Source organism: Bos grunniens, chromosome 11 (assembly GCF_055505025.1).
Source record: "Bos grunniens cultivar Pamir isolate PY7600 chromosome 11, Bosgru_T2T1.0, whole genome shotgun sequence".
Taxonomy (NCBI): Eukaryota; Metazoa; Chordata; class Mammalia; order Artiodactyla; family Bovidae; genus Bos; species Bos grunniens.
Window position 1 is genome coordinate 65,107,285 of NC_141175.1, and position 103,403 is coordinate 65,210,687.

Below are 103,403 nucleotides of genomic sequence, written 5' to 3' on the forward strand. Positions count from 1 at the left end.
CACTGTGATCTTTTTATTTGTGGAGTTTTTTGTAGTTAAAGAAAGAGATAATGATGGAGAGGAAAGAAAGATCGAAAGGAAATTAGAAATTAGGCAAGAAGAAAAGAAGATTAAGAGAGAAGAACATTGATATTTTGGAAATAACCCCCCCTCCCCCGCCTTGGCAGCTATTCTGAGCAATAGAGGTACAGACCTCCATGGGAAATTCATGTAGAAATGTGCTCTTTACTTGTAGTGACTGTGATAGGGGATATTTGGATTGTTAGCAAGCCCCCTGAAATCAACCAAAATTATGAGAGAAAACCACAAAAGAAGCACAGACATGAATTCTGTTTGAGAGTTTCATCAGACAGACAACAGCAGCGCCACGACAACGAAGCAAGAACTTTTTAGAGGGAGCTGCTGTCCTGCTGCCGTCCTAGATATTGAAAAGTGTGCAGCATGCAATTCTCCAAGTCATAGTCAAGTTTTTGTTTGCTCATTCCTGGCTCTTCCCACTTGCTATTATTTTTTTCTGTTGCACATCTGAAACCTCTGGGCCTGGACAAGACCTCTGATGTGAGTACCATTTCTGCCCAGCCCTCCTGCATTTGCTTTCCTCTCTCACCTTTTCTCCTCTATGGCCTGAGCTCTCACTTTCTTTTCTAGACATTTCTCTACTCTAAAAAAAAAAAAAAAGAAAAAATTTCATTTCAATTGGAGGATAATTGCTTTACAATATTGTGTTGGTTTCTGCCATATATCAACATGAATCAGCCATAGGTGTATATATGTCTGCTCTCTTTTGAACCTTCTACTTTTTATGTGCACTTTAAGCAGCCTTTCTCTATTTTTAAAAAAAAAAGAAAAAAAGAAAACTCATGTGGTTTAATTTTCATTATTTTTAGGTGTTAAGTTTTAGATTAGCACACTATGTCTTAAACCATCGTATTAGAATGCTGCTTGACTCACTTCCAAATTGAAGACCTTTTAAAAAAATTGAAGCAGTCCAATAATTTTAAATCACTCTACACTGTGCATTGCAATTTAAAATTATTGGAGTGCTTCAAATTTTTATAAGCCCTTGAATTTGGAAGTGATCAAGGTTCTAGGCATACTCAGTGTGGAGCAATTTAAAATTATAAGAGCTGTCAAATTTTTATATAAGCACTTCAGTTAGAAACGGGATTTGGGTTCTGGGCATGTGCAGAGAAGAGCCACTTAAATTATTAAAAGTACTTCAATTTTTTTCCCCCCAAGCACCTGATTTTGGAAGAGTTTTGGTTTGTGCAGCCTGAAGTGACAACTTCCTTTGAGAGAGTCTGTGTAAAGAAACAGTCAGTCTTTCAAATAGGGCCTGCACTGAGGGGATATGAAGGAGGCAACAAGCTTTCTGGGGTGCTCTGGAAGACACCCAGAGAGTCTATTATCCCCAAACATCTCTTCTATGCCTTGGCATCTCATCATGATTGCAGTTCTATTATATTTGGGGTAAAGGTATTTCCAGAAGACCTCTGTTACAATGCTAATTTCTTGTATTGATGAGATTAATGAGATTAATGTATCAGTGAAGAGAATGGCTCTGAACCTAAGACTCAAGCATTCTGTTGGTGAGGAGGGGAGATACAGGTCTCCAACAGGAGCCCTGTTCCCCTGGGGAGACAGCTATGTGCCTGGGCACACAGCATGGGGCCTCCTGATTGCTAAGGCTATGACTGAGAATATTCCAGGTGGCCTCAGAGTAGGAAACAGGCAAGAGCATAACACGCACTTTGTGTGTGTCAAGATTTTACTGAGCATTGATCCCCTCCCCCACTTAAACTAATCATTATGAAAAGGTGGATTCTCTGATACTTTTAATGTTCATTTGCATTATGGCAAGCCCAGGACATCAATTTGCTCTTCTCTGAGAAGTGAAATATTATTCATCCAAAGCATTTTAAGGGGAAAATTGAAAGGAAGTTAGAATCAATAGGTTCAGCTTTTAGGTTGATTTTCCTTATTTCATCTTTCGGCTGGGAGTTTCAATGATGTGAAAGCAAAAGGAAGTGGACAAACTTAACAAAATGAAAATAATGTCTCCCTTGCAAAGGTTTATTTATAACGAAGGGGAAGGGAAGATACATGATGTAAAATGTAGACACTTTACAATTGTAATTTGTATTAATTTCTCACCTCAGTGAGACTTGGGTGACTGTTCTAAATATTTACCTTTATCAGAAGCATGACAATCATGTTGCCATGATTGCCTGCCATTTGGAAAAAGTTTGTGGGTCCTTGAGTTTCTTAAAGAGGGAATGGCTTTAAATCAGGAATCTGGAACATGAGAAAAATGATTCACTCCTCTGAACTTCTTCAGAGGGATGCTGACTCCTTTTGAAAGTTGAAACCCTCATTGTTGTGGGTGGAGTGTGAAGCATTCAGTTCATCCAGTGTCTCTGTCTGGTATGAGGTAAAACTTCCCCAAGGGCTCCATGGAGTCATCCTTTCTCTCTGGCACAGAGCCATAGCCTTGGGTCAGCAGATACCCTGACTTCTCACAGAACCCCTGAATCTGAGTCTCCTTTTCCTTGTCTGCCCGTGAAAGGGACTGCATCCTGCCCCTCTCTGGAGTGGGACGGTGCTGAGCTAGTGTTTGGAAAATGAAAACCTCTTAGCTTGCTGAATTGTTTGTACTTCTTTAAAGAAAGAGGAGGGATTAGCTTATGTCTACATCTTTGTCAGCAAGCTCATCAAGGGCCTGTGCAGCCTTGATTCAGAGGTCAGCAGGCTCTCCTCTGTCCAGACTGTGGCACAGGCCAGTGTTGGGACTCACCGATCTTTGTCCCTCAGAAGAGGGCAGGAGATACTGTTCAGAGTCAGCAATGCAAGGACAACTTCGTCTTTCAGGCCAGAGGAGTCTGAAGTAAAAATGTGATTCCAACACATTACTCTAAAAGTTAGCACATTAATAAATATATTAATTAATTAAATCATCTATTTACTGTATATTAGTCATGTGTTATATTACTAAAAGAAAGATAAATGAGAAGTAGTCATTTTCAAAGAATAGCTTTAGAAAGACATGTGCACAAATGGCTAGACTGTAAGATACCATTTTATTATATATCTTGTGTGTGTGTGTGGGTGTGTGCTCAGTCATGTCTGACTCTGTGACCCTATGGACTGTGACCCACCAGACTCCTCTGTCCCTGGGATTCTCCAGGCAAGAATATGGAGTGGGTTGCCATTTCCTCCTCCAAAGGGAATCTTCCCAACCCAGGAATCGAACCTGTGTCTCTTGTATCTCCTGCATTGACAAGTGGATTCTTTACCACTAGGGCCACCTGGGAAGCCCAGTACATTATAAAATGATAAAATACATAATACAAATTCTATGTTAGTATTACGTTTTATACTGGACTTGACTCATTGTAGTAGTCCCCCATGGAGCACAATGGTTGTACAATTGCTAGATAAGTAAATAACTTTTGTTGTTATTGTTTAGTTATTAAGTCATCTCCAAGCCTTTGCAACCTCATAGACTGTAGCCTGCCAGGCTCGTCTGCCCATGAGATTTCCTAGGAAAGAATACTGGAGTGGGTTGCCATTCCTTCTCTAGGGGATTTTTCCTGACCCAGGGACTGAACCCACATCTCTTGCATTGGCAGGCAGATTCTTTGCCGTTGAGCTACCTAACACTAATTAAAAATAAAAGAGATATAAACCAAATACTTGAGCAGCACTATGAAAATAACCTGAGGGGCTCTTAAAAAATACTGATGTCCAGCGCTTCATTGCCAGGGTTTTTAGTTAATTATGACAGGAAGTTAACATTTTTTAAAGTGCTCCAGCTTTGAGAAGCACCTCCGAGGAGATCTCAGAGGGGAGAGCAATGAACTGTACTTGAGGGGGCAAACAGAGGGTGGTCCAGAGGATGTGCCTGAAGAACCGGTGGGATTTAGACAGGGTTTGATGAGGCTGGACATGGAAATGGCCTTCTCAGGAGAGGGAACACCAAGGCAAGGACAGAGACAGGAAATTGTCTAATATGTGCTGGGAGAGTCAAAGCCTAGGTGGACCCTACAATGTGCTATATAGTGAGAAAACAGAAGGGGCTGAAATGGTGGGCTGGGGTCAGGATTGCAGAGGTACCAGGACATGTCTCCAAAAAGTTTGAATTATTCTTTACATGCTGCAGAACTAGTAGAGGTTTGGAAGCCAAGTGGCATGATCAGCCCTTTATTTTTGGAAAACATGGATGCATTGTGAAGAATGAACTGAAGACAGAAAACTGGAGCAGAGGAAACAGATTTGGAAGCTTTAACTTCTGATAGACTAGGTGAGGAAGGAGGCAGATCTGCATTAGATCAGTATGCACCAGAATGAAGGGAGGAGAGTGGATGTGGGAGACATTTTTGAGCCAACCTTGAATAGGTTTGTTGGATAATTGTGTATTGAGGTTGAAGACCAGGGTGCAGTCAGTGGACATTCAGAGGGAACACATAAGTAGCAGCAGGTTCTGAAAGAGACAGTGGTGGAGGCAGGGCTACCATATAGAGAGGGCTAACGGACACTTGTTGATACTGGGTCAAAGCTTAGGGGTAGATCCAGCCTAATACGCAGAAGTCATAACCCAGAACCCCCCACTCCACCCTCCTCATCACTTAGATCTTTGTTTGGGGCTTCCTTTTACCCATGTCCCTTGAAAGCACACATTTTGCTTAACAGCATGCATCAAATGCCAGTGCTGTATTTTTGATCACTAGAGCTGCCGTTTTACTCAGGGCTTCCAGAAGAAGGCCATTTGCAGTTCTTACACCTTCCTCAAAATGAAAGTTTTGAATAAAAGCCAGCCATAGAATTAAGTCAGGGCAAAGTGGTGTCAGGGGTGAAATTCAAAAGACGATACGTAATAATTGGTTTTAAAACAGGAGCCAGATGAATCGTAAGGTCAGACTTATGAAAGGGAAAAGCTTTCTCAAGAAGCAGATTTTGAGGCTAAGACTACAAGGGGCTGCTAGAAAACAAAGTTCCTTTCTGGAAAAGGAAATGGCGACCCACTCCAGTATTCTTGCCTAGAGAATCCCCTGGACAGAGGAGCGAGGTGGGCTACAGTCCACGGGGTAGCAAAGAGTCGGACATGACTGAGCCACTTTCACTCACTCAGAAAACAAAGTGGCAACGACAGTGGTGAGATTCCAAGTGAGACCTGCTTGGGGAACTGCTTGCCATTTTCAATGTGTCTGGAAACACTCAATGAGAAGAGAGAGAACTGTCTCTTCCAACTGTGTATAGCCTCCCCAGAAAGCTGTTTCCACCAGTGTATGGTCATTGCTTCATGTCCTCCAGAGAACCCAGGGTCAGGGAGAAGGAGGACAGGGCATTAGGAAGTCAGAATGCCAATGTATCTTCTGGAAACCATTGGCCCCTGAGCAAAGAAGGTGCTGGACCCAAGTGTGGGCTCTAGAAGAAGGTGCAGATGTTTAGAGCTGAAGAGAAGAGGAGATATTTTCTAACATCCCAGTTTCACAGTGGTGGGTCATTCTGACTGAGGCTAGAATGTGTGGTGACTTGCTCAGAATCAGAGGCTGAATTGCAGTGGGGTCAGTGGTAAAGCCACAGGCTCCTGCCTCCAGGCCAAAGCTGGTTCACCTCACTGCTGCCCCAAAGGTAGGTCCCCAACCACTGCCAGTGTGAGGGACTGCAGGGGGCGGAGCTAGAAAAATCCATCCATTCAAACACCTTTTCTGTTCTCTTTTGACCCACTCATCTCACTCCTAGCTTTCTTTGTTTCATTGACCTGAAGAGGACTTTTGGAGTTAGAGTTCAAGAGGCTTACGTGTGATGCTCCTAAAAGAAGCTTATGTATGCTGGAGAGGGTGCAGAGAAAAAGGAACCCTCTTACACTGTTGGTGGGAATGCAAACTAGTATAGTCACTATGGAAAACAGTGTGGAGATTCCTTAAAAAACTGGAAATAGAGCTGCCGTACAACCCAGCAATCCCACTGCTGGGCGTACAGACTGAGGAAACAAGAATTGAAAGAGACACGTGTACCCCAATGTTCATTGCAGCACTGTTTACAATAGGCAGGATGCTGAAGCAACCTAGATGTCTGTCAACAGATGAATGTATAAGAAAGCTGTGGTATATATACACAATGGAATATTACTCAGCTATTAAAAAGAATGCATTTGAATCAGTTCTAATGAGGTGGGTGAAACTGGAGCCTATTATACAGAGTGAAGTAAGTCAGAAAGAAAAACACCAACACAGTATATTAACACATATATATGGAATTTAGAAAGATGGTAATGATGACCCTATATGCGAGACAGCAAAATAGACACAGATGTAAAGAACAGACTGTTGGACTGTGTGGGAGAAGGCGAGGGTGGGATGATTTGAGAGAATAGCATTGAAACATATATATTATCATTTGTGAAATAGATCGCCAGTCCAGGTTTGATGCGTGAGACAGGGTACTTAGGGCTGGTGCACTGGGATGACCCTGAGGGATGGGATGGGGAGGAAAGTGGGAAGGAGTGTCAGGATGGGGAACACATGTACACCCATGGCTGATTCATGTGAATGTATAGCAAAAACCACCACAATTTTGTAAAGTAACTAGCCTCCAATTAAAATTAAAAAAAAAAAAAAAAGAAGCTTATGTACAATTAGTGTCCAGTTACTGGCTGTCTGTAGCTCATACTACCCAAATTTACCTCATTGGGCCTTTTCTGTTATATTGACAGACTCCTGTTTTGAAAGATTTTTTCTTATGAAAATGTTTGTATAGACAATGTTTATCCCTTCAGGCTGCTATCGCTCACACGGCTATCTTCTGGTCACCTCCCCTAAAGCATTACATACCATCCAACCTGCTGCCCCTGACCCTGGCTGAGGGCATCAAGGTTGCAGCTGAATCTCAAGTTGCCCCATTTATTCTCTTAGAAATTTGCAACTTGAACACAGTGGATTTCTTTAGCTGGATCTGAATGGTCATGGGCAGTCTAGTTTAGTTTCTGGGAGGACAACTTCCTGGGGCTCGTTGGCCAGGGCTCACATGTGGGCTCCATTGCTCCCTAGCCATGCAACCTTGAGTATTCCGCCTCACTGCTGCCATTTCCACAGCTGAAAACCAGAGGTGATTTATATATAATAATAAATAATGAATGACTAATATAAATGAATGAATGAAAAGTAAATTAAATGATAAATATAATAAGATTGTGGTATTAAGTGAGTTAATATGTATCATGTGCACAGAACAGTGCTAATAGCCATTCACCTACTTGATATTATTGTGTGTGTGTGTGCGCGCATGTGTGCAGTCACTCAGTCGTGTCTAAATCCTTGCTACGCTATAGACTGTAGCTCTCCAGGCTCTTCTGTCCATGGAATTTTCCAGGAAAGACTACTGGAATGAGTTGCCATTTCCTACTCCTGGGCATCATCCTTACCCAGGGATTGAACCTGTGTCTCTCTTCATTTCTTGTGTTGGCAGGCAGATCCTTTATGACTGTGCCACCTGGCAAGATGCTTGCTATTATTATTATAAATATTAGTAGTAGCAGTAATGTGGGCTTCCCTGGTGGCTTAGATGGTAAAGAATCTGTCTGCAATGTGGGAGAAGTGGGTTTGACCGCTGGGTTGGGAAGATCCCCTGAAGGAGGGCATGGCAACCCACTCTAGTATGCTTGCCTGGCAAATCCCTATGGACAGAGGAACCTGGCGGGCTACAGTCCATGGGGTCTCACAGAGTTGGACACGACTGAGAGACTAAGCACAGTAGCAGTAATAGTACCACCATCATTATGGTGCTATTGAGATGGTCTGTGAGAAAAGCCAGAAAAATAAATGAGGCTTCAGAGAGAGATGGGAATACACAGATATGAAGAGGAAAGCACTGTCAAAATCTCATGTGTTACCTGAGTAAGACAGAAATATACATAAGGAGAGAATAAGAGTTTGGAGGTGATGCCTCTCCAGGCCACTCTGAGGCCCAAATATACTTCCCTCCTTGAGTCCTCAGAACTCCTTATGTAATAAAACTTCTCCCTTGACTTTATTTGAATGAAGATTTGTTGAACGTGATGGAAGGATACCTGACGAAGGATAGAGTTAAATCATGCAGGTATGAAAGCCCTGCCTTCCTAAGGCAAGTTAGGCTTGGTTCAGGTGGATCTCTGACTAAGCCCTATTCTGAATGATTTTGTTTACACCACAAGTCCTGATCCCAGGGCAGCTGCCCTGGCCAAAGAGGTGAGTCTATGCACTGTAAGACATGGCTATAAGGAGCTGATTTCCTCCTGGAAAGTGTGTCTTGTTCAATTTTGTGTCCCCATCACCTAGCAGAGGATCTGGCACCCAGAAAGGTTGAAGGAGTGTTAATTGTGGAATGCATAAAGGAAGCAGTCTGTGACTAGCTATGTGGCCAGGTGGTAAGGACACAGGAAGTCAGAGAAGAAAGAGAGAGCCCTGGGGCTAGGGTCGGGGGTGTCGACTAGTCTTCTAGTCTCTGGGTGTTAACACATCCTGATGGCAGTGTCTTCAGGAGCAACTTTGCAAATTTGGCCCATTTTTATCCCCGTTCTTCAACCTCCTTCACTCTCCTAGTCATTTGCTATTTCAAAGATCTCCAACAATCAAAATGGGAAAACCAGGACTTGTACATAAATAAATTTACATTAGATTGTATTTGATAGTTAATTCATTAATCGCATTTTGGATTTCTTGGCAGGTCAAGTTTTATTCAAAGCTTTACAGTGCTGAGGGAACTTTTAAGCTTTTGTGGACTGGAGATTCCTTTTGTTCCCCTTTCTTCACACCCTGCTCATGAGGGAGGGCAGGGGTGCAGAATGTCTTGACCTAGACATTAGCCTTCAGTCTCCTTAGACTTTTCAAAGCTGTGATATTTAAAATATTTAACCACCAGTACAGCACTGGTCCCAACAATGGGGACAAATGTTCCCCTTCAGAAAGGAGCTGGTGATAAGCTGTCCCGTGAGTTTTCACTGAATGCTGATCTTGCTGTCTCTGATTTGGTTTCCAAGAATTTGGAAGGAATTTCCTTTCTTTTAGAAACCCATAGATTCCAGGCTAAACTATTTGAACCCTGCAAGTGCGCCTCATGTACTGGGAGGTGAAGACCAGCCTCATGCAAGGGTCCCTGTGGCAAAGCCCCTTCCCATATTTGAAGATAATCCTATGGTTCCTTTGCATCTCTCTCGGTCAGGATAGTGGAGGCAGTTTTCAACAGTTGCATTCATTTCATTGCTTAGGAAATACATGTAGCCTAAGAGGAAAGGAAAAAAAAAAATACAGCAGAGATTTCTGTAACGCGGATCCTGGCCCCAGGCCATCTGAGTCTCTCTCCAGCCGCCTCTATAGAGTGCTCAGGGCAGACACCCTGACACAGATGTGTGGAAACAGCCAGTGACTTGGGGGAAGGAAGCGGCCCTTTCAGAGCCCATTTCTCGCATGAAGAATGAGAGTAGCCTGATGCCTGTCCCTACCTCTGGTGATACGCTTCACAGAGAGAGCACGCAGTTGCCAGCCGGCTCCTTTTCCCCTTTAACGGAAACTTCCCTCCTTGATGATTTCACTTCAGACACTGCTTTCCTTAAACCTTTCCTTGACTCGAATCATGCTAATGTTGACAGTTCTTCCCCACCCCCACCCCCTTTGTTACATCCTGCAACCCAGAGAGAATGTGAGGTGAGCTTGTCGGAGGAGATGAAAGATGGCAAGAAATGGGTGTTTGGGGACCAGTTCTTTGGTGACATCGACTCTGCAATCCTCTTTTCACTCTCAGCACCTCACTCCCTCTCTCGCCTTTCCCTCTCCCTCGCTCCCCCTGCCTGCGCTCCCTCCTTCTCTGGAAATGGTGTATGCCTCCAGTAATTTACATAATACTCTTCTGACACCTTTACTTTAGTCATCAATCACGGTACCTTCTCTCAGTCTATCTTTTGTCTGAGCGTGTCTCTTCTTTATCAGGCCATGCACAAAAGATTAATTTCACAGTTTTTCTCCCTTCTTTCTTTCCTTGCAAGATACAAAGCTCATGAAATGACAGAAGCAAGATAATGAAAACAACAATGCAAGCAATTTTTTTTTGTTCTTGCAGGTTGGATCTCAAGATACTTTTTCTAACCTCATTGTGTGCCATCTGTCTTAGAAAAGATCTGCTCTGTATTTTTTTAATACCTTTCTGATGCTGCTCAGTAGACTACCTGGCGAGGGTGGGGGAACGGGGTGGGGGTTGGAAATTACATATTTAAATCAGGTCAGAGGCTTTGGTTTTTAAAATCTTTGGAACAATTAAAGCAAGGGGCTCATCTCTAATGGAGGCATGGACTACTGCACAATGCCCACACCCCAATTAATATTAATGAGATCTTATGCGTAGCCAATTTATGACATTTGATTGACTCACCCGACCACCCTTCAACCTGTCTTATAAATTGAAATATATGGCAAAGAGGATCTTATTTGCATATGCATATGTTCTTAATATTAATTAGGCTAATGGATCTAAGAACTTAGAGATAATTTGGGAACTGGTAAAGAGGGAAAAATCTACTACCCACAAAACAGAAAAGTCTTCATGTCCTGTCTCTGCACTTGCACAAAAGAAGTTGAACTGGAAGATAAAATAACTCATACCAATTTCCTCTTTTCTTGTTTCCACAGAATTCATAGTTTTAAAAATAAAAATATTTACCACAAACATTACTGTTATATATATTATTATTATTTCCATTTAAATTGTGAAAGACTGAATGAATTATGAAATAACATAAAAATAAAAGCCTCACTCAATTGTATGCTGGTAGCTGTAAGGTTACATCTTTCCTGTCCTCTTCAGAGGTGCTGTGGCTTCAGGCACATGCAGTGTCTTGCAGGGATGCATGTCAGATACAGGATGAGGGGTTATGTCAGGAGGCAGTGTTCCCAAGGCCATCTGCTCCAGCAGGGTCACTAATGGAACTTATTCCTGTGGTAGAGTGGCTAGAAACAACTCCTTTGATGTAGCCTAATGAAGCCTAGAGAGTCAGACTTCATAGGTCTTGCTGTTGGGATTGGGGGCAACACATATGCTGATTTTCTCTTTCAAACCATCCTTTAATGGTCTTTGACTCCAATAATATAAGAAAAAACATTTCTATATCAGGTCACCCTCTGTATGCTACAGGATGGTAAAACTAGGTAACTAGCAGGCTTTAGACAGCAGAATAGTCATATGAGCTTGCTTCATGGTACCAGAAGTAACAGTCATTGTAAATAATAATAGTGACTGTCACTTGAGTGCATATTCTATACTAGAAATGATGTAAAGCACATTCCATATTGTCTTATGCTGGTCATATTAGATATAGATTTTAATTCTTATTCCAGTAATCCCTACTCCAGCAAATTGAACCCCAGAGAGATTATGGGACATGCCCAAGGTCATGCATCTGGGAATGGTGAGGCCAGGATTCACACCTGAGGGGATAGTAACTCTGAAGTGTAATTTCTTGCTCTTAGTCTTTCATGGTCAGGATCACTCAAGGGTATTGTAGATTGGAAGTAACTCAGTGTTCTGTCAAGAAGACAGCAACAGGCACTGCAGGAAGGACACACAGGGCTCCCTTTTAAGATAGACAATGGCTTGGCTAACTCCATGTTGTGAATAATTTCCTTCAACAGTAGAAATGATGTCAATTGCTACACAGATGAAAGAAAATGAGATATGGATAGATATATGATTAATTGGCAGGTCAGTAAAGTGCTTTGGAACATAATATATTTATTTGTATTAAACATTTGTAGAATGGGCTTCCCTTGTAGCTCAGCTTATAAAGAATCCACCTGCAATGAGGGAGACCTGGGTTTGACCTCTGGGTTGAGAAGATCCCCTGGAGGAGGGAAAGGCTACCCACTCCAGTATTCTGGCCTGGAGAATTCCAAAGACTATATAGTCCATGGGTTCACAAAGAGTCGGACACAACTCAGCAACTTTCACTTTTGATAAGTGAAAACCCTTTATGGAATAAAGTCTGACTGAGAAGAATCTTCTAGGGTTTGCTAGAATGGTCACATGCACAGAAAGAAGAGTGGGATGAATAGATGGAGACTGGACTGGGTGAGGTCTGTGCTGGGGGGAATCCAAGGTGGTAACTTTAGAGACCAGCAAGGAATGGAGGCTTCCTGTAGAGTCTTTCCTCAACTCCCCATCCGCTCTCTGAAAGCTGATGGCTGGGCACAGCTGATGTTGAAACTCTGCTGGGGATTTTGCCTTCTAATAGAATTTTTTTTTTTCAGTTTTTAAAAAATTATATTTACTTATTTTTAATTGATTGATGATTACTTTACAATATTGGTTTGATTTCTGTCATACATCAACATGAATTAGCATTGGCCCCCTCCCTCTTGAACCTCCCTTTCACCTCCCATTCTTTCCCACCATTCTAGTTTGTTACCAAGCCCTAGTTTGGGTTCCCAGAGTCATACACCAAATTTCCCTTGGCTATCTATTTTGCATATGTTAGTATATATGCGTCCATGCTACTCTCTCCATTCATCTCACTCTCTCATTCCTCACCTGTGCCCTTGTCCATAAGTTTGTTCTCTATGTTTGTGTCCATTTCTGGTAGAATTTCTAGTGAGTTTTATGAATTTTCACACCCCTCACCTTGCTTTTTAGTCCAAATGTATGTGTGTGTGTCTCATATGAGGGTTTCCCCAGTGGCTCAGTGGTAAAGAATCAGCCTGTAATGCAGGAGATGTGGGTTCAATCCCTGAGTCAGGAAGATCCCCTGGAGGAGGGCATAGCAACACACTCCAGTATTCTTGCCTGGAGAATCCCATAGACTGAGGCATATTACTTAACCTCCCTGCATCTCAGCTTTTCCTTCTGCGAAAGAGGTATAATAAGAGCACCAATCTCATGTTGGATGGTTGGGAAACATTAACAGATGTATAGTGCTAAAACACAGTGAGTGTTCCATACATGTTAGCTTTCATTATTATACTTGCCAGGTTTCTCCACCCAGGTGGAACACTAAACTGCCTACCTTTTTCACTAAGCTTCCTTAGAATTCACCCAAGAACATCTTTTTCAATACCAGTGGTAACTAAAGTTACCATTGCCGACCTTACTAGTTGAGGGCATGAGCAGGACAAATGGAACAGTCACCCTCAGAGCTTATGGTCCAGCTGAACAGAAAGATATTCAACAACTGAATACAATGGATGATGATGAATGTTCATCAGTATGAGGGTTTATATGAGTCATGGGAGAGGCCAGGGCGGGAAATACTTGAGTTCAGATATCAGGGGAGGTCCCTGAGCTAGTATCTGTAGGAAAGGTCACAGAGAACCACCAGAGGAAGTCAGGGAGCAGTGGTGTGGGGAAGCTGGCAAAACAGCCTAAGAGAACTTGCACAAGTGGGAAGGGACAGATGTGGGGTCTAGGGGTTAAAGAAAGCCAGAATGGCTGGACCTTAAGAACTGCAGGGAAGAAAATGGTGGAGGGAAGGTGACAGGGGCTGGCAGAACTCAGCTACATAAAGTGTGGTCAGCCATTCAGGAAAGTGGGCTTTATTCCAAGTCATGGGAAACCACTGGCAGAATTAAAGCAGGACAGTGACATGTGGTGAGATGTCCATTTTACAAAGATTACTGGACTGGAAGGGGAAAGGCAGAGGGAGAAGGGTGCACTTGGCTGGTGAGGAGCCAGCAATTGTGACTTAGGAGAGGGACAGGGGAAAGAGCTCCAGGGTGAATTATCCTCTAGTGTCCGTGAGCCAAACAGTGGTCTCTTCAACAATTGCTAGGGTCCAAGAAGGGCAGATCATGTGCTCCAGTGTCATAGGAAGCTTCCTAAAACTGGAAGGCCACCTGTGAGTTCCAGGAGCCAGTTCCAAGAGCGTTTTTGTTTTCACGTCGACTCTGTAGTGCTAGTTCCTCCTCCACCTGCCAAAAGGAGACGTGTCAAGAGCACTTAGGGAGAAAACACTCTAGCAGTTTCTCTCCCTTCACCTCCTGTGTCTCTGCCTCCCTGAGAGCGAGAAGGCTGAGCCGTGAACCCTTTGCACATGAAGAAAGCCTGCACGAAAAATGCCAACACCTTTTCTTTCCAACTGTGCCATCCTCAGGGCTAGACTCACAGAGGCTGCTCACGTGCTGCACATCGACTTGCTTGGTCCCATTGATCACCATTTTCTCTTCTCCTGAAGAGGGGCCGGGGTCTGGGGACATGACGCTTCTGTGACTGCGAAATTCTCCCTCTCCATCTGCTCAGCATCCATCAAGGTAATGGTGGTGGGGCTTCTGTGGAGGAGAGGGCATTTTGAAGGGAAGCTGCGGCTGACTAGCGCAAGATGTTGGGCTGTGGCCAGAGGGGCAAAATGTGAAGTCTGATCCCAGGCCTGTCATTCAGCTCAACTGCCTGTCAGGGCCCTGGGGTTCCCAGACCTACAGGCTGCCATTTGGACCAACATTTGGGGAGCAGGATGCTTCTGGAATCCATTTTGGATTTGGCAACCAGAACAAAGAACTCAGTTTGGAATGGAGCAAAGAGGTGTAAATGCAGCCCAGAGCCATGGGGCGGGGTGGGGGGCGATCTGGTGTCTCATTGCTGACCCTTTTGCGGCAAGGGTGAGGTGTTTGGTAAGAGGGTGTGTGTAAGGAGACCATTTAAACTCCCACAGCAAGCCCAAAGAGGGTAAGCCAGATTGCAAATGAGGTCTCTCAGGCATCTGCCTCCCAGAGATGAGTAAACTCAATCTTTGTTCATCTGCAGGTCAAAAGGGTTTTCTGTTCTGCACTGTACTGCGAGGGCACGTGGGAGGTGACAGGGGCATCTTGCTTGTCCACAGGAGTCAGCACAGTTTCCTTAGCCCCTGCTAATAGAATGTGCAACTTTGGCTAAAGCAAGCTTGGCTACCAGTGGTCCGCATAACCTACATCCTAAAGAATGTGGGCCTTTGCCGGCAAATCTCTGCATACTATCTTCCCAGCCCCCAGCCCATATGCACACTTGCACACACACCCTAGTGAGCCCTGTTCTGCTTGAAAAAACTCTAAAATATTATCTGTCCTTCATATATGGGGGGGAAACCCTTTAGGCATTAGATACTGCAGTAATTACTATATAATGGAGTAAATACTATACTATAATAATTAACTTGTAAACCTTGAAATAACATTTACTGTAATTTAGACCAAATATGAACTGTGAGTAATGAAGCTCGATCCAACATGAAATCATTTGCAGGGCACTTTAAACATATGCCTGGGAAAGAGAAAGCAGTTCCTGTCGTTACCAAAATAGGCCGAGGCAAGGGCCTTACACTGGAAGTGTATGCAGCTGCCATTATTTTGAGACATCTTGTTGGCTTTTTTTTTTTCCTCTTTAATAAATTGCATCTTTTTTCCTAAACTGTTCTTTCAAGCTATCAGAAGAAGCCTAGAGTTTTTTTGGTTTTTTTGGAATTTTGTTTTTACCCAAATGATTGTTAATGCTCTCTGCAAAGCTAACATTTAAAGCAAGAGTCTTGGAGTTGGATCAGAGGGCAAGAAGGTTCTTGGGGTGCCTACATTAGCAGTAAACTGCAGATGCTTCCAGAAAGTGGATCTGTGATACAAAGCTGTTGCCATCACCATGGGGCCTGGGACACGCAGAAAGTAATACATCTTTTGATTATTCAACATATCGTGCATGTACTTTCAAGTCTCTTCCACAGGCTTCCTCAACCATTGAGGAGCTCCAGGCGGGGGAAGGGTGCAGAGAGGAGATTTGTCTCCCTGATAACCCCACCTCCCTTACACATTAAAGGCAAGGAAGGGCCTGGTATCTGATTGAACCAAATGAAATGGCTGTTTTTCTAGGTCAAGAACAAGGCAGTGTCATCAATATTATATGGGTCAACCAGATACAAGGTGTAGGAACATGCCTTCCGAGCTCAAGCCTTTCTCAGAGATTCAGTTAAAAGGTGCCTCTGCTGGTCTCCTATTGCTGTGTTCCCAACCTTCCCTTCTCAGAGGCACACTTTTGGAAAACATCATCTCTTCTTCACTTACCTTTCCAACTCTTTCTCTGGTCTGCAAACCTTTCACTCTAACCAGACAGAACCATTTTTTTGTTTTTTAATCCAGAATTTTCAACTCTGATACTTTGTGCTTTCAGCTCCACTCCCCCAGAATGCAATTTTGGTTGATTTATATCATGCCCATCATCTCAAAGATACAATTGAACTCTACCTTCTCTCTCATGCCTTTCTTGAACCAAGAATATTTAAGCTGGGAATAACAATTGCTGGCCTTCGTGGAGCACTTACTATGTGTTGCTGAGCATTGGTCAGGGGCATAGTATGGATTATTTTATCTGATCTTCACAAAACACAGATGAGGCCAGTACTATTCTCACCCTGTTTTAGAAATGAGGAAACTGACACATACACTAAGGTTTAGTAATGTGCCCAGGGTCACAGGACTAGCTTGCTAAAGGATTTCTTTTTGGTGATCATGGCCTGGAGCTGACAACCATATCCTTGCAAAGGACAGTCCAGTGTAAGAGCCATCTCCTGAATCTTCAAGGATTGCATGGAGAAAAGGAATGAAATACTTGCATGTTTTAAAAAGAGACCCAGAACCATTGCAAGGTGTCAGTCTATCACAATATCCAAATCATTCCAGGTCTTTGGAAAATCAAAATGGAATAGGCTGCCACTTTACAATGAGTGAGATACCTGTCACTGGAGATATTCAAGTGGAGGCGATGGATATGGGATTCCCGTACAGATGGTCTCTTAGGCAGAACAGCTTGGTAGCTAAGAACATGGTCTCTGGGATAAACTGGATGGCTTTAAAATCCCAACTCTGTTTGCACCTTGCACTTTTTTTTCCCAACACACACCCCCTCACACACACACACCCTCCCACCCCACACACACACATAACTACTTTTAGTTTCTGAATCTGAGCCTACTACTTACACTTCTCAAACCTTAATAAAAAATATGAATCCCTTTGATCTGGGGATTTTGTTAAAATGCAGGTTCTGATTCAGTAGGTGTGGGTAGGACCCGTGGCTTCTGGGTGATGCTGAGATGCTCTGGTACGGGCCACCCTGAGTGATGAGGCCTCATGTGGCATGCCCATCCTCTACCTTCAGAAAACTGATTACTTGGATATACTCTCCAACCTAAGACAGCTAAGTTTTGATGATAAAAAAATCCTTCAAGGGCCCACTTGGCAGCAGGGCCCACCCATGTCACTCCTTGCCTTCACACCAACTAATACATTGTTAAAAATTCTGTGTGATTTCCTTCTTTTCCTCTTTTATGAAAATTGCCCTGACATCTCTCATAGCGTTTGCCAGCAGAGATTTTAATTGGGACATGGATAAGGTTTTGAGCAAATGGCAAACAGTGGGAATTTAGATCAGTTAAGCCAGCGGTTTCAATGATGGATGTCTCTGCAGAGATAAATTATTTTAGGGGAGAATATGCATTCAAATCTGCCAAATGATTCCAATACATTTTCATCAGTTTTTAGTTTCAAACAACACCACACTGATGTATGGGTTCTTTTTTTTTAATTCTTCTGTATTTAGAGCAAGTGACCACTGAACTCTCACCTCTCAAGAGACTTGAAAGTGTTAATGCTTTTCCTTCTGTCTATTGTAAGTTGCTGGCATCACAGATGGGTTTTTGCTTGATGCTATATCCCAGAGACTTCTGTGTGCATCCTGATATTAACACAATGGATTGAAATCATATTTATTGTTTTCTTTTTCAGAGAAGGATCAGAGATGGGGAAGTTGAATGCTTTTAAGCAGTTTTTCAAGAAACAAAAGGCTACATTTTTGAAATGCCAGCTATTACCATTCCGCAGTTCAGACTCTAGGAAGACTCGTTAGTACTTGCTCTGGTCCCTCCCTCTCTGGAAACAGTGCAGGAATTATACTCTGATATGTGATCATTGAAACAGACTCAAAGTCAATGTGCATAATTACTTACCACAACAGTGGTTAATGTGCCCTGAAATATTCCCAGCTCCCCTCGGCCTGGGGCTTGATGGTTGATACTCAGAGTTTCTTGATAAATGTCTTCGATGCTTTGCTTACACCATTTCCCGTGGATTACCATGCATGAGCTTTCCCTCTCCATGTAGATGTTGGACGGGATAGAGGAAGGAAAGCCTCAGAAGGCTGTCACATTACAGCTGTGATGGGGTTTAAATATCGTCCTAGAATGTTAGTGCTAAAAAGGACTATCTATAGTAACCATCTCCCTGGAGTTTAACCCATTCATTTTATAAGTGAGGCTCAGAGAGGTAGAATCAAATGACTCCACCAGGATCATACAGCTAAGTCAAAATGCAAGCCCAGTTCCCCTAGATGGAAATCCCATGCCATCTCTCCATCCAAGTGGACTGCTTCTCTTGTATGTCCCTGCTGCAGTGGGAAGGGCAAATTTCTTGTTCAGAGTCACCGGAAGGCCTGATTCTCCTGGCATTGCTCCAGGACATGCCCAACTGCTTCTCTAGTCCTCTGCTCCAGGGAGGGGGAGGTATCTTCCACATCTGCCCCTCCTTTTTTGGCAGTATTTCCCTCCTTTGTCTCGAAACTCTGAGCTCTGATGCTACTGAGAGTGCTCTGAGGCTTTCCAGGGGGCCTGTGACCACCAAGAGCTGCCCTCGTTACCCTGAGTTCCATGTTCTACCCTCTGGTTGGTTTTTACTTCTTCTGTGTCAGTCCTTCTTCCTCCATCTCTTTCCCTTGGGTTGTACTCTGTTATGACACTGGAGACAGTGGATGATGGATTGTCACCTGTTCAAGACATGCACTTTCCCTTAAGCTGCATCTCCAGCAATGACCCAGTGGAGTGACCACTGTCCTGGCAGTGGAGGGGGGATTGCACTGTGGACAGAGGGGGCAGGGGGAGAATTATTCATAAAACACCCAGATATTCTCCTCTGTGTGCTGCTAACCACAGCTCTGCAGTGCTATCCAAGGAGTATCAGCCTTCTTGAATGTGCCAGGCACTATGAGGATCCCAGTGGTTCCTGTCACTGTGAAGTGCACAGAGGAGCAGGGCAGCATGAAAAGATCCTACATCACAGTCCAGCAGAATGGTGTCACCACAGGGTTGGGTCCTCTGAGGGGTCAGAGTGAGCTTTGTATGAGAGGTGGTGTTCGGATTAAGCCTTAAATGACAGTGAGGATCCTGTTGGCCTATCTACAAGGAGGGGGGGTAGGGTGGGTGGTGATGCTGAGGAAGGCTTGGGGCGAGTACAAAGGGATAGGTACTGCAGTGGTGAGATAGTACGGACAGAGCCAAGAGGCTCCTCTTTCCTGGGGAGTTATAAGTTGCCCTGTAGCTGGAGAATGGAAGAGGGGTCTCTGGTTTTCAATCCACCATGCTATTTCAGATCCATTCTCCCTTAAGACCCATGTCCTGGAAGGTGGGTGACGCTGTCACTCTCAGGCTTTACAGAGCCTGCAGGACCTAGTCTGGGGATCCCACTGCCTAGGGTCCAGCCTTCCTGGGGAGACCACACAGATGTTCTTCTCTGAGGTCTTACACTATCAAGAGTGGGGCATGGGTCCCTGCCTTCCCGAGACTGGCTAGCATCCTCCTTGTCCCAGTCTTGGAACCATTTGTCCTCTCTCTAGCTCCCTCAGAACTTCTTGCTTCTGGGCCCCAGGAGTTGGCTGTCACCTCTTATCTATAAATTAAGGCTTTCATGGATGACAGCAAGAGGGGACCTTCAGAATCTTCAGATCCATCCTGCTGCACAAATCTTTCAGAGCCAAGGGGACACCAAGGGCTTGGCTCCCGTCTCAGGTGAGGTTGGAGTATTCTAGAAGAAGGAGAGTACACAGAGAATGAAACTCAAGCTCAAGTTCATATGTCAGTATATTGTCTGAATCACAACCCCACCTGTACTTTGAATTCTAGATTTAGACCCATTACCTGCCTAGACTAACTCTCTCTGCCCTACTTTCCTTATCTATAAAATGACAATAACATTAATTCCTTCCTCAGGTTGTTTAAGAATTAAGTTGCTTAATACTTGTAAGTTGGGGCTTCCTTGGTAGCTCAGACAGTAAAGAATCTGCCTCCAATGTGGGAGACCCAGGCTCATTCCCTGGGTCAGGAAGATCATCTGGAGAAGGGAATGGCTACCCATTCCAGTATTCTAACTTGGAGAATTCCATGGACAGAGGAGCCTGGCAGGGTACAGTCCATGGTGTTGCAAAGAGTCAGACAGGACTGAGTGACTAACACTTTCATACTTTCTGGTAAGTTACATAGAACAGTATCTGGATCATAGTTAAGTTCTTAAAAACTGTGAGCTGCTCCATAATTTATCATCCATTTGACCATTAACATGCTGTAGAGGACTGATAATGATTTTATTCTGAGTTTAGTGGTAAGCACACCCACATAATTAAAACCCCTTGCCCACTGCAGTGATCACTACTTTCTTGCTGATTCTGACTTGACAGAAGGAGCAAGGTTTGTCCCACGGATCCCAGAGGAGAGCCTGCGCCCTGAATAACTATTCCAACTATTGCTCACCATATGTCCACAACCAAAAAAAAAAAAAAAATTTTGGAGGGCAGGAAATGAGCACACATGTGCACGTCTGCAGAGAGTTGCCTGCTGAAATCGACACATAAGACATATTTACCACTGAGGCAAATGCCTTCATGTGTTTGTAAGTGGCTATTTCTGAACACCCAAAAGGGAAGAAGAGAGAAGCCAAATTCAAATGTGTTTGTTATTTTGGAGGAAGGTTATGTGGAAAGATAGCTTCCCTCATGCTCGGAACACTTTAAGGGGGAGAAATGAAGTATTTAAAGGTATTTTAATGATCATGAAAGGCAGTGGTGTAATAAGGCAGGAAACTACGGTTCTCTTTTTAGTCCCAGAAGGAAAATAACAAGTCTGTAGCTTAGCCTTCCCTCAAGAGTCATAAACTGGACTGCAAAGAGGCAGCCCCTTGAGATAGCCTCCCTAGATCCCTGCAGTCCCTTAACTATGGGTCTATCTGCTTAGATTTTCAATGTACTTATTAATTCATGATCACCATACCTCTTCTAAGGTAGCAGCAATTTGCACAAGGTTCTGGGAGAAGCTGTTTCCCCTCTGGCATGCAGGGTTGGGGACCTTCTTGAACAAGCCAGCCTATTTAGTTCCATGTTTCCTGAAGGCTTCCCAGCTCTTCTTGGCTGGGTCCCCTGCATTCCAACTCTGTCTTCTGTTCTTACCTATTCAGTCATGGAAGCCCCCCATACTAGTCCCCACTTCTGCCACCAGCATCACCTGAGTCTCATTATTTGAAGTAACTGCATTCTATAAAGTCACCAAAATACTGAATTAGCGAATACAGGACCATTGCTCCTAGTGGAAATTTGGGGTTAGGTTCCTTTGAGCCTCTTGTCCTAACATTTTTGTTATTTGAAAAGACCCTGATGCTGGGAAAGACTGAAGGCGGGAGGAGAAGGGGACAACAGAAGATGAGATGGTTGGATGGTATCACCGACTCAATGGACATGAGTTTGAGTAATCCCTGGGAGTTGGTGATGGACAGGGAAGCCTGGCGTGCTATAGTCCATGGGGTCACAAAGAGTCGGACATGACTGAGTGACTGAATTGAACTGAATAAACCCATAATCTCGTCATGTGTGTTTCTGTTTAAAGATGCCTTCCTAGCAGCCTACTGAGGACTCGAGTTACTCAGTGATGCAGGGCTCGATGGAAGATACATCTCAGGACATCAGGCCCTGGGGCACTCTCACCTCCACTTTTATTTTCTCAGCTTGTGGACGACTGTGAGCCCAGATGCTTTCCTGCCTCGGATGCTGGATGTTACAGATTGTACTTCTACTGAACACATTTCCTCACATCCCATACCTGGGTTACAGCTTCATTTTGATTAGGCAATCTGACCCTCAAATCTGGACTTTGCCTTTGCTAGAACCATCCAAGTCACTGTCTCTTTTGGCCTGAAGCTGGCTACATTGAGCCCCATCTATCATATTGCCCTATGTCCTTCCTTTGACATCTCCTGCTTTGGAATGGAATTTTTTTTTTAAGTGCTAAGTTTGTATTTTTCATCTCCTGAGTCCCTTTCATCTCCAGAAGCAGTTGGCTCTCTTCATTAAGTAGAAACATGCATTGGAACTATAGTGAAGCCCTCAAGCCAGCACGTTAAGGACATGTGTTATAGACATCATGTGGAGGTCATCAACAGGGCAGTGAGCCTGGATAGCATCAGCCTTTATTCCTGACAGCTCCTCCAATGGCCATTCCACGGAAAGCATGGGCAAGAGAAAGACTGGTCAAACAGTACAATTCCAAATAAAATGACATAATCATGGAAAGCTCCACCAGGCTTGTAGGAGACAAGAAATGTCAAAGAAGCCAGGACTGAAATATAATTGGGAGAACATTTGGCAGATGACCAGAAGGATATAAATATGATTATGTTCAAACAACTATCACCTTTCATGGCAGCAGTTGTCTCCAGTTCTTAGAAATTATCACATCACACTCACTGGTGGTTTCTCCAGGAGAAACCACACTGCTTTTTTGAGTGAGTTCTTCCACCGTTGTCTTGAGTTTAATCCCACTCGTGTTTGAGTTGCTTCATCTCCAGCTGGCTCTTTCTCTGTTTCCATTTACTGTGGCCACATCATCTCGCATTTTTGTCCCTTCCTCCTCCATTTCACTATATCCTCCTCCTTTATCCCCTCTTGCACATAGGGAAATATACATGTTTTGGATTAAAACCCAAACCTGATTATGCTCCAAATGTGTGAGAGAGAAACTGCCCAGAAAAGGCCTTGGGTAATGCTTTCTTAGGGGCCACATTTGTGAAAGCACATGGCTGTTCTTGAGCTTGAGAGGAAATACTAACTGGGAAAGTTTTGCTGTAACTCAGGAAGAAATAGTCTGTGTAAGGATGAGGGCAGTCTGAAGAATATCCAAATTGATATCCTAAGAGAAGGGATTTGAAGGGCTGAATTTCTGCCCATCATTGGACAGAAAGAGAGATGGGAGAGCAGGGGAAGCCAGTGATTTCTGAGACTCACAAAGAGTAGCAGAGTTAGGGGTCTCTTGTCTCAAAACCAGGCCTGACCAAGCACAGCTTGGTCAGAGTGTGTGACTGACCACCTTCTGGTCCGGATGGAACCACCTTTGCTCTTTCCAACCCCAGACAACTAACCCTGCTCTGGCCAGAGGCTCTCACTTGTCCACTCTTTTGATGACTCCTTGGACCCATCACTCTGTGACCACGAATCACAGAATTCCTAGTATCAAGTACTAGTATCAGGGTACCTAGACAGATGCAGAAATCAAATTCTGACATAAGTAAACTGAGCCTTAGCAGATGCAGTACCTTCTGGGAAATCAGCTTGTGGAGGGGCTAATGCAGCTGGATTAGAGATCCCGCCTCTTTTTAAGGCACCTGCGTGCATGTGTGCTCTGTCGCTTAGTTGTGTCTGACTGTTTGCAACCCTATGGACTGTAGCCCACCAGGGCTGTCCGTGGGATTTCTCAGGCAAAAATTTCGAGTTGGTTGCCATTTCCTTCTCCAGGGAATCTTCCCAACCCAGGGATGGATGCGAATCATCCATTCCATTCACCATTGCAGGTGGACTCTTTACCACTGAGCCACTGGGGAAGCCCCTCTCTTTTAAAGGTTGTTGCTGTTTAGTTGCTAAGTCGTGTCTGACTCTTTGCAACCCCATGGACTACCAGGCTCTTCTATCCACAGGATTTCCCAGGCAAGAATACTGGAGTAGGTTGCCATTTCCTTCTCCAGAGGATCTTTCCAATTCTGGGACTGAACCTGCATCTCCTGCATTAGCAGGTAGATTCTTTACCACTAAGCCACCAGGGAAGCCCAGTATGTGGTCTATTATCTTTTATCTGGGCAGGGGCCAGGCCTCTCTCTCTCTCCTGTCCTGCTATTGATATTTTAGAGTTTCTGTCCACAGGGAACAACCCCTAATTGCTCACCCAGCAGGGGCTCATTTTCCTCCTGCCTCAATCCCAAAGCAAATGTGTTCTCTTTTTAGCCACAGGACAGAAAGAGATTGTCCAGAGCATGGGAGAGTGCTACACACTTTGCTATCCAAAAAGACATGCTGGTCAAGTTCAGAATTAGAGATTCAGATGAGGCGAGGGCCTGAGAAGTCAGGTCATAAGCCTTACAATTTATAGATGAGGACTCAGAAAGGAGAATTGCTTTGGGTCTCATACACTACTCGTTAATAGAAGGGATATGAAAATAGGCATATTCAGTTCAGTTCAGTCGCTCAGTCGTGTCCGACTCTTTGCGACCCCATGAATTGCAGCACACCAGGCCTCCCTGTCCATCACCATCTCCCGGAGTTCACTCAAACTCACATCCATCGAGTCGGTGATGCCATCCAGCCATCTCATCCTCTGTCGTCCCCTTCTCCTCCTGCCCCCAATCCCTCCCAGCATCAGAGACTTTTCCAATGAGTCAACTCTTCACATGAGGTGGTTAAAGTACTGGAGTTTCAGCTTCAGCATCATTCCTTCCAAAGAACACCCAGGGCTGATCTCTAGAACGGACTGGTTGGATCTCCTTGCAGTCCAAGGGACTCTCAAGAGTCTTCTACAACACCACAGTTCAAAAGCATCAATTCTTCAGCACTCAGCCTTCTTCACAGTCCAACTTTCGCATCCATACATGACTACTGGAAAAATCATAGCCTTGACTAGATGGACCTTTGTTGGCAAAGTAATGTCTTTGCTTTTCAATATGCTATCTAGGTTGGTCATAACTTTCCTTCCAAGGAGTAAGCGTCTTTTAATTTCATGGCTGCAGTCACCATCTGCAGTGATTTTGGAGCCCCAAAAAGTAAAGTCTGCCACTGTTTCCACTGTTTCCCCATCTATTTCCCATGAAGTGATGGGACCAGATGCCATGATCTTAGTTTTCTGAATGTTGAGTTTTAAGCCCACTTTTTCATGCTCCTCTTTCACTTTCATCAACAGGCTTTTTAGTCCCTCTTCACTTTCTGCCATAAGGGTGGTGTCATGTGCATATCTGAGGTTATTGATATTTCTCCTGACAATCTTGATTCTAGCTTGTGCTTCTTCCAGCCCAGCGTTTCTCATGATGTATTCTGCGTATAAGTTAAATAAGCAGGGTGACAATATACAGCCTTGACATACTCCTTTTCCTATTTTGAACCAGTCTGTTGTTCCATGTCCAGTTCTAACTGTTGCTTTCTGACCTGCATACAGATTTCTCAGGAGGCAGATCAGGTGGTCTGGTATTCCCATCTCTTTCAAAATTTTCCACAGTTTATTGTGATCCACACAGTCAAAGGCTTTGGCATAGTCAATAAAGCAGAAATAGATGTTTTTCTGGAACTCTCTTGCTTTTTCCATGATCCAGTGGATGTTGGCAATTTGATCTCTGGTTCCTCTGCCTTTTCTAAAACCAGCTTGAACATCTGGAAGTTCACGGTTCACGTATTGCTGAAGCCTGGCTTGGAGAATTTTGAGCATTACTTTACTAGCATGTGAGATTAGTGCAATTGTGCAGTAGTTACCCTATCCTAAATACAGGTTCATGCTGTGGGAAACCTTTGCTCTGAAAAAATGCTTGCCTCATCCCATTTCCATCTGGCCTCTGTTTTCTGAATTTTACCTTGAAGGATCAGTGTGCCCGTGATGCAGCCATCTCCTCTCACCCTTTGATGTGTCTTCTTATAGACAATGAGGTCTCCCACCTTCCCACCAGTGTCGTAAAAAGCGGGGAAGTACCTGACCTTATTTATCTCAGCCTGTCAGTTGTTTTGAGGACATCGGCAATGGAGGGTATCTGTTGCTCCCTAGTCATTGCCAGGCTCTGAGCAAGAGCACCACCCATCATTCAGAGCACATAGTGCCCCTTGAGGGGAAACCCCCACGCTCATTGTCTACTTTCCAGCACAGCTTCAGGATGGGGTCTGGAGTCCCTGCTTCCAGGCAGCTTCCTATCAGAGCCAAGCAGGGAGGCAGCTGAAAGCAAATCCTTCCCTTTTGGAAGTGGACCTGGTGGTACTGGTGCCATGCTGGAGAATTTCGTCTAGTGTATAAATGAGAAGCAAGTATTACAAGTGACAGTTATAGCAAATCACAGTTGATGGTTCCAACCTTTATTTGTGTTATGTGTCATAATAAATGGCTCTTCAGGAAAGGCAGTGTGTGCAGAGTCAGATGGAAGTGCCCAGGCTGCAGCTCTGTAAAGGAGTGGGAGGAATCACTGTGGTGAGCCAGAGGCAGAGGTCACCTCCAGCTCAAGTCCTCAAATCTCTTCCCTCCATCCTCCAGGAAATCTGGCACATAGCATGACATTGGGGTCATTATTTCTTAATGTCAGAGTTAAATGAGATTGAGTTGCATATTGATTACAAGTTGGGAACAGGACCCAGTAGGGGAGATATTGCCAAGCCTTGATTTGGTTTTCAGCATCTCTAGGGTGAGAAGGTCAAGGCTTGCACAGTTTATGGACTTCAGTTTCCTGATGGCAGAAAAGCTAATCATAGGTGATATTTTAGCTTTGAGGAAACCAAATGGTTTTGGGATGTAACTCAGGTTCTCAGCTTAGTGACCAACAAAACATGATTTTTGAATCTTGCTCCATTCAGAAGAAAAGGCTGAGTTTCCAATGAATAGAGAGGATGCACTCTCTATCAACATATATTTGCTCACTTGTTCTCAAAGATTCTACCTCTGATTCTACTTAATCAGTAGTATTAAAGGTCAAATATGCTTGTATTCATCCCTCTGAATTTGCTTACCTCAGAAAAATTGGATGATTGGAGAGGTTTGTCAACATTGTAAACAAAAATGGTCAAACGCGTCACAGTTGTAGTAATCTGTGAATTTAAATTACATTTCTTCATAGAATTTGGCATTTCCCTCAGGGTTACTTCATGAGACTCTAGGAGTCTAAGTGGGGCTCAGCTATGTCCCCAAGAAGGATGGAGAAAGGATTGTTTAAGTGATTCAGAGGAAGCACACCATTACAGATGATGCTTCCCTTATCGTCTCCAAGATTTAAATAGTAGTGACTACAAGCTGGGTGAATATTGATGAGATATAAAGGCCCAGAGATTATAAGAAACTGATCCAGAGTTCTCTGGTGAGCTAACTTCTGTCTGCTCTGAAAGTCAGTGTCCTGCCTTCAGCATTTCCCTTGGTTATGGGAGGAATTTAGAGTTCTTCCACCCAAAATATGAGCCACAGAAGAAAGATCATCCCAATAGCTTCCCAGAGAACTTCTGCTGTTGAATTTGAATTCAAAGTTAAAGTTGAGCATGCAGAAGTCTGCTCCAGTGTCAATTTTGGCCTTGGTGCAATGACTAGTGACTATGGTGGTGGAATATTCTAAAAAAGCAAGGCCAGTGGTAGAAGTATGCAAGCTTTACAGTGAAGGGCAGATTTACTGATCTATGTGGTCTATGCTGCAGCTGGACAGCTCTGCTGTTGTAGGGAAAAACCAATGGGCTGGATTTGATGCAGGGGCTATAGTTCTTTGACTTTTGGTTTATGCTCTCAGGTTGAAGTAACGCTCAGATTTCCATTCACAAACAGCACCCTCTCGATTACTGAATGGAGATGTCAGTATTTTTCCAGGTGAATTTAAAGGCATGGAATAGAAAAGGCAGGATTGTTAAAGAATAACACTTGCTTTGTAAAACACCACTGTGGCTTTGTACAACCTAATTTTCTTCTCTCACTGTTAGTTAAACGTACACTATACAAGTAGACTCCTGACATCAATCCGTTATAAAACCCATGGGTGTAAACACAGATGCACACACAGATATACAAAGGCTTGTGCAATGCCAGATGCGTGTTCCCAAACACATCTGTGTGGACATGGGCATACCCACCAAAAACTCTCAGAATCCATCTGACATGATTCCCACATTGCATACTTCAGCCAATTCTTTAAAATCACAACTATGTTCTGAAAGGCCTCAGATATCCTACAGTCTCAGATACCCCATACCTGGTTCCCTTTGTCACCTTCTTCTTCCTGCAAAGAAACCTGAATAGTGATAATAGCAATAGCATGTGCTAAATCGCTTCTGTTGTATCTGATTCTTTGAGACCCCACATACAGTAGCCTTCCAGGTTTCTCTGTCCATGGGGTTCTGCCATGCCCTCCTCCAGGGATCAAACCTTCCCAACCCCAGGGATCAAACCAGCATCTCTTATGTATCCTGCATTGGTAGGCAGGCTCTTTACCACTAGTGCCACTTGGGAAGCCAGCAATAGCATGGTTCTGTATAAAAAGTAAAAACTCCTTTCCATTCCCACCGTGGTCCTTTCCCTCTCCCCCATCTTGCCTGCAGGCTGCGCTGCACAGTGCCCTGGAAGCAGCAACTTTTCTACTTCATCCTCTGTGCTCAGGGCTGAGGTCCTAGTGGGGAGAACCTTCCTTGCATGGGCTCAGAGTTACAGAGGAAAGGACTTTTAGACTCTAGCACAAGCTTTTCTACTTCTGTGGACTATCTGCATTGTGTCCCTTTTCAAAGGGAAGGACTAGGACAAGCTTCAGGGTCTGAAATACTCATTCTGTCTCCAGACCCATGGCACAGATTACTTAGGGATAGAAATACAAGTTGCCAGGAGAGCCTGCTTGATTTCTCTAGGTTCTGCAGGTGACAAGGAAGCACAGTGAACAGAATTGAGTGGTTTTCATTCTGGAATTCATTTAAAGATTTGTCCTTAATCTCCTGGCCACTCTAGGAACACAGAATTTAAAAGGCTGCAAGAATGTGGTTCAGCTGCTCAGTCGTGTCCTACTCTTTGCAACCCCATGGACTGTAACACGCTAGGCTTCCCTTCCCATAACCAACTTCTGGAGCTTGCTGAAACTCATATCCATTGAGTCGGTGATGCCATCCAACCATCTCATCCTCTGTTGTCCCCTTTTCCTCCTGCCTTCAATCTTCCCCAGCATCATGGTCTTTTCCAGTGAGTCAGTTCTTCACATCAGGTGGCCAAAGTATGGGAATTTCAGCTTCAGCATCAGTCCTTCCAATGAATATTCAGGACTGATTTTCATTAGGATTACTGGTTTGACCTCCTTGCAGTCCAAGGGACTCTCCAGAGCTGTCTCCAACACCACGGTTCAAAAGCATCAATTCTTTGGCACTCATCTTGCATTATAGTCCAATGCTCACATCCGTACGTGACTACTGGAAAAACTGTAGCTTTAACTAGATGAACCTTTGTTGGCTAAATAATGTCTCTGCTTGCTGTCTAGGTTTGTATAAATACGGTAGTGCAGGTAATGACCTTGAAGATGAAGTGCCCTGGAATTGAGGGAGGTTGGGTGGGTGGGGACATAGTGGTGTCCTAGCAGAACTCGCCTTGTCTCTTTACTGACAGGAGAGGAGGAGGAGCCTTCATGGTACAGGTAGACACATCAGCAGAGTTCCGTGGTTCCCAGGTGACTCTTAGGGATACTGACAGTGAGCATAATACACCAGCAAGGCCATACTGAAGTTGTTGGTGACAAAGTTTTGTGAGCACAGATAGGAGAGGTGTGGGATTCACACGTGAGCCCTTGTTCCTTCTGGGTGATGGATGGGGCTCAACTGAGAGCTAGACTCAACCTATGGGTCTCATCATTATGTGATAATCTGCAACATTTAACACCTACTTCTTCCCTCAACACAAAACTGCTGTTGAGGAAGAAACCCAAATTTAGTTCCACGGTTATACAGCTAATACCCTTAAGCCAGAGTTTGCTAAACTAGGCTAGGCTTTAGAATCTCTGCATGTCCTGAAACTATATGCCGAATTACAAGGGAATTTTTCTGTGTGTCTATATGAATTTGTGTGCATGGACGTGGGTAGGTCCATACTATGATCAGATTCTCAGGAAGTCTCTGATGTCCACAGGGTTCAGAACTATTTCTGAAACAAAAAGTATCTTGCCAGCGGTTGTATTTCAGGTGCCTTGGTGGGTAGGTGTAGAAGGTACTGTGAGGTAAGGGCTTCTCACTGCCCTGCCTGAACAGTCTCCCCCTTAGTCTTACCCCTTACCTGCCTTGTAGGTAAGGCAGGCATGGGCAACAGGGTGTTCAAGCAACGAAGGGACGTGAGGTTTTGTAGTAAAGAAGGGTCTGATCTAGTCTCTGGGTCTGTGATCTGTGATGGCAAAACTATGTGTTCCAGTTAGATATGGAATATTTTCATCGTTTTACAAGATATAGAAACAATAATATTAGCTTAGGCTCTGAGCACATTGCATGTATTAACTCATGTAATCCTCGCAGTCACCTTAGGAAGTAAGTCATGAGTCATGACCTCTTTACATCCAAGGGAACAGAGGAACTGGGAGGTAGGTTACTTGCCCAAGTTGACTCCACTAAGGAAAGAAATTTTCTTCCACATGGCTGGACCAGCCATTGGCATGGCAAGGGCTTTTTGCAAAGGTCTTACGTGGGCTTTCTCCAGGAGGCCAGCTCCCTCCTCTCTGTGGTGCCATGCTGGGCACACATCTCCACCCACACAGCAGCCATTCTCACACGTGAATGCACCTTTCAGGAGCACACAGCTCCTCTTTCCCTTGTCTGACCTTTCCACCATGGCTGCATCCCTGATGGCTTGGCCCACCAGGTCCCTGGCCCAAATAATCTGGCAAGAGCACACTCTGTACTGTCTGCCAGCATCCCTAGGACCTACTGACTCCAAGTTTGGAATGCCATGCAAACCGTGGAACTTGGCTCACTCTGCCTGCTGCTTCTGCTCAGGCTCAGCTAGAGGGAGGCAGGTGATTTGTTCCCGTCATAGAACTATGGCATAAAAGGACATCTTTCTAATACTGCTTTATTTGTATTAGATTTGTCTTCCTCTTTCAGAACCCATGAGGAGATATCAGTAATAGGAAGTTCAGGAGAAGACAGTGGGGATGTTTGTTTCAGGGGAAGTGTGGGCCTGTTGGGAGGTTGGAGTTCCACCACTTGCCAGATGTGTAATGGTGGCAAATTGCTTTACCTCTATGAGCCTTGCTTTTCATTTCTTTAAAAGAGAAAAAATAAGAAGAACAGTAGTTACCTTTGGGTTGTTGAAAAGAGTGCACGAGGTCACACAGATGAAAGGTAGCATATCCATGCTTAGTGCCATTGCTGAGATGTGGCCAGCATGGAGGTCAAGAGTGCTGTTCCTTATTGAGGTGCAGAGAATGAGATGTCAGTGTAGGTTGGAGAGTTAAGGGTGGGATTTGTAGGCTTGGCTGCTCACAAAAGTGGATAAGAGGATTCCAGAATAGAGAAAAGCTGGGGTAAAGGCGCAGAGGCGGTGTGGGAGGGAGAGGATTCCAGAATAGGGAAGAGCTGGGGCAAAGGTGCAGAGGTGGTGTGGGAGGCAATATGCAAGGGATGGAGGTGCCTGCAATGACTGGTTTCCTTGGGTGGTGGGGCCAGGTGTGGTGGGAATAACAGATGGTGATTTTTTAATTAGTGATGAAACTGAGGTCTTTATTAAGTAAATAATGGTCTTTATTAAGTAAATAATTGAGAATTTATTCAAAAAGTTTCTGAACACAATGAAAATGTGGTAAGTTGTTACTAACTGGTATTTGAGAAAGACTACTTAGAGTGCACAGGAAAGATATATGGCAGAGACTATCATGAATTCACCAAGACAATTTTGCTTTTCTTTCTGAACATGAAATTAGATTACATTTCCCAGTCCCTCTTATGGCAAAGAGAGGTCATGTGGTAGAGTCCTCCCAATTTAGACTTTTTTAAATTTATTAATTTATTTTAATTGGAGGATAATTACTTTACAGTATTGTGATGGTTTTTGCCATACATGAGTTTGAATCAACCACAGGTACACATGTGTTCCCTCCATCCTGAACCCCCTCCCATGGAAGAGATAGGTAACACTCTCAGACCTGGTCCATAACCTGGCCCCTTCACTTTTCCATGTTTTAGCCAGGAGCTAAAGATATGACTGAAAACTTCAAAATTCTGGGGACTGGTGGGGCCACAAGTTGTAAGTCACTGAATATGTGGGTCAGAGTCCCTCTCTATTGATACTTACTGGACTTTATGTGGGTAAGAAATAAAAATCTCCTGTGTTAAGAGCTTGGGATTGTTTGTTATAGCAGTTAACTTACACAGATTATTACAGGTTGAAATGAAGAAAGACCAGAAGAGACCAGAAGAGAATCTGGAGTCTATGAAATAGAGATATAATTTGATAGAGAAATAATTTGACAGATTGAAATGAGAATAAGTGAAAAGTATTCCCTTGGGCAGGTTCAAATGACTTAGTAACTAGTTAGATGGGGACTCTGTATGTGTGTGTGCCTGTGTGTGTCAGAGGGTAAAGGAGAGGAAAGAGTAAAAAAAAAATGCCTGTGATTTCTAGTTGAGTGACTAAGAAAAATGGTAGTAACATTAACATAAATTAAGATATCCGAAAATGAGATAAGTCTGGGGGAAAATGAGGATGAAATTCATTCTATTTGTGGTGAATATGAGGTGATGGTACAAAAGGAAGTATCTAGGGAAGAATTGCCCGGCCTTGGCACTATTACTATTTTTGACCCTATAATTCTGTGTTGTAGGGGGCGGTCCTGTGCATGGTATGATGTTTAGTAGCAGCCTTATTCTCTACCCACTGGATGCACCCTTCCATCCCCTACCACTTATGACAATCCATAATGTCATCATGTCTCCAGACATTGCCAACAGTTCAGGGAGGCAGAGCAAAACCATCCCCAGCTGAGAACCTCTGAGCTAGAGGGAACTGGAGATGTTCAGGAGTCTGAATGACCTGAGTTCTGTGAAGAACCTTGTGTAATCAGGGCACTTCCATTCTCCCGCAAGGCTCAGATTTCCAGAAGTTAGCAACTCAGTCTAGGCCCCAGGGAAGCTGTCTTCAGGATCTTAGTCCATGTTTTAATCAACTCTCCTGTGATCTGCATTCTGGGCTCAGAGAGAATGAAAGAGGTGAAGACCAGGGAGATGTAGGATTGGACAGAGGGATTCAGGAAAGCCACAATGAGGACCAAGCCAGGCATTCCTTCCAACATGCCAAGGCAGGGGCAGTGAGGTCTCTCTGAAGCTCAAGAAAGGCCCAGCAATCTCTGAGGCATGTGTGTTTTCTTCAGTATATTATCAACTGAGCTTGTAACAAAGCCTTCCAAATGGAATGAGAAAATCTCCCGGATGGCAACTGGCAGCATGGTTTGGGAGGATTCCTTTTTCATTTCCTATGTTTTATGATTTTTTTCTTCTGCTTTTCAAAGAGCATTTTTACAAGCTAGTGTTCTATATTGCTCTGCCTGTACTCTGAGAAAAGATAAATATTTTCAATGTGTTTTCTGAGGCATATGTTCCCATTGAGAAAATGTATCCCTTATGGACGTAGCTATTTTGACCTCATTAGCTGGGTAGATCAGAGGGAATTTGACAAACAGGCCCCAGTATGCCCAGGAAGCCTCGGTTAGTTTCCAGGGGAGGTGGGGGGTCGGCACCACTGGGGGTGCACCTTTGGGTTTCCCAGAGGGCTGCAGCAGGAAGCCAAGGGGAGTCTCGTGAACAGGTTCATCAATGAAAGAGGCCTGGGAGAGTGACCTTGCTTCTGGTTCCCAGCTCCAAAGTCCCACTTAGCGGGAGGGTGAGGAGAGATGGGAGAACTGGCTCACAATTCTACAGGGGCTCCGGGACCACCCCAGGGAAGCTCACACAGAATGCAAACCTCCACCAAGTAACTGTGGCTGCTTTCTCCCCTAAAGGCATAGGGAAGGTTTCACTGGATGGAGGGGAACCAATATGTTTTCAGTTTTAGTACCCCAAGTCCTACATCTCAGGAGAGTCCTCTGTCCATGTCTAACCAGGATGATGGGTTATCCTAGCTGGGTGAATGGGCCCAAGTGTCAGCTGATGGTACTTTCAGTCAATAAGAGAGAGACTCCCAGTCTCCTTCACAATACCCCAGATGTTAGACATCTGGCCTTTTAGGTCTATTGGCAACCCTGCCTTATATTTTAGATACAGAATCCCAGTTTCAGACTTTCTAGCTAGGTGACTTCAGGTAAGTCACTTAACCTTTCAGCACCTGACTTTTCTCATCTGTGATTTTGGGTAATTATATCCACCTCCACAGTTGTATGGACGACACTTGGCACATAGGGGCTGTCACAGCCTTATGTTATATATTATATGGTAATAACACAATAATTAGTATTACTATAATTAAAATCTGGTTCCCAATATCCTTTATTAATAGGCAGTAACTCCTGAGAACGGTGATCTTGTAAGCCTACATCAGCTCACAAGCCAGGTGAGTTTCAATCCTCATCTTCCTTGAATCACCAGTAGCTTTTACACAGTTGATAAAGTGTCATGAAACACTTTCTCTGCTTGACTCCTGAGGCATAATTTTCCCTGGTTTCTCCTTTTCTCAGTCTCTTTTAATAGATCTTCCTCAAATTTTTAACCTCTCTACATACTGGTAGCCTCCAAGTTTTAGGAGGCTAAAACTCCTTGCTTCTGTCTGTTTCTGTTTATTCTTTTAAGATGATCTCTTGACTTTGAATACCATCTTGACACTGAACTTCTGAATTTACATCTTAATCCATAGCCTCTCTCCTTATGTGTAGTGTCATAGACTCAATTTATTCTCACCAGTAGGTACTAGAGGCCCTTTTGTTTCACATCATTGGCAAAATTTATATTGTCAGATTTGTAATTTTATCCCTCTGATGAAAGGCAAATGTACTGCATTATTTACTCCTTGTCCATCGTCCTATCACCTAACCCCATTTCTGGTTCTTGAAGGCAGTCTCACTCTCAAGCCTTCTTAGTGTGAGACTGTATTATGGATTAATGTCTGAGATTCTTGGATCATTGGGGGTGACTTTGTAGTATTTCCTTAAGAAACACAAAGGACTTAGGAAAAAAAGAGCCAGCTCCCTTTTGTCTAGAAGCTAAGACTTGAGCCATTATATTTACTCCAATTCTGTCCAGGGGCATTATCTATCTTGATAGATTTATGCTTTATATTATATTTTATTAGTTTTAAAAAACTAAGGTGTGATAATAAAATCTTGTAACTTATTTAAACTAATAGATGAGGATTTGGTCTAAATCATATGATATTGGTCAAAATTTTACTATCATCACCATTGTGCAGTTGTTTTGCAAATGCCTGAGTATCTCAAGCGATTTACGGAACAAGGTGGGGATATAAATATTGAATATGTAAGTACCTCTTTATACTTATGAACTATTCTTTTGAATAGCATTAGAAATAGTAAATATTGTTTTTTGAGGGTGAATATATTATGAAACAGAGGTACATAATTATCAGTTTAATGTGCTGTGTGACCTTGGACAGATTACTTAACCTCCCTCAACCATTTTTTACTGATTTGTAAAATGAAATGGTAAAAGTTTCCAATCATCAAGGGTTTTTCTAACACTTATATTCTGTAATCTAGAGGACCATTTGGTTATCTGATAGCTTAGAGATTTATATTGATCCCATACTGTTATCTGTGTATTTCTCTCTTTGATGGATGAACGTAAGTATGGGTCAGTGTGCGGTGCACATACGTATATATGTGTGTGTGATGGCTGAGGATTATACACATGCACAATCAAAGACTATGACTTTGAGATACCACCAGTCTCTGTCTTCAAACTAAACCATATCCCAAATTACCTAAATTGATGAGGGACTGAACTATTTTGAGATTCACAAATCCTGGAGTTTTTTGTTTTCATTTTTATTTTTAAAAAATTCTTCTCAAGATGAAAACAAATCTCTCTTGTAGTCCTCTAGTCACAGTCACCCTTGTTCTCCTTAGGGATAAGTGGGCACATACAATGTGAAACATGAAACTTGAAAATGTGAGTTTGCACCAAAAATATACCTGTTTAAGCAGAGACTAACATGGAGGAATGATAGACATGTAGTAAACACAGAGCAGTAAAAACTTACCCTTGCAAAATATAAAAATAATAAGGTCAGTCTGTGTCTATCTGTCTGTCTATCTATCTATCTCTGGTGGCTCAGACGGTAAAGAATCCACCTGCAACGTGGGAGACCTGGCTTCAATCCCTGGGTTGGGAAGATCCCCTGGAGGAGGGCATGGCAACCCATTCCAGTATTCTTGCCTAGGGAATCCCCATGGACACAGGAGCCTGGTGGGCTACAGTCCATGGGATTGCAAAGTCAGACACAACTCAGTGACCAAGCACATGCACAGCACACACATCTTAGCCTGAAGAACAAACAGGTAGCATTTTCCTCTCCTGTGCCCATCCCATCATTATGTTAGTGGTTTCTGTCTTCAGAGGCAAAGAGACGTCAGAGGCAGTCATCCGTGCTAATACTAGACACACCACCAAACAAAAACTCACATGGAAGTGTGAATTTGAGGGCCATTTAACACTGTAAATTTCCCCCTTGTATAACAATTATGGAAACATGCGTGCTAATTGACAAGGCACTGTGGCACTGTGCGGATGTGAGTGGTGTTCACTCATCCTCATAATCTGTTTTCAGGGCTGGTAGTGAGCCTGTCCAGAAGATGTCGTGCTCAGCCCTCTTATGCAGGAATGCATTCCACTCCCTTTGAATGTCACCTTTCTCATCTGCAAAATGGAATGGTTTGAGTTGTAATGATTCAGTGAGATAGCCGGCAGAGCACTTTACAAGGTGCATAGCATATGCCAAAATATCTTATAAGAAACATTAAGGTGTCTTGGTAGGAATCTAGAAAGCGAGAGGAGGACTGGGGTCAGCCAGATGGTACTGAAGTTTCCATTTAAATAGGTGGCACATTATCCCATTTGACTCTTATTCACATCAATCCTGTGAGGATGGACTGTGACACAGAGGCTCCCACTGCTCATTGCCAGGATGGCCCCAGCTGAGCACCTCACACCCAAGAGCACCCACTCTGCCAGCATCACACAGTTGTTTTGAAATTGTGGGCATGCTGCGTGCTATGTTGCTTCAGTCGTGTCCAATTCCTTCGTGACCCCATGGACTGTAGTCCACCAGGTTCCTCTGTCCAGGCAAAGGGGTTGTCATTTCCTCCTCCAGGGGATCTTCCTGACCCAGGGGTCGAACTCACATTTCTTATGTCTCCTGCATTGGTAGGTTTTACCATTAGAGCTACCTGGGAAGCCCTTGTTTTGAGGATAAATAAGTAAAAACAGAAGAACATGTTTGAAGGTCTTAAGTGTTATATCCATGTCATTCATATTTTAATCTTGCATTGTGTATTGCATCTCATGTCCTTCAAAGTCTTCAGGGCACAAAATGTGGGCACTGAGATTATGTGTATGAACCCAAGCGTGCACAGGACTTTGGACTTGAGCTCCTACCTATGCTGACAGAAAGAGAAGCGTCAAAGATAAAAGGTTGGCAGTTGGAGTCCAAATTCTACTTAGGTTCTCCAGATTTGTCCCAAGGTTATCCTGCAAAACAATGACCTTAAGAAGCAAACAGCCCGTTAAAAAAAAAAAGGCTGATGCCATACTAAAAAGAAAAATAAGGAGACACATAAAGGAAGCTTGGGAAAGTGAGGGAGAAAAAAAGAGGAAAAAACATTGTAATTGCTAGTGGTATTTCATACCGATTTTAGTTACTATTAAAACTGCAACTGGATGTGAACTGACACTTTCTACCCCTTAAAGTGCTTGTGGTACGCATGATAAATACTTAATTTAGTAGACTTAGAAATTCTCGCTGACACGTCATTAGCAGGCACATTCTCACAACGGAGTGCTCACAGGTACATATAAGAGTGTATAGGCATCTCTATTGCATTTGGTGTTTTTCTCTCTTTTTATTTTGTGCCTTTGTTTATTTGTATAATCTCAATAACCAATCACAATTTGTTCTTTTGAACATCAATCTTGTTTCCCCTCTGCCCCTTTCCCAATTCTCTTTTGTGTACAGTGAGGTCTCAGGGAGTTTGGAGGGTGGGATATGGCAGGGAAAAAAACCTGAAACTATTAGATTATAACGTTTTATGGATTGTCAAGGTTCTAATGACATTAGCCATCTAACTTGAAGCCATCTAACTGCAAGCCATTTGTGATGTCATATAACAGGTTGCCATGAGCTTGACAAACCTCTGTGAAATAAGCAAGGGAACGGAGCTGAAAAATGCCCAAAACACACCTCTCTCTACCACCCCTGGGAGTCTATCACCACCCATGGACATCCCCCTTTTGCTTATTAGCCCCTGAAAGTCATTTTTAATATAAAATATATATAAAGTCTTCCCAAATCAGAAAGGTCTCCAAGTCTCCAGTTTAATTGGAATGGAAAATGCTAACTAATTGGCATCAAAATTTGATTTGTGGGAGAAACCTCCTTTTTGTTGGAAGCACAACAGTGTGTCTGTGAACACAAGCCCAGTCCTTCAAAAATCATCCGTGAGCGCCGCCGAGGAATCAATTAAAGTTGATTTGGCATATCTGCTTTTGACAAATATAAAGAACTCTCTGATTAGGCAGAGAAGAAAAGCGGCTTTCTCTTTCTTGCGCTCTCTTCCTCTCTCTTTCCTCTGCCTCTTCCTCTCTTCTCCTCATTTCCCTTTAAAGGCAGTAGGTGTCAGAAGGGGGTGGGTAGTGATATGCAAAACACGGCCTCCATAACCAAAGTAGCCTGCAAAATTAGGTGTCAGCATGCAAAGCTTATTGATGTATGAATGCGGAAAATGAAAGGCGGCAGTAGACAGCCGGGGCTAAAGGTGAGACAGGCACAGCGAGAGCAGCTGTAGATCCACGTCAAGGTGTTGCTATATGAGCTCGGGTTTTTTCTGGAGGGCCACAGCCTAACAAGGTAAGCCTGGCCATGAAATGATGGAACAATACAATATAGGCACACACAGTGTGAATACCAAATAAATTGACATGGTGTCTCACCTCCACCCCCCCCAACCCACCACATACCCCTCCTCCTCCCACATTGCCACCCCCTCTTCAAAGGATGCCTGTGTATTCATTAATAAATTCATATTCTGAGTTTTCAATAAAAGAAGAAAATGCAGTGTAAACTGGAGTTACTTAGTGACACCCAGCTCATTGCTTTTTATTGTTGCTTGCAGCTACGAAGCCTTCACAGTGCACTAGTAGAATTTATTACTGTCTGTCTCTGTAGCAAGTTGGCGAAGTGCGCCTTTTGAAGAAAATTGACCCACACTTCATGAATATGATGAAAAATGCCAATAACACTACAAAGACGAAGCTCTTGACATTACTCTGCAAAGAGCTAAAAGACAGTAATGAAAGTATTGCAATTACAAATTATTACCTCCTCTCCCGCCAATCGCCACCTTCCCTCCTCTTTTTTTTTTTCTTTTCCTTTGGACCACTCTCAAGCTCTGCTGGCTGCCCCAGGTGCTGTTTTGCACAGCATGATGGGAGACGACGGAGGGTGGGTAAAAGTGCCAGCTGACTTCTGGAAGAAAGGAAAGGGAGACAAGAAGAAAAGAATGGAATGTAACAAAAGTGCCCCTCTTACTGCACTTGGAAAAAGAAGGTATAAATACAGAGTTTAAAGCCAGGGTCAGAAGGTCATGCCTTTACTGTGTGGCCTCTTCTATCGGAAAAGTAGCCTAAGAATGCACTACCCACTTACTTTCTTGCTAGAACTCTTCCCTTCTGGTGAGGTCCTCTTAGTATGACTTAGGAAGATCACTTTTAATCTTTTATCTTTTATTATAGGTTAAAACTCTAATTTGGACATTGGCAAATGAATTGTTAAAGTGTTTTTAATTGAAAACATATACTGTTGTGTTTTCAATGTAAGAAAGTGGCCTATATTCTTATCCTAAAGGAGGTGCTGAAAAAGCCTAAATGAGAGGAAGGGGGGTATCTTTAGACTTTAACATGTTCAAAGGATGAAGGCCCTTGTCCTCAATGTTTTGACAGCTTTCTGACATGCCTCTTCCACTGCATGGGCTTATACTGTTATCTTTAGAGTCTTGTTTTGTTTTATTTTTAATTTATGGGGGCTCCATGGAGGGAATATAGGAATATATGCATTTCTTGACTCCTTTATGTCTTCCCTAGAAAGACAGCAGAATTATCTTCTGCTTCTGCTAAGATAGAAAGCTATTAAAATTTTTGGAAGTTTATACAGAGTGTATGAAGTCAGAAATAGAAGCAGGAAAGAAATTCTAAAGGAAAGAAAGTGGGAGCTTCAGAAACCTGCCTGTGGGGAGAGGAGAAGCAGAACAAGAGCAGATACCATGGCATAGTTATTTGACTTTGAGGTGGTCCTCCTGCCTCCTGATACCCTCTCCTGGCTCCTGCTGAAAGGTTCATTTTGTTCTCCAATGCTGCTGGAAGGTGTACTGATTGGAGATTCAGTTTGATTCTATAATACCCCATTAGAAATGCAAACTTCTATGGGAAGAATAGACTATAAATCATTTACACTTTAGCATGAATTCGCTGCATCAGATTTATTTTCCTTCTAAAATCTATGGAAACTTTTGATTTGTCATAAGACACGGACTATTTTATATCATGAAATACTAAAGTGGGGAGAGGGTAGAGACTAAGTTTAGATGAATCTGGAAAAATGTGAGGCTTAGAACACCCTGAAGGATTTGATTTTGAGGGAGAAAAGCCATACATGGTAGAAGATTTTTCTAGGAGAGAAGGTAGCATTGAGACTAAAAGAACCTGGCCCATTTCAAAATGTTGTTTAAGGCAGCCCTTTGATCAGAAAACGAGGAGAAAGCACACTTTCTCTTTCTCCTTTCTCTTTTAAAAAAAATTTATTTTCTTATTTGGCTGCACCAGGCCTTCGTTGCAGCAGGTGGAATCTTTGATATTCTTTGCAGCATGTGAACTCTTAGCTGCAGCATGAGGGATTTGATTTCCCAACCAGGGATTAAACCCAAGCCCCTTGCATTGGGAGCTCAGAGTTTTAGCTACTGGGCCACCAGGGAAGTCCTGTCTTTCTCTTTTAGTAGATGTTCCTTAGACTTTTTCCAGGATATAGAACCTAGGTTAATTGAAACGTTGTGAATCAGCCATCAATCTGGGAGTCTGGGACCCAAGTCATCAAAAAAATCATTGCTTATATGTTAAAATCCATTGTTGGATCCAAAAACCCAATGTATTAACTGCAGCTCACACTCCCAGCCTGGGATGGGTACTGTGAGCCCTGGGGGACAGATTGGCTATAGGTACCTACTGGGCGGCCATGCTTGCCAGTATAGATTCTTGTGAGATTGAGGAACAACTGTGGCCATTTAATCCACAATCCTTTCTTTAGGCAAGAAAATTCTTATGTTTAAATGACTCTGAGCTTATAAAGCTTTTGTTTCATCTTTTTAAAAACCGATTCCTTTCATTAACACATTTGCTTACCTGATGATCTCATAGCTGAGAACATCCAGGTACAACAATCCAGGACTGGACCAGGTTGTCGCCAAAGACCTGAGCAGGAATGATATTACCCGGCACTCATATGGTCACACCTCCCTACCACATCCATGGTATCTGTTACCAGCAGGCTAGTCATTTTCCACCAAGCCTCAGAATCCTTCCCAGGAACTCCTATTGATGGATCAAAGTTGGTATGCCAGGATAGACCTATTTGTCATCCTTGGGGCTCATCAGTTTATTCAATGTCAATATCTCTAGCCGAATACTGTCCCTGGGATTAGTGATTGGCCAATGCAACTCCTAAAGGAAAAACCAAGCCTCTGAGTGGTCAAGATAATAACATAAGGTGCCTGTCTCTCATTCATTCATTCTTTCACTCCATGTAAATACAGTGAGTGCCTGTTACTTGCTTGGAACTCTTCTGGGGCATATAGCTCCATCAGTGAAATTCTCTAATGTTTCACTGTGAAGCAGGGCCAACTGGCTAAGCTGTCTAACAAGTAAGTGGAAGCTGGCCTACCAAAGACCAGGGCCACCTGGGTGGAGCCATCTTTCTCTGCAGGGCAACAGTACAGTGAGAGGAACCTACAGAAGCAAATATCAACCAACACTGGGGCTCCTGACTAGACCCTGGATTAGTAGTGCGTGGAAGCTTGATTTTACATTTAAAAAATGAGATTTGCAATAAATCACTTGCTAGAAAAGGACACAAATGACTTGGAGAGTAGCAGCCACTAAGAAATAGAGCTGAGATGCATACATAAATACAAATATGACACAGATTGTATATCTACAAGCATCGATGTCGCTAAATTCGCCCAACCATCAGAAGATTTTGCATATGCTCTTCTACTTTCTGTGTGAGTCAAAACATGACTTTTCCTGTAGAAAGAGTGCTAGAATGAGACTGGAAATGGAAGCCAAACGGGCTCCTTGAGGGAGGGCACTGTGTTTGTATTGCTGGGTCTAGCATAATGTCTGGCATATAATTGGTGCACAATGGATAATGGTTGAATCAAATTATTCAGTAATCAAAGGAAATGGGAGTATCTTCAAGGGTTGATTTTCAGGTTTAGTCTACTAGACATTCTCTGGAAATTTGATAAATGGAATGGAATTTGATGCGATACTAGAGTGCTTGCATAAAAGTGCAAGGACAGAGTGAGTAGCATAGACCCAGATTCACAACAAATATTAGTAGATACTTACAAATTTTGGTTTCTTTCCCCACTCTGTTTCATTTCTATTGGTCCAATGTGTGAATTAAACTGACACAAGATTAAGGTACTTAATAACTCACCAAATAACAAATAACTCACCAAATGGCAGTGATTGAACACACTGGAAGTTTATTCTCACTAACCTACTAGTCCTATGTGACTGTTCCTGGTTGTCAGAATCCCAGGTGGCTCAGACAATAAAGAATCTGCCTGTAATGTGGGAGACCTGGGTTCAATCCCTGGGTTGGGAAGATCTTCTAGAGAATGAAATGGCTGCTGCTGCTGTTGCTGCTGCTGCTAAGTCGCTTCAGTCATGTCCGACTCTGTGCAACCACAGAGACAGCAGCCCACCAGGCTCCCCTGTCCCTGGGATTCTCCAGGCAAGAACACTGGAGTGGGTTGCCATTTCCTTCTCCAAGGCGTGAAAGTGAAAAGCGAAAGTGAAGTCGCTCGGTCGTGTCCGACTCCTAGCGACCCCATGGACTGCAGCCCACCAGGCTCCTCCGTCCATGGGATTTTCCAGGCAATAGTGCTGGAGTGGGGTGCCATTGGCCACTCCCCCCATTATTCTTGCCTGGAGAATTCTATAGACAGAGGAGCCCAGTGGGCTACAGTCCATGGGGTTGCAAAGAGTCGGACATGACTGAGTGATTTCACTTTCAGTGTAACAGTCCTATGTGTGTATTCCTGGTTATTAGAAAGCTTTCCTCTACATAGGATTAGATTTCTTCATCTTATGGATTTGCCATTTCTTATGGCTTGGTAGTCCTTTATAACCAGCCAGCAGAGGAAGAAAATATTTTAAAGACATGAAACTTAACTGTTCACGTTTCTTTGGTAAGAACCTTTTCAGACCCCACTTGATGCAGGAGGGGCTAGGAAATATGCTGATTGACTGGGCCCCAGTTTTCTAGGGTAAGCTGTGCTCTGTGGAAGTGGAGCATCTTGCACAGATAGGAAGGTGGTCAAGCAATGCCAGCTCCAAGTATGATCAGTTCAGCTTTCATCTTCCCTATCCACTGCCAGAGATCAAGTTTCACCATTAGCTATCTTTGAGTTTATTCTTCTTACAGCTCCCCACTCAAACTTCAGAAATGTGAAGCAGCAATAACACATTTAGGTAGTTCACATTAAGGAAGGCAGTCAGAGAATGCTGACCCTTGGCTTCATCATCAGAGAAAATCAACAGTAAGAGACTGACTCTAGCATCTGTCTTGGCTCATCCTCAGTGTCCAGGCCCCAGGCAGAATGTAAGTCATAAAGAGTCCTCAGGAGGCCGATGGAACCATTCACAAGAAGACATTTCCCCCAGCCCTGTCAGGTAGATGCTTCCTGATAAGACGGTAGAAGGCTCCGAGGGAAGCCCCTGCCAGTGTGTTTGTCGTGGTGTAGCTCCAGTCAGGGGATCCTCTCAAGCACTTCCCAGGGTCTGTTTAGTCTGAAGACAGTGATGTTTTCCAGTTTGCTCACATCCTCTGTCTCAGTATCATCTTTTTCCTTTTCCAGGTGCTTAGGGGCTGTCTTAGTAGGAGAAGGAAAAAAACCTGATGTGGGAGTGCAGTCAGTGGGCTTTGGTCAGAGAAATCTCTACAGGGGGCAGAAACAATCGCATTGAAGTAAAAGGCCATCAAAAAGTATGTCAAAGATTGGGGCTCATTTTGCCCTAAAATAACTATCTCTGTTCTCGTACTTTTTTTGCCGGTGTGATCTTTGTTAGAATTGTCATTCAAAAGCTCTGCAGATAGTCTGACTCCAGCATTGGGGTGTTTTCATGGGTTATTAGGTTTACATGCTTTTTGAGCTTGGATTTGCTGCTGTAAATATTTTGATTGGTTTCCACCAAGACTGGTAACTTTTTTATCAGTGGGTTAGAGTGGGCTACTTCTAAGAGGTGGGGGCAGACAGGGAGCTCAGGAGAGGACCTCTTGCTTTGCACTAGAACACCAGGCTTCTTGGTGGAAATAAACACCCAGATTATTGAAAGAATGCAGAGATTTGTTGGCAGTTCTGGGTCAAGGTAAGTCAGTAGTTATATATATTTTTTCTGTTTAGAATTACACTGGGAAGAGGCTGGCCTCAGCTGCTGAGGAAACCAGCTCGACTTCCTTGTCACCTGGCCACAGAAATGTGAATGGGTTTGTATACACAGCTCCTAATATTTCAGGCCATTTACTTGTTTTGTAAATAATGCAGTGTCTCCCTCAAGTTTTGCATTTGTTCTAAACTAGATGACCACAATGCCTTGGCTAATGCCTTTTAATATCTAAGCCTTGTACATCTAGCGCTTGGTTAATAACAGGGAAAAAGCTCTGGTGACTCACCTTGACCTCGAGAAGGAAAAAACATCCTTTTAATAATCTGGGAGTTTATTTGGATCGAAGGCCTACTGCATGTTACACAATCTTTTTGTAGACCCGCACGGGTCACAAAGCAGCACCCTTGTTTTTTATGAAGTCAGCAAAGATGTATAGGGGCCAGGCTTGCTGCTTCTTTGAGAGCCTTCAAATTCACCTTTAATATGTAACCTACTAGCAGAGCACAAACCCTTACTAACTTTAATGGGCTTTTCTCTGAGAATTTTTCTAAGTGTATAACCCTTGTTGCAATTAAAGATACATTTTCTAAATGTCCTTAACAAGGAGTGCACACCTACTTTTAAGGAGTCAATCCACAATCTCTCACGTCTTATCACTTTAAACTTTCTTGTTGACATTAAACTGGGACCTACTTGAGGGTAGGGACGAATGCATTGATCAGTGTTCCAAAAAGAAGATTGGCTAAATACATGAGTCATATTTGTTGAATATATGAATGGAGGAAGGTTTGTCATTCACTAGTGGGGTCATCCAGGGGTGATATTCACCCAGGGGACAAATAGCAAAGTCTGGAGACATCTCTGGTTGTCACAGTAGTGGGGAGGAAGTGCGGGGATGCGAGTGGCACCTGGTAAGAGGCTGCTGCTAACTTCCTGCCCTGTGATGTACAGAACAGCCTCCATAGCAGAGTTTTCTGGCTGAAAATGTCAGTAGTGCTGACCTGGAGAAACTGCTACACCCCTCACTACCACAAGCATTCAAAATGCCTGGATAATGTCCTTTGGTCTTTGGAAGATTCATTCAGCAAATATTTACTGAACAGTCTTCATGTTGAGATTCAACCATGGCATCCAGGCAGAAAGCCCTCTGACATTTTCTTTTTCCCTGCCCCACCTCCCTTTGCCTATGCTGCCTGTCCTTCCCTTTCCCCATCGTTTTCCAATAACTGTAGAGGGCAAAATGAAAGCATACTGTGGAAGGGAGTCTCTGGCGTCAAAAACATGGCTCTTTCTAGTTACTAATTTAATTGGAGACTTTTTTTTTTTTTTCTAGACCATTCCTTCAGAAGATGAATAAGTGTTTGCTGCCAGTGCTGTCCTTGCATAGCTTGGGAAGCCCTTTGGAGATGGGCATGAAAGGTAAAGAATCACATTCACAGGATGTTTACTCTAATCATGCTCTCAAAAGCATCAGGGATGGTTAAACATACGCTTCCAGCATCTCTCTCTATCTTCACATTGCTGATAAATCATGGAAAAGCTGTAAATAGAAATAACGGACTCAGTTTATTTTTAATTAGAAGGCTGCTACTTATAGCTGAAATCGTGACATTACCAAGTATGTCTTTCTCTCATTTGGAAGGGAAGAATGGAGCGTTCCTATGGTTTTGAACTTGGGCCAGGTTCCCTGAGTCTGTTGGTCTCTGAGTCCTGTGATTCCAATGCCATTCAGTAACATGTGGCCATAGGATGTTTCTCTGCACCACTTGGTGTTTTTAGATGGAGCAAACGATGCTGTTACTTAGCATACTCTTCTACAAAGTTGGAGAGCTGTTTTACGTTTTCTTCAGATTTAACTGTTAACATTTTCCCTCAATTCAACAAAACTTACGAAGTCATATTTATATTTAAATCTTTTTTTTTCAATCAAGTGTCTATTAAATTCTTAGACTCATGGGTGAGAAATGTTAGGTTGCTCACTGTCTCCCACATAAATGTTATTCTAGGAGTATAATGTTTACCTGTAGGCATAATTTCTGAGGCTCTTTTGCCCCCCAGCTATAAGATGATATAGATAGACAGAGCTCTCCAGGTGTTCTGTTATTTTAGGATGTCCTGGATATCAGAAACCTTCACTGGTGTCCCAGCCTTCTAAGGGAAGTGGAGAAAATACACATCCAAACAATAACCAATTTGGAATTCCCAGGTAGTGGGACAGAGGACAACCACGTGACAACCCAGCTCTAGGCCCTCACGTCCCCAGAATGATGTGACTTCTGAAAACATGACTTGCTTTGAAAGAGACATCTCTCTCTTCTTCTCTGATACTTGAATTTTTTCTCTACTGGGTTAACATTTCCTGTTCTGCAGTGGTATGCCAAGCTTAAATGTGGTGATCCATGGGGAGAGAACTTACTGTTTTACACTTAGACTATAGTTAGAAGGTCTCAGAAGAGAGTCTGATGGTTTAAGGGGATATTCTTGGAGGAAAAGGGGTTTAAAGGAAAGGAGATATGAAGAGATATTTTAGAACTGGGCTGTCCAGTATAGGGACTGCTTGCCACATGTGACTATTGAATCCTTGAAATGGGACTAATTTAAATTGAGACACAGTCTTAAGAATAGAGGGAGGGTATGGGGAGGGAGAAGGGAGGAGGGTTCAGGATGGGGAACACATGTATAATTTTTTTAAATTAAAATTGAAAAAAAAAGAATAAAATTAACAATAGATTTCAAAGTTCTGTATAAAAAAGTAAAATATCTAATAACATTTTGATTGCATACTGAAGTAATTATGTTTTGAATATATTGTTAGATAAAATATATTATAAAGTCAATTTCACTAATTTCTTTTTACTTTTGTGATATGGCTATTAGAAAACAAACTTACATATACGGCTCGCATTTGGCATTTGCAGTCTGTTACTATTGGGTAACACTGCTTTAGAATGCTGTCCATGGACAACCTTGCCTACCAGAGCACATTTCTATGGCCTAAAGGTGAATTTGGCCTAAAATTTAAAATTTTCCAGTTTTGCTTACCCCAAACAGTACCATAATTTCAAGTTCTATAGGCAGTAAATTGCAATGTAACATTAAAGTCTTAGAATAGGTGTTTCTTTTATGTAATCAAGTCTTCGTAGGGTTCAGCAAGTAGATGTGGTTGTATCTCTAAAAACTTTTAAAATTAAATGCAATGTTTTGAGTGTGTGTGAATCCCACTGGGGAGTGTCTTCTGACTTTCCTAAGGACTCCTGACTAAACTCTGTGCTGTGTATTTATAGGGTACCACTGCTGCTATAGGACTGAATGGTGGCTGAACCATATAGAACTGAAAAGCTGGGCAAGATGGGGGCGGCGCCTTGATCCCAAACAGTTCCAGCGCTCTCGCCCGTGGCTAGGAGTCTGAGTGTGGCCCTATCACTCTTTCGTTCCTTAGTGCTACATGGCTTACTATTGCCTTTAGGATAAAGTTCCCATTTTGCAGGATGGCATCAAAGCCCATTTACATGTGAATTGTTTTCTAGTACATATCCATGTGTGTGTACTATGCTCGTCGCTCAGTTGTGTCCGACTCTCTGCAGCCCCATGGTCTGCAGCCTGCCAGATTCCTCTCTCTATGGAATTTTTCAGGCAAGAATACTGGAGCCAGCTGCTATTTCTTACTCCAGGAGATCTTCCTGACCCAGGGATCAAATCTGCGTCTCTTATCTCCAGCACTGCAGGCAGATTTTATTTTACCACCAGCGCCACCTGGAAGTCCCCATGTTTGTTCCACCAACAAAATCTGCTCCAAAATCTGAGTTCCATTAAAAGCCATGACTGCCTATGCTGTTCCCTCTCCTTGAAATTCCACCAAACTTCTGTACATCTAAATTCTACTTAACATTAAACTCACCTATAAGACAGGATGGGGAGAATGTATTTACTTATTTCCTATAGAACCAATATATCAAACATGTAAGGACTTCCACAAATTAGTAATTAAAGAAATAAATACATTGGGAATATAGGCAAAGATAAAAATAAATTCAAGGAATAGCAAATTATGATCAGTAACATGAAACAGTGCTCCATCAGTAAGAACACTTTATTTAAATTTTGATGTGCTAGATACTGTTTAAAACCCTTTCCATGGGCTAATCGTTTAATCTCAATATTCATTCCCACTCATATTTAAATAAACACAAATAATAATAATAACAAATGCTACTATTGGTGATATAGGAGAAATGAACTGTCTCATATATAATCAGTGGGCTAAAATTGTGCAAATTTTTTGAAAGCTCTTTTGGTACTGCTTCCGTAGTGGCTCAGATGGTAAAGAAGCTGCCTGCAGTGTGGGAGACCTGAGTTCTATCCCCGGGTCTGGAAGATCCCCTGGAGAAGGGACTGGCAACCCATTCCAGTATTCTTGTCTGGAGAATTCCATGGACAGAGGAGCCTGGCGGGCTACAACCATGGGATCGAAGAGTTGGTCACGACTGAGCAACTAACACTTCTGATCAAAATTTTAAATGTGCACATTCTATGACTTAGAAACCACACTTCTAGGACCCTAGAATATTTGTCCTATACAAATATTAGGAGGAATGCAAAAAAGTGTAGATACAAGGTTTTCTCGGTAATGATCTGGATTGATTAAATTCTGGAATAATTCTGTTATAAAGTCATTGAAGTAGAATCAAACTGGCTAGTATGTGAACAGAGGTATATGCATTATTAATTGGAAAGCATACACAGTGTAAGATATATAGCTTGATTTTACTTTTTAAAATAAAGTATCTGTGTGTATATGTAGTAGTACTACTGCTGTATTTATTGACTACTTAAGACTGTGGTCCAGGAACTGTTTATATTCATTTTTTCATTTAATCCTTAAAATAGATCTAGACTAAATAACACAGAGATAAGGTAAGTAATTAGCCTAAGGTCACACAGCTATTGGTGGTTGAGCTGTGACTTGAAACCAGCCAGTTAGATTTCAGAGTTAGTTTTCTTAACCTCTGTGCTTGTCTTGGTAGAGAAGGTGGAATGGCACATTTATATAGGGGAGCAGCTTGTAAGTGTCAAAGCTTAGGCACTGCATCGTTAACCCTTTATAAACTGGGATTGGAAGCAGGGAGGAAATGTATAAAACTTTCTTTGTTTTATACATTTCAGTAGAAGAAGAAGAAATGAAGGCTAGATTCAGGGTGATTTTTTCTACTTTGTCAATTGAATATTGAACGTGTGATGCATTTGTCTTTGGGAGCATATCTCTAAGTGCTGGTGAGAAGTTTTAAGACTCTGTTTAGTCTTTTATTTTTAATAGTTGCTTTTTAAAATTTTTTAAATGGAGGGTACTTGCTTTACAATGTTGTATTAGTTTCTGCTGTACAACAATGTGGATCAGCTATAAGTGGGGTTTTGCTGGTGGCTCAGATGGTAAAGAATCATTCCTGCAATGCAGGAGACCCAGGTTTGATCCCTGGGTCAGGAAAATCCTCTGGAGAAAGGAATGGCTACCCACTCCAGTATTACTGCCTGGGAAATTCCATGGACAGAGTAGACTGGAGGGCTATATTCCATAGGGTCCTAAAGAGTTGGACACAACTGAGCAATAACACAAATAAACATACATATATCCCTTCCTCCTTGATCCTCCCACTCCCTTATTCTGCCCCGCTAGGTCATCACAGAGCACCAGGCTGAGCTTCCTGTGTTATGCAGCAACTTCCCTCTGGCTATTTTACACATGCAGTGTATATATGTCAATGCTACTCTCTCAGTTCATCTCACCTTCTTCCCCCACTAAATTCACAAGTCCGTCCTCTATGTCTGCATCTGTGCAGCCTTTCTATAGCCTTTCCCAATGTTTTCAGTAAGAATCAACAGTATTCTGGTCTGTACTCCCTTCAGAACTTTTCCTTGCCACGCTTTGTCTTATATTTGTTTTATGTCTTTCTCCTGCCCTAGGTGGCTGGATAGCTTCACCAACTCAATGGACATGAACTTGGCAAACTCCAGGAGATAGTGAGGACAGGGAGGCCTGGCGTACTGTAGTCCATGGGGTCACAAAGAGTCGGAAACAGCTTAGCAATGAATAACAAGCTGCCATAGACAGAAAGCTAGTTGAAGGCAGGGATGGCATCCAGTAGGCATTCAGCTGTTGTTGGTTGAATGGATGGATGTCTGGGTGAATGGATAGGATGAAAAAGGCATGGGTTCCACGAGGGAGTTTCACCTAGAGCGTCAGCTTCCTTGCTGTGTTATGACCACAACAGGCAGCACGGCTGGCACCTCTCTGACTCACCGTGAGTGGTGTGTAGTCTGATGCCAGGATGAAGTAGGGCCAAATATGACAAGTGCTAGTTAATTTGATTTTCCTGGCACAATGTTGGGCTTAATAATAGGAAGAAATGTGGCAGATAAATTGCTTGAAAATTTATCAGTCTTGGGTGGAGATTATGAGAAATGGCCTATTCACAGCAGGAAAAAAAAAAAAAAAAGAAATTTAGGAGCAGACTTAAAGCTCAACTCTTAAATTACAGCCTCCTCTGAAGATGAAACAATCCCTGATAAAATAAGAAAGTGTGTTGTAAGCTGTTAGTACAGTCCCTGGCACTTAGTAGGTATTAAGAAAAGGTACCAATGTATATACCTAACAAAGGAATATAGTTTTCATCAATTCTTACCATAATCCTGGGAAGAAGAGGAAAAAGTTCATAGGAAAAATTTATTAGCTTATGTGATTTGAAAATGTATTCAAGAAAACAACTATAATCTATATGAAAGGAAGAAAAAAAAAGAAAGGGAACTCACTTGATTATTGATCTGCTTCTATATTCTTTCTCTGTCTCTACCCTTAAAGATAAGGGATTGATTAGTTAACTGGGGAAGCAATCATACTTCTGAATTATCAGTTTGATGCCACTGTAAACTTGGAGTGATCATTTCTTAAAAATAACTGTGCTAAGTTGAAAGTACAGGCTGTGTCTACAGCCCTCAGCAACAGACTTGACTGGTGGTAGCCACAGGCAGAATTGGCCTCCTTGGCTTGCTGATCCTGGCTTAACCCTTTGAAGGCCCAGCTGATTTTTAGGAGATGTGCTGAGCGATGGTGCTTTCAGGGCTATTCCTTGCATGTATGCTTTCTGTGGGATCACTCAATTAATTATAATTGTCCTGCCCTAGAGAACATGGCCCTTGGCAGACTAGAGGGTGTGACCCTCCAGGGGTTTTATTTTAAGCCTTATTTTACAGAGGGCAAGTCAATCCACGGACTCTCTTCCTCAATATTTAATCAGTTGGCAGGAGTATCAGTGTCATAGGATCTCGGTCTTCACTACAGAGTTACTGAGTCCTTGTGGTTTCCCTCAAAGAGAAGAAAGCAAGCTGTTCTTGCAGGTCAAGAGTAAGCAGGGTAGATGTTACCCCCACCCCAACGCTCCTCTCACTTCATCAAGGGCCAGGGTATTTTGAGTGGGCTTATTGTTCAAACCCAGGATCAGGAAATCTATTCGTAGCATCTGTTTTGATGTAAGTTATTTGTGGGGGAAAAACACCAATGGATGAGATGAAGAAAGAGGATGAAGAGATGGAGGAAGTGGAACAGGAGGTGGGGGAGGGGAAGAGACAACTGGATGATGACCACTCTAATCAGAATCATCTCTAGATATTTTGAGCTATCCTCTGAGCAGGTACAGAGCTCAAAGCAAAAAGTGCATTGCCATCCTCTCCCCATCAGCCCCCAGATCTCTGCCATTTTACACAAGGAAAAGGATGCTGAATGTCAGGCAAGTCCTTACAAGAGACAGACCATCAAAGGGTGGAACGTGCATGTCTGTAAGGATGGAAGAGACTTTCTTGGTGGTGGTGAGGAAAGGGGTTTCTGTATTGGTTTTGTTTATATGTATACAGGTCTTAGGTCATTTTTGAAACCTTATGGAGAGCGACTTTCTTTCCACAATCCCTCTGGGAGCCATTCAAACTGATGATCCTCATTACTTCAGCCTTAGGAACAATTCTAGCTCTGGGCATTTGCTGAAGACCATTCCTTGGTCCTTGAGTTGTCCAGAAGAATCTCCTCATAAATATAGAGATAGAGTTTATAAGGACCATCATGTATTTTTGAGCACCTCCTATATTTTTGTATCCAGATACTGTCCAGAATATAAAAAAAGTTCAGAATCCTTGGCCTCAACTGATTCACTACCTAGTCATTAGCCAAGATTTTCCTATAAGATAAATTCTTCAGTCATTTAAGCATATATGTTTTGGGGAGCCATTTGTGAAACATAAATTGCCTGGTACTGGGCTAGGTAGTAAGGCTTAATAATAAATAAAACTTTTTTCCCTTGAAGAAGCTGGTGAAGAGAGTAAATATTAAATTGTGCTGCATGCACTGTGAGACCATCAAAATTAAGAAGACTGAAGGATCAGGATAGATTTTACAAAGTCATGGAGACCAGAGCAAACTCCTAATAAATCCCCTTTGAGTGGCCCAATCTCAATGTGCACGTGTGCATTCTTTTGGTAAATCTTTGGAAAGTAGTACAGGTGTTTCAGCTTGAATATGACCCCCTGGATAAGAGTCCAATGGCCAGACAGGAAGGGAAACTTTAGAAAAGGGGCTACATGAATAGACAGATAACCAGGCATTCCAGAAGATTCCTGCTCATCCTCCTATTTTATAGATGAGAAACTAGGGCCAGCTAGAGGAAAAGAACTTGAATTCAGGACTGGCAGCCTGGAAAACAGCAACCCTTTTCCAGGTCCTAAGGATTCCTTCTGCCTTTAGAATGGAGCACTGCACTCTCTGAGCACAGAGGAAAACTGGGGGCTTCTAGGGACAGAAACCTTGATGCAGTCCATTCTGGACACTAAAAATGATAGCAGCTTGGCATATATCAAAGAGTGGGTGAAGATGAAGAAGGAAAAGAAGAGGGAAGCAAAGGAAGGGAAAGGAGGAAGCTCTATGTGTATCATGGACCAGACACTCTGCTAAGCTCAATAAGTGAACTGTCTCCTTTAATCATCATATCAGTCCTGTGAGCAAGGTGGATATTGGCCCCCGGCCTTTGCACATGAAGGCACTGGGGCTCAGGATAGTTCTTTATCTTGCCCAGGCTCACCCAACCAGTGGCGAGACCTAGAACCAACCTCACATGTATCAGACTCCTGAGTTTGTGCTCTAATAGGGCTTGCCTGGTGGCTCAGTGAAGAATCTGCCTGCCAATGCAGGAGACACTGGTTCCACCCCTCTGTAGGGAATATCCTCTAGAGGAGGAAATGGCAACCCATTCCAGTACTCTTGCCTGAAAAATTCCATGGACAGAAGAGCCTGGTGGGCTGCAGTCCATTGGGTGGCAAAGGGTCAGATATGGCTAAATAACAACAACAACTGCACTGACTGTAAGAGGAGAGTGCCCAGATGACATTGTATTTTGACCCATGTGGTGCTCTCCTTCCTGCTAAGTATTTTAAGGGAGGTGAAAGTTCCAGGTGTCACAATTTCTCACTTGAAACTTCACTTAATCTTCATCTCTCTCTAAGGTTATTATTGGAGAAGGCAATGGCAACCCACTCCAATACTCTTGCCTGGAAAATCCCATGGACGGAGGAGCCTGGTGGGCTGCAGTCCATGGGGTCACTAGGAGTCGGACACGACCGAGCGACTTCACTTTCGCTTTTCACTTTCATGCATTGGAGAAGGAAATGGCAACCCACTCCAGTGTTCTTGGCTGGAGAATCCCAGGGACAGGGGAGCCTGGTGGGCTGCCGTCTATGGGATCGCACAGAGTCGGACACGACTGAAGCGACTTAGCAGCAGCAGCAACAGCAGCAAAGTTATTATTATAAGTCCTGTTTTTGCAGAACAGGCAACTAGGGAGCTCAAGCAAGTAGATTCAAGTCATCCAGCTTGTCAAGGACAGAGCCGATATGCAAACCAGATCTTTAACTCCAAGTCTGAGTTATCTCTTTTACAACAGGAATTTCCATGCCATAGAAGAGAAGTCCTTGCAGGTATCTGAGGGCAACTCTAGCATGTCTCCCATTTCCAGCTTGAGATGGAGCCCAGAACCTAAGAATCTTACCAGCTTTATTTTTCCACCTACCTTCACATTCTTCCCTTGTGTTTTATCTTAGAGTCAGTTTTTAGGATTTGAATATCACCCTTAATTCAAGAACAAGATTCCCAGGCTCCACATGTCCTGCTAAAAACTCAACTTCATAGAGGTGTCTAGGCTATGCAATCTGTCTGCATATCTTTTCCTTTGTAGAGAAAGATATCAGGAAAATGATGACTCTCTAATGGCAAAGGACAGGACAGGCACCTCTGTTATCATATGATAACCATCTGCTTAAGGAGTTAGAGCTACTAATTGGTCTCTCACCTTCAATATAAAAAATGTGCCTCCAACGTGGGGTTATTGTACAGTTCACCCATCAAAATCTACATTAAATGAAACTTCAAGCTGTGGCACAGACCACAACTTCTTTTTTTTTTCCCCTCTGTCATGGAAATTGAAATGACTGCCAGGAAGACATGGAGAAAGCTTCTGCGACAGATGGAGGGATTTCTGAGGCCAGGAAAGTCTGTACTTTATATTTCTTAGGGCTAGTTTGAAGCACTCTCCAAAGAGCCAGACTGAAATGCTTTGGGAGGTCAGTCAGTGAGTTGCTAAATGTAGTTTGACAGCTTTAGGATGTAATGATCAGATGAAATCCTTGTCCTCATGAAACTTACACTTTTCCATGTCTTTACCTGTCTATGTCAAGATGGATTCTGAGATAACGGTTAGATTTATAAATAGGAAGACAAAATGCTATTCACGTAGAATAATTTACAAAGTCTGTCCCCCTCCAAATAACTATTCTGTCAGCTTGCTATAGTGCATGAAATTTCATCATTAGAAAATCATTGCTGTCCTGAATTTTGAATTTAAAAATAATCCTTTACTGAAATGCACACATTTTTCAACGTATATTTCTTTGTTTTTCTTCCCAGTACAGACTTCTTCTAGGTAGCAGTGGTGATGCAATTGGAAAGACACTTTAGGGAGGTAATGATAGTAAAAATGAAATGGTTCACAGTTTTGTTGAGGTTGGACCTTCACGCAGGATTGATAGGGAGCATGTTTTTTAGCTTCTAAGCCATGTTGTAGGGGCACAGCTTCATGTAGAAAACCTTACGGGCCAGAGAGTTATTAATCTATATGAAGAAGATGCCAGTTTGTTTCTGTAATCAGGAGGGTCCAAGATCACTCCCTTTCATTCTCCATTGCTCCCTGAAAATCTGTAGAATTAACTATAGTCACAACTGCTGTGACCAACTAAGTAATCACCCTGCTAAAAGTATGTTCTTGTTTCTCCAGAGCCACTTGTCTAGTGGAAATCCATTTGCTACTTAGGTCTTCAGTTTTCTATTGTTGGACCAATGAGGGAGATGAAGATCACAGAAAAAAAGACATAAAAATTTCTACCAAGCCATGACTAAAGTAATGAACAACAAAGCTTGCCAACCTCAGGATTGTTTGCTTCTATTTCTTCAAGTGACTTAAAGGCAATGACCTAATTTATGGGCTCTTATCCTGACACATTCCTAGTTGAAATGTCCTTCATCATCTTTTCTAATCATTTAAATCCCCCAGTGCCTTCCATGTGTAGAACAAGATTCATGTTCTCTGTAAAGCATTCCCTTCCCATTCTTGTCTACATAGTCCATACTGCTGACCTCTTATTGCTCTTAGCATCTCCTTAGACTGTTACCATTTTATTATTTTGCAGTATTATGTATCAAGTTCACAGGCATTCATTGCATCTCTCCAACCAACTGTAAGCCCCTTAAGGAGAGGGATGGTATCTTGTAGATTTCCTGTGCTTAATGAATTACATGGCACTATAGCACTTTTTGCCCTGAGGAGGGCATGGCAACCCACTCCAGTATTCTTGCCTGGAGAATTCCATGGACAGGGGAGCCTGGTGGGCTGCAGTTCACAGAGTCGCAAAGAGTCGAACATAGCTGAAGTGACTGAGCATGCACGCACGAATAGCACTTTTTGAATTTAATTGAATCAACCCATTTATCCCCAATTCAGCTGTGATGCTAAGTTTCCAGCCTTGGGTTGGAATGAACAGTGTCAAAAGGAAAATATTAATGTTGATCAAGTCTTCCTTAGAACAGCTCCACTAGAAACCATAAATTCCCTCTAAAAATTGGATGGAGAATGTGCTTTGAATACATAACCCTGATCAGTGTGAGACACCAAGTGAAAAAAGGTGAAGTGTGATTTAGAGGAAAGAAAGAAAAAAATTTAAAAAGATTAGGGAATCTGGAAACTATATTTTGAGACCATAACCAAGAGAACAGTTAATCATCATGTCTTTCCAAGACACGATGTCTTGTAGTAAAGGGTGCTTTTAGAGGAAAATCACTGAGACAGAGAAGAGGTTGTTGAGTTGATGATAAATGAGCTCCTGGAAATAACTGAGACAGAAGAACAGATCTAGAACTGGATAAACACAGTTGAAGAAATGAGAAAAATGGATTGGAGACCCCTGGTCTAGAGACTGGAAAATTTAGGGCACACTTTGGATTAAAAATTGTACAGAGCCAGCCAGGGTGTATCTTAAAGACTATCCCAGAGAGTTGTGCAGTTACCCACAGTATGCATGGGCCTTTGGAGGTCTTGACTCCGTTTCTTGTTCAGGAAGGAAGTGAAGAACCTCAAGGGGTGGGATGTGAGGGAAATGAGACTGCTGAGAGTTTATTTCAGTCAAGGGTTGATTATCAGCTTCCATGACCCATGTTAAGGCTCTAGTTCATCAATCCCAGTGAGGCAGGTTATCCCTTGGCTAAAGACAAGATTGGGCTTTGGAAAAGAAAGGGCAAGTGAAGAACAAATCTTTGTCCCTCCACTCCCCAAGTCATTCCATAAGCATTCAAGAGTTTGGTGTCCCTACAGGGTGTATCAAATGGATTACTTCTTTTCGGCTGTATTTACCTGTCCTGAAGTTTGCTTGTTTCTAAGGATGAGATTTATTCTTCTTGCTGGAAAGAAAATGGTCTGAACTTGGGAAAGGTACAGGAGCCCATGGTAATGCTTTCATTCTCTCTCTGGGGCTAATTCCTACCCATGTCCTTGGGCAAGACACTCTGCTTTCCCATCTCTAAAATGGGATAATAACTGCTTTAACAGAGATATCATGGGAATATATCTATTTTCCAGGCCTGTCCCTTTGAAGTCTACAAGGATGTATTATCATTGCTATAACCACCCTAACCCTCTCCCTTTGAAGACACAGGCATAAACCTGGAGGCATCTCAAATACCTTTAATTGAGTCCATTTTTCACCCAGCAGAATTATAAGAAGGAAGACAAAAACATTTGAGTAGGAAGAGGTGACCATGTGGGTGGAAGAAGCATAAAATGGTAAGGGAAGATCTTTACAATCCTAAAGATAGTCAGAAGCCCAGTAATAATGATGGTAATCAGGAGCACCGCCTGACTGTTGTTTTGTTTTGTTTTGTTTTTCCCAATATAAAGACCCTCCGGAGGGTGTTGTAAACATCAATGAAAAATGCGAGTTGCCTTTGGGGCTGGAAGCTGAATTCAGAGGCACAGTTTACAGGTGGGGAAAAGGAGCCACTATCAGAAGTCAAATGAGGAGTGAAAAGAGGGAGAAATTTGCCTCCTCAGGCAGGTTTGTAGCCCACACATCCTACTTTAGTGACAAAACGGTAATTCCAAAGCGAGTTCCAACTTTCAGCTGCAAGCCTTTATTATTCAAGATTCAACCTCAGTGCAAAACCTGTGGGTGATATTTCCCTCTTTCTCTCTCTCTCTTTTTTTCGTTTTACTCTTTCTGGACTGATTCTATTAATTTCCCCCAATGGCACGTGCAGCCCGGCACTGACGCTGCCATTGATGATCTTCTTATTCATCTTGTAGCAGAGAGGCCATTTGGATGAATATATGTTCCCCATTTTCTTTGCATTATAAATTCAGTGTTGTGGGAAAAGGAGCGAAATGTAATGGCAAGGCCTCCACAGAGAAATGTCCCTATTTGAGAAGAGGAGTTTTATAGGGGGGAACAATTGACAGCCTCTCAGTACAGTGGGCACATTTTTCTGTACAACTGCATCACCACTAATGATAAATGATGAATGTTTGATAGCTGGCTCCGTTGTCTGACAGCTACAGTTTTGGCCAGAGGGCCGTGGCAGGCTTTAGACTTCTGTTCAAAATGAGTTAAACATATTAGGCATTATGAAGGCTTGGAAGCCTCGAGAATGAATGCTGAAATGAGTGATCCGGGTAGGCTCCTGGGTACACAACTTGCAAAGCAGATGTCATTCTAATAATGTGTGATATAGAACATGCCTGGCCTAAACCCTGCTGGATGAAATATGAAGCCCCGTTGGTGATATTTAATACCATTTTATGAGGTGCCATCTTATAAAGACAATGCCCGCCGTATGTGGAATGCTTAAGGTATTTTGCCAAAGGCACGGGGAGGTATCTGGAGTAAGTAGAATTTTTATTATTTTATAAGCCTTTACTTTGTAATATTTCTGTTTCCACATTATTGTGGGGGCTTGCTGCCCTAACCCTTCATCGAGTGAATTTGAGGAGCAGCTTGCTGGTAGATTGACAGATAGCCCTTGATGCTTCTGGAAGAAAAGGTTGGTAGCTCCTACCTAAATGCATGCTTCAGAAAGCCCTCAAGGAGGAAATATAGCTTTGCTACAAGCATTCTTTGAGCAGGGACTTTGAGGCCAGCATACAAAAATATTGCCATTTGTAAAGTGGACCATTTCAAGGGTAATAGATTAGTGTGCAGTGCAGCTGCCCAGACTCATTTCCTGCTTCCTCTAGGCATCAGCTTCTGATGCTGTGGACCCACCAAACCTGCTGATTTTGGGGTCCCTTTTAGGCCATTCTAAGGTTGATCAGGCTTGTGAATCTTAACCACAGCATCCATGTGGATCTTGCTGCCCCTAAACTCCTAGAAAATCTAAGCTTATGAACAGCGATGGCCCAGGGCTGGAAGTGATTCTTAGGACTGCGATGTGTGGTGCAGAGAGAGGAAGGTCATTGCTGAAGATCATGAAGTGATAATAAGAGTAGCAAACTTGAAATGCAGCACACTCTACTTTTGTTTTCTAACTGCATTCACAGTTACAACTCACATACCCCATAAGGCATTCTAGAAGTTGTGCTAAGTACTAAGTCACTTCAGTTGTGTCTGACTCTTTGCAACTCTAAGGACTGTAGCTCGCCAGGCTCCTCTGTTTGTGGGATTCTCCGGGCAAGAATACTGGAATGGGTTGCCATTTCCTCCTCCAGGGGATCTTCCCAACCCAAGAATTGAACCTGCATTGGCAGGCAGGTTCTTTACAACTAGCGTCACCTTAAGAACCACGTATTTGACTAGACTCAGGACACTTAAGAAAACCACCACATGTTACATTTCTGAAGCAGTGTATGTTCCCCTCATCCTGATGTTCTGCTGCTGCTGCTGCTAAGTTGTTTCAGTCATGTCCAACTCTGTGCGACCCCATAGACAGCAGCCCACCAGGCTCCCCGTCCCTGGGATTCTCCAGGCAAGAACACTGGAGTGGGTTGCCATTTCTTTCTCCAATGCATGAAAGTGAAAAGTGAAAGTGAAGTTGCTCGGTCATGTCCGGATCTTCGCGACCCTATGGACTGTAGCCTACCAGGCTCCTCCGTCCATGGGGTTTTCCAGGCAAGAGTACTGGAGTGGGTTGCCATTTCCTTCTCCACCTGATGTTCTGGGAAGTGCCATTTGTTGAAGGATCTTTTAGGGGAAGGGTCTCATATTCATTATTAATTAATGATGAAAAGAGGTAAAGTTTTAAATTGTTTTTTCTTTCTTTCTTTTTTCTTTTTGGTGGCAGGGCTTGTCAGATGTTATTTCCTCCCACCAGGGCTTGAGTCCACGCTCTCTCCAGTGAAAGCTTGGAGTCTCAACCACTGGCTGCTGGAGAATTCCCTAATTTTTTTTTTTAAATAAAGGAATTCTTTCATTTTTTTGAGAGCTTGGAGTAATAGAAACTGGATCAATGAAACAACTTCTCAGCACATCTGCAAAGTAACATAACCAAGGTTATGGTTATGTTAACCAATGTAACATAACCAATTCTGAATTACTTCAGAATTCAGGACTTGTTCTTTGGACAGATCTCTGGCTCACAGCCTGTGAGATTTAGCAGTGTCCACTGTCAACTATAAATGGTCTGGATGATGCCCAGAGCCTGCTGTATGTGTGTGGCTAGGAAGACTACTCTTTCACATGCAATTCCCTTTCTGCCACCATCAGTGACACCATAACCATATGCTAACACACAGGCTGATGGGATTGTTTTCCGATTGGTTTATGTATATATTTTCTGTTATTGTGTGATTTAGTTGAATATTTAGTAATTAATAAAATAGGACTGCAAAAAGCAGGGAGTTGTTCCTCTGTTATTGAAATGTATGCTTTGGGATCACTTGATGAAAGCAAGACACTGAAAAAAGAAGTATGCTGTTGAATTAGGCATGTGGAAGACATCTGCAAAGGATTGGGGGAAGATCATAAAAATTAAGAGCACTTTACATTCATATTGCTTTGCAAGTGTTTTAGTTCTTACCCCACTGTAAAGAAACAAATTTGAAATTGTAGTTGATGGGTGCCATTGGTATGGTTTATGCAAGAAAGATGACTTGAACTCCAAATAGCTGATTCAAAGACAAAGCTTTGGTCTAGATGAGAAAATTATCTACTTTTATAAGTTTTAAGCTAAAATAAATATTTTAATCCTATAAAGATGATTTTTGCAGTTCACACTTTAACAGACTTTTCCTTTCATCATCCCACTCTAGGTCCTCATTGAAGAGACCCTGATCTGTTTGAGTTCAAACTGTTGAAGAAATGCCAGGCATAATGATTACCTTCTTCAATGAGGTGAAGTTTTACTCCTATCTTTAGGTAGATAAAGGAAACTGGAAAAGTTTGGTATGAGAAATGGAAGGACAGCGTTACAGAGTAGGAGCAGGAACGTAAGATTTGGAACTTGATGACCCAGCTCTGTTACTTAGTACAAATGACCTTGAGGAGGTACGTCACTTAACCTTTCTGGACCTATTTCCTCATCTATAAAATGAAGATCATCATTTTCATCTCTATCTACCTTGCATCATTGCTCTGGCTAGCAAAAGATATAATGTGAAACCTTTTTAACATCATCTATGACTATGAGTCACCCCTGTGGTTGCTACTAATGCCACTCTTACCACTGCCGTTCCTACTGCTACAGCTACTGCCCGACCCCCAGTTATTAGTACTAGGGGCTAAGGCAACTAGGGAGAGCGGGTACTGGTTCTCCTCAATCCCTCTGATCTTTTCTGCAAGAACAGCTTTGCTGAAGAGAAGGGGGAGTGTTTGATTATGGTTTGGAAGGCCATTTCCTAGTTTCCTCCTTGCCACTCACCCCACGTGGGACTCTGGAGAAGGCATCTCAGCTCTTGTGTGAAATGAGGGGGATACTACTAATTAGCAGTTTCAAGCAGTTTTTCTTCAGGACCTAGGTATCTGCTTCCATCCCATCATTAAGTTAAGTTGCTCGCTCAGTCGTGTTTGACTCTTTGCGACCCCGTGGACTGTAGCCCACCAGGCTCCTCTGTCCATTGGATTCTCCTGGCAAGAATACTGGAGTGGGTTGCCATTTCCTTCTTCAGGGGATCTTCCCAACCCAGGGATCGAACCCAGGTCTCCCGCATTGCAGGCAGATGCTTTAACCTCTGAGCCACCAGGGAAACCCCAATAATCCCATCATTATTTCATTATTATGTGATTTTATATAATATTTCAATGTAAAATGTTGTTTAAAGATGAAAATAAGTTAATATTAAAAGGGACTTACAAATCCACTGGGTTAGAGGTCTGTAATGTCTCTTTTGGCTACAAAACTTTTCCATTGGTCATTCTGTTAATAATTATGATCCCCATACCCTGATTCTCAGATGCTGTGGTTACTTAATTTCCAACTCGATCACCAGAGCCAACAAGAACAAATTGTGCAAGAAATTAAGTATTTTGCATATGTGTAAGTGCCAGCTTTCAGCATGTGGTCTGGCCCTTCCTTTGTGGACAATGGCAGGCTCAAAGTCCATATGACAATATTTTCTATGCCAGACCTCGGGTCTGTCCTTTAAATGGGACCTGAGACCCCCTCACACTTCTCAAGAAAAGTCAAGGGATTGGCAGATTGATGATTGTCTATCATTTTAAACTAAGGTGTTCTGAAGGTCTGTAGGCCCCTCCCCCAAATATAGGCATTAAAGGAAAAGAATGAGTGACTGCTATGAATCCCTTATTTAAGTCTCTTTGTATAAAATCCTGACTGATCGTTCTTTAGCTGTATATATTTTGATAAATCAATTAGGGGAGAAATTGCTGAGGAACAGAGAAGTTGTGATTAGATGTTATCATAAGATCTAGACTTTGCCACAGAAAAGGTATTAAAAGGAATCAGATTATTTCTCTCTTTCCAACCCTTGGCTGGAAGGTTCTAAGACTGTTTCTCCAAAGCATTCACTATAGTCTGTGATCAAGGCCCTTCTGTTGCAAGCCCCACTTCCTGATGAGCCCCTTGTGACTCTGAGTACAAAATTTCTATGTCCATTGAAGACTCCCTCACCTAGAGTGGGTCACAATTTGATTACTTGGTGTGGGGAATTAGGGGATACTGAAATTTCTTGACTGGACTCTTTCTCTTGAGTCCCATAATATCCAGCTCATTGTGATCAAAAGAATCTTACTGAGGCCAGAGAAGTGAAGCATCCCTAATTTTCATAGGTTTCTGAAATAATTTTTTTTATTGGAATATAATTGTTTACAAAGTGGTGTTGGTTTCTGCTGTACAACAATGTGATCAGCCATATGTATACACATGTCCCCTCTTTCTTGAGCCCCTCTCCCCTCTCCACCATCCCACCGCTCTAGGTCATCACTGAGCACTGAGCTGAACTCCCTGTGCTATGTAGTAGCTTCCCCCCAGCTACTGAGTGCTGATACCAACAGGCTCATGGTTCTCAATTGTGTTCTGTGGATGTTCACCAAGGATATAGGAGACTCCTCAGTCTGATCTGCATTTGTAGTGAAAAAGGAAGTTTTGCTCTATTGCTGGCCAGTATAGAGGTCCCATTTTTCTTACAGTAGGGTACAGATTTTTGCCAGAAGGGTCAGATATCTGAATGAGTGAGGTAAACAATATTTTGGTTGTTGGATGGTTTCATGTACAGGTATCATGTACATGGTTATTATTTTCAATACTTTAGAATTCACTACTTAATTTTTGGAATAATTAATTTTTGGAACATAACTGTATGAGATACATACCATTGCCAGTACTTAGGAGTTACAGATGTCTATCTTTTGTTGTTGTTCAGCCGCCCAGTTGTGTCCTACTCTTTGTGACCCAATGGACTGCAGCACTCCAGGCCTCTCTGTCCCTCACCATCTCCTGAAGTTTGCCCAAGTTCATGTCCACTGAAATGGTGATGCTATCCAGCCATCTCATCCTCTGATGCCTTCTTCACCTTCTGCCTTCAATCCTTCCCAGCATCAGAGACTTTTCCAATGAGTCAGTTCTTAGCATCTGATGGCCAAAATACTGGAGTTTCAGCTTCAGGTTGATTTTGCTTAAGATCGACTTGTTCGATCTCCTTGCTGTCCAAGGGACTCTCAGGAGTTCTTATCTAGGAACATGTAAATAAGAACAAAAAGAATTTCTCCTGAGGGTTAACCTCTAAAGTCAACACCCACTGGGTCAGAGCATAGACAAGTAAAACCTCCTCCTTAGACAAATGATGGAATGAATTTCTTCTTCAAAAATACCTGGCTTCAAATCAAGTCACTGAAGTGGCAGAGCTGTATAAATAAATGTTTACCAGAGAAGGGACTAATCAAATATAAAGGTAGAAAAAGAGGAGGATCCCAGCTGTAAACTATGGCTCATCAAATTGCCATCCAGGGTAGAAGGAGTCTGAGTTTGTTAATGTCATGCTGTGGGCAAAATAGATATGTTAGGTGATGCCATCTACATGCCACCCATATAACTGATTCTTCTTGTTCTTTGTCTTATGCAAACTTCTGATGAGAGTTCACCTAACCATGAGGCTCTAGCCTTGGGAAGAATACTACCTGGGCAGTCATACTCGAGGATTTTGGTCTAAGTGAGAGTAATGTTTCTCATTATAAGTGAATAAATGAACACTTAGGTTTTATAATTCTCTTGAGCTTGTCTTGCATGAGTCAGCTAGTAAGAGATGGACTGTTCTTGGTGCTGACAAATCAGCTTCCAAATGGTGTCAGAAATTCAGATTAGACCTTAATTAACCATGGATGTAGTTGCCTGTGGGCTTCCAGGTGGCTCAGTGGTAAAGAATCTGCCTGTTGATGCAGGAGCCACAGGGGACATGGGTTCAGTCCCTGGGTTGGGAAGATTCCCTGGAGGAGGAAATGGCAACCCACTCCAGTATTCTTGCCACAAAAATCCCATGGACAGAGGATCTGGAAAGCTATAATTCATGGGGTTGCAAAGAGTCAGATGTGACTGAGCACACACACAGTTGCCTGTGTCCATCAGAGTAAATGCATCAACAAAGTGAATATGACCCTGGGAGGCCTCATGGCAGACAGTTTTTTGGCCCTCTCATGTAGGCATACCCTTCTGAATATCTGCATTGTGACATCATTTTCTCTAATTGGACAGGGGGCAAAAGACAAAAGAACTATTGAGTGCTCAAGTCTATAGTTTAATATCTTCAGTTTTGTTATTTGTCTTGCCTAGACCCTGAGCACTTAGTCTCTAGCCTTGGGTGTCCTTTTCTTTTTCTTTTTTTTTTTAATTTGAGAGTTTTATTGAGGTTTAATTGTCATATAAACCCACTATGCTCTTAGGCGACCACTGACGGGCTTTCATCCCTAGCCCCTTGTCTTTTTTATTTTGTTGAAGCATGGTTGATTTACAATGTTATGCTAATTTCTACTGTACAGAAAGTAACTCTGTTTTATATATAAATACATACTTTTCATATTCTTTTCTATTATGGTTTTCACAAAATGTTCAATATAGTTTCCCCTTCTATACAGTAGGACCTGTCATTTAATCATTCTATATATAATAGTTTGCATCTGCTAATCTCAAACTCCCAATCCATCCCTCCCCAAACCCTCTTCTTTTGGCAATCAAATTCTGTTCTCTACACCTATGAGTCTGTTTCTGGTTCACAGATAAGTTCATTGGTGTCATTTTAGATTCCACATATATCATACAGTATTTGTCTTTCTGTTTCTTCATTTAGTATGATAATTTCTAGATCCATACATGTTGTTACAAATGGCCATATTCCATTCTTTTTTGTGCCTAGCCTTGTCTTTTTAAATCAACCTCTTGTTTGTATTAGTAACTAAGAACCTCTTCTTACCATCTTCAAACCAGTTGCCTACATCAACTTTTCAAGCTCTGTTGGAGACTAGTGCCTGCATTTCACTTCTTACTGGAAGAATTTCCTATTAATGAGGACATCCTTGTCTGAGCTGTGAATCTGTAGTGTGCTGCTATAATCATTGTATTTCACCTTCCCGTGGGACTGTCTACCTATGAACCCTGTTGTGTCCTGATACCAACCTGCCATCAACTAGTTTCCATCTTTATTGGCTACCAGGCTCTGCAAGGCAAATAACTCTGTATTGCCATTGCTCCACTATAATGATAATGTTTGGTGTCCATCTGGCTACATGTCTTTCTTGCAGGCTCCTGGAAATATCCCTGAACAGTTGCTTGAAGCCACTGGTTTAACTAGTTTTTGGCTTTTGGTGATACTACAACTAATCTGTATCATCATCAGTTCACTACAGTATTCCCAAGAAAGCTTTTAATACTAAAATTAAGCCAAGCTTATTTTGATTATTTCCTGATTCAGAAAGCTCCTTAGAATCACAGAGTATCTTAGTGTACCATTATGGATACGATTGGCCTGCAGGTAGGTTAAATTGTTTTACTGGTTAGTAGCAAATTCTGGGTTATGGAAAAAAGGATAAATTGTGATAGTGACTAGATTCCAGCTGATAAGAAGAGTCAAGGAAAGAAAGTCATTGCAAGAGCCATGGGACAATTTTCAGCATGTTACCATGATTTCTATCTAGTGTTTGAATACTGAATCTTTTTTTTAGGGGTAGAAACTCAAAAGGGCAAAAGGTAATTCCAGCTTCTGGAATTACTCTAAAAAAATACCTGCTTGATTATTCTAGTCCCAGCAACCCTCCCAGAACTTTGATGCTTCCCTTACTGGTGACAGTTGGGTCTGTTTCAGGTATACCACTTAGTCAGCTCATTAGGATTGGGATGATGGGAGAAATGCTCTTCTCTGAAGAACCCGAAATTTCATGGCTTGTAGCTAGTTATAAAGGTGGCAATGTGATAAAGAATCTGCCTGCAATGCAGGAAACAAAAGAGAAGAATGTTCAATCCCTGATCCGGAAGATCCCCTGGAATAGGAAATGGCAACCTGCTCCAGTATTCTTGCATGGAAAATTCCATGGAAGATTGAGTGAGTGTGCACAAACACACACATGCACACACAAAAAGACTCATAAAGTCTTTAGTCTCTCATTTATTTACTAGTACCCTCATTTATTATTCCTACCTATGCTACATCTGAATACCTTGAGCTGTCTCAGAGTTCCTAATGTGCCCCCAAACACAATTAATTTAAATTGATATATCTCATAAGCTCATGCTATATAACTAAGAGAAGAGTATTGCCCAAAACTTCAAAAATGGTTGAGAATGCCAATTTTAAATATAGTGACAATAGCTGATATGTATCTAAATAAGGCTTCCAATAGACAAAGTGGTTATAAGACCAGTTAGCTTAAAATAAATATATTCTAGTACTTATGTACAGCTTGGCAACTATTGTTAATAACGTTGTATTGCATATTTGGGAGTTGCTAATTTAAAAGCTGTCATTACAAGAAAAAAATGTAACTATTTGTGGTGACAGACGCTAACTAGATTTAGTGTGGTTATAGTTTTGTAATATATACAAATATCGAATCATTATATTGTACAACTAAAACTAATACAATGTTATTTGCCAGTTGTACCTCTTTAATAAAAAAAAATGCCAGTTAGCTTTGCACAGAGTAAATCTCTATAATCTAGTAAATTGTAAAATTTCTAGCCTTAGTTTAGTCTTTTATTCCTTTCTGTGGTGGAGTTGATTATGTGTGTGTATGTTTTATAAGCTTGTGTTTTGAGGAGGTGAGTGGAGAATAGACATGAAAATGAAAAAAGTTATTAATAGTACAAATCCTCCTCACCGCTGATAATGGTAAATCAGTAGCATGGTCATTACATACAAGCAAATGCATTTTGATCTCTTTACTCTTGCAGGAAATTAAATTAGTTCTCTTCCTTTAGGTTTTTCCCTTGACCAGAATTTTAGGGAAATTGGGTAATAGTGAAAGATAGGGGAACATTATATTAATATCTCCTTGAACGATGAAATAAGAATAAAAATGATATAATAACCTGCACAAGTACACTTAATTATGAATCATTAGCTTGTTTCACTCACTCATTCACTCAGCACCTGCTTACTGGGCACTGGGCACTGTTGGGCAAACACTGTGGCTGTTGGGACACTAATATGAACTTGGCAGTCTCTTCTCACATTGTGGTTGATCATGAACCTTATTTTCTGAAACAATGATATGATTCTCCCAGCATAAAACCTGTCTCATAGGCTCGGTTCTGTTATGTGGTTACTGAAAAAAGTCATTGTTTCCCAAAGTGTGCTCTGTGGAACACCAGCCTGGAAGTGCTCTGGGGAAAAATAATGAGGAAGAGATTCCTGGTCAAAATGTTTGGAAAATAGTAGCTAGTATTTTTATCTCTTGAGGATTCAGAAAGCACAGTTCTATATTTAAAGCTCTGAGAATTTTATTTAATCCAGCATTTCCAAAACTCATTTAATTGGGATACCTTTTTTTAAGTAAACTTAATAACCCCCAAGGAACACATGTTAGGGAATACCAGGCTAAATGAAAGTGAAAATCAATGTTAAAAAGACCTCTAATAGTTTAAACAAGGCATGGAAACCTTCAGTTCCTCCCCTGACTGCATGACTTGAGGCCCCATCCCTCTGGGGCCTCATTATTGTCTTCTTGACTTAGTGCACAAGAGAAATGTTGACTCAGTGTTAATAGTAATATTGGAATATATATACACACACACACACACATATGTACGGACATATATAAAACATGCATATACACATATATGTATATAACGCATATATATGCACACACATATTCATATACATATATATATATAGTTTACAAAGCAAAACATCACTAGACAAAAACACACCAGTCTTAAAGACCACCCCCATTGTAGTTCTTATGGAATCACACTTCAAACAAATTCTAGATATATTTCTATCCCAAGTCACCTCTACAATTTTTATATTAACCACATGAGTAGAATTTAATGGGAATAACTCAAATGAAACTTGCCCTCACGCTACCTTTGATTGTCAGTTTCCTTTGCCTGAATGGCATTGATAGGGGCTCTACTTGAAATCCTTCCGAAGTCTTTGAGGATTCCTTCTGTGTTTAAGACATATAAATCAAGGTTAATTGAAGAAAAATGAGGGAAAATGTGTTTTTATGTTGCTCTGATAAATCTGTGGCCAGGCAGTAACTGCAAAACAATACATAGGTGAGAAATAGGAGCTGACAACTCAAAGTTGTGAATGCTGATTGTATGGAATTACATTATCGCACTGGATAACTCAGCCCCCTGTCTATCACATGCTTCCTTGGGAAATACTTGGAAACCAGGTGCATATTTCTGTATCTATTATTTTAGTTATACAGGTAGTCTGTTGAACGGGACTTTTATTTTTGGCTCCCAAAGTTGACTTCATTCCCTGAGCAGTGTGACTTGAGTTTCTTTCATGTATAGCCCTATTAGAGGCTCCATGAAATTTTTCCTTTTTTGCCTTTCCTTCTGGATATTGTTGCCACCGTCAAATGGGAAATACATAGAAATAGGAGATTAAAAATGTAAATTTTATAAACAGAAATCAAAGGTCCTAAATCCTTAGCAAAGAAAAGCCAACATAAGTAAGAACATTAAAAAACATACATAAATAGTGCTTCCAGGCTGAATGTGTTAAATAATTCAACAGTTAAGTCATAAGCGTTCTTAAACTTAAGTATAAAAATGCCCTTGACAATATTTCACAGCCGTACATTTCTTTAAAATATTTAGCATTCTCATTAAAGAGAATGACTTTAGTTTATATATTAGTTACACCCCTGCTTGTTAATATGAAGGAATTTAGGAGCAAAAAGCATTCTTATGTATATAAGCAAAAGGCAATTTACATACAAAGTTGGACGACTATTCACTTTTTATTTATTTCTGGATCATCAGCATCTACATATAGCTATACAGCATTTAAACAAATTTGTTTCTTAATGTGCAGTATTAATATTCTCTGCCCCAAAGTGCCATTTGCTAATGCCATTGTGAAGACAGGTTCCTTCGAAGCTACACGGAAGTCCCTGCTTTAGAAAGACTTAATGAACCTTACATTTTTTGGAATACTGCACAGTGTAATGCCTATTACATATTCATTGCTAGAATGGAAGATTTCCTTTAACTCTGAGCTTCCTGGTCTAGTTCTCTGTAAAACATTGTCAAAAGTCACCAGAGACTTTCGTGGAAAATTGTGACTCTTGATAGCAGGATGTAATGGGAAGTTTAGAGTAGAGAAGCCAGGAGCCGATTGCCCCACAGGGAGACGTTCTGACAGACAAATGGATGGATAATACAATTTTTGACATAATGGGATGAAAAAGTTTATGCCAGAAAGAACTGAATTAAAGTTATTACTTTCAAAGAAAGTCTGAAGTTTGAAATCATCAGAATTTCCAATGTGTGCTTCATTTTACTGCTTATATGCAGAAAAGATTTTAAAACAGAGATGTTGTTAACTGATTTATAGAGTTTACTAACAAGGCGGCCATAAAATTTTAGTTACCTCTTTGGAAATATTCACAACAATAAACACGATGTTCCTTTTTCCTCTCTCATATTTTTAATAAAGAAAATCTAACATTGTTCTTTTATATTTCTACTTTCTCATTATAAAATTCAACAGATATTATTCAGAGCTGGGGGGATACACTTCTGGGGCATAGAAGAATGGGAGATACCATGGTGTGGCTGTTTACCTTTTTTGAAAGATGCATCATAATATGATGAGGGAATTGGAAATCAGCAGTAATGACTGGGTAGCAGGCCTCTGCAGGTGTGGTGAGGACTGATTTGAGAGTTACCACCTATATCTCCTTTATATTTACTCTGTGTGACTCTAGGGTGCCAGCACCAAGAAGTAGCAGCAAATACAGCCACCCCTAACAGTCAGCTCTGAATAATTGGAAAGATAATGCTACCTTCATTCTCCTAATGTTCTCCGTTTTATTTCAGATGCTTTAAAAAATCACATAACCCCATAACTGGCTTTCATTATACTCTATCTTGTTCAGGTTTAAATTAGATCGTACTATCATTTCATATTCAAAAAACTAAGATCATGGCATCTGGTCCCATCACTTCATGGCAAATAGATGACAATGCAAACAGTGAGAAACTTTGTTTTCTTGGGCTTCAAAATCATTGCAGATGGTGACTGCAGACATGAATTTAAAAGACATTTGCTCCTTGGAAGAAAAGCTATGACCAACCTAGACAGCATATTAAAAAGCAGAGACATTACTTTGCCAACAAATGTCCGTCTAGTCAAAACTATGGTTTTCCCAGTAGTCATGTATAGATGTGAGAGTTGGATCATAAAGAAAGCTGAGTGCCAAAGAATTAATTCTTTTGAACTGTGGTGCTGGGGAAGACTCTTCAGTGTCCCTTGGACTGCAAGGAGATCTAAGCAGTCAATCATAAAGGGAATCAGTCCTGGATATTCATTAGAAGGACTGATGCTGAAGCTCCACTACTTTGGCCACCTGATGCAAAGAACTGACTCATTGGAAAAGACCCTGGTGCTGGGAAAGATGGAAGGCAGGAGGAGAAGGGGATGACAGAGGATGAGATGGTTGGATGGCATCACTGACTCAATGGACATGAGTTTGAGCAAGCCCTGGGAGATGGTGATGGACAGGGAAGCCTGGTGTCCTGCAGTCCATGGGGTATCAAAGAGTCAGACGGGCCTGAGCAACTGAACAGAACTGATCATTTCACCAAGCACAGTACTTTGTGCCTACCTCTATTTACTTCTTACTTTGTATGGGTTTTATTCATTTAGTTTCTGCCTCCTTTCTGAGGGGTTCTATGAGAGTCACACTATGCCCTTTTTTCTTATCAGTGCCCACTACCCTGGGATTAGGGAGACATATACTCTCAGCATTGAGTAAGAGAGTGTGTCTTTCATTTTGCACCCTGCATGCCTCATTTATCTCATGGGACCTTTGATCCTGGTGCTATCAGAGTGCCTGGCATATAACTAGAGCTCAATATATACTTGGCAAATGCCAAAATGCCTTACTAGATGAGTAAAATTTAAGTGTTAGTTGCTCAGTCATGTCCAACTCTTTGCAACCCCATGGACTGTAGCCCACCAGACTCCTCAGTCCATGGAATTCTCCAGGCAAGTATACTGGAATGGGTTGCCATTTTCTTCTCCAGGGTAACTTCCCAATCCAGGAACTGAACCCAGGTTTCCTGCATTAGAGGCAGATTCTTTACCATCTGAGCCACCAGGAAAACCATTGTTGGAGTAAACCCCTTAATAAAATTGTTCTCTTGCCCTCAACATTTTAGAAGGTAGACAATCATCACCATATTGTGTCTACCAAAAATATGTTTCATTTAATTACACAGGAAAAGGGAACACTCCAAGTTAGTAAGGGGGTGTATCTTAAACAGTAGAAAGCATTTGCCACTCCTGGACTCAGACAATAGAGCTCTTATGATCCAAAGTAAGAGTTGCTTTCTAAGTAGTGGCTTAAAAAGCATAGTTCTCTAAAATTAAGTATATGGAATTATGAATATCAAAAGAAAACAGGGAAGGAAAATCAAGGGAAAAAAGAATAGAAAATAAAAGGATGCAGAGGAAAGAGCAAAAATTCATGAATTCATAAACTGGCTGTGTGTATGACAAGATAATCCAGTGGCATGTATGTTAGCAAGAAGTATTCTGACAGTTCAGTGACTAGAAAGCGCTTGTGTAGACTCGCAGTGCTTACCATTAATAGGGAAGGGGAGAAAAATGCAGATCCTGGGAAAGCAGTTCTGTTTAAAATAATATAGGAAATGATAGTGTGATGCCATTTGATTTTTTTTTTTCCTATCCAAAATAACATTATTCTAGCCAAAATAACCCTAGGCTCAAAATGCCCATCAGATGAATAGATTCTAATTTTTCAATTTGAGGATCACCTGTCAACTTTGATTCTTAAGCCTTCATTGCAAAGGGGGTTTCAGTTCATGACAGTGATATTTAAGAAAAAAATGTTTTTAATATTTGAATTAGAAATATCTTCTTGGGAATAAGATGGTAACAGTGATGATGATCAACATACAGTAATTTTTACAGTGTTTTATTAAATGCATTCTCCAGATTTACTTCATTTGATTCCCATAGGAATCCTATGGCATGTAGGCCCTAGAACAGTCAGAATATCAAAAAGGACAGAGGTTCGCAGAAGCCCAGCAACTTAGCTGAGGTCAACTGGTGAGTACATAGGCTCAGCCACTCAGTCTTAAAACCAAACGGAAAGAGCATTCCTTTCAGGGCTGTCATTTAAATGTATCTCAGATCACATCACACAGTTGAAACCACTATTGAGTTATTCTATAAAGAGCTACAGGCCTGCCTTATGATATTTTAATTTCATATGTGTGCCTTAACACATCATATCCATTAAAAATACTTTAGGGGGTTATTTGATGCTTGCTGGGGTGCCTTCCTGGTTTTAAAAGGACACAGCTTGTGTGAATGGAATTCATACCAATATTTGAGATCACTGAAGAACAGACAACCTAATGTGAGCTCTTTTTTTATGGAAAAAAAATGCCATGTTCTCCTAATTATGACAGGTACAAAAACCACTGTTTTTAGTCAATGCTGCTTGAGTCAGAATGTCACAAAAGAATGGCTGGACAAGCAGCAGCTACCAAGGAGAGGCATTGGGCATCTACTGGGGCTGGAGGACAGGTTGGCACATTGCTCAGCAGTGTACTGGGTATATTTGGATGGCATTTATTGGAAAATGATCCAGTAATGACCTGCCAAAGCCCTTAAACAAAAGTCCTTGTGCCCGGTATCAGCTGTTCAGCCTCTAACTGTTCAGTGGCCATTCTCTCTGGGATTATTTTCAGCCATGTCAGCCCCCAAAGTGCAGTAAACAAAATCACAGGGTGTGAGAGAGACACACAAAATCATGTGACTGCAAAACATGAAAGGGAAGTAACACCATGAACAGGAGATTGCCAAGGGTGGCCTAACAATATAGGATAGGCTGCCCACAGGAATGCTGTTGCTGTTCACAAACAGTGGACATCTGCCACCTAGACCAGAAATCATCTGGAGACCCCACAACACAGTAGCAACAGAATGGTATGCCAAAAAAGTCAGGGGAAGAATCTTGGATTCCAGGAGAGAAAAAGAATTAGAAGGCTCATAGTATCTCAACAGTCTCTCTCTCTCTCTGTAGCTCTTTCCCTCACTTTCTATCCCCCCAGTCAGGGGCACATATGCCTGCTTGTGTAAATTCATGTGTACTCAAGTATGTATGAAGAGAAAAGCATACAAGCTAGAAAACAAGTTGCACCTATCCAGTGCCAAGCAACTATGTGGTTAACTGCTTTTGGATTTCATGTCCTATGTTTGGGGAAAACTAAATCAGTTTTCACTGGGTTTTTAAAGTCATGTACTACTAACGGGGAGCATCACAACCCACAAAAGTCAGACTCAAAGTGGCCCCTTAATTTATTTGAAGACTTGGTCCAGTATGTGGACATTATGTTGTCCACATGCAGAGATGCATGCCAATTGGTCCCTTGGCAAGTCTTTACCCTTGTGGTCCTGAGAAATTTAAATTTTGTCCAGAAGGGGAATCTGGAAACCCCTTGATGTAGTAAATTAGTGAAAGTGAAAGTCACTCAGTCATGTCCAGCTCTTTGTGACCCCATGGACTATACAGTTCATAGAATTCTCCAGGCCAGAATGCTGGAGTGGGTAGTCTTTCCCAACCCAGGAATCGAACTGAGGTCTCCTGCATTGCAGGTGGATTCTTTACCAGCTGAGCTGCAAGGGAAGCCCAAGAATACTGGAGTGGGTAGCCTATTCCTTCTGCAGTGGATCTTCCCAACTCAGGAATCAAACCAGGGTCTCCTACATTGCAGGTGGATTCTTTACCAACTGAGCTATCAGGGAAGCCCATTACCTGGTTTAGAAATGGCACTGCTTAAGATGACAAGCAACGTCTGCGTGTTGGGTTCCAGGAGTCTTTCAATAGAAGCAAGTCCATCATATGACAGCAAGCTGTTTATGAGAGATGCAGGCTAAGAAACCACACAAGGGAGGCACCAGCGACCCAGCTCCATAGAGAAAAGTTGAGTCCAGGCGAAGTCCTGGAGAACCGGATTTGAAGACTAGCATGCATGTACCTAGTGGAAATTCCATGTAAGACCTGCGTTTCACCCTTCTAATGCTTTGGAAGCACAAACCTCCCTTCACTTGGGAACTTCTGCATTCCCAAGTCTTTTTCATTCTTGGTAGGTTTTTATTTACTTTGTTGATTATTAGGTGTTTTCTGAGACCTTTACTATGATGTTAGATGACTATGTTTGGCTGAGAAGAGTGCCTAGGATCAAACTGACTTCATGAGAACCATAAAAACATCCCTGAGTGGCCTCAGTGAGGATACTGAGTCTTCTTCCTCAATCCTTGGGAAAGGGCAGGCTACTCCCTGGGCCTTAGGGCACATGCCCCTTTACTCTGTTTTCATCAGTCCTTCTCTATAGCAGGGATAGGGGCAAAAATTGTTCATGAGATGCCAGCTGGGCTCTGCCAGCCTGACACTGTGAGGCACTTGCTCACACTGTCTATGCCTGGGCTTCTCTGGCAGAAAATGGGAAGGAACTGTAGTTTTCTAAGCTCCTGGGTGTTCTATTCTGACTCCTATGCTATCTGAGCCAGTTTTATTTAAAACATTCTTGATACCAAATGTGTGGGCCTTTCCATACTAACAACCAATATTCCAATTCTGCGTAAACTGCATGCCCAACAATTCAGTTCCATTTAGTTCTGACATTGTGGTTAGTAGATGCCCACAGGTTCAGGGCTTAGTCCCATAGACTATCCTCACTTCTGGCCTTCCAGTACCAATCCCAATACTTCTGACCAACTGACTATACAGTCAGGGGGTCCTGTGACCCCCACTTAAGGTTTGATAATTCCTTAGAATTACTCACAGACTTCATGCATGCCTGCTAAGTTGCTTCAGTCTCGTCTGACTGTGACCCTATGGATTGTAGCCCACCAGCCTTCTCTGTCCATGGGATTCTCCAGGCAAGAATACTGGAAAGGGTTGCCATACCCTCCTCCAAGGGATCTTCCCAACCAGGGATTTAACTCACATCTCTTACTTCTCCGGCATTGGCAGGCAGGTTCTTTACCACTAGTGCCACCTGGGAAGCCCCAAACCCCTCAAAGAAGTGCTTGACTTGCTCTTCTTGCTTTAGTATCAAGGATACAGGAAGGGCCAGTGGCTGGGAGATGGGGGTGGGGGTGGGAACAGCGCACATGGAGCTTCCCTTCTCATTGTTGTGCAACTCTCCAAGCACCTCACTGTGTTCACCAACCCAAAAGCTCTCTAAATCCTGTCATTTAGAGGTTTTATATAGGTTCTCTTTTGTGGACATGATTGATTAATTCACTGGCCTTTTGGGATGAACTCAATCTCCATCCTCTCTCCCTTCCTCTGAGGTCCTGAGGTGAGGCAGAAAGGATTGGCCTTTCTCGTGACAGCCCCCATCTGAAGCCATCTAGAAGCATCCAGAGCATCTCATTAGCATATCAATGACACTATCACTCCTGAGATTTCAAGGGTTTTAAGAGCTGTGTGTAAGGAGATGCCAAAGACAAAAACCAAATACTTACTTGTTCTACTACACTACCCATTGAAGAAACTCCTCCCACATGACTACCTTTTTCACCTTCTGTTGCATGCCCTGTGTTGTTAGAACGTCCTTGAATTCAGCTACACTTCTGGGTCCTCTTTCTGAGTGTTCTACCTCAGCACTGCATTCCTCCTGTCCCCTTTGTCTCTGGGCAGGAGGACAGTGACTCCATGCCATGACTCACAGCCCAGTCTTGCCAAATCTCCCAGATTGGCTTTCAGAGGGCTAGTGCATCGCAGCAGGAGACAGGAAAGAGAGCAATGAACAGAGCGAAGTCTTCTCTTCTATCATTACCAGAGGCATCATCAGCCTCAAACAATTGAGAAGGGTGTGACCCTCAGTCTGGCACTACTGAAAAAGTTTCTCAAAAACCTTTGCTTCTGCCCTGTGGGGACACAGACAACAGGCAATAGCACAAGTAACACAGATAGGGAACATACACACACAGTCCACAGTAGTTGTATAAGCATCAAATAATTAACCACACTTACTAAACAGGCTTAAAATAACAGTTGATGAAACACAGGCCAAGACTCTGGATCAGGGGGTGCTCTGTGACTAAAGGGAATAAATCACTTAGCCCTTCTGTGATTTTGTGAAATGAGGACAATGATAACCCCATCTCAGAGCCCAAAGATAAAGAATAAGAGCACACCAGACAGGTGGCCACGAAGTACTGGATGATATGAAGGACATCTTGGCTCTGGGAGAAGAGTACTGAGCACTTATGACAGGTACTGTGTTGGTTCTGAACATGGTGGGTGATTTTGGAGAAGGGCAGACATGGATACACAGGTTACGACTGTGAGGCAAGATGGGAGTCAGTCTTGAGTGGGGGATACCGAAGTCCTCTGTGTCATTGATTTGTCACCTATCTCCATCCTCCTTGGCCTCTCTGTCTCGTTATTGCACTGAGGCCCCCTCTCCCTGGCAATCTCTTTCCTCTTATTTCCATATCATGACAATGTCTTGATTTTCCTAGCTCTCACTTTCAAGCTAGGTAGTATAAGTAGTAGCATACTACTATAAGTAGTATAAGTAGTTTTTTAAAACTGTGGACACATTCTTTGTAATTATAATATGTAAATGGGTGAATGATGTTCTGTGATGTGCATACATTGTGCTTTATGTAACCATTCTTGTGAGTAGGTATTTAGGTTGATTCTGTTTTCACTCCTTCAATAGGTAAACAGGTTAGAGAATATGCAATGTTTTGTGCAGCGCAGGGGTCTGAAACCTTTATCCCTTATGGCTAGTCACATGTAAGAACTGTTCCATCACCTCCCTAACTTCATCTATGTCATTTGTCAATGCTTCTTGCTCCCACTCTTCTATGTCATCCCTCAAAATCTGGACCTCCATCTTATTTCTTTTTTACTGTGATTCTCTTCCAAATGGACTCTAGAGGCCTCAAAATCAACTCAGCTGAGGGCTCTCAAATATTAATAGATACCTGTCCCTGAAATCCTATTCAGCCATCCAGACTACCATCCATCCATCCATCTATCCACCCGTCAATTATGGGGCCCAACAACATACTCCGTTTATGTGCTTTTCCCAGATATACCAAGATGAAGACATGGCTTCTTGTCCTCAGGATATAAATTGACTAGTGGGAGATGAGGTAGGAGATAGACACACAAACATGTAATTAAGTACATTTATCTAAAGTGGATGGGTGTTCCTGGCTGGGGCTTCCAGCTTGATGTGGAAAATGGAGGGATGTGAGGGACAGTTTCTCCCCAATGACAGGTTTCTCAGGTGACATCCAGCCTGAGTTCTGAAAGATGTGTGAGCATTAATCAGGTTATAAAGGATAACAGAATGTTTTGGTCAGAAAAATAGCAAGAGAAAGGGAAAGGAAGAGAGAGAGAGAGAGAGAGAGAGAGAGAGAGAGAAAGGGTGTATTTGGGGAACTGTGAGCAGGTCAGTAAGCCTGTGCATGCATGTGTGTGTTTGTGTGTGTGTGTACACGTGTATATGTGTGAAAAGCCAGTAGAACCCTGAAAGGAACTGTAGAATGCAATCTCTTGTTTGTCACACTAAGATTTAGATTTTACTCAGAGGTAGTGGAAAACATAGGGTTTTAAGTGGAAGAATAACATAGCCAGGTTTACTTTTGAGGAAGACTGTTATTCCTCAAATGTCCTGCAACCTGGCAGGACGGAGGCAAAAAGAGAGTTACGTATGCGATAAAAGAGGTGATGAGGACTTAAGTTAGGTGATAGTGAGGATGTAGGAAAGGGAGGAAGTGCAAAAGCTATTAAGGAGATAGAATTGAGAGAATAATTGATTGACTATTTGAGAAGACGGTTTGGTGAGGAACGAATAGGAAGCCTTAGTGACTCCCAGGTGGTTGTCTGGTTGGCTAACCTTTCCTGCAGCTTCAGTATAGTTTGGACCAGCTGAGATCATTCAAGGAAAGTTGGTCAACCATGAGACAAGAGGAAGGTCAAGGGCAGAACCCTGGAGATCACTAGTATTTGCATGGCAGCTCTTCCTTACAAAGGATGCTAAATTTACAAGGGCCCCAAAACTAAAGCTTCCATCATTAATTTAAGGCTCTCCAACAATACCCTCTAGCATTAAATAGTACTATAGCAACTGCTAAAATTCTTGACATTTGTTAAGTGTCAATAATGGTGTAAAGCAGGCTCTACTAATCTTTTATTGATGACAAATAGGGAGGTTAAAGTAACATCTTCAAGTTTATAAGCTGGGAAGAGAAAGGATAAAATTCTGGCCCATGTCTGTCTAATTCCCAAATCATGCTTCACGTGTGTCACACTCTGGACACCTTGAGGTGGTCACTCCAGTCCAACATGCTAGCCCTGTCTATAATGCTCTTTGGCTTTATTTCCATCAATTCACACTCCAACTTTCTCCAAGAAACCACACCTCTTCCTCTAAACCATTCTTCCTGCCTATTCTTTATCCTCTATTGCTCATCTCCTCCATGATTTTTTTTTTTATTGTTTGCAGTTTGTTCTTTATAGTTTAGATTTTGGAGCAATTCAGCCAGAATATATTGAATGCTAATTGTTTTCCCAATGAGACAATAAACACTTTCAAATAAGTCACACTTTATTTTACTAGTGTGTGAGATGAGTGCAATTGTGCGGTAGTTTGAGCATTGTTTGGCATTGCTTTTCTTTGGGATTGGAATGAAAACTGACCTTTTCCAGTCCTGTGGCCACTGCTGAGTTTTCCAAATTTGCTGGCATATTGAGTGCAGCACTTTCACAGCATCATCTTTCAGGATTTGAAATAGCTCCACTGAAATTCCATCACCTCCACTAGCTTTGTTCATAGTGATGCTTTCTAAGGCCCACTTGACTTCACATTCCAGGATGTCTGGCTCTAGGTGAGTGATCACACCATCGTGATTATCTGGATCATGAAGCTCTTTTTTGTACAGTTCTTCTGTGTATTCTTGCCACCTCTTCTTAATATCTTCTGCTTCAGTTAGGTCCATACCATTTCTGTCCTTTATCAAGCACATCTTTGCATGAAATTTTCCCTTGGTATCTCTAATTTTCTTGAAGAGATCTCTAGTCTTTCCCATTCTGTTGTTTTCCTCTATTTCTTTGCATTGATCGCTGAGGAAGGCTTTCTTATCTCTTCTTGCTATTCTTTGGAACTCTGCATTCAGATGCTTATATCTTTCCTTTTCTCCTTTGCTTTTTGCTTCTCTTCTTTTCACAGCTATTTATAAGGCCTCCCCAGACAGCCATTTTGCCTTTTAGCATTTCTTTTCTATGGCGATGGTCTTGATCCCTGTCTCCTGTACAATGTCAGGAACCTCTGTCCATAGTTCATCAGGCACTCTTGTCTATCAGATCTAGTCCCTTAAATCTATCTCTCATTTCCACTCTATAATGGTAAGGGATTTGATTTAGGTCATACCTGAATGGTCTAGTGGTTTTCCACACTTTCTTCAATTTAAGTCTGAATTTGGCAATAAGGAGTTCATTATCTGAGCCACAGTCAGCTCCCAGTCTTGTTTTTGCTGACTGTATAGAGCTTCTCCATCTTTGGCTGCAAAGAATATAATCAATCTGATTTCATTGTTTATGCTAGTAAAGTAATGCTCAAAATTCTCCAAGCCAGGCTTAAGCAGTACATGAACCGTGGACTTCCAAATGTTCAAGCTGGTTTTAAAAAAGGCAGAGGAACCAGAAGTCAAATTGCCAACATCCGCTGGACCATCAAAAAAGCAAGAGAGTTCCAGAAAAACATCTAGCTCTGCTTTATTGACTATGCCAAAGCCTTTGACTATGTGGAACACAATAAACTGTGGAAAATTCTGAAAGACATGGGAATGCCAGACCACCTGACCTGCCTCTTGAGAAACCTATATGCAGGTCAGGAAGCAACAGTTAGAACTGGGCATGGAACAACAGACTGGTTCCAAATAGGAAAAGGAGTATGTCAAGGCTGTATATTGTCACCCTGCTTATTTAACTTATATGCAGAGTACATCATGAGAAATGCTGGGCTGGAAGAAGCACAAGCTGGAATCAAGACTGCTGGGAGAAATATCAATAACCTCAGATATGCAGATGACACCACCCTTATGGCAAAAAGTGAAGAGGAACTAAAATGCCTCTTGATGAAAGTGAAAGTGGAGAGTGAAAAAGTTAGCTTAAAGCTCAACTTTCAGAAAACTAAGACCATGGCATCTGGTCCCATCACTTCATGGCAAATAGATGGGGAAACAGTGGAAAGTGTCAGACTTTATTTTTTGGGCTCCAAAATCACTGCAGATGGTGACTGCAGCCATGAAATTAAAAGACGCTTACTCCTTGGAAGGAAAATTATGACCAACCTAGATAGTATATTGAAAAGCAGAGATATTACTTTGCCAACAAAGGTCCATCTAGTCAAGGCTATGGTTTTTCCAGCGGTCATGTATGGATGTGAGAGTTGGACTGTGAAGAAAGCTGAGCACTGAAGAATTGATGGTTTTGAACTGTGGTGTTGGAGAAGACTCTTGAGAGTCCCTTGGACTGCAAGGAGATCCAACCAGTTCATCCTAAAGGAGATCAGTCCTGGGTGTTCATTGGAAGGACTTATGCTGATGCTGAAACTCCAATACTTTGGCCACCTCATGTGAAGAGTTGACTCATTGGAAAAGACCCTGATGCTGGGAGGGATTGGGGGCCAGAGGAGAAGGGGATGATAGAGGATGAGATGTTTGGATGGCATCTCCAACTCGATGGACATGAGTTTGAGTGAACTCCGGGAGTTGGTGATGGACAGGGAGGCCTGGCGTGCTGCAGTTCATGGGGTCGCAAAGAGTCAGACACAACTGAGCGACTGAACTGAACTGAACTGAATATGTCACACAGTGACCTAGATCTTGGTCATGTGCATACTACTCCTTGATGAAATAAAAATCCTCAAGCATGTGACTTCCATCTCCTTTTCAGGTTCTATGTTAGTAACATAGAGCTGATCATGTATTGTTTCTTGAAAAGTGCTCTATAGGGATGAATACAATCAAGCTTTATTAAGCACTTCATGTTTATCACTATGCTAAAGAGAGTAAAGTACCACAGGAATAACTATATCTATATTTTTGTTTGTTGCTGTTGTTCAGTCATTAAGTCATGTCCTATTCTTTGGGACTTCCCTGGTGACTCAAATGGTAAAGCATCTGCTTACAATGCAGGAGACCTGGGTTCAGTCCCTGGGTTGGGAAGATCTCCTGGAGAAGAAAATGGCAACCCACTCCAGTATTCTTGCCTGGAAAATCCCATGGACAGAGAAACCTGGTAGGCTACAGTCCATGGGGTCACAAAGAGTCTGACATGACTGAGTGACTTTACTTACCTCACTTACCTTACCTTATTCTTTGTAACCCCACGAACTGCAGCATGTCAGGCTCTCCCCTGTCCTCAACTATCTCCCAGAATTTGCTCAAATGCATATCCATTGAGTCAGTGATGTTATCTAACCATCTCATCCTCTACTACCCCCTTCTCCTTTTGCCTTCAATCTTTCCCAGCATCAAGGTCTTTTCCAATGAGTTGACTCTTTGCATCAGATGGCCAAAGTATTAGAGCTTCAGCTTCAGCATCAATCCTTAAAATGAGTATTCAGGATTGATTTCCTTTAGGATTGACTGGTTTGATCTCCTTGCAGTCCAAGGGACTCTGAAGAATCTCCTCCAACACCACATTTCAAAGGCATCAATTCTTCAGTGTTCAGCTTTCTTTATGGTCAACTCTCACATCCATACATGACTACTGGAAAAATCCATAGCTTTGACTATAAAGACCTTTGTTGGCAAAGTGATGTCTCTGATGTTTACACTGTCTAGGTTTTTCATTGTTTTTCTTCCAAGGAGCAAGTATCTTTTAATTTCATGGTTGCAGTCACAGTCCGCGGTGATTTTGGAGCCCGAGAAAATAAAAAACATTGATCTTTTTACCTATAATTAAATCTATATCCACCCACTCATTTGGCTATCATTTATTGAGAACATTCCGCATGCCTAACACACCACACAAAAGTTCAAATATATCCAAAATGGCTACTCTTATCTCTAATTCATAGGTGAGGAAATAGACTCATGGAAATCCTGTGTCTTGCCCACGGAAGCACAGCTCCTGGTGAGAACGTTGGGATTGGAACTGTGGTCTATCAGGTTCCCAAGTCTGGGAGAGAGAAAGGAAGGAAGGAGAGAGGGAAGGAAAGAGGGAGATGAGAAAAAAAGGCATATAAATTTTAAAATTAAAAAATACATATAATACAGGTAATCAATTTAGGAAACAGACATTTGCACTTGCATGGGTGTTGAAAAGAGTGTCAGGGAAACACAGACTAAATGTGGTCACAGAAACTCACATTTTCTTTCATTGCCTAAAGAGAGGGAAAGCTTCTTACAAATGTGACTTGTTCTAGAGCACATCACAGCCCTTTAAAAACCTCAGTAAGAGAAATATCCTGGAAGATAAAATCCATGTAACCAATGGGTAGCCAACCTTTCTCAGAGGTACCACAATTGAGGCTTAATTGACATGGCACACAGAGCAGAACATCTGATAATAGCAGATGAGCTGGGGAACCTCACAGTCACTTGGCTCTACTGTACAAATATAAAAAGGTATCAAAGTTAACAACTTATATAATAATACAGAATCAGATAACGCCAGATGTGGGAGTTGATGTACTCCCAGGTCCTGCTTTGGGGGGCACTAAGATCTCTGCTACCCTGTTCTATTAATGTGGTTGTTCACTTAACAGAACTAAATGCTCAGTGCTTTCTTTCCCTGACATTCAATGTCTCAGTGAAACAAGTGGCACCCAATTTCCTCTCATCTGTGTACAGCAAAGCCACATGCGAAGCCATGCTTGGCAAATTTTTGTCTCTAAATGGTCAGATAGTAAATATTTTAGGCTTTGGGGGCTATTTAGTCTCTGATGCAACTATTCAATTCTGCTGTTTAGAGTGTGAAAGCAGCTACAAATAAAAAGTAAAGGATAAGTGTGTCTGGGTTCCATAAACTTTATTTACAGGCACAGAAATTTGAATTTAATAACATTTTCATGTGTCAAAAAAATAGAATTCTTTTGATTTCTTGAACCCACTTAAAGATGTAAAAACTCTTCTTAACTTTGAACGAGCTGTGGGCTGGATTTGGCTAGGGTCTGGCTGACCCCTGCACTACAGCTCAGGAATCTTAGGGTGCTCAGACTCTTCTCTGTCCTTAGGACAGCTTTGCAGACGGAAGTGGTTAGCTAACTCCATTAGTGCCTCTGAGCTTCAACCATTAATTGACATTATTTCTTAATTCCCAGCTATATTTTAAGGTATGAACCTAAGGAATTTTAAAGTCATTATGTGGGTGAGGGACTGTTAAAAATAAATCCTTCAGGTTTAGAAGTGGTAGAGAGGGAATAGAAGGTGTTAGCAGATGCAGGGATTTTCAGGCAAGCAGCTCAGAAAGCGTCGAGGTGGGCCGCGAGCGGTGCTAAAGGTCATGGATAGCACTGTGTGTCTTCTCTTTACGTACTTTATGCCTCTCATAAAATAAAGTTAGAGCAGTTTAATTTAACAGTCTAATTAGTCATGGATTTTTCATTTTATCTTTTTGTCTACCTGACACAAAGTTGAGACCTGGATTTGACTGTGGCTGGGAAAGGATATATATATATATATATTAGTAGTTTAAATGAGGGCTTTCGGACAGCAGCATCTAGATGGAAAGGGATCTGTTTGGTTGCTAGAGCGTTGGTGGGTGGGAGGAGATAGAGCTGTATATCTTCTCCAAAGAAGAGGTCCTGGAATTGGGGTGCCTGTTGAGTCTCACTTCAACATCATGCATTGCCATCATGATTTCATACCTGGTCAACAGACAGGGTAAAATCATGGTTGTATAGGCTGTATCCAGGTGTGGAGGTGCTGAGTTTGTGTGTCTCCACTAACATTTGTTCTTCTTTGTAACAGTGTTCCCTGTGGGCTAAGCATGAGTTCCTTTTCTTTTTTCTACTCTTTTACATTGGAAATGGGGCAGGGGGGAGCTTGCCCAACAGATCTAGAAATCTAAAACCTTGGGATTCATTTTCTTAATTGGTTTTACACCTCTGAGCTACAGCATCAGGGGCTGGGGCAAAGATGAAGCCTGGAGTAAAGACTTGATCTTGAAACTTGACCAAGAATTGAGAGAGCCATCACCCCAGGGAGCTCAGTGATACTATACAGGTGCCCTCATTTTAGAACTGGAAGGATGGGAGACAGGCTAAAGGACCATGGTCGATTCATACTTTTCCTGTACAAGCCAGAGAAGTGACTACTTTTAAATCTGACTTTGTGATTTAATCCCTCTAGAATTATTTAATCCTCTTCCTCAACTCCAAGTGATCAGCCCCCAAACAGCAAAGAATATCCTCATAGATGTAATAGTTATCAGAGAATATACAGCTTTTCAAGCTGAAAATAAGATTTTTTTTTTCCCCTAATGGCCAATCTTGTCAAAACACATAGTAACTCCCTCAACTCATTACAAAGAAAAAAAAAAATCCTTAGAAAGTCCATGTTTCCATTCATGCTGGAACAAATCTATCCATTTGGGAGGATCTCTCATTTACTTAAAAATAAGGTGCCAACAATTTCCTAAGCTCTGTTTTGTAAGGTAGCAGTAATAGACAAATATATTTTTTAGCATTTTAGTAAAGACAAAAAAAAAAAATGTCTCCTTTGGAAAACAAGTTGTTTTCCAATGATGTACATTCACTTATGTTTTGAAAAATAGTACTTTTAATTCTAATAAGCAGACCTCTCCATACAGCAGAGTGTGTGCAGAGCTCAGTCTCCACTGGCCCTCCTTCCATGTTTTAGAGAAGAAGGCTTCCACTTCCAGCACAGGGGTGTTCGGTTTAAAGGTTCTGTGACAGTTCTGAGTTCTGCTTCTGCTCCAGCCTTAAGGTGGGCTTCTTCTTCAGCTCACTGGGGATTGCAACCCTAAGGTCCTAGAGCCGGTCAACATCTCAGGCTAATTGTAGGAGTTGTCTTTCCCCACCCACAGAGATGAACACAGAGAAGTCAGTTTGGTAGTTACTCTGCCTCCTGGTGCCCTCCAGAACTGCTCCAAGAATCAACTAAGACAAGGGGTTGTTGTTGTTCAATCACTCAGTCATGTCCGACTCTTTGCAACCCCATGGACTACAGCACACCAGGCTTCCCTGTCCTTCACCAACTCCCAGAGCAAGCTCAAACTCATGTCCATTGAATCGGTGATGCCACCCAAATACCTTGTCCTCTGACATCCCCTTCTCCTCCTGCCTTCAGTCTTTCCCAGCATCAGGGTCTTTTCTAATGTCAGCTCTTCATATCAGGTGGCCAAAATATTGGAGCTTCAGCATCAGTCCTTCCAATGAGTATACAGGATTGATTTCCTTTAGAATCGACTGGTTTGATCTCCTTGCAGTCCAAGGGACTCTGAAGAGTCTTCTCCAACATCACAGTTCAAAAGCATCAATTCTTCGGCACTCAGACTTCTTTATGGTCCAGCTCTCACATCCATACATGATGACTGGAAAAACCATAGCTTTAACTATATGGACCTTTGTCGACAAAGTAATGTCTCTGCTTTTTAATATGCTGTCTAGGTTGGTCATAGCTTTTCTTCCAAGGAGCAAGTGTCTTTTAATTTCATGGCTGCAGTAACCATCTGCAGTGATTACTGAGCCCAAGAAAATAAAGTCTGTCACTATTTCCATTGTTTCCCATCTATTTGCCATAAAGTGATGGGACCAGATGTCATGATCTTCATTTTTTGATTGTTGAATTTTAAGCGAGCTTTTTCACTCTCCTCTTTCACTTTCATCAAAAGTTCTTTAGTTCTTCTTTGCTTTTTGCCATAAGGGTGGTGTCATCTGCATATCTAAGGTTATTGATATTTCTCCCAGCAATCTTGATTCCAGCTTGTGCTTCCTCCAGCCCAGCGTTTCTCATGATGTACTTTGCATATAAGTTAAATAAGCAAAATGACAATATACAGCCTTGACGTACTTCTTTTCCTATTCGGAACCAGTCCATTGTTTCATGTCCAGCTCTATTGCCTCTTGACCTGCATACAGGTTTCTCAGGAGGCAGGAAAGATGGTCTGGTATTCCCATCTCTTGAAGAATTTTCCACAGTTTGTTACGATCCACACAGGCAAAGGCTTTGGCGTAGTCAATAAAGCAGAAGTAGATTTTTTCCTTTAATCTCTCTCTTTTTTTCTAATTCTCTCTCTCTTTTTTTCCCCTATGATCCAACAGATGTTGGCAATTTGATCTCTAGTTCCTCTGCCTTTTCTAAATACAGCTTTAACATCTGGAAGTTCACGGTTCACATACTATTGAAGCCTAGCTTGGAGAATTTTGAGCATTATTTTGCTAGCGAGTGAGATGAGTGCAATTGTTTGGTAGTTTTAACAGTCTTTGGCATTGTCTTTCTTTGGGACTGGAATGAAAACTGACCTTTTACAGTCCTGTGGCCACTGCTGAGTTTTCCAGATTTGCTGTCATATTGAGTGCAGCACTTTCACAGCATCATCTTTTAGGATTTGAAATAGCTCAGCTGGAATTCCATCGCCTCCACTAGCTTTGTTTGTAGTGATGCTTTCTAAGGCCCACTTGACTTTACACTCCAGGATGGCTGCCTCTAGGTGAGTGATCTAACCATCGTGGTTATCTGGGTCATGAAGATCTTTTTTGTATAGTTCTTCTGTGTATTCTTGCACCTCTTCTTAATATCTTCTGCTTCTGTTAGGTCCATATCATTTCTGTCCTTTATTAAAGTGCCCATCTTTGCATGAAATGTTCCCTTGGTATCTCTTGGAAAGATCTCTAGTCTTTTCTGTTCAATTGTTTTCCTCTATTTCTTGCATTGTTTACTTGGGAAGGTTTTTTTTTTTATCTCTTCTTGCTATTCTTTGGAACTCTGCATTCGGATGGGTATATCTTTCTTTTTCTCCTTTGCCTTTCAGTTCGCTTCTTTTCTCAGCTATTTGTAAGGCCCCCTCAGACAACCATTTTGCCTTTTTTGCATTTCTTTTTCTTGGGGATGGTTTTGATCACTGCCTCTAGTACAATGTTATGAACTCCTGTCCATAGTTCTTCAGGCACTCTGTCGATCAGATCTAATCCCTTGAATCTATTTGCCACTTCCACTATATAATGGTAAGGGATTTGATTTAGCTCATACCTGAAAGCCTAGTGGTTTTCCCTGCTTTCTTAAAGTCTGAATTTTGTAGTAAGGAGTTCATGATCTGAGCCACAGTCAGCTCCTGGTCTTGTTTTTGCTGACTCTATAGAGCTTTTCCATCTTCAGCTGCAAAGAATATAATCAATCTGATTTTGATATTGACCATCTGGTGATGTCTATGTGTCAAGTTGTCTTTTGTGTTGTTGGAAGAGGGTGTTTGCTAAGACAAGGGAATACTTACCCAAATCTTGGTGGAAGAATTATTTACATAACTGGGTACTGGCTTCTCATAACTGATTCTCTTCTTGAGAATGCAGGATCTGGGAAGTGAGAGGACAAGCAGAGAAAGGAAGTGGTCCTGTATGTGAGGGGAGTGGGTGGAGTGCAGGGCATGGCTCTGCTGTGTTCCAGGTGAAATTAATTGGATACTGTAACTGGCAGAAACTGAGGCTTCAGATGGCTGTGCTCACTCTGGCTGAATCTTTTAATTGTTTGGACAGAGACTTGACTGTGGTTTTTTGTACCAGGCATCCTCCTGTCAGTAAGTTTGGGTTACTGTGGTTTTCCCTTTGCTGCTGGGTGGGCTCATGTGGTTCAGAAGCTGCAAGGCTTAGGGACTCATTTCCAGAGGAGCATGTCTTCAGAGAGAGACAAAAGGGTAGAGGGAAATTGAGACACTGAAGTGGTTGCATCCTTGCAGGCTCTTTGGGTTGCGTGGAATGGGCTGTGTTGCAGCCAAAAGGGAAACAAAGGATGGCCCAGAGTAAGCAGGTTCACTCAGAGACGAACCCTTGCTTCCTTGGGGAAGGTAAAGAAAGGGCACAGAACGGGGTGTAAGGGACCACGGGCACCTGTTATCGGCCATTAACAAACGACCATGTCCTGCTAATCTGTGATCATAAAAAGGCCATCTGCTAATGCTCAAAGGTCATTAAGATGCCAGCCGTATTTACTCTGTTCTCATTGGTTGGGCCAGCCATTTCTAAGAAAAAGGGAGTTTAAATGGTTATTGTGGTGGGGCCTGCTAATGCTGCTCTAGTTACGGGCCTGTCTGTGTTTTCATTATAAACCCGTGCTCTTGGTGATTTAAAATACAGCAACAAGAATAACAGGTTGATTGTATATGCATGCATGTGCACACATATGTACATGTTCTTTTTCTCTGCACAGAGAGGAGAAAACGAAGTGTACCATCTTGACTTTATCCATGTTTAAAGATAACATGGATAAAGATTAGAAAAGAAAGGTCATTTCTTCATTTGGGATCTTTTTTTCTTAACCTGACCAGTGGATCTATTTTAGAGATTATAGTCTGCCTGCACTCCCTATAATAAAATTAAACATCTTCCCAAAGAATAACCATTATCCCAATTTGACAGAAATTTTTGGCTCTTCCATGCTATTGAGAGAATTGGATTACATGTGGATTGACCGAAAATGGGATTACAGTGTTGGGAATGCTCTCCATTGAGGGAACCTACTGAATTGAAGCTCATTTACTTCCCTTTCTGCATGCTTCTCTTGTCTTCCCAAAAGTTATCACATGGGTTACCCAATTTATTTTGTTTCTCTGACCTTTTCGAAAGGATTTGTGTAAGTAGTTCTCTCTGAGGAGGAGAGTGGAGATGATTTCCTTTTTCTTTTTTTCAAGATACTAGTGAATTCACAGGAACTTGTCAGGGTGATAGGAACATGTTGAATGTTCAAAGGTATTGATAATATTAAAGCAGCTAGCCAGAGCTAAGTAATCTAATTTTTATGTATGTATACATTGCAAGTGTGATAGGTATCTCTCTAGAACTCTAAGAAACTGCTTGTTTTTCTCTTGCTCCTTCCTGCTGTTCTTTCTCTTTCTTTTCTTCTTCCTTATATATTTTCTTGTCTCCTTTTCTAGAAGTCTCCTGGAAAAGAAAAGATAAAAACAAAGCTCTGTGTGTAAACTAATGGACCAAAGGACTACAGGGCAAGTTACGTAATTCTGAAATCCCATTTGCTTGTGACTGGTGGTAAAGGTGGCTCTTATCACTGGGTAGGAGAAGGCAATGGCACCCCACTCCAGTACTCTTGCCTGGAAAATCCCATGGACAAAGGAGCCTGGTAGGCTGCAGTCCATGGGGTTGTGAAGAGTCGGACATAACTAAGTGACTTCACTTTCACTTTTCACTTTCATGCATTGGAGAAGGAAATGGCAACCCACTCCAGTGTTCTTGCCTGGAGAATCCCAGAGAAGGGGAGCCTGGTGGGCTGCCATCTGTGGGGTCGCACAGAGTCGGACACGACTAAAGTGACTTAGCAGCAGCAGCAGCATCACTGAGTAGCCTGACAGACCATATGTTGACTACCTGGCCATAGCAGGTGGGAAAGACAGAGTCCACTTGCAAAAATAGGAGTTTTAGCAATAATCTGTGTGTGTGTGCATGTACATGTGCATATATTTGGGGTGAAATAAGCAAGGATGGTCAGACTTGCAAGGTTATATCAACACAGACCTGTTTGCTTAAGTATGATTTTCGAAACTCCAAGCAGTTTTATGTCTTCTGAGATTCTTTAGTGACGGAAACCAAGATTGGTGTTGGTTTTTCTTCCTTCATTTGTGATAAACCACCATTTCTCATCATATCCTTGCCTTTCATCTCTGCCAATTAACTAAGTAGCCAGAGCCTCGTTGTGAAAAGTTCTGAGTAGTTAGTGAGCTCTTTTTCTTCGGAGCCAAGTCAACGTGTCCTCTGGAGGCCTCTGAATGAGGGGTCTGTCCACTGCCCCACCCCTGTCTGCCTGTTAGCGCAGGCCTGGGCTTAGTCTTTCACATTCAGCGAGTTGCAAGCGGGGGAGGTGGTGGGAGTTATAGCATAGGGGGTGGGGTGGTGACCGCAGGTGGCTAAAGAAAGAGGGTCTTGTTCTCATGATGCTAAATGGCTGGTTAGCACTGCTTTTACTGTGAAATTCAGCTTCTGTCACTTCATGGCTAATTGCTTTATTATTCTCAGATCCAGATTGGACCTGATTTAGTTCTATCAGGAGCCATGACTCTCCCTGGCATTTGGCCAGGATCCTTTCGATCCTTTGATCTGAGGTTTTATAATCACATTACCGTTTAGACTGAGGCAGGAGGCACTGCAGCTTTGCTGCTGCTTTCTGCTTACAAGGGCACAGGTTTGCTCTGTAGGCAGATGGAGTGTGGCTCCGACCTGGGCAGGGTTTGAGGAGTGGCTTCTTCCCCGACCTGGGCAGGGTTTGAGGAGTGGCTTCTTCTCTGGAACTCAGTTTCTCCTGCTTGATCTTAGGTATCAGGAGCTTAATTTGCTTTCCTCCCTCCAATCAGCCACAAATGCACTTGCCCCTTCTTCCAGGGGGTTTATTTTCGGCCATCTCAACATTGAACTGTAGGTCAGGTTTTGCTCTTCTCTCTTGCCAAAGCTTTTTCTGCCCCAGCTGGCTGGCCTTAATGTGAAACAAGTCAACAGGTAGTTAAAGTGACCTCTCGTAATTGTCAGCAGAGGCTGACTGGCCCTGGTCGACTGTTCTGGGATCCAGATGCCAGGGCTGAACACGTCCAGCGGCGCACAGGCTGCGTCGTTAGTGTGCCTGGTGAGGGCGAGGGGCTGGGGAAGCTCCGGCCTGCGATTTTTAATAGGCTGGGCTGTAAAATGTCGGCCAGGCCCAAGTCCCAGATGCACCACAGAGCTGTTTTAGGCCCTTATTCCAATGCTCCACTTGTAACTATTTTTAACCTTATTAAAAAGGAGCGAACTGCTTCAGCCTCATGAGTGCATGCTAGAGTCTTGCAGTAAATTTCTTTGCTTTATAACTCCACCTTTGATTCAGAAGGCCAGCGGGCATGAGAACTTGGATAAACATAAATCTCCTCCAGATCTCCTCCAGGGATCCAGACGCTGTTAGGGACGTGCTGGAGACGGTCCCTGGGTCTCCAGCTGGAGCAGAGGGGACAGAGATGCTCCCCTCCTCGGAGTTTCAGGCAGCTCAATCTTCAATTCAATCTTGCAGAGACAGAATTTGTGGCATTTGTGTAATAGAAACACAGACAAAAGTCAGAAGCATACACCCAGGCAGGTGAAGTTTGATAACTTGAGCCCCACGTGACCAGTTTTCCAGCACAAGGTCAGCAGACCCGGGGAAGCCAACTGCAGGAGCAGGAGGCAGAAACCAGGCTGGCGTTATATGACTGAGGGATTTCTGTGTCTTTCCCTCCCACAGCCCCCCGTTCTCACATGGCAGCTCCTCTTCTATCAGTGCTAAGATCTAAAAATCTCATTTAGAATTTCTTCTAAGCTTTCTTGTTTGGAAAGTCTTGCTAACTTTTGAAAGGACTTTTGGGGGCTTGGCATAATTTTGGTCTGAAGTACCTGCATGGGTCTCTCTTTCGTAACAATTCAAAACAAAGAGATTCTTGCCTGCCATAATGCTTTGGGTTCAGGTACCCACTAGATGAAGAAGCCCAAACTGGACTAAGTTTCAGATTGTCAGCAAGGGGCCTGAGATGAGCTGATGTGATAGCAGAAGTTTTTGGCTTGGAACCTTAACAGTCATTGCAGAGTGTCTGCCCCATGCACTGCAAGAATGGAAGGAACATTGCAGAGGACCAATAACACAAGGCTTCTGTCCTCTGGTAGCTTATCCTCTTATTAGTGATGTCACATTCAGTTATGGAACTGTGTGGGACAGTGTGCTATACAGTTAACACCTGTGGAGATCAGAGAAGAAAATATTTGTGGAACCAAGATAGTTCAAGAAAGACTGATGAGAAAAGGGACACCTCAATTCTCAGCTACTGTTAAGTGTAGACTGCAATGAGCATCTGGTACTTTTGACTTTAAGGATTACTTCTCTCTATTCACTTCTGGCAACCACATTCTTTTTATTGCGGGGGCGGGGGGGGGGAATAAATTCCACATAATTGGTTCAACTTGGCTGCCCCACCCACCATAGGACTGGGCATGTGGCTGAGGCCTTGTCAATCTCACCCTGGAGGCTGTATTGATTGGTTCAAGGATGGACACCTGACTCAATCTGACCAATCATAATCCTGAGACTTTCTTTACAGAGCTGTAGAGAAGGCTTGTTCTTTCCTCTGGATTTGTTAGGCTTGAAATGTGTGAGTAAGGTGTTGTTAGCAGTTCTGACACGGTGTGAAGAGAGTCAGTTTAAGCTCAACAGAGATAAGCAGAGCCGAGAGATGGAAAGATAAACAGACACCTTTTGGTAACATCATTTGGGCTTTCATATCTAGCTATGTCGGAAGACAGTTATATGGGATGATCATTTCTTATGAACTTGAGTCAGGTTCTTTAGTCCCTGATAACTTGAGTCAGGTTCTTTAGCTTATTACTGGGATTTGATCATAGAAATGTTTCAAGGAAGCAGAGTATGGTTTCTATGTTAGTACTGATGGCTCATAAACAGGATAACTTTACCCAAAACAAAACAGCATCAACAGAATCTATCACTCTGGCCAGCTCTTCTCTCTTGAAGACCAGCTACATGATAATGTATAGAATCAAAGCAAGATGAAATGTTTATTAGTACTGGACCCTGGGCTTCCTTTTTTAGAAATGTATTTATCAGGTTGAGTCCCTCCTCAGACCTTCCCGCAGAACCCACATTATTGCCATATATTCTGCCTAGAACACACTTTGAAATATGATACTTGGACCAGAACATTCAATTCAATAAATATGAACTCTGTGAGTCAGGCACTGTGCAAGGTCTGGGGGATGTATTGATAGACAAGACAGACATGGTCTCTGCCCTCACAGAACATATGGACTCAGTAAAATAGCATAAGCTGGTATTATTTAATCAGAGAAATTTTTCTGTGGAGTTAAATTTGTTAAGCACTCAGTGTCCAAGATCTTTCAAGGCTTTGTTTATCCACTGGGCCTCAGGACAGACTTGTCTTAAATATTGGTGATCCCTTATTTCTTCTTAGGGTTTGTCTGCTAGGGTAGCTGTGCTTGGTGTCATAAGCCATTGGCCTTGATTAATTTAAGTGTTAAACTCCTAAAGGTTGGACCATTTCTTTTACCTGGCTTTGCACAATGCTGACTGGAGGGTTATGCCCCAATTAAAAGGAAAAAAAAAAAGATTAAAAAGAAAGGAAGAAAAATAAAGAAATACTGTGCCAATTCCAGCTGAATTAGATCTAATGTCCTGTGTTCCCCTTACAATATTCTCCCCATGTTCTGTATTGACCTAGAAAGTAAAAATTGTACCATTGTTGTGTGCACGTTTATACTTTTAAGTAATGCTACACTCATGGTAGCAGAATAGGCTAGGCCAGGGTCCACAGTCCATGCTGGTCTGCCTCTCCTCTCATTTGTAAGAGTTGTAAAGTCAGACTGTGATCCAAACTCTGGCTCTATCAGTTAGTAGCTGTATTCTGATAGAGCTCTATCACTTAGTAGTCCTAGGTTGAGTTGCTTAATTACTGTGAACTTCAGATTCCTCAGTAAGAATTAAATGAAATAATGCATGAAAAATGTGTATCAAAATGCTGGCATATAAAAAAAAATCTATAAAGGATGCTAGAATTAATATGTGGATGTATGATGAAAAACAGAATATTTACCATCTCTAAGTACATTCAAAAAACTAAGATCATGGCATCCAGTCCCATGACTTCATGGCAAATAGATGGCAAAACAATGGAAACAGTGACAGGCTTTATTTTCTTGGGCTCCAAAATCACTGCAGATGATGACTGAAGCCATGAAATTAAAAGACGTTTGCTCCTTGGAAGAAAAGCTATGACCAACCTAGACAGCATATTAAAAAGCAGAGACATTACTTTGTGGACAAAGGTCCATCTAGTCAAAGCTATGATTTTTCCAGTAGTCATGTATGGATATGAGAGTTGGACTATAAAGAAAATTGAGCACTGAAGAATTGATGCTTTTGAATTATGGTGCCGGAGAAGACTCATGAGAGCCCTTTGGACCTCAAGGAAGTCAAACCAGTCAATCCTAAAGGAAATTAGTCCTGTATATTCTTTGGAAGGACTGATGCTGAAGCTGAAGCTCCAATACTTTGGCCACCTGATGTGAAGAACTGACTCATTGGAAAAGACCCTGATGCTGGGAAAGATTGAAGGCAGGAGGAGAAGGGGACAACAGAGAATGAGATGGTTGGGTGGCATCACTGACTCAGTGGACACGAGTTTGAGCAAGCTTTGGGAGTTGGTGAAGGATAGGGAAGCCTAGCGTGCTGCAGTCCATCGGGTTGCAGAGTTGGACACAACTGAGAGACTGAACTGAAGTACCTCCCCAAGATACATGTAAGTTAAAAAGGGAAAAATAGAAATTTTACATTGGAAAATCCTGATAAATAGCACCTTTATCATGTGATCAAAGTTATCAACATAATAAATAATGATGTTTGTTATATACGAGTGGGTCAAATCTAAATCATGTGCCTCCTGATATGATTCACTGAGAAGGACAAAGCAGCATTTGGGATACTCTGTCTTGAGTTTTATCTTCAGGAAGCAAGATTTGGGGGCAAACCCATATTGGGGGACACTTCAGAAAATAACTGGCCTTTACTCCAAAAGTATCAAGGTCATAAATGTTAAAAGACAAACTGAAGAACTGTCTAAATGCAATATCAAATCCAGGATTAGATACTGGACCAGATAAAAAGATCTAAATATGATTATAGGTAAAATTTGAATATAGTCTTCAAATATAATTGTAACATTGTTTCAATGTTAATTTCATGTCTTATGTAACTGTATAATGGTTTTGTAAGCTGAGGAATCTGGATGAAGGGTGTATGAACTCTTTGTGCTGATTTTATACCATTTTGAAGCCTGAAATTATTTCAAAATGATGCAGGTAGTGGGCATTCAATAAGCCATGTTGTGACTGAGGAAATCATCCTGAATCTGGGCCAGCAATTTAGATAAGGTTGGCAGTTTTGAGGGCTTCCCTGGTGACTCAGAAGGTTAAGAATCTGCCGCAATGCAGGAGACTTGGGTCCAATCCCTGGGTCAGGAATATCCCCTGGAGGAAAGCATAGCAACCCACTCAAATATTCTTCCCTGGAGAATCCCATGGACAGAGGAGCCTGGTGGCCTACAGTCCATATGGCCACAGTTGAATGCTGTGTTTGTAAATTCCTCTGCTGAAAGGTCTGGTAGCTCTGTGAGGTTTTGCAAGGGTGTTCCTAGGCAGATCTCTGTCTGGTTCTCTCCCTAAAGTATGTCCTTCATCTTTATAGCTCCTTTGAGGAAGAAGTTACTCTCTGACAGTTTTTGGAAATGAGGATCCTCCTTTTAAGTCAGTGAGATTGTCCAGTTGACAAAGATTCACCCAGAGCTCTCTCTGTAACTCAGCTACTAATTGTGTTCTGGAATCTACAATCATTCTTTCAATTGCTTGACCTTGCCTCTCGATCACAGGAAATGAGAAATTATTATGGACTTATAACAATTAAAAATAGAACTACCATATGATCTAGCAATCCCACTCCTGGGCGTGTACCTGGAGAAAACCATAATTTGAAAAGATTCACACATCCCAGTGTTCACTGCAGCAACTGCAGCACTATTTGCAATAGCCAGTACATGGAAGCAACCTAGATGTCCTTCGACAAGGAATGGATAAAGAAGATGTGATATATATAATGTACTACATATATACAATGAAATACTACTCAGCCATAAAAAGAATGAAATAATACCATTTGCAGCACCGTAGATGAACCTAGACATTAACTCACAGGTGGCAGGCATAAAAGACAAGTGAAACTATGAAGAGTGGAGTTGCCAGTGAGGAGCCTGGCCATTCCCTAGGCGTCTTTAATGTGCTTGTTAGGAGTTGCATCCAAAACGCGGCAATCTTCCAATTCTGAATTTTGCTCATGCCTGCTGAACATGGACTGCCCTGTAAGTGTGAGTCAGTGGTGATGGTCTCACAAGGAACGTTGCGAGGTTAACAAATACAATTTGTAATGTGCACTGCAAGTATGAAGTGCCATAAAAATGCTAATGAATGGTAATGCCTGTCCACTCGTTAGCGGCTGGCACAACAGGCCAAAGACAACAATAAAGAGAGACTCCTTTTGAACACACAAATGCAGTCCTATTCATCTGGCCTCATGCCTGCCACCATGGGCATCTCCTGCTCAGCCCTCATTATTCACCCAACAACTTCCTTTCCTTCTCTGTCTGGGTCTGCAAGCTGCAGTCTGAGCAAAGAAAGATTCCCTGAAACCTTTTGGTGCCATCAACAACAGCAGCAGCGATGAAAGTTTGGCTTGAAAAATATATTCAAAGAATGAAAAAATGAAATGGAAATCTATCATTATGGATGTTTGGGAGAGAGAAAGGGGGAAAAAAAAAAAAAGACCTGGGCTTTGTTTTGCATTTTGGTAAGAAATGATATATAGCTACATGGTAAAAACAGTTTTATTAAAAAGATCCTCTAGCCCTGAATTCCAAATACGAATTGTACCCTCTTATCATCCAGTCACTTTAGAATGAAAGTTAAAAATGCTGATACTGTGGAACTAGCCCTTGGTATTATATCTCATAGCTGATATATTTGTCTAATACTTTGGTTTTTGAAGGCCCATTACTCAGGCCCAGTGCGCAGGGCTGTTCATTTTAATCCTTTCTGGTTAGTGAAAGCAGGGATGCTAGGAAGAGCTTATAGATAAGATTGCATCCTCTTCTTTTGTATGTAGGTAGGTAGTGGGGTATAAACTAGATAGCAAAACAAAGGGAGTTTTCATCACCCTGAGAAAAGGGTTTTGACCTCAGATTTATGGGCTTTTGTTTAGGGGGACCCTGCTAAAAATGAGGTTCTATGTTGGTCAGAAGGAATCTTTGCTTTTGCAGAATGGAAAAATTTAACAGCCCAATAAGGGTTCACCTATATGTATAACTGAGAGTTCAGGGACTTTGATCACTTTAGGTTTGCAATAGAGCAGATGTAGGATTGTATCATGTTTATTCTGTCCTCTTAAAAGGATCCTCTTTTTTCATTTAAGCAATATATCGAGGACCAGTCAGAGGGCGTGGGCCTCCTGTGCTGTCCTGTGCTGTGAAACACGGGACAGTTACAGGGTTTTTACTCAATGGTTCCTTCTGGGCTCCATGAATAGTTCAAAAGGAGGGTGGCTAAGTGATCTACACTAAGCTGTTTAACAGGGCTAATACTGGTTTGGTTTACACAAAGCCGTCCAGCAATTATATTGATGCTTGACAGTGTTATCATCATTATTTATTTTGCTATAAGCTAGATTTATAGCATTTGTAATACTAAGCATAAGAAACATTAATAGCTTTACTAATTATATCACTACTTTACAGATATAAATAGCGATAAAAATGCCAAGCAAAGTGAACTAGTAAAACATTTTTAAGAGAATTTTAAAATCGGTTGCTGATTGACGACTTCTTTGGTGAGCCTTGAGGCTTAAACGGAGAAGAGAACCTTCTTTGGAGATTTAAGTCTTGCTTTCCTGCCTGTTCATAATGATCAGAAAGTAATTCTGCCTTAACCTGATTGTAATCAACCGAATCATGTGTTTAGGGTGGGGTCAGCGAAATAAAATTTGGGATCTGAGCAAAATTAAAATCCAAGTATGGAGAAGGAAAGAGTGAGGGACAGACAGACAGACAGAGATGATCACACATGGTGTGGGGGATTAAAGAGAAGAGAATAGCTAACATCATGCATCTCCCTATTCTGGTATTGACCTCGCCCTGTGTTCTCCCCGTGTTCTCTCTTGTAAATGAGGATATCAAGTAAAGAAAAGGAGTTAAATCCACTGCCTTTGCCACAATCACTAGTGGAAATCCATGAGCAGTTTAAGTTCTGGACAAATAAAAAGACCAAACTGGGAATGGAGGGCCTTGTGCATAAGGTTGGGTAGGCAGCATGCCTGATCTGCCAGCTGAAACAGTGGGCAACAAGCTTTGATGCGTTGCACCTTTTAGAATTCCTGAGGTCCTTTCTGTTGATTGACACAGCAGTTCAGCTCCCAAAATGCCTCCGCCTACAACAGGGGCTGCCTGCTTTTGTAAAGTTACTGGAAGGTAGCCACACCCATTGAAGTATTGTCTATGGCTGCTTTTGTGTTACCACATGGAGTTGGGTAGTTGCAACAGAGGCCTTATGGCCCACAAAGCTGAAAATATTTACTATTTGACTATTAAAAAAAAAAAAAAAAGATCGCTCTGAAGTGTCCATTTTTCTAATTATTTTTCACTGGAATTCAATAGATGTGCCCGTTTCAAAAATTTTCCTTGCCTATCCTAGGGCTATCTGAGCATCAGAAGACTAAGATGGAGTTGGTGGGTGGAAGGAATGATGCTAAAGCTGAAACTCCAGTACTTTGGCCACCTCATGCGAAGAGTTGACTCATTGGAAAAGACTCTGATGCTGGGAGGGATTGGGGGCAAGAGGAGAAGGGGACGACAGAGGATGAGATGGCTGGATGGCATCACTGACTTGATGGACGTGAGTCTGAGTGAACTCCGGGAGTTGGTGATGGACAGGGAGGCCTGGCATTCTGCGATTCATGGGGTCACAAAGAGTCGGACACGACTGAGCGACTGATCTGATCTGATCTGATGAAAAAGAAGCCCCTTCTGTTTGTGCATAACAAGAAGTGTGATCCTTCAAGGAAGGGCCTTAGGTTGCATTAGATAATTCTGATTTTAAATGTCTAATCTTAAAGCTATAACTCAGGGATAAAAGAATGTGAGTATTTTTATTTGTGGTTTGTGGAGGGTCTTATTGCATTTCTCCATCTTCTTAGAGCTAGCCAAGAGGTTCATAGTAGAGAATAGCTCACCTAAGCCAATTTGAATGAATTCTCCATCACCACCTCCCCGAAGAAAATTCCTAACATGGAAATTCATTTCAGCAGGAGAGGTCTCTATTTTTGAAATGTTTTGACCTGATTTAGAGGCTAGATATAAATAAAAAGGAGGGAGCTGTGTAGTCACTAAACTTATGATAAAATATTGGAGAGCTCACACATACTGGATGCAATCTAATAATATTTGCAAAGTAGACATTGTATTTCTGTTGCTTTCATTTCCCTCTTAACAGTTGTTGAGTTTTGCATCACACCTGATCTCACGGTTGCCCCTGTAGAATCCTGTACTCTGTAAAGTCTAGTTGAAGTTTTACCGCTTTCATGACTAGTCCTCAACCAACTCAGCTGAGGATAGTGGAGAACTTTAAGGCTTTGCCATCCTCTAGATACTCCAAAATTCACATCATGGTTTATCCATGGCTTGCGGTGGGCAATGAACAATTGACTGATCTCATCTAAGTTTTCAGTTCCTTTTTTGTAAATGAATAACAAGTTCAAATCTCAGAGTTGTTATGAAGATTAAATGCGGTGGTGCCAGAAAAGGGTTTGGTGCTGTGTGGTTTTTTTTTTTAATTGCTTAATTTATGTATTGGCTGCACTGAATCTTCCTTGTTGCCTGAAGGCTTTTCTCTAGTTGCAGTGAGCGAGGCTACCCTTGGTTGCATTGTGCTGGCTTCTCATTGCAGAAGCTTGCTGTGGAGCCTGGGTTCTAGGGCACCTGGGCTTCAGTAGTTACGGTGCATAGGCTCACTGCCCCATGGCATGTGGAATCTTCCCAGACCAGGGGTTGAACCTGCATCCCCTGCATTGACAAGTGGATTCTTAATCATTAGACCTCCAGGGAAGTCCAGGCTTGGTGGTTTATAATAAATGATGAGAATAAGTATCCATTTTTTTAGGTTCAGAGCTTCTATTTTAAATGACCACAATTGTCCGTACCAATTAAGTGACACTTTCTGTATACTGTACTATGTTTTTAGTTTCTCTTTTCATTTACCTATTTCATCTACCTAGTTGAATTCTGAGCTTTTGAGAATAAGCATCCCATTTGTGTGTCTGTTCAAGTGTTGTACTTAATGTATATTTGGGTTGATTCTGGGTCTTTTATATGTTGGGTGAATGTGGTGGGAAACCTAGCAGAGACTATGTGTATTTTGCAAGCTCTCTATATTGAGACTGCCCTGGTGATGGTCAGGGCACAGAGAGCCCTGCCTTGTCGAGGTGTGATGAAATAGTCAGGTGTCTACATTTGCAAAATGGGAGAGATGTATAAAATGGAGATCATTTTGAAATGTATGGTCCTAGTAATGAGGGCCTGAATCTCTGGTCTTTTCTCTGTCCACAGCCTGGTGAAGATACTGCTTTCCCATACAACCCTGAGATTAGGCTATCAGTGAAGATAGATCACTTAACAAATTAATTATTCCTTCAGTAGGGAAGACAGTACTGAAATTAATTTTTAAAATCTATTATCTTTAGATTCCCATTCTCATCCATGGATATATCAATATTTCAGTAAACATCTTTTGAAATATAGCTTACATATAATAAAATTCACTTTTTTAGGTATATAGTTCTAAGAATTTTGACAAACTTATGCAATGCATAACCTTTACTATAATTAAGATAGAGTGTTTCCATAATTCCCTAAATTTTCTCATTCCTCTTTGTAGGCTGTTTCTCTCTTTCCATCCATGTCTCTGGAAGTCTCTGATCCTATTATTGGCCCTGTAATTTTGAGAATGAATCACACATGTGTCTTTTTGAATCTGACTCCTTTCAAGTATTTCAGAAATGCTTTTGAATTTGATTTATTTATGCATTCACCACTTAGACATTTGGGTAGTTTCCAGCTTTTAATAATTATAAATGAAAGTGCCTTAAATATGTGTGCACAGGTTTGTATATGTTCCTATATGAAGACATGGGTGTGGAATTCACTTGAATCTGGGTGTATGAGTCTGGGTATATGACCCAGCATACTGGGTCATAATGTAAATGTATGTTTAATTTATAAAAACCTATAAAATCATACTCCAAACTGGTTTTCACATTTCCCATTTCCTTCAGAAATATATGAACATTCCAGTGGCTCCACATCTTTCTTAGCATTCTGAATTGTCAGTTAAAAAAAAAAAAAAAAAGAGCAGTTATAATAAGTGTCTCAGTATCTCATAGATTTAATTTGTATTTCCCTGATGGCTATTATGTTGAGCAACTTTTCATGTGTTTCATTTCATATGTCTTCTTTGGTGAAGTGTCTGTTCAAATATTTTGCTTATTTTTTTTTTTCATTTTTTGTTTTATTTTGGGGGGAAGGAGGAGAGTGTCATTTGTGTTTGCAATAGGCATGTTTAATTGTACCATATTTTTGCAGTCAAAACATACAATTTCATAACAAGAAATCACAGCGAATCAGTCAACCCCCCCACCCCACCCCGCATCCCTTTGGAATCTTCCTTTCAGTACTCCATATATGTAAACTTCATTAGAAGCAAATTACCTAAACGTCTAGGGTAAGTTACCGCTAAGACTTTCTTTTTTTTTGTTAATTTTATTTTATTTAACTTTACAATATTGTATTGGTTTTTGCCATATATCAAAATGAATCTGCCACAGGTATACATGTGTTCCCCATCCTGAGCCCTCCTCCCTTCTCCCTCCCCATACCATCCCTCTGGGTCGTCCCAGTGCACCAGCCCCAAGCATCCAGTATTGTGCATCTAACCTGGACTGGCATCTCGCTTCATATATGATATTACACATATTTCAATGCCATTCTCCCAAATCATCCCACCCTCTCCCTCTCCCACACAGTCCAAAAGACTGTTCTATACATCAGTGTCTCTTTTGCTGTCTCGTATACAGGGTTATTGTTACTATCTTTGTAAATTCCATATATATGCGTTCAGATCAGATCAGTCACTC

General features: G+C 42.0%; 1 long non-coding RNA gene across 1 annotated transcript; it reads left to right on the forward strand.

Annotated features, from left to right (window-relative positions):
- The first annotated feature begins 34,258 nt into the window (after positions 1-34,258).
- On the forward strand, positions 34,259-101,021 carry LOC147363262 (uncharacterized). The gene is made up of 4 exons (XR_015135908.1): positions 34,259-34,318; positions 45,992-46,077; positions 61,533-61,614; positions 99,911-101,021. It is a non-coding gene; the product is annotated as an uncharacterized LOC147363262 (long non-coding RNA).
- The last annotated feature ends 2,382 nt before the right edge of the window (positions 101,022-103,403 follow it).